Below are 141,215 nucleotides of genomic sequence, written 5' to 3' on the forward strand. Positions count from 1 at the left end.
CGTAGCGAGAAAACCAATGCCTCCCATCAAGACAGCACCAACATGCCACCCGCATGAGCCACCCTAGATGCGGGTCCCCCAGCCCCAGGAACCTCCATGGCTGCCACCCCAACCAACATCCTGACTGCATCTATTGAGGGACCCTCAGCCAGAAGTGGCTCAGACAGTAGAGAATCTGCCTGCAATGCAGGAGACCTGGGTTCGATCCCTGGGTCGGGAAGATCCCGTGGAGGAAGAAATGGCTACCCACTCCAGTATTCTTGCCTGGAGAATCCCATGGACAGAGGAGCCTGGTGGGCTACAGTCCATGGAGTCACAAAGAGTCAGACACAACTGAGTGACCAGCACTTGTATTCCTGCAACTGCCGCCATGGACCAGTGAGCAAAATTTTGAACTGTAAGGTTAAATGAAGCGTTGAGCTGCCCTTTGTGGCCACCAGAGGGCAGCAGAGTCCTGGGACTCAATCTAGGGGGAAAAACCCAAGGCACCCAAAGGGAAAAACATCTTGTTAAGGTCAAAGGGCAGGTTCAGGGGCAGAGAGACACTGGGCTCTCGAGAGCCCAGGAGAGAGAGAGGGAAGGAGGCAGCAGGCACAGGGAGGAAGTTACCTCTCCATCCCTAGAAGGGGCTGGAAATGAGTGGTTTCAGGCTCAGGTTCCACCCGCCATGAGCTCAGCCCCACGACCCGCAACCGCAGCGCTTGGGGCTCCCTGTAGACTCAGCAGCGGAAAGCTCTGCAGCTGTTGTCTCCCCACAGCCTCTGCTAAACAGCTTTCAGCTGACAGTTAGTACCCCCGGCACTGGTAAGGTACGGGGGGATGCCAGGACTTAGGCGCTGGGTCCTTGCACCCTTTAATCAACAGAAGCTGGTAGGTCAGACGAGGAGTTCAGGCCAGGCTATCCTGGGACTCCTGCTCTAGCACGAAGGAGCGAACACCAGTAACAGGTGCCGTTGCTCTCTCTAAGGAGCGTGGGCTGCTTCCTGAAAGGGGGTGAGGGCTGAGGAGGATCAGTGCGTCTGGCAAGAGGGGCCACTTGGGTGGTCTGCCCACCCCCTTGGTGGTGCTGCGCGTGGGAATCAAGCCAAGGACCCTGCTTTTGCTCCCAGCACCTCACATGCGGCGCTTGGTTTGTAGCCTTTTTGTATCCTCTGGTTCCTAATCTGCCCCACCTGCACACGCCTGCAGTTATTTTTAGCCCCTTTTAGTTTCTTTTTATTTCATTGCTTGAGATGTTTGTCCAAGGGCAAGCACTGCAGGCAAGGGTCCCAGGTCCCAGCGCAGCTGTGTGGAGTGTCAGGACTAGAATTATGCCTGGAGTAACAGGACTACGAAAGTGAAAGACGCTTGCTCCTTAGAAGAAAGGCGATGACAAACCCAGACGTATTAAACCTAGGTGCATTAAAAAATAGAGACGTCACTTTGCCGACAAAGGTCCGTCTAGTCAAGGCTATGGTTTTTCCAGCAGTCATGTACATATGTGAGAGTTGAACCATAAAGAAGGCTGAGCACCGAAGAACTGATACTTTCGAACTGTGGTGTTGGAAAAGACTCTTGAGAGTCCCTTGGACTGCAAGGAGATCCAACCAGTCCATCCTAAAGGAAATCAGTCCTAAATATTCATTGGAAGGACTGACGCTGAAGCTGAAGCTCCAATGCTTTGGCCACCTGATGGGAAGAGCTAACTCATTCGAAAAGACCCTGATGCTGGGAAAGATTGAGGGCAGGAGGAGAAGGGGGCGACAGAGGAGGAGATGGTTCGATGGCATCACTGACTCAATGGACATGAGTTTGAGCAAACTCCGGGAAAGAATGAAGAACAGGGAAGTCTGGTGTGCCACACACAGTCCATGGGGTCGCAAAGAGTCAGACACGACTTAGCGACTGGATGACAGCAAGAGGACTACAGGATAATATGGGGGCACCAGAGCTACAGAGTGATGCATAGGGCACCAGAGCTACAGAGCGATGCGTAGGGCGCCGGGGCTGCAGAGCGATGCGTAGGGTACCAGGACTACAGAGATACAGTACTTGACACTATCCAGTTTGAAGGTCGTGCATATATTCTGACGTAGACATCCAACATTCGGTGCTAGGGATCTGTACCTCAGGTGAGCTATTTAGTTGGGAAATATTGACTCAAAGTCATTAGCATAACCCAATGTATAGCGCAGGGAACTATACTCAACATCTTGTAATAACCTATAATAGAAGAGAATGTTAAAGAGAAAAAAAAAAATATATATATATATGGGCTTCCCACGTGGTGCTAGCGGTAAAGAACCTGCTGGCCAATGTAGGAAACAAAAGAGACGGGTTCAATCCCTGGGTCAGGCAGACCCCCTGGAGGAGGGCATGGCCACCCCCTCCAGCATTCCTGCCTGAAGAGTCCCGTGGGTTACAGTCCACAGGGTGGAAGAGTCAGACACCACTGAAGCGAGTGAGCGCGTGTGTGTGTGTAAAATTATATCACTTTGCCATACAAGTGAAACTAACACAATATTGTAAATCAACTATATTTCAATAAGAGCTTTTAATTAAAATAATAACAAATTTCAAAAGTCATTAGCATGTTGATAGGAAATGAAGCCTGGGTAGTGTTTAATTGAAACAAACAGTAACACTAAAATTCTGTTGTTCGGTTGCTAAATCGTGTCTGACTCTTTCAACCCCATGGACCGCAGTGTGCCAGGCTTCCCTGTCCTTCACTATCTCCCAGAGTTTGCTCAAACTCATGTCCATTGAGTCAGTGATGCCATCCAACCATCTCAGCCTCTGTCGCCCCCTTCTTCTGCCCTCAATCCTTCCGGCCATCAGGGTCTTTTTCCAGTGAGTTGGCTCTTCCCATCAGGTGGCCAAAGTATTGGAGCTTCAGCTTCAGCGTCAGTCCTTCCAATTAAATTAGATCACATCAAATTACTTTTGAGTGCTGGGTCTGTCATAAAGAAACTTGAATCATATTAACTGTCAAAGATTTTAGGCTGGGGGGTGCTTTAAGAAATCCTCTACCCCAGTGATTATTAAACTGCTCATGTGGTGAAGTCTCTGGAAGTTCTAGCGCTCTTGGGACTGGGAGTATGTTTCAGACCACATAGGAATCAGGATTGATTTCATTAGCCAAAAATATGACCTCGTGATAAACACAAGACTGTGCCCTCTAGCGGGCATACTGTTGAAGGGCCGAAATGCTTGCTTGGGTCTGACATTGCCGTGAAGATTAATTTTTTATTGCTTACTTGATTTGTTGTTGCCTGGGAGCATTTTGGGGGAGGTGCCGAGACAGGCCTGGGACCCGAGAACCCTTTGCTGCAATGCTTGCACCTGGGCCTACAATATACAAGAAAATCATAATGAGCCAAAAATAATTGTGTGCATGCACAGTTGGGGCAAAGTCTGGACAAAAGGTAAGAAAAGACCAAGAGAGCCTCACTGATTCCTTCCCAGGGAAATCACAGTGAAGGCTGTGGTCCACATTCCCCTGCTCCGTCTGCTTCCTGTGCTTCCCACTGTAGCCCTGCCTGGCAGTGCACGCCCCCTTCCCTTGGGGTCGGTGAATAACGCCCCCTTCCCTTGGGGTCGGTGAATAACGCCCCTTCCCTTGGGGTCGGTGAATGACGCCCCCTTCCCTTGGGGTCGGTGAATGACGCCCCCTTCCCTTGGGGTCGGTGAATGACGCCCCCTTCCCTTGGGGTCGGTGAATGACGCCCCCTTCCCTTGGGGTCGGTGAATGACGCCCCCTTCCCTTGGGGTCGGTGAATGACGCCCCCTTCCCTTGGGGTCGGTGAATGACGCCCCCTTCCCTTGGGGTCGGTGAATGACGCCCCCTTCCCTTGGGGTCGGTGAATGACGCCCCCTTCCCTTGGGGTCGGTGAATGACGCCCCCTTCCCTTGGGGTCGGTGAATGACGCCCCCTTCCCTTGGGGTCGGTGAATGACGCCCCCTTCCCTTGGGGTCGGTGAATGACGCCCCCTTCCCTTGGGGTCGGTGAATGACGCCCCCTTCCCTTGGGGTCGGTGAATGACGCCCCCTTCCCTTGGGGTCGGTGAATAACAAACTGTCTTTTCAGTGGCAGTCCTCTCCTGATCTGTTGGCCTCACCGTCCCTGAACAATAATAAAATCTACTTTAAAAAATATATATTTTGGCCACACCACTCAGCATCTGGGATCTTAGTTCCCCAAGTAGGGATTGAGCCTGCACCCCCTGGACTGCCAGGGAAGTCCCACCATCTACCTTTTAAAGCAGTGTTTGGCCTGCCTCCCCATTGAGGGGCCACAGCCAGCTGCCAGTGCCAAGCACCGTGTGACTGGATATGCCTTCAGCTGACTCTCCCCACCAGCTGAAGCTGATTCTGAATTCCTTACCAACAGAAGCCAAAAGACAGGTTGATGGTTATTTGCTGTCTTAAGACTGCATTCCAGGATAACTTGTTATACAGCAATACACAGTTTTTCCTTTATATTTTTCTAAATATTCCAACTTTTCTACAATGAACAGCTTTTATTAAAAAAAAAAAACTTTTGACCAATGTTATTTTTAAAAAGACAACTGGGCAAGCATGAAGCATCTTGAATTTTTATTAAGTTCTTTCTACTCCACTGGAAACGACCACATTCGCCAGCAGGATTATTCTTCTTAATACAAATGTTTATTCAATAACAAGTTAATACAAAATGACAGTTTCACAACCACAGAAAAGGTCCAGTACCAGCAGGACGGTTTTTAAAAGTCATGCTACAAATGTGCCAATCCCAAACATTGTAGACATGATAGATATATAAAAATGAGTAGGAAAGACAATCGGAGCTCCTGGTCGCTACCCCACCCCCACTCCCAAGAAAGGGCTTAACAAGCAGCAGGGTCTACACCTGCACACAAGTGGGCAGATTCCTCGTGAAACCTGGCCGTGTAAACAGGACTGGTGGGCGAGTCATTCCCCAGAGTCAGAGCCTGAAATTTGAAATTGTTTACAGAGGCAAAGCTGCCTTTCCAAAACTCTGGATCCAAAAATCTCTGGATTCCCCCTCTCCCTCCCGCTTTCCCAACGCTTCCTGAACTAATGCCCACATGTCCAGGCATGCTGCCTACCCAAGGTCTACAACCACTCAGCTCCAAGGCCCCCTGAACATGGGAACATCACCGGGACAAGAGACCCCCAAAGTCTGGCACTGTATTTCCCTCAGGGGGGTCAGGGTTAGGAGTAACCAGATCCTCAGAGCTTCCCATACGGCCTTGGGACACCCAGGCTCCCGAGGCATGGCACCATGCTGACCCCTGCCGATCACGGCCAACAGGCACGAAGCCCCAACATCAATGCCCAGGGCTTTTCAGAGAGTGCCAAGGGCAGCTCCCGGAACTGAGGATGCAGGCCCACCTGTGGGCCACAGAATCATTCCACCTTGAAAAAAATGCCATAGGACACGATAGAGCCGGGGGGTCAGAGCAGGTGAGGGAATGTCACAGTGCACCCCGCCAGCAGGTCCTGTTTCAGGGCGGGACATATAAAACCGGATCACTGTGTAAAACGCATTTCTTTTGATGGGTATTAAGAAGGCTTGGAAAACACGAATGCCAGCTAATCCACGCACCCTGCAGCCTGACTCCTCACGATCGCACGGGGCCAACCCCGGGACGCACAGGTCACCCTCCTGAAATGGGCTGCCGGGCCACCGCCGGAATGGGCACCTCCCCTCCGACCACCACCACGCGCGTAAACGTCGGTTGGAAAGCCCATCGTGAGGCCAGGTTTGCAAGGAAAAGCTGGTGGAGGTGGGGAGGGGGGTGTGTAGGCAGAGATTCCGAGATTCATCAGTCACGGCTGTGCCAGGCCCAGCAGACCGCAAATCCTCACCCCAGTCGCTTCTCCACGCATAGACCCATAATCTTTAGAGTGTGTGTGCACACTGCCTTCACCTCGCGGTGCTGGTGGGAAAGCGTTGGCATGGACACGCGCGCCTTAAGAAGACAAGCACCACTCGGGAGCAGGAAACACCCGCGGTCTCAGCGTCAGACCTGCCGAGACACAGGCAAAACTGACAGAATTCGGGGATTCAGCAGCCAAATCAGGAGCAATGTGGCCCCAGAAGGATGTTAAGAAGACGCCTTCATCTGCTGCCCCAGAGCTCAGCCCACAGGAGCAAGACAGCCCAGCCCCTCGGGAGGAGGCAGGGAGCCACAGGCAGGGACCGCTCCCTGGATTCCAGGCCCCGCCCGCTGGGCTGCCTCAGGCAAATCACTCGGCCTCTCTGAGCAGCCTCAGTCTCCCCAGGTAAGACGCACAAACAGCGGTTTCGTCTTGCCAGGCTTTGTGGGGAGAAACACGTGAAAACACGGATGAGAATGAGCGCTCGTCTGTAACTGAGTGCTCAGACGCTCAGTCGTGTCCCACTCATTGTGACCTCCTGGACTGTGGCCCACCAGGCTCCTCTGTCCACGGGATTCTCCAGGCAAGAATACTGGAGCAGGTTGCCTTTTGCTGCTCCAGGGGATCTTCCCGACCCAGGGATCGAATTGGTGTCTCTCATGTCTCCTGCACTGGCGGACGGGTTCTTTACCGCTGCGACAGCTGGGGGGCCCCCCAGCTGTGTGCACCCGACGTGCTAATCATGAAGAGGGGGTGGAACACAGGAAAGCCTGCCTGGGGTGCGGGCCGCGGCCCACTGGTAAACACACTCCCCAAAAGGCAAAGCTCTGCTGTGCGGGCTTTGCAGGTTTCCACAATGTAGATATTCCACTCTGGCCAGATTCACACTAGCCGTGGTTTAAGGACTTTCCAAAGTCCTGAAAACTTAACAGTCGGCCTCCATGGCACCACACATGTGTAAACCACACCAGAACCCTCAAGGGCTTCTCACCTGCCACCAGCAGCTGCCAGCGCCAGCCAGGGTCAGCACGCCCACCCAGCAGCCTGCCCACCACAGCCCGTCGGCCTCTCCCCCTTGTGAGCCACCAGACCACCTGCTGCTGTTGTTTAGTCGCTCAGTCACGTCCCACTCTTTGCATCTCCATGGACTGCAGCCCACCAGGCTTCCCTGACCTTCACTCTCCCCCAAAGCTTGCTCAAACTCATGGCCATTGAGTCGGCGATGCTGTCCAACCATCTCAGCCTCTGTCGCCCCCGTCTCCTCCTGCCCTCAATCTACCGACCACCTGGAGGACACGCAGACATGTGCTCCCCCTGCCCTCCGCTGCTCATGCCTCATGGGCTGATAATCCAGCCCTCTGGCAGCACCCAGGCAGGAGGTCCCCGGAAGCCCAGACTCCTTCAGGGATGAGGACGGTGGCCAGCTGTAGGAACAGTCCGCCCAGTGTCCACAGGAACAGTGCTGGCCGGGATGGACAGCCCAGATAGCAGGAAGCAAGTCCCACCTGCCGCCTGCATGGGGCCGAAAGCAAACGCTACCCACGAGGGAAAGCTTGATGGCCGAAGATCCTCGTCACAGATCAATCTATATTTGTCTCCTGAATTAAAAGAATGATTAAAGAAATTGTGGTACACCCACTTAATGGAGGCCTTTAAGAGAAGGTTTACAAAGAGCTTGAAATAAGGAGAAATAGAAGTCATTCTTTTTAACTAGGCTGTAAAGGTGTCTATGGCAAGAGAAGAAAACATCACAATTTAAAAGTATGCGTTGAGGGACTTTGTGGTGGACCAGAGGTTAGGACTCTGCACTTTCACTGCAGGAGGGCCTGGGTTTAATTCCTGGTCAGGGAACTCAGATCCCGCAAGTCTCCTGGCCAAAGCGAACAAAAAATAGTACCCACTGAGTGAGGAGAACAGAAAGAAAAAAACTAGGAGCGGTTATCTGAGGCATGTGTGTGTGTGTGTGTGTGTGTGTGTGTGTGTGTGTGTGTGTGTGTGTGTTAGTTGCTCAGTCGTGTCCGACTCCTTGTGACCCTACGGACTGCAGCCCACCAGGCTCCTCTGTGCATGGAACTCTCTAGGCAAGAATACTGGGGTGAGTTGCCATTCTCTTCTCCAGGGGATCTTTCTGACCCAGGGATTGAACTGGGGTCTCCTGCATCGCGGGCAGATTCTTTATAGTCTGAGCCACCAGGGTTATCTGAGGTAGATGCTGGCAAATATTTTCTACCTTCCTAGCATTTCCTGAAATTTTTATAGTAAGCATTTATTATTATAATGAAAACATCTTTAAGAAAACAACCCCCAAGGGAATTCCCTGGGGGTCCAGTGGTTAGGACTCCCAAGTTTCCACTGCCGTGGGCCCAGGTTTAATCCCTGATTGTGGAACTAAGATCCCACAAGCTCTGGTGCAGCCAAAAAAAAAGAAAGAAAGAAAGCCACTCCCTCCCAGTCACTAGGATACACACTCCCTCCACCCACAGGTGTCTCAGGGCCCCTCCAGACGGCCATCCTGACACGTGCAGACCTTGTTTCCCCGTGGGGTCCTGTCTCCCTCATCCGGGGGCACCAGGGCTCCAGACCCACTTGGGGCAGAGGCAACACTCATCACAAACCTGAGTTGGAAACAAACAGCCCCCAGGTGTCTTCCGATGAGCAGAGACACGAGAGGAAAGGCAGGGCGGTGTCCCCGCAGACCCTGGTCGTGAACTTGCCCCATCCGGCCCCAGACGTAAAGGGAGCAAGACTCACACGAGACTCCTCAGCCGGTCTTCCAGCCTCAGGGGGAAGAAGGAGGTGGGGACCACGCCAGACCAAGCTCCCCATCCGCCGTTCCTTCTGCACGTTTGTCTGAGCATCTGCTAAGTGCTGGGCACTTTGCTGGACACGAAGTATTGTCAATGACCGACGGTCATGGGGCCTGCCCGCGACATCGAGAGTCTCCCAGACCACTGTCCACTACCCTCTGCCTCCCTGTCCCACCCACGTCTCCAGGTTCAGCTAAAATCAGATAGTGTTGCTCTATGATAACCCCAGTGACTAAGCATTTCCAGATGTAAAACAAAGTGGACAATGCTGGATCTACCCATGGTTCTCAACAACGTTTAGTCTAGGCCCCTGGGCCCCCCCAAGACCCTACCAGAGGGTTCCCAAAGTCAAACCGTTTTCATAATGATTGTTTTTGTTGTTTAGCCACTTAGTCATGTCCAACTGTTTGCGACTCCGTGGACTGTAGCCCACCAGGCTCCTCTGTCCATGGGATTCTCCAGGCAAGAATACTGGAGCGGGTTGCCATTTCCTCCTCCAGGGGATCTTCCTGACCCAGGGATCAAACCCGCATCTCCTACATTGGCAGGCATGTTCTTTACCACCAAGCCACCAGGAAAGCCCTTTCATAATGATACTACGACATTATCTGCCTCTTTCCCTCACCTGTACCCACATCTGTAACCTGTGGGTACACCTGAGCCGCTCTGCCCGTGTGGAAGCAGCTGCTGGGACTTCCCCAGGCTCCTTCAGCACCCCACAAAGCCGTCCCCAGAGCCTGCATCTCAGCATCTGATCACACAGTTTGCGGTGGCACGTTTGACAGGCCCTTTTCTGACCAGGTCACCAGGCCCATCTCAGCCTCTGAGCTCCAGCTGCCCGTCTCAGCACATGCAGGGGCTATGGGCAGCCTGAGCGAGCACCACCCTGCCTTGTTCCTGACGGAGGCCTGGGTCCAACTGCAGGGGCTCGATCAGGGTTACAGGAAAACCTTCAGAGCACTTCAGCCTTCGCAAATACAGAAAACAGAGCTGGGAAGAGTTGAAAACCCCCCGGAAGCCCCGGGACTGCAACCTTCTAAATGACCCCTCTGTGGGGGCGTCCACCCACAAACCAAGGTGGCGTTAGGGCTTCAGATCCAGGCCCACTGACAAGTCTCATCTCTGTCCGCCCCTCTCCACTCCCAGTGCTTTCCTACAATTCTTCCCCGGCCCGACCCAAAGGCTGACGGAAAGGCGATGCTCAGCCCCGCTCCCGCTGTACGTGCAACTGCAACTGGCAATCAAGACAGAAAGGCAGCGATGCTCTGTGACAATGACTGAAACCCCTCCCTTGGGCTAAGGGGACAGTCCTGGGTGAGCTCTGCCCTGGGTCTTTCAGGGAAACCCCGCCGACTGGCAGCCAGGCCTCCACCAGCAAGCGCGCCTGCTCTGGTTTGTCGTGATGATCGCCTGTGGACTAACTGAGCAGGTGGTCGATGGCAGGCCGGCCCACCGGCGCGGGATGCCGTGGGGGGCACGCTGTTGAAATGTGAGCCCCAGCCCCCCCGCTCCTGCCTTCCTCCCCAACGTTTGCACCAGCTCCACCTCTCACCCTGCCCTGGCAGTGCCCACCTAACTCAGGAGTGGTCGCTGAAGTGCCCGGAATGTCCAACAGGCCACTCTGCTGCCAACTGCTCCCTCCCCCCGTTCCTTGGGACACAACAGCTGCCTTGCTGGGTCATCCTGGCACAGGACAGCCTCAAAGGACAGGACGAGGGAGCTGGCGGGCATCTGCATTTCCAGTGTCCTGACCACCCCGCCCCTCCCCCTCCCTCCCCCCTCCACAGCCTAGGAGGCTCCTGGGACACAGTCTTACCTAATGAGGGACTGAGGAATGTCTTTTCCTTGCCTGCAATGTTTGTGATATATGTGAAGGAATGCCAGGGTCTTGGGTTAAATGGCATCCTGGGAAATTCACTCTCAGAATGATGCTGGGGAAGAAAGTTCATGGGAAGCAGGTCCTGAATTGGAATTGAGGGGTGGGGGCGGTGTGGTCAAGGCTGCATGAAACACCCTCCAGTGTCCTCACCAGCCTGTCCACAGTCAGACATTCCACCATTAGTGATTTATTCCTCTGGGCAGCACAGGCTTTGCCACACCCCTCACTATCATCATCGGGGATTGCTTTCCAACTAAGGGAGCTAATGAGGCTACCAGGCTGAAGTGTTTTACATTCAGCCTCCTGCTGAATCTTCAAACAACCCTGAGAGGTGTCGCCTTACCACACTCATCTTACAGCAGAGGACACTGAGGCACAGAGAGGTTAAGGAGTTGGCCCAAGCCTTCACAAAGGGGTGGGAGGATGCTGGAACTGGTCCCGAGTCTAGCAAGACACAGACCCTCCCTCCAGGAGCATGTGTGTCGGGCAGCAGGCACAAGTACCAGGGGATGAAGGAACACGAGTGGGCAGGTGAGCACGGGGGTGTTGGGAAGCAGAGTGGGGGGAGCCCCTAAATCAAAGGAAGAGCAGAAGTTCTTCTGTGCTAATGCCCAAGTGGGGCTTTGAAGGATGTGTAGGAGTTGGGTGGATGAGGGGTGAACAGAGTCCCCGACGGAGGAACAGGCACCTCAGTAGGTGTGGGGATAAAGGAGCAGGCTGTCTAGGGAGAAATATCATACCCAGTAACCAGGAGAAGGAGCATGAGGAAACGCAGGCATCAGAGGAGCTCGGCAGGGACTCGGGGACAGTACAGGAAGTCCCGGGTCAGCGTCTTGAGCACTCAGCACTGGCCCTGCCACTGGGCTTTGGTCCCCATCAACCGCTCAATGACGGGACTGTCATCTCGGCCTGCCATGGTGCCATGCTTCGGGAGTTTTCCTAAACAGCATCCCAGGACCCACGTGGTCCCTCCCCCACCTCAGACCCCAGCAGAGGTCGGGTCACAGGGTCCCTGCCCTCAGCCAGGGCTAGCCTGCCCTCCCCCTCAAAGTTTCCCCTCCCCCCATCTCCAACCCTGACCCCCCAGCTGATAGGAAATCCTTGGTGGGCTCACAGGGCAGGTTTGCACAAACACACACACACACCCAGGCAAGAGGACAAAAATCCCCAAGCTCAGAACCCACCCGCCTGAGGATGTGTCAGAGGACTTAATATCGTCTCAAATGTGGGGTTCCAGATGCCGGAGCCCTCAAACACCTCGGAATGTGCGAGAACTCGGCGTTAGGCATCCTTGTCTCTGCCCACTTGACCCTGGCTGGGAGTCTCGAGTGAAGTCCGTCTAACGAGATGCAGATCCTGACGTAGCCTGAGACGCCAGGTTAGACCCTGCAGGCGGCCTGGCTCCCTCCCCAGCAGATGCCCGCGTGCCAGTCCCGAGTGCTGGCCCAGCTCCGTGAGAGGGCTGAGGACACAGCCCTGGAAGGCCGGTCTTTGGACTGCTGAAGGCTTCGGAGGTGGGGGGTGTCCCGGGCGCTCTGCCCAGATCCTTATCAAACAACCCGAGGCCTTCCCTCCAGGGCTCATCCGAGGAGTCTCCAAGGGCGGCTGATCGGCACCCATTGAGAATCTGAATCACAACAAACCCTAAATCTGGAGCAAGCAAATGAGTTCCTGGGATCTGCTTGCCCCCCCACCCCACCCCCCAACAAATGGCTCTCGTAATTTCTCTGGGTTTGTCGGCAAGAGAAGAAACGGCCAAGGCACGGGAGGCGCATCCCCCAACGCTCACCCTCTGTGCTGAGAACCCGCTGCCGCGCAGCAGGATGGCGGGCTGCACTGGGCCCGCCTCAGTCTCCCCCCACGGCCCCCACCTGCCCCCTCCAGGGGACCAAGCCCAGCAGGATGGCGGGCTGCACTGGGTCCGCCTCAGTCTCCCCGCCACGGCCCCCACCTGCCCCCTCCAGGGGACCAAGCCCGCTCCCCAGCATGGAGACGCCGAAGTGGTCTGGCCACAATCCCACTGCAGAGCGCATGGGGCAGGCAAGGCAAAGAGGTGCCTTCACGAGTGCCGAGTTGATTGGCAGTGGCTGCCCAGAGAAGTCGTGGAAAAAATTCTGAAACCGCCCCGCGCGGCAGCTGATTTGGGATGACTGCCACGGTCACGGATTCTCACCATCCCTGATCTACAAGCTGGGGGACTTTCCCCCTGAGCAGGGGATAACTCCCCAGCCAGGACTTTGGTAGCAGAGAAGGAGGCCCAGGCCACCGGGGTATCGATAACACCAGACTCCCCGATAGACTTCTCAGGGCCTTGAGAAGCATGTATGGAGCCCGTCATTCCTCAAGTGGCCAGGACCATATCTGCCCCCTTTTCTGACGATGTGAATGTTGGTTGTTTTAGGAAACATCTGTCTAGAACAGGAACGCACTATAGGGTTAATTTCTCCTCTGTGACAATGACTAAATGCCCTCTCTCTCGCCTAGAACCCAAGGGATGGTCTGGCTCATCGGCAGAAGTGATCTTGGGCCCAACTGAAAGCTCTACCCGTGGGAGGGTGGACGGGCTTGGACGCTGTGCCCTGGGCTCAGGTTCGCAGGAACACTCCCCATGATGCTCTGCTCCAAAGGCCTACACGTCCCCACACAGGCTGGGCCACCTCACTTGGACACCTTGGCCTGCAGGGTGCTGGGCAGATACAAGTACCTCCAGATGGCATAGTAGTGGATGCCAGCACCAAATGCCACAAAGAGGTGCCAGATGGCATGGGCAAAGGGGATCCTCCCGTCACTCTTGAAGAACACCATGCCCAAGCAGTAGAAGACCCCTCCGGTCACCAGCTCCCAGATGCCCTCGGTGTTGCGCTGCCGGCAAGGACAAGGGTGAGCACAGATCAGATGAGCGGCCAGCAAGACCAGAACCACCCAGCCATCCCCCCACCACCCCAGACAAGAAGACACGTGGACGGTGCGGCCGCCCACAGTCCCAGGAGGGGCATCTCAACACACCGATGTCACCAATTCTCCACCCCGCCCCACCCCCACCGCACCGATTCATTCTCGTGTGTAACGCATTTCTGTCAAAATCTCAAAGGATATTGCGTAGCTTTTTATCTTTCCTAAAAAGCAATACATCAAAGAAGGGAAAGCAGAGACACACACAGATACTTGTACAATCAAGTTCACTGCAACATCATTTACAGCAGCCAAAAGGGGGGAGGCAACCGAAGCATCCGCCAGGAGGAGAATGGATATGCAAAATGGTATTTGTGTTAGTTTGCATGATGGAGCATTACTCAGTCTTAAAAAAGGAGGAAACTCTGACACGTGATACACCACGGAGGAAACCTCAAGGATGTTGTGCAAAGGGAAATAAACCAGACACAAAAGGACAGCGACCATAGGCTTTGATCACCTGAACGAGTCAAATTCACAGTTGGAAAGCACAGTCGCCGTCTGGCTACCAGGGCTGGGTTGGGGGCACAGGTAGGGAGTGAGGGTTTAATGGGGACAGACTGTGGGAAGATGAGACAGTTCTGTGGATGGACGGTGGTGATGGCTGCACAACAAGATGAATGAACTTCACGACCTTGAACTGAACACTTAAAGACGGCCAAAACCATTAACTGTATGTGTATTTTATCACAGTTCTTAAAAAGTAGTATGTATCCATGGGATGGAAGTGAGAGTTGGACGATAAAGAAAGCTGAGCACCGAAGAATTGCTGCTTTTGAACTGTGGTGTTGGAGAAGACTCTTGAGAGTCCCTTGGACTGCAAGGAGATCCAACCAGTCCATCCTAAAGGAGATCAGTCCTGAATATTCATTGGAAGGACTGATGCTGAAGCTGAAGCTCCAATACTTTGGCCATGTGATGCGAAGAACTGACTCATTGAAAAAGACCCTGATGCTGGGAAAGATTGAGGGCAGGAGGAGAAGGGGACGACAGAGGATGAGATGGTTGGATGGCATCACCAACTCAATGGACATGAGTTTGAGCAAACTCCAGGAGCTGGTGATGGACAGGGAAGCCTGGCGTGCTGCAGTCCATGGGGTCAGAAATAGTCGGACACAACTGAGCAACTGAACTGAACTGATCCCTGGCGAAACATTTTAGAGAACAACCACAAGCAGTAAGAGAACAGCGGCATTCGCGGCCCTCTGAGGTGAGCACCAGTGACACGCGGGTGGTTGTTACGGCAGCTCAAGGAGAACAGGAGGGACGGGGGAGTAAGAACCTCCCGCCTCATCTCCTGGGCCCCCTTCCCACAGGTCTCACTGCTCACCACCAATAACGGTGTCTGATGGTATCCTTCCAGACTCAGAGGGACGGATCACTTAAGATAAGGGGGCTCAGGCCACCTCTGTCAGCCTGATACATCCCTTCCACGACCCAGTCTCGTGAGGATTCATCTACCTCCCCATGTGGGGACCCACCTCGGTCTTCGGAACAGCTGGGGAGCTTAAAGGTATGTACAAGCACGCACCCAGCCACCCAGGGGGTGACGCCTGACTATTAAAGACATATCACAGTAACACTTCTCAGCACGGACTGCTCGCCATTCCCCATCCTAAGGGCCTTCCAGGAGTTATCCAATGCCATCTTCACAACAATCTCCCGAGGCAGGGACGGCTCTATGTGACAGGCCCTCGACATCATGCCAAGGGAGACAGGCATGTTGCAGAACAGTTCGTACAGCGTGGTCCCATTTTTTTGTAAAAGAACAAACAAGTCATCATATCTGCATGTCCACAGAGACTTGCCTGTTAACCATCCTTAATGGTTTGTTGTATATCTTTTCTGTTTCTCATGAAGAGGCATCAGATAACTCACGTTACGGACTCAATGGACATACGTTACCGACTCAATGGACATGAATTTGAGCAAACTCCGGCAGACAGAGAAGAACTGGGAAGTCTGGCATGCTGCAATCCATGGGGTCGCGAAAGAGTTGGACATGACTTAGCGACTGAACAACAAATGCACGTTTTCACAGGGAAAATGTTGAGGAGGAACGCTAAGGGGGCTGTCACAAGCTGGAGACTCAGCTCTGCCTCCAAGGCCACCTACATTACTATTATTATAGATTTAATTTAGCCAGCAGGTACTTACTCTGTTGCAGGCACCCTTCCAGTCCCTTTCCCTGAGTTTTCTTAGTTGATCCCTAAATAAGCAGGAAAACTGGAGCCCAGAGGGACTAATGAACCCGCTGAGGTGAAGCAGACAGAGGAAGCGTCCGGGAAGCAAGGAGCTGAGCCCAGGGTGACCTGCACGTCTCCTGCCTTGGCGGGCGAGTCACGTGGACCCCTGGCCTGCGATCGCCATCTGCCGGAGCAGAAGGCTCAACCTCACCACCTCCAGTGCCACTCTGGGCCCCCTCCAGCCAGACGTGAGGCCCACACCGGGTGGGGTGACTTACCATGGAGAGGATGACCAGGGCGGGGAAGAAGCCCATGACCACATAGCACATCAGCTCCACGAGCTTGTACCTGCCAGGAAGACACGGTGGCGTGGCCTCCCCGTGAGCATCGCCTCCCCCATTTGGGTGGGGAGGGGACATCCCCCCCCAAGAGTAACAGAAGGGGACTCTGCCCTCTGCCCAGCACCTCTGAGCTCTGAGCTCGGATTTCACCCAGCTGCACCCAGCAAGTGCTGGCAGAGCCAGGTGGCCGTGGGCGGGTCCCTGTCCCTCTCTGAGGCTCGGTTTCCACACCTGTGAACTGACATTGGAGGATGGCAAATGCTGGGTGGGCATAGCATGCCTGGGGGCTACTCCCTTGCTCAACCCAGGGCAGGCATTACTATTCGATCCCAGCACCTTTCACCACAAGCTCGAGCGGTCACTCTCCATCCATCCGAGCGGCGGCACCAACTGACACCCGTCTGGTGTCCTTGGAGAGTCCAGGAGTCTGTGGCTGCCTTTCACTTCTCCAGCTCTGTTTCCTTCCCCCACGTCCTCATTCCCCTCCTGTCTCTCAGCAGGATGGAAGGGGGTGGGCAGCCCTGAGACCTTCTCCTTCTTACCTGCTAACACAGCTTCAGGAAGACCCCATTCAGTGAGTCGAAGCACCAGCAATGACCTTTTAATTTTAAACTCCTCACATTGACCCTATGGACTGTGGTCCTGGTGACCGCTGATGGGCCTGGACACAGGGGTGACAGGCATGGCTGTGCCCACATGCTTCTGGGGACATCCTGAGGTCTCGTCCCGCCAGGGGCAGGGAGGAGGCCCTGATGGAGGCACCCCATCCCCTCTCCCCCCGCCCCGGCTTACCGCTCATGAAAGAAGAAGACATAGACAGTGCCGACCGAGGCCATGATCCAGACCAGCCATCGCATGTGGGAGGCCCAGGGGCCCAGTTCGCGGAGGTTCAGCCTGGGAGAGAGGACGGAAGGGCACAGGGGCCTGAGGGGTGGGGGCAGGCCTGGGACCTCGTCTTCCACGGCCAGCCCCTCCCAGGGACACGGACCCCACAGAACGCCTGTCCCCTGTGGCTCCACGTGTGGGACGTGGCCTCTCACGGGGGGCACGTGGAGAGGCAGAAAGAGAAACCGAAATTGTATGCAATTATTCAAGCCAAGTCAGCAAAACGGAGGATGTCCCAGCATGAAGGAAAAGGGCATCTCAAACCAGTGGGCGTTTCCTGGCGCCCGGGCTTACTTGCCCCGCGGCTTGCGGTTATCTTCCCAGAGCAGGGATCGGACCCATGTCCCCTGCATTGGCAGGCGGACTCCCACCCACTGGACCACCAGGGACGTCCTGCTTGCTGGGTGACAGCTGAGCTGGGCCTCGTGAGTTTTTCCCTCTGCAGCCAGCACAGTGTGGGGTTCGGCAGTAGACAGGACTTTGCAGGAAGAACTCCTTCCTTCCGCATTCCTGAGATTCTGCCCAGGCTCCCGGAAAAGTGGGTTTTTCTCTCTGCTGCTCCAGCCAGGTGGTGTCTCCTGGGCCAGGTGCCTGCAAGGCCCAGGCTTTGGCTCCAGCTGTTGGCTTAGGTCAGTGGTCCCCAACCTTTTAGGGACCAGGGATGGGTTTCGTGGAAGACAATTTTTCCATGGACTGGGGAGGGGATGGTTTCGTGATGATTCGAGCACAATTACATTTATTATACACTTTATTTATTATTATTATTATTATTATTACATCAGTTCCACCTCAGGTCATCAGGCATTAGACCTCGGAGGTTGGGAACCCTGGCTTAGGAAACGGCTGCGGAGCCAGGGGCCCTGGACAATGCAGGCCTGTGCCCCAGGCGAGGGGGCTGGTCCTGCACCCCCTCTCCAGCCCCGCATGCATGCATTCCTGCCTCCAGCCTGTGCCGCTGTCTGTACAACCTGACTGCACAGAAACACACTAGACTCCTACAGAAGGGCCTCTGGTTCCAGAAGACGGTGACTTGTCTTTTGTCCTCCTCAATATTTATGACTCAATTATCAACGGTTTTCTGCAGCATTGGGGAAAGGAAGGTTCTGTGTCACCCCTGACCCAGCCAGTTTCTTTGATCATTCGTGACCCAGTCCTCCCTGCGTGGTTAATCGCGTGAACGGCGTCTGTGTGCAGGTCACCGTCATCCCTCTTCACGACAGCTGAGGGAGGGGGTACTATCGCTGCCTCCATTTTAAAGGCCAGGAGACCGAGGCTTGGAGAGACCCAGGAGTTATCCCAGGACACGTGGCTCCGGAAAGGCTGATCAGGACCAGGGCCTCGTGCAGTCTGATGCCACAACTGTTCTCTTTCAGCAACGCCGGAGCCTTGCGACCACCTTTTAGATCCTTTCTTTAAGTAAAGGTGATATGCTGGAATCTTATATGTAAGCTTAATCTATCAAAAACGAAAATAAAGGGGCTTCCCTGGTGGCTCAGGGGTAAAGATGCTGCCTGCCAATGCAGAAGACGCAGGTTCGATCCCTGGTCTGGGAAGACAGCACATGTCTCGGAACAACTAAGCCGGTGTGCCACAACTGCTGAGCCTGTGCTCCAGAGCCCGGGAACTGCACCCACTGAAGTCTGAGAACCCTGAGCCCGTGCTCCTCAGCAAGAGGAGCCACCGCAGTGAGAAGTAGCCCCCGCTCACTTCAACTAGAGAAAAGCCTGCACAGCAACCAAGACCCAGCACCACCAAAAATAAATAAATTTTTTTAAAGAACGAAAATAAAACCCCCCAAATGGAGTTTTTTTTCAGCTTGAGGCAAGGATGGGGGGACCCAGAGTCATTCACGCCTCCACCCCCTCAACCAAACCCTTGTCTCCTGTCTCGCTTCCCTCATGCACCCGGGTGTCCAGGTAGGACACTGTCATCACCTCTGATCCTCTCTCAACCTCACATCCAGTCAACCGCCGGCTTCTGCCGACCCTTCCCCCCGACTCTGCTCGCAAACCAGGGTACATCTCCCCTTCTCAGCGCCTGTGTGCCTCCTTCCCAGCTTGGTGGTGTCCGACCTCTGTGTTGGTGTCGGGACAAAGTCCACATCCTCCAGGAGACACTAAGTCCCTCAAGGACGGACGGCTGTGTCTTTGTTCACAGCCACAAACTTGGACAGCAGCACTGGACGGGCACGGAGCCGGTGCCCAGACTGTCAGCGTCAGGGATGAAGACCAGAAACCCAGGCACCGAATCAGCCAAGGCGGGGAGACAGTCAGAGGATGGTTCCAGAAACCTAGGTCTAGGACAGTCACTGCCGCTGAGCACAAACCCAGCTTTACTCTAATCGGCAACATCCAAGAAAGAAACCAGAGATCACCCGGCTCCTGAGAACTGCAGGTGGTGCCCGGGGGTGACCCGGGGCCTTCGAGAGGCACCCTCCCATCGTTTCTGGCTTCTCTCCCCTGCTCTCTGCATCTCCAGGGGCCCCCACCTGCCCACTCAAACAGCAGCCCCTCACCCAGGGCTGACAGTTCTTTTCGGGGTCTCCGTACACCAGCCCACCGGGCATCTGACAACCAGAAGCATCCTGGTTTACACGTTCCCCTCCTCCCACAAAACTCAGCTGGGCATGGGCTGCCTCTGATCACGCCTCCAGGCTGACAGCAGCAAGGGCCAATTTCCTGGGGGAAGCCAGAAACCCTGGTATTCCTCCCCACCTTCAGCCACTCACAGTTTCCCTACTCAGTTTCCTGTAAATACATTTTCCATCCATCCATCCATCCTCTCAACTCCAAGGCCACTGCCAAGGCTCCGGCCACAACCATCTCCCTCCCAGCTCCTTGCATCAGCCTCCTTACACCTCCTCCTTTCCAAGGCATCACCCTTCGGTCCAAAAGATAAAACCAAGGACCTCCCTAATGGTCCAGTGGTTAAGACTTCGCCTTCCAATGCAGGGGGAGCAGATTCAATCCCTGATCGGGGAGCTAAGAAACCCAATGACTCACAGCCAAAAAACCAAAACGTGAAACAGAAGCAATGTTGTAACAAATTCAATAAAGACTTTAAAAATGGTCCACAGGGAAAAAAAATAATAAAACCAAGTGAATATCCTGCTTCAAGCGCCACCCACTCCTCAGTTCACTGCCACACCCACGCGAGAGCGACCAGAGGACCCACCGTGGAGCCATGATCACCCCAAACTCGGAAACCCCGCAAACGCCTGTCACAGGAGATGGACGCCTCTGGTCATTCATCCAGAAAGCTGTCCAGCAAGGAGACTGGACCGCGACTCCTGCGACCGTGATTCCGTGACCCTCACTACACAAGGCTGCCTGAAAGCGAGACCCAAAAGAATGACGATTCCATTCACGTGAAATAAGAAATCGGGAAAAGCTGCCCCAAGACGGCCGATGATGGGATGTGGACACCACCCCCGGGAGCCGCGGACTGGGGAGGGGCTGGACACGCGGCTTCTCCACCCGGGGGGCTGGCGCGGGATGTGGGAATTCCCTGTGTGGACCCCTCCAGGCACATCCCAACAAAACATGTTCCAAAGGCAGTCGCCTTCGTGTGCACCAACTAAACCCACTTGTTAGTTGACATAATGAAAAAGAACACTCCATTCACGATAGCCAAAAACTGGAATTCCCTGGGCAAAACTGGGACAAACCTATCTGTGGCTCTCACGCCTTGGAGGCCAACACGCACAGGCTCTAGGGTGGGCTGGCTTCCGTGGTTGTGGCTCTGGGCTTCAGAGAGCGGTTTCAGTAGCTGTGGTGCATGAGCCCAGCCACACTGCAAAATATGAGAGCTTCCCGGACCAGGGATTGAACCCACGTCCCCTGCACTAGCAGACGGTTTCTTAACCACCCGACCACCAGGGAGGTCCCTGCTGGAGGAGTTTAAACCGGTACAATCTGTGCAAGGTGCCTTGGCAACAATTAGCCAAAGGACTAAGGCCCACTCCTGCCACCCAGCCTCCAAGTTTGGCATTTACCCCACAAAGATCAGGCTCGGCTTAAGAATCTGGGGCTTCTGTAGCTCAAAACAGGTTGGCTCAGCAGTTTCACCTGTTTCCAGCCAACTGAACCAGGCACAATGTGTTGCATTGTGCAAGGACTTTCACTGTAGCCCTGTGTTACAGCAAAGTAAGGGGAGTCCTGACGTCATAAATATTCATAAATAGAGGTGGCCAGGGAATATTATGCTGCTATAAAAAAGGAATGGGGAAATCTTCAAGGTACTAATATGAAAAGAGGTCCCCCAGAACATGACTAAGAGAAGGAGAGCTGACTTCAGCATTTGTACAGTATCCTTCCTTTTCTACTCAAGTAGGAAAGGTGGCTCAGATGGTAAAGAATCCACCTGCAACATGGGAGACCTGGGCTCGATCCCTGGGTAGGGAAGATCCCCTGGAGGAGGGCATGGCAACCCACTCCAGTATCTTGCCTGGAGAATCCCCATGGACAGAGGAGCCTGGTGGGCTGCAGTCCACGGGGTCACAAAGAGTCGGACACAACTGAACTACTGAGCATGCACGCAGGAAAGTATAGGGACTTCCCTGGCGATCCACTGGTTGAGACATCACCTTCCAATGCAGGGGGTCTCAGTTGGATCCCTGGTCAGGGAGCTAGGATCCTACATGCCTCATGCCCAAAAAACCAAAAGGTAAAACAGAAGCAATATTGTAACAAGATCAATAAAGACTTTAAAAAAATAAAGAAGGAAAGTATAAGTGTGAATATATATATGTGTGTGTGTGTGTATTTGCATATATGCATATGCATGTATGCAAATGCATGTCTATACATATACACATACACACACATTTGCTCTTTTCTACACAAAATCACCCTGCAAGGATACACAGGAAACTGGCGCTAAGTCATTGCTTCTAGGAAGGAGACTGCATGGAGGGCGTCCTTTTACCGACACTCTGTTGTGCTGAGGTCACAGATCACCCAGCCAAACATGCAGGGAAATTCGAAGAAGGGAAGGAGAGGAAGCCAGCCCCACCCCCCACCTCGCTCAGGGACCCGCAGAGACACTCACCAGGGCGCGTAGGAGGCCGCAATGAAGAAATAGATGACCATGCGGTCCGACATGTGCAGACAATGCTCTACCGTCCTGCAGCAGAGAAGGCGGGTTACGGGGGCCCAACCTGGACAAACGGGCTTCGGGGAGGGGGACCTGGACGCAGGGCTGATGAGGCCCCATCCAGCCACCATCCCCCCTCGGGCCTCAGTGTCCCCATCTGTGAGCGATCAAGGCAGTGCTTTTCCAGCCAGGCTCCCTGTCACCCCAGGGGCTGAATGGAGACACCTCAGGGGTTCCGTCAAGGACCCTCCTCCCCGACATCCTACTTCGCTAATCAAAGCAACTCTGCATTCTGTTTTACATTCTGGGCTTTTTGAAAGACTTCAAATGATAAAAAATTCAGTAGCTTAAAAAAACAGACTCACAACAGACACAGAGAAACACAGTCTGCAAAACACAGACTCACAGATATGGAGAACAAACTAGCGGTCACCAGTGGGGAGAGGGAAGGGGAGGGGGCAAGACAGGGAAGGCGATGACATGATACAAAGTATCACGTATAAATCAAGCTACAAGGGGAGTTCCCCGGCCATCCAGTGGGTAGGACTGGGTGCTTTCACTGCGGTGGCCTGGGTTCAATCCCTGGTCAGGGAACTGAGATCCTGCATGCCTTGAGATGTGACTAAATAAATAAATATTGAGTAATAAAACACAATAAAATAAGCTACAAGGACGTATCATACAATATGGTGAATATAGCCAGTGTTTTGCAGTAACTATAAATGGAATATAATCTTTAAAAAATTGTGAATCCTCGTTGTACACCTGTAACTTATGCTGTACGTCAATTATACTTCAATTAAACAATGAAAACAATTCAACTCTACTCAATATTTTTAATAACCTATATGGGAAAAGAATCTGAAAAAGTATACACGTGTGTGTGTGTGTGTGTGTGTGTGTGTGTATAACTGAATCACTTTGCTGTACACCTGAAACTAACCTAAGATTGTAAACCAACTACACTTCGGTTAAAAAAAATAAAATAAAAATGAACTAAAAAATACATACTCAATAGAAGCACAGCAAGCAGAAGAAAACATGGAAAATTAAACACTTATTAATTTTATTTCAGTCTCTTTTCATTAAACCAGCAAACCTAGGTGCTCCTGAAGACCCTCTGGGTTCTGGTATTCCGGTTCAGGTCCAAGTTCTGGAGCCAGAAGGCCTGGATTCGGATCCCAACCCCACCACGGAGGAACAGTGACCCTGAGCAAGTACTTGCCCTGCCCGGTCTCAGCTCCCTCATCTGTGAAACGGGGGGAGTACTGGCATCCTACCACGGGGTGAGGATGAAGAGGGTCAGGACTTAGCACCACGCAAAACAGGAAGTGCTCATAAATGTTACCTGTTTCCATTATGACCTCACCTTCAAGAGCAGACCACATTCCTTAATACATCTGGCCAGCGTGGTGCAGCCTCCAAAATGGTACCCAAGGAGCCCCACCTCCTGGTCCTCACACCCTCATGCAGCCCTTCCCACAACAAATACAGCAAAGGTATGGAACCAATGGGAGGTTGCACAAGTGCCAGTGTGTGGTTTCTGAGGCTGACAACCTCCACCTTGTTCTCTTGGATCACTAATACGGAGGGGAACAAGCCACAGGGCCATGGAGAGGTCCACGTGGGAAGGACCAAGCACCCCCCAAGGATCCAGCACCGATGCGCCAGCCCTGCAAGGCAGCAGCCTCGGAAGTGGCTTCTCCAGCCCCTGGAAGCCCCGGCAGCATCTTGACCACATCAGCAACCTTGGACCAGAACCACACAGCTAAGGTCCCCAAACACTGCCTCTCTGAAGCTTAGAGAAAGAGAACTGGAGTCTATCATTATTTGAAGTCTCCATGATTCGGGATAATTTGTTACTCGGCAGTAGATAACTAATACAAACTGATTCAGTCTGGCCACTGCAGCCCTCATTAAATGTGGCCAGTGTTTCTATCTGACACTGGGCTAACTGCACGTCTCCCTAGAAATACAGGGAGTAACAACAGCTGACATGTACAGGGCACATTCTGTAATCAGAGCACTGCGCAAAGCTCTTAAGCATGACCTCTCTAATCCCAGCTAGCGGGGTCGGGACCATTATTTCACCCACCACGTCAGAGATGAGGACACCAAAGGGCACCACAGTCACACCGCTGACAAGTGGGCCCACACCCAGTGACTCGTGTCTTTAGGAGGAAGAGGAGAGGGGGACACACAGATGCACAGAAGGAAGGCCTACGGAGATGGAGGCGGAGGCTGGAGCGACGCGGCCACAAGCGGAGGAACCACGGGGGCCACCAGAAGCTGGAGAAGGAAATAAAGGGTCCTGCCCTGGAGACGTGGCCCCACTGATCCCAGACTCTGGCCTCCTAAACCGTGAGCGGCTAAGCTCCTGGTGTTTCAGGATGCTCCATGTGTGGGAATTCATTCCAGCAGCCACAGGACTCTCACACAGTGGGGTCCACCAGGACCCACGGAAAGAATGGGGGCAGGATGGGTGGGTACAGCAGTCACACGGCTTCTGGGGTCAAGAGCGGCACCGGGCATGGGGGCCTGTGGTCACTGCAGCTGCTACAATGGACCCGAGCGTCCCCTCACTCTGGGGGGGCCCCGGAGTCCTGGAATCAGTTCTGCTTGGACACGACCAGCAATGTGACCTTAAGCATGTCCCGTCACCTTCCGAATTCAGAGTCGTCAACCACAAGAACCGGGATTCTGTAAGCTGCCACGTGCATGAGTCCCGGGATGTCTCAGTCAGTCAAGAAGCCGGTGACAAAGGGCAGAGGCACCCCAAGTGTCCGTAACAGCTGAATGGATAAACAAAGTACAGTCCAACCACGCAGTGAGATATGATTCAGCCTTGAGAAGGAAGGCGATTCTGACACCTGCTATGACGAGCATGAACTCTGAGGACCTTGTGCTCACAGGAGGGTAAGCAGTACACAATCCCATTTACATGGGGTGCACAGAGCAGACGGCTCATAGAGACAGAAAGCAGAAGGGCGGTGCCGGGGCTGGGAGGAGATGGGGAGTTAGTGTTTAACGGAGACAGAGCCTCTGTTTGGGAAGATGGAGATATTCAGTGGATGGATGGTGGTGATGGCTGTACAACAGTGTTAATGTGCTTAATGCCACTGGATGGTACACTTGGAAATGGTCAAGATGGTAAATTTTACACTGTGCGTATTTACCACAATTAAAAAATTAAAAACAACAAATCAAAATTAAAATCCAGGACGCTAATGCATCCAAAGTGACAGCTGCAGAGTGCCCAGAACTTAGGGGTGCCCTGAAACAGACAGTTACTGTGACAGTTCAGGGTCCCTCATAAACACCCTGGGAGTGAGGGGCTTGTTCTTCTAGCTGCTCAAAGTACAAAGTGAAGTCGCTCAGTCGTGCCCGACTCTTTGCGATCCCATGAACTGTAGCCTACCAGGCTCCTCAGTCCATGGGATTTTCCAGGCAAGAATACTGGAGTGGGGTGCCATTTCCTTCTCCAGGGGATCTCCCCAACCCAGGGATTGAACCCAGGTCTCCCACATTGCAAGCAGACGCTTTACCGACTGAGCTACCAGGGAAGCCAACTGCTCAGAGGGGAGCAAACGAGGCTTCTGAGGGTGAGGGGGTCCCCCGGAGGGACTCAACCCCGCCGGCCTGAAGCAAACGAGGCACAAGGCCTTCCATCCTGGGCCCCCCCCGCTCAGCCAAGCACAGCCCAGGGCATCTTGCCTCCCCCTTGGCCCACTGTGGGCCCCAGCCCTGGATGCCCTGCCACGCACGCACCCACACCGGTGGGCTGGGCAGCAGGTACCTGAGGTGGCTCTTCTTCCAGGAGATGGTGTGGAACACGGTGGACACCACGAAGAGCCCGCAGAGCCCGAGGCCGTAGATCCAGGCGGAGACGGCCTCCCAGGCGTCGTCCGACAGGAAGTAGAGGTTGGAGCTGCCGAGGATGCTGGGGATGATCCAGAGCTGGAAGCAGGGAGGGGGAGGTGCTGCAAGGCTGGCCTCTGGAGGGGGGGGCCAGACAAGCGCAGAGCCCCCGAGCGGCCCCCAGGCGTCTTCTCCAGACCTGCACTGCCCAACAGAACTCCTGTGATGGAGGGAAGGTTCTAGACCTGCGCTGCGCAGTATGGAAGCCTCCAAGCCCACACAACTACCGAGCACGTGAAATGTGGCTTGTACCACTAAGGACTTGCCACTTTCATTTTATTTCATCTTAACCGGTTTCAACTTCAAATCCAACAGCTACACAAGGACAGTGGCTACCATACTGGATAGCATAGCTCTGGACAATGTAATGGTGAAACAGGAAGCCGAGATCTCCTGTCTCCAGGAAGCATCTCTGGCCACTGCCCGCATCTTCCATGTCCACTGCTAACCTGGCCTCGAGCACCCTAGGCTGGCCATGATGCTTCACACTGCTGCGTTGTTGCCCACGGGGTTCTCTCCAGAGATGTCCCTCCCCACAATGTCTACCTGGAAAACTCACTCTTCAAATCTTGGTTTATCCATTGGTTCCTCTGAGAAGTCTGAGTTCTCCAAAGCACAGGAGGGGGCAGGGTACAGGGTCTCCAAGAGAGTTTGTCTACTTCTGTGTGTTAGGAGCACTTATTTTGGAGAGAGACTCTATAGCAGCTCCAGCCGATAGAACTACTTAATACAATGCAGGTGGCAGAGGAAATTTTATTTTTAATTATTTTTTAATTTATTTATTTATTTGGCTGTGCAGAGTCTTAGTTGTGGTATTTGGTATCTTCAATCCTAGTTGCAGTGTGCAGAATCTTTAGCTGCAGTGTGCAAACTCTTACTTGCAGCATGTGGGATCTAGTTCCCTGACCAGGGATCGAACCCGAGGCCTCCTGCACTGGGAACTCAGAGTCTTAGCCACCAGACCACCAGGGAAGTCCCAGCACAGGTAATTTTAGATTCTCTAGTAGCCACATTTTAAAAATGAAAAAATACATAGGTGAAACTGACCTTATTAATATATTTTGCTTAGTCCGATATATCCAAAGCATCATTTCAACACGTCATTAATATAAAAAGAATTAAGATATCTTGCATTCTTTTTTTCACACTGAGTCTTCAAAAGCTGCTGTGTAGTCTACAGTCACAGAGCACCTCAGTTCAAACGTGCCGTATTTCAGCTGCACGAGGCTAGTGGCTATGAAGCTGGACAGTGTAGGTCCGGATCTTTGTAAGATCCTCAAAGGGGCCCAAAGGCTTAACGACCGCTGCCCAGAGCAGGATTTCGTGGGGGAGATGGCAAGTATTCCAGGCCCTGGGAACAGCATGTGCAAAGACACTGGGTCGTGCCTTCTATTTTGGAAACAGCAGGTGGGATTCAGGGTGCTGGCGCCTGGGGGCAAAACCATGGCAGTGGGAGGTGGGCCGACATTCAGGCCAAGACCTGTACCTGGGAGCTTCTACCGAGCCCGGACGCTGTACCAGGTACTAGGGAGCCACTGAAGGTTCTTAAGGCCAAAGAGAGGCATGCTCAGAGCCACAGACCCATTTACCCACATGACCTTCCCTCGGGATCCCACTCACTCTTGCGGGCCATGGAAGAAAGCCCGAGGGACAGGCCCCCTCAGGTCAGCGCTGTGTGATGGAAACACTGACTGCAAGGGCAACAGGCTGCCTCCCGGCCCCTCTGTGGCTCTCAGCCCCCCAAGACTCACAGCGTGGGTGGCACAGTTGGCAGCATGCTCGTACTCCGTGGGCTGGTACCTCTTGTGGGCGGGAACCCGGTGGTTCATGAACCTGGAGGGAGACACACAACCCCGGGAGCTGGGCCAAGGCAGCTGGCAGCAGCCGTGGGCACAGAGCCCCAGGGGCCCTCGGCCCTGCTGGTGGGGAGGGGGCCCGCCTCCGCTCCCCTCCCCTCACTTCCTCTCTCTGTTACACCTTTTTTGGACTATCCGGCATTTTGAGCCAAATCCTCAAAGTCATATTTGGTAAATATCGGGTTGTAGGAAATGCCCTTGCAGTCCAGTGATTAGGACTCTTCGCTCTCACTGCCGAGGGCCCAGGTTCAATTAGTGGTCAGGGAACTAAGATCCCGCAAGTCATGAAGCGTGGCCAAAATATTAATAAATAAATAACTCTCGGAGTGCAGCATGCTCTTTCATTTCCTATTTTTAATTTTCTTTACACGTCACAGACATATGGTATATAGCTCCCCAGGGTGCAGTTCCATGGATTTTACACAGACACATGCCCACATGACCACCACCCAGAGCTCCTTTCCCACACCCTAGAAAGTGCCTTCACGCCCCTTCCCCAGAGCACCACCCCTCAAGGAACCCGCCCCTGACACACACCCCCCCCCCCACACACACACACACACTGTCACTGTAGATTAGTCTCGCCGGTTCTTGATTTTTCCCATCTGTGGGATCACACAGCACACACCCTCTGGGTCTGGCTCCCTGGGCTCAGCGTGACTTTTGTCAGATGCAGTAATTGGTTGGTTTCATTGCAATACAGTATTTTGCCAGGTGAGCAAACCACAGTTCATTTATCCCATCTACTGGAGGTGGACATTCCAGCTTGAGGCTGTTATGGTAACTCTGCAGTGAGCATTCATGGTAGTAAACATATGCACTCATTTCTGCTGGACATTGGTCCACAGGTGGAACAGCCAGGTGACTTCATCTTGACAGTAAACATTCCTTTTATAAAAAAAATTTTGGGGGGGGTCCACATGCGAGATCTTACTTCCCCAACCAGGAATCAAACCCGTGGCCCCTGCAGTGACTGTGCAGAGTCCTAATCACCGCACCACCAGGAAAAGTGTAAGTGAAAGTTGCTCAGTCATGTCCAACTCTTTGTGACCCCATGGACTACACAGTCCATGGAATTCTCCAGGTCAGAATACTGCAGTGGGTAGCGTTTCTCTTCCCCAGGGGATCTTCCCAACCCAGGGATCCAACCCAGGTCTCCCAGAAGTTCCGACGATAAACATTCCTGATGTTCTGGTGTCTTTAGAGAATCTTCCAAGCCCCACCCCCGCCTCTGTCCTCCCGTCTCTCGCCTGCTCCTCACAGGAGCTCCACCGGCCCACAGAGCCATCACGACCCCTGCTTTCCGGAGCGGGCGCCCCAGGACAGAGTCAGGAAGCGACATCACCCGGGTGGGACGGGTCGGTGCACCTGACTGACAGGACTCCCTGCGGGCGTCTCCAGGCCAGGCTGGCAGGGGAGTCAGGCTGGGAGATGAGAACTGCCAACACCTGGCTCTCGGGTGGCGGGCAGGGCCACACTGGCTCAGAGTCAGGCAAGTGGGAGGTTCACCTTGGAATCTGCCAAGAATCACCCACCAGGTGGGGTTAAACTCCACTAAAACACCAAAAACTAGCCCCCATCCAGGAACCTGATTATTACTAGAAAGACCCACAAACATGAGAAATGAGTGTATGGTTGAGAACAAAGGGCTCAGTGCAGTAGGGTGCACAGAGCATTTATAAGGCGCCTCTGTGTGCTGTGTCCGTGCCGGGCGTGGGGGACTTCCCCGCGGGCCAGCGGTGAAGACTGCACTCCCAATGCATGCTGGGTGTGGCCCACTTAGCATTTGTTGAGTACCTCCTGTATGCTGGATCTACACCACTAAAGCAAATATAACAACAAAAATAGCGTATAACAGCTGAATTGTGTCCTCCCAAAATTCCTGTGCTGAAGTCCTGACCCCCAGGACCTCGGAATCTGACTTATTTGTCAAGAGCTGCAGATGTAACCAGCTGAGATGAGGTCACACTGAAGGGGGTGAGCCCCTCATCCAACATGACAGGTGTCCTTGCAAGCAGGGGAGAGACACAGAGTGAAGACAGGGGCGGAGACAGGCCTGGGGCAGCTCACGCTGAGGGTGCCGGCAGCCGGCAGAAGCTGGGAGGGAGGCCCGGAGCGGGTGCGTCCGCAAGCCTCCAGAGGGAACCAGACCTGGGCCCGACTTCCATTGCTTTAAGCCACTAAGTGTGGGGACTTCCCTGGCGGTCCACTGGTTAAGACTCCGTGCCTCCACTGCAGGGGGCACAGGTTCCATACCTGATCGGGGAACTAAGATCACGTATGTAGTGCAATGTGGCAAAAAAATAAATAAGGTAACAACTAAGCCACTAAGTGTGTGTTCCTCCGTTACCAGAGACGCTAACACAGGGACACACGGTGCTCCCTTTGACAGATTCTGCCCCAGAGCCCCCCAGAGAGGCGCAGCTAGTTTACGCCCCGCTCTGACTGGGCTGGGGGCTGGGACTCCAAGGCCCGCCGTGAAGGGGTGCGGCTGACACCTTCCTCCCAAGCGGGAAACCAAGTCTCCCCTACCTGTAGCCGGGACCACCCTCTCCCCTGCTCCCTTAACAAACACCAAGCCCCCCGCGGTGCCAGGCACTCAGGTCCAAGGGTGATGTCAAGGTTGCCATGGCAACCGGGATGGGGCAGTTTATTTATTTCTGGGCTCCACAAAACTTTCCTTGTCTTTCACCCGGGGCTGCAGCTATTGAATGTGGTCGGGAGAGTGGAGAGGGGCCAGGGGCAAAGACCCAAGAAACAGTTCCCACAGCCCGCAAGAGTCAAGAACGCTTTAACTCCTGGTGGCATCCTTTTTCTTCCTTCATAAAACTCTAGGCAGGCATTTGAAGAGGAGAACGCCTTCACTGTTTATGTTTTTAATTTTCCTTTCAATTTACATTCAGTAAAATGTCCCCTTTTGCAGAATGTATTTATATAAGTTTATGTAAATGAAGAGAGTTGTATAACCACCACCATAACCAAGAGAAATCAAGAGAAATAAAAGGTCCATCACCCATCCCCCCAAACGCCCTCCTGCCTCCTGCTGCCCCGTCCCTTCCTGCAGTCCTGTAGCCGCTGCTCTGTTCTCTGACCCCTCATAACTTTCCCATTTCCAGAACCTCATAGGCACGGGGTCACACAGAAGCCCTGCAGACATTTTTTTTTCTTTTTTTTTTTTTACTGACTAAAAAGAATTGATTGAATAAAGTCAAGTGTATTCTTAGGTGATAAGAAACTGTGCTTTGAATGCCAAACAGGGGTTTACTTATTTTCTGCTTAAACTGTATCTAAGACAAACTTGTTTCCTATGAAAAGAAGATGGACCCTCCTAACATTACTATTCTTGGCCATCATCTCAACCCTTCCAGCCTCTTTTCTTCTTTCCCCCTGGCACAGACTTTTGAGTTTGGCTTTCTTCACTCAGCTTAATGCAGGTCAGCTTCATCCATGCTGTTGCCTGGGTCAATGGTTCCTTCCTTTTTATTGCTGAGACCTAGTCCATTGTATGGACGTGCCATGGCTTATTTATCTGTTTCCCCAGGACGGGGACGAGGGAGTCATTTTGAACAGCTGAAATGCAGAGATAAAATTTAGAATGTTCTGGAACAGAGCTGGCAGCCTTCAAGACTGTGGGAAATTTCAGAGTCAGCATTTCTAGTAAGTTGCTGCTGGTTCAAATAAAGGAGGGAAATGGGCCTTCTGCCTCCTTTCTGGAGAACAGAATCTGCGTCCTGTGGCCAGCCCGGCCACTTAGACGACCACGTGGCCGCAGCATTTCATGGGAGTAGAGAAGGCAGCTCCCTGTGGAGGCCTCCCAAACTGAGCTGCCAGGGAGACCGGGACAGAAGGTCGACTGCCACCCTGAGCTGGTGGGGGCAGGGCTTGGGAGCCAGATGCACAGCTGGGTGGAAAGTCCCCGCATGGGCACTTTGCTGCTGTGTGACACAGGGGAAACGTCTTAACGTCTCTGGGCTGCTACACAACTTCCTCGTGTGTCCATAGGATGTACCACCGCAGGCCCCTCAAATGTATGTTCTTCTTGAATGTAACAACCCCAAAAGCCTCAACTTAATCCAGCCCAATTTAATCCTCTAAAGCCCAAAATTCAAAATCTCATTGAAACGTCATCTAGGGGCTTCCCGGATGGCTCAGTGGTAAAGAATCTGCCTGCAATGCAGGAGAGGCGAATTCAATCCCTGCATCCATCCCCTGCATCGGGAAGATCCCCTGGAGGAAGAAATGCAGCCCGCTCCAGTATTCCTGCCTGGAGAATCCCATGGACAGAGGAGCCCGGCGGGCGACAGTCCACGGGGCTGCAAAGTGTCAGACACGACTGAGAGAGCGAGCAAGTCGAGACAAGCGAAGCAACTACATCAGACGCGGGTGAGATGCAAAGTACAATTCATTCTGAGGCAAGATTCCTCTCCTGCTGTGAGTCCGGGAAACCAACTAAACTGTGTGCTTCCAAAATACGGTGGGACAGACACGGGACAGACATTCCCATTAAAAAAAAAAAAAAGATACCAAAAAGAAGGAAGGGGTACCATGCTCTGCAACAAGAGAAGCCCCCGTAATGAGAAGCCCTCGTGCAGCAATGAAGACTCAGAGCAGCCAAGACTAAATAAATAAAAAAGGCAGGGACCTGTTAGAGTTAGAAAAAAGGAGGAGGAAGGGGTGCCGGGGCCCAAGCAAGTCCAAAGGGGAGCAAGGCAAGTTCCTCGAGACCTTCAGGCTGGAGAACGTCTTCTTTGGTCCCATGTTCTGCCCTCCGGGGGCCCTGGGTGACAGCATCTCCCCCACAGCTCAGCAGGTCACCCCACCCCTGAGACGCCCCCACCCTTGGAAACAGGAGCAGCCGGTCCCGCCCCGAGATCTCTGAACTGCCTCTGCTTTTCCCTCTTCCCAAGCAACAGCGCCCGCACGCGGCCCTCCTCCACGCCTTCGCCCCAGCTGGGAGGATTCTACCCCTGGCTTCAGGGTAGAGGCGGATGGGCCCATGGTCCCCATTGACACTGATCTCCTCACGAATGGTCTGAGGGCCACATCCAGCGGTGTTCCCTCCTGAACACGTGCCTGCTATTTAACGTATGGACAGGCAGAGAATTCTCCAAATATTTACGCCCCGGTTGCTTTTTGCGTCACAATCCCTTCTTCGATTCATTTCTCTCCTCCCCTATCTCACTATAAGCAGCTGGGAGGGCCAAGCCACCCCATCAACACTGGGCGCGGGGACCTCCTCTGCTCGACGGCCAAGGACACCATGTATGAGTCCCGCCTTACCCAGATCACGAGCACAGAGACAACTCGGGCAAAGATACCAGCTGCTTCACAATGAGGACCTTCAGTCCGTTATCCAGTAACATGCTCCTCATCCCACTTGAGACCACGCCACACTGGCCTTAGGATCCCCTGGGAGGGGGGAGGGTGCTGACACCATCCCCATTGCTCAGATGAGAAAAGTGAGGGTCCGTATTTCGGCCAACATCTTAGTCATGCCTGTCACGAATTCTCCCAGAAGATGGAGGCTTTCTCTACCACTCTCCTCTTTTCTTGCTGGGTTCACACCAGAATTACCTTTAAAAGTCCCTTCTCAGAGGATGTCCCTGATGGTCCAGTGATTAAGAACCCGCCTTGCAATGCATGGGATGCAGGTTCGATCCCTGGTTGGGGATCTAAGATCCCACATGCTGCAGAGCAACTAAGCCCGAGAGACACACCTAGAGAGTCTGTGCCCCACGACGAAAGATCTCACATGATGCAACTAAGACCAGACACAGCAAATAAACAAACACATTTCTTTAAAAAGTCCCTTCTTGCCTTTTACTTCCAAGAACTTCAAAACCCTTCCAGTTCCTACTCCTTCAACCCCAGCCCCATCCCTTATCAGCCCGTGTGTCTGTGGACAAGTTACTCAAGGCTTCTGGGCCTCACTTTTCTCATCTGAGTGATGGGGATGTTATCAGTACCCACCCTGGGGGATCCCAAAGGGATGGAATGGAGTAATCTGTGCACGGCACTCAGTACACATCGACCCATGACTGACACTGATGATTCTGTGACTGTAAATCCTCCATAGTATTACTGAATCCACTTTACAGCTGAGAAAACTGAGGTCCAGAAAATCAAATCACCTTTCTAATGCAATATTTGGCTACCTGATGCGAAGAACTGACTCATTTGAAAAGACTCTGATGCTGGCAAAGATTGAAGGCGGGAGGAGAAGGGCACAACAGAGGATGAGATGGTTGGATGGCATCACCGACTTGATGGACACGAATTAGAGCAAGCTCCAGGAGTTGGTGATGGACAGGGAGGCCTGGCGTGCTGTGGTTCATGGGGTCGCAGAGTCGGATACGACTGAGCAACTGAACTGAAGTGATTCAAGACAGCTAGGAAAGGACAGAGCCAGGATTTCAGCCTGGGATTGTCCATCCTCAAGACCTGGGCTACAGGAGGGTAGCGAGACACGGTGTGTGAAGTGCCCTGCACACAAGAGGCACGTATACACGCTGAGCCCTTTCTGCCTCCTCCATCGGCTCCGGCAGAGGTGCTCTGACATGTCTAAGTAAGGGAAGAAGAAGCTTTGCACAGACAAAGACCCTCTGTTAACGCGCCAGCATGGAGGTGACATGAGCTGAGTCTCTGCTGGGCCATCACCGCTCCCCTCTCCGGAATCCAATACCACCCAGGACAACAGCAACGTCATCCCTCGCCTAGCAGGCTGGAGGAAGGGGCCAGGGCTAGCGTTGCTACCCTTAACAATCACCGGGGAGATCTGAAAAGTCCCAAAGTCCCTGACAAAACAGAATCAACAGGGTGGGGGCAAATTTTTTTAAACTTCCCACGCAATTCCAGTGCAGGGGCAAGGCTGAGGAGCAGTGGGCTGGAGGAAGAGGCTGGCAGGGAGGGGTTGAGGGGCCCCACCTGGACAATGCCAGGTGCCACACAGCAGGAGTGGCCCCGGACCCCAGGACCACAGAATGAACACTGGGCCCAGCAGAGGCAGTAAACGGACTTCAGCTCACACGCCAGTTCTGATCAATGGATAGGAGCGCTGTGCTGAAACAATTCTGAGAATGAATCTAGGTGATGAATTAGCAATGTCTGCCACGGGCGCCGGGCAGGCAAGAGGCAGCCGTTACTGGTGTAAGAGTTCCCCCAAAAGCTTCCACTCCCTCCCCCTCTCCCAGCCTCACAAGGACGCTGTAAACTGAGCAGGGCCGAGATGATGCCTGTCATTTTATACAGGGATTCTGAGACACAACTCAGAAGTGGTGCAGCCGACTGCAGCCCAGACAGGTTGAGACAGTCCGCTCACTTCCTCTTTCAGCCCTGTCCATGGTCCTGATGGAAAAGGTTCTGCCATCAGTCTTTCACACTGTAGTATAAAGTATCTTATCATCTTCTCCTGGATGGAGGGCTGGTGTGGAGCCAGAGGTGAAGGAAGAGAAGGAACAGAGCCCTTTCCCAGCTCCTGAAACCCCCACCTCATTGGCCAGTGGTCAGAGCAGCCCTGGCCACAAGTTATCCATGACCCCAGGCCCCCTAAACTCTGGCTTTGTGAATCCCTCCCATGCTGGACCGTCCTCACCAAGATTCCCAGGTCCCACTGGCCAGGGTAAAGCCCTGGAGGACCCAGAGCATAAACGCCTGTGCCAAGGCCCAGAACGGAAATCACCAGGCGGCTCCTGCATGGGCTAGAAGACCCTGTGTTCCAGGGGCATCTGCTTCCCTTGTTTTCTATCCCTGACTCACTCACTCCCTGTAATTTCTCCTCACCCCAGGAAAGCTCTCTCCATAGTCCACAGCCATCACGCCTCTTGGGCTTCCACACACTGTTTCTTCTGCTTAAAAGTCCCTTTTCCTCTTTTCCAGTTGGTGAACTCCTATTCAGTCTTCAGAGCCCAGGTCAACTCCTATTCAGCCTTCAGAACCCAGGCCCTTCCCCTGAAAAGCCTTCCTTGAGCCCTACTATCACACTCCATCAAGACTGGATTGTAAAGTGCCCGTTCTTACCTCAAGGCCACTGCTTAGGTTGCCTGTTTGGAATCTCCTTCCCCCTCTTGTCTTCCTGGAGCATTCCCAGGAAGAAGGCACTCTTTCCTTAGGACTCCCACAGCAGCCTGTGATCCTGGCCCTGATTCCGCTTCACCTACCTGGACCCAATGCAGGGCCTGCATGCAACAGGTGATGCTTGCAAGCAACCAAATAACCAATCATCTTTGAGCATTTACTACGTTGTTCAGACTCAACGTAACCAGTCAGGAACAGTCCCTGTCTTTTAAAAAAAAAAAAAAAACCTTCAGAGCTTTTGGATTAGCTGGACTCCAGAGACATGGGTTAATCCAGCCAGGACCTTGGCTGCCCAAGGTCACACGATTCCAGGGGTGGGAGGCAATTTGCTGGTTTAGAAAAGCAGGAAGTACGAAAGGAAACCCCAGTGAGAGCCTGGGGAGAAGAGGGGAAATACTGTTTCTTTTCTATTTCTGTACTGCTTGACTGGCTACAGTGTTAACTAAAAAAATTTTTGTTAAAGTCTAATAAAATATTTTAAATATGGAAGTCTATGTCTGAAATCAACATTTGAGACTCTATGTTCTCCAACCTACAACATTAGAGTTGGAAGAGGAGAGAGGCTAGTCCCAAAGAGAATTTTGGAAACCATCCACCTGCCCACCCAGAGTACCCTGGAAATACATGGCAGAGGGTCCCAAACAGAACTAGACTGCAAAGAGAACCAGTCAGCGAATACCCTGCACTCAGAGACGCGGGCGCATCAGTCATGGTACCAAACAGGACGTGCTCTCTTACAGAAACTTCAAGAACCGGCAACAGTAGTCTTTGAGGATAAAAACCAGGACAGTGGCTACCCTTGGAATCATTAAGAGGTTTGATCTGGGTGCTGGTCCCATGGGTGTGCTCAGTTTTCCAGCCTTAATGGAAAGGCACACAATTTCCAGTAGTTGCTGTTATTCACTTGCTAAGTCGTGTCTGACTCTTCGCAACCTCATGGACTGCAGCATGCCAGGCTTCCCTCTTCTTCACTATTTCCTGGAGTTTGCTCAGATTCATGTCCATTGAGTCAGTGATGTTACCTAACCATCTCATCCTCTGCCATTCCCTTTGCCTTTTGCCTTCCATCTTTCCCAGCATCAGGGTCTTTTCCTATGAGTCGGCTCTTAACGTCAGGTAGCCAAAGTACTGGAGCTTCGGCTTCAGCAGCAGTCTTTCCAATGAATATTCAAGGTTGATTTCCTTTAGGATTGACTGGTTTGATCTCCTTGCAATCTGAGGGACTCTCAAGAGTCTTCTCCAACACCACAGTTAGAAAGCATCAATTCTCTGGCACTCAGCCTTCTATATGGTCCAACTTGCACATCCATATGTGACTACGGAAAAAACCATATAGAGGCCTATATGGACCTCTATCAGCAAAATGATGTCTCTGCTTTTTAATATGCTGTCTGGCTTTATCATAGCTTTCCTTCCAAGGAGCAAGTGTCTTTTAATTTCATGGCTGCAGTCACCATCCACAGTGATTTTGGAGCCCTAGAAAATAAAATCTGTCACTGTTTCCATTTTTCCCCCTTCTATTTGCCATGAAATAATGGGACTGGATGCCATGATCTTACTTTCTTGAATGCTGAATTTTAAGCCAGCTTTTTCCCTCTCCCCTTTCACCCTCATCAAGAGGCTCTTTTGTTCTTCTTCACTTTCTGTCATTAGAGTGGTATCTTCTATATATCTGAGGTTATTGATATTTCTTCCGGCAATCTTGATTACACCTTGTGATTCATCCAGCCCAGCATTCTGCATGATGTACTCTGCATATAAGTTAAATAAAGCAGGATGACAAGATACAGACTTGTCGTACTCCTTTCCCAATTTTGATCCAGTAGTTACACTCCAGTAAAGGGATAAAGATGGAGAAGCCTCAGGCTCCTATCAGCCAGGTCTGGGCGGGGCCTGTAAAAGGTGTGCTTACTAAATTACCACCCTAGGGTCTCTGCGGGCAGCCCTGGGCAGGGGACCTAAGCTTGCTGACCACCTGCCCTGTGCCCACCACCTGGGCCCCCCTCCAGGCCTGGGCACGCCAGCAACTGGCCCTCCCCTCCTGCCCCTTCCCCGTGGTCCGAAGCAGCCAGGCCCAGGCTCAGAGTTCCGCAATGTCTCCCTCCCCTCCAGGCCTGGGCCCGGCCAGGTCCGCAGCTCCAGGAAAGAAGTGGGCCTCTTCCTCCAAATGGGCCCAAAGCCCAGGGAAAGTGCTGCAGTCGCCCCTTCCGGGCCAGGCTAGTGCCTGGCAGTGGCAGCCTTGAATCCCCAGGACAGAGGACTAAAGGGATTTGTCCAGAAGACAAAGCGGGGTCTGTCTGTCTGTCCCTCTGGCCCTGGGCCCTCTGGGCTGCTCCCTTTCTCCAGCTGGGTCCCGGGCTACTTCTTTGTGTCCATTCAGGAATTCACAGCTCCTCCTGGATGGCAGACAGCAGCTTGGCTCAGTCTCTGGGAAACAGAGCTGGGGAGAACAAACCATGGGCCGCCGCCAGCTCGGAACTGTTGTGAGATCGAAACCCCAGAGAGGGGAGGGCGGGACCAGGATGGGAAGCCGAGGAAGAGGTGGAAAGGGCCGGGGTCTCTGGTAGACCTGGAGCAGAGAAAATATGGCGTTCCATGTGAACGGCGCCCCCTGGAGGTGTGCAGCCAGTGGTCCTGACCCAACACAGCTGGGGCCAGAGCCCAGCCCTGCACCCTCCCTGGGGCTCCCTGGGGAATCTGGCTTGATGAGGGTCCACCCTCTGAAGCAGGGACCACCCCACCCTCCTGGCTTCACCGGAAGCTCCCAGAAGATAACAGATGAGCAGGTGCCACAGGAACCCAGACATTCTGGACCAGAAACCCAGGCTGGGCCTCCACCCTCTGAATCTCTGTAACGGGGAGCTGATACAAGCCGAGTGGTCAACTCTCCGCCTAGATGCCAGGGATGCCCATCCCCCTCCCCTGCGTCCAGAGCCCAGGCTGAGAGCTCTGAAATTTGCACCGAAGCTTCAGGAGCCCAGGAACTAACAGCTCGGAGGAATCAGCCTCCCCAGGGACTCCTCAGGCTGACGGAGACCCCGCTCCTCTGCCCTCAGTGGAGACAACTCCCAGCCTCGCTCCCCACGGTCTCCCATGCAGGACCAAGCTCTGGGCGCCTACAGGGCAACCCGCCTCCTTTGTGTGGCTGTGTGCCCTCCCCTGTCCTCACTCCCGCTCCCTCCTGCTGCTGTATCTTGGGGTCACCTCCCAAATACACCCTTTGCCCCTGTGTCCTCGTCCCCAGGTTTAGCTTCTGGGGAAGCCCACACGAAGGCAGATTCTTGGCAGCTAAGAGTAAAACCCCAAAGATACAGCCACAGGCGCTCTGGGCAAGAAGCAAGACTGCAGACGTCTCTGGCGGTCAGCGGTTAGGACTCCTTGTTTCCACTGCAGGGGGGACCCAGGCTCCATCCCGCGCTGGGGAACGAAGATCCCACATGCTGCACAGCGCTGCCTGCAGCCAACAAGCAACAAATAAGAAGCAGTACTACCTCTGAAGGATTCCAGTCCCGGCTGAGGGTGCTGCTGATCCCAGGAGGCTTGTGTGCACAGCCCTTCACAGTCTGCAAGGCTCACTCACACCCTCCGGCTTCCACCACCTCGAAAAGGGACAGGCCACAACCCTGCCCATCCCTGCTCCCCTAAACCCACCACATCCCATCTCTGCAGCTCTCTCCTCCTGGAAGCCAGGATGGGATCGCAACCACCTCCCTTCTCGCATGGGCCACATCCGAAACACGCCTTCGAAGAGGCACATCCCAAACCAGAATCTACTGGGAGGAACCTACAGAAACTCAGTAAGGCACTTCCCTGGTGGTCCAGTGGCTAAGACTGCAGACTCCTAATGCAGGAGGCCCAGGTCTGATCCCTGGTCAGGGAACTAGATCCCACATGCTGCAACTGAGACCTGGCACAGCCAAAATAAGTGAATAAATATTTACATAAAAAGAAAGTCAATAAATATCTCCCCCTACCCCACCCCTATCAGCTTCAGGGGACTTATAGCCCTGGGCTCACCTTAAGTGGCAAAAGCAGCCCTAACTCCAGGGATGGTGGCAGCCACCTTCCAACAGGTAGGCTGCACCATCCTCCCACCAGAACAACAGGGGTATCCTGGGATGGCTGATCCTTTCACAGAAAATCGTTTTCTCTGTGCTCATACCATTCCCTGTGAAAAGAGGGGTCACTCCAGCGCCTGTGGAACAGGGCAGAGGCCTGGGCATGCCCCATCCCCACCGACACAGCACCACTGGCCCTGGCTTAGCCCAGCCCTGCCCATGGCCAAGTGTCCAGGATACCATCCTGGGTGGAGCCATGGAAATTCCAAAGCAGAGGGCCCTGGGACCCCCCGAAGCTGGTTCCCATCCCCCACGACCAGGATTCAGGCACCAACTGCTGAGCCAAGCAGCTGCCTTCAGGGAGAAACAGCCTCCCCCAGAAACCTACACCTTCTGGAGCAAAACGCACCCCTGTGCACGTCCACACGCCCACATGCACACATAGGCACGGGCACACAGACCTGCATACACACACTGTGCACACAACCCCAGGGGCTTCATGGAGCCTGAAATAGCATCCACACATCCTGAGAACGCCTCCACTTCGAAAAGGGACTGATTCATTCCTTCCCCAAGGCCTTTCTTCAAAAGAAATGAAGGCTCAGTTTCGTCTCAGATACTAACAAAGATCCCACCACTTTGGTACACTGAGTGCAGAGGTGTTTGAAGTGAGGGTCTATTTTCCTTAAGAGAGGCTCCTGAAAATCACAAAACTGCAAGCCCTAATGAAATCATTGATTCAGACAAGGGTGACCAACAGATGCGGAGGAGGTTGGTGAGAGGTTGCTGAGCAATGGGATGGTCCAATCCGGGGAACCCAGCATCACCTCGCTGGCCCCGAGATAAACCCCAGCATCACCAGAAACAGGACAGTCAGGCATCCCCTGCCTCCCTGGGAGATGCAATGTGACGTTTCTTGCCTGTCTTGCCAAGAACATCGATCCTGAATATAAGCCTCTACAGCTGTCTGGGCCACTTGTGGCAGCCACTGGCCATGTGTGGCCAAGTCAACAAGAACTCACTAAAACTAAATGAAAGGTACAGTTCAGTTCCTCGGCTGTGCTGGCGCTCAACGGTGCTAGGAAGTAGTCCCCTCGCTGTTGGTGTGGTGGGGGTCTTGAGGTCACAGAAGTAACCCTCACCAGTTAGAGACATGGACTGAAATAGCAACATCACCGGGGGTTTGCCTTCAACTGTCCACAGAGAAAAAGCAAAGCGACGAAGCAAGTGTGGCAAGTCATTCGCTGATTAGTAAATTTTAGTCATTGTTATGCTATGAGGTCCATTATAACTATTTTCTCTGCTTTTTTCATAATAGGAGAAATGGAATGTTTGCAAATTCTCAAGCACTTCTCCTCCCTCTGCAATGGTTCAGTTCAGTTCAGTCGCTCAGTTGTGTCCAGCTCTTTGCGACCCCATGAATCGCAGCACGCCAGGCCTCCCTGTCCATCACCAACTCCCGGAGTTTACCCAAACTCACGTCCATCAAGTCGGTGATGCCATCCAGCCATCTCATCCTCTGTCGTCCCCTTCTCCTCCTGCCCCCAATCCCTCCCAGCATCAGGGTCTTTTCCAATGAGTCAGCTCTTCACATCAGGTGGCCAAAGTATTGGAGTTTCAGCTTCAACATCAGTCCTTCCAATGAACACCCAGGACTGATCTCCTCTAGGATGGACTGGTTGGATCTCCTTGCAGTCCAAGGGACTCTCAAGAGTCTTCTCCAACACCACAGTTCAAAAGCATCAATTCTTCAGCACTCAGCTTTCTTCACAGTCCAACTCTCACATCCATACATGACTACTGGAAAAACCATAGCCTTGACTAGACAGACCTTTGTTGGCAAAGTAATGTCTCTGCTTTTTAATATGCTGTCTAGGTTGGTCATGACTTTCCTTCCAAGGAGTAAGCGTCTTTTAATTTCATGGCTGCTGTCACCATCTGCAGTGATTCTGGAGCCCCAAAAAATAAAGTCTGACACTGTTTCCACTGTTTCCCCATCTATTTGCCATGAAGTGATGGGACCAGATGCCATGATCTTAAGTTTTCTGAATGTTGAGCTTTAAGCCAACTTTTTCACTCGCATCTTTCACTTTCATCAAGAGGCTCTTTAGTTCTTCACTTTCTGCCATAAGGATGGTGTCATCTGCATATCTGAGGTTATTGATATTTCTCCTGGCAATCTTGGTTTCAGCTTGTGCTTCTTCCAGCCCAGCATTTCTCATAATGTACTCTGCATATAACTTAAATAAGCACGGTGACAATATACAGCCTTGACGTACTCCTTTTCCTATTTGGAACCAGTCTGTTGTTCCATGTCCAGTTCTAAATGTCTGCAATGGTATTCACCACTAAAATAAATGGTAACTTTACAGAGAGCAACCTGGTGGATTCCAGCTGAACCAAGGGCCAGGGTTGTGTGTGTGTGCTCAGGCGCAAGGGTCAAGGTTAAAACATCACAATGACACGATGGGCATCCTGCTGCTGGGAAGTGGCCACTGAAACCCTGATGTGGCAACTGGGAAAGTCTGTGGGCCTCTTATTAAATAATACTGCATCAGGAGCTTCCCAGCGGTTCAGTGGTTAAGACTTTGCCTTCCAAGGCAGGGTCTGTGGGTTCAATCCCTGGTGGGGGATATAATATATATATATATAATATATTTTATTATATTATATGATATATATAATATAATATCTTATATATAAATATTATATATATATTGTATTATAATATAATATTGTATAATATAATACAATATATTAATTATATTAATTATATTGTATTATATTGTATTAATATATTGTATTATATATTAATAAATAATTATATTAATTATATTGTATTATATATAAATAATTGTATTAATTATATTGTATTAATATATTAATTATATTGTATTATATATTAATTATAATTATATTGTATTATATATTGTATTAATAATATTAATTATATTATACTGTATTAATTATACTGTATATATATTAATTATAATTATATTGTATTATGTATTGTATTAATAATATTAATTATATTATACTGTATTAATTATATTGTATTATATATATTTATATTATATATTATAACATTATTACATCATAATTTATAATATGATATAAATATATTATATTATATACATAAATATATATTATATGATGTTATATATTATATTGTAATATATTCTATTATGTATAAAATATATTATGTATAATAATATATTATTATATATATTATATATTATATTATATCAGTCATTATATCAGTCATGCCCACCACATGCCAGAGCGTGCTGGCCACTCAGGGGACAAAACGGGGGGTCTGAATAGCCCCCAACCCACCCCTGCTCCAAGGAGCTTGCAGTCTGGCTGGGGAATGGTGACCAAAGACACAAGACCTGCCATGCTGTCCCCTGCCTGAGACAAGGGCTTGGGATAAACCTAGAGGTGTGTGAGGGGGTGGGGGGTGCTGCGTCTGGATGAATCTGAGGTGCGAGTCTACACTGCTGCTAGCGCGGGGTTTCCAGACAACTGTCACCTCCCAGGACCCCCCCCCCCGCAGTCAGGCAGAGGGCACTGGGCCGAGACCTGCTGGTGCTGAAAGGACAGCTCCCCTGGGCGCCCAGCCCCGCAGCAAGCACCCCGTCCCTGTGGGACCAGCCCAGCGCTTAACGGGCACCCCCTGTACGCAGGTTTATGTACATTTCCGCCAAACAGTCCTACGAGGGAAGCATCATTATGTCCATTTTAATTTCAATGCACCTTGCACCTCTTGCACCTCACATCCTTGTCTGGCCAGTCACCCCCTGAAATCCCATCACATAGTCATCCATCTGTTGTGTATTTCTCACACCAGGACATGAGATCCATGAGGTCAGGGAGCTTCTCTTGGTCAGTCCTGTGTCCCCAGCAACCAGGACAGCGCCCGGCACCTCACCACGTGTGGCAATTATTGCTGAATTTATGAACAAACAAAACACGGATGCAGCTGTGTGGTGCAGCCACGTGTCCACGTCGAGGGCGGGGAATGTGTTCCTGGTTGCCCTCTCTGTGGTCCACCAACACACTTGGCACAGACCTACCCTCTTGCCACTCCCTCTCCTGCCCAACCCCCAGCTAAAGACTTCAACCTCAGCAGTAATTATTAAAGTCAGAGGGACTTCCTGGGCGGTCCAGTGGTTGAGACTCTGAGCTTCTAATGCAGGGGGCACAGGTTTGATCCCTGGTCAGGGAACAAAGATCCCACATGCTGCACAGAGGATAGATAGATAGATAAAAACCAGCCACCGCATCCCCAGGGCTCCTGCCTTCTGGGTGGTGATATCTGTTCACATGGCAGAGACTCAAGGACATCCTGACAACACCAGCCCAGATCCCCTCATGCCCAATGACTCCTTCAGCTGCACATTCTGGGAGGAGGGGGAACTTCACCACCGGGTGGAAGAAGGGAGCCCAAGGGCAGAGTCCCATACTCAGGCCTGAGGATCCCAGCTTTCCAGCTCGGGTTCCCTGAAAAGCAGGACCTGAGGGTGCAGGGACCTGGTCCCAAGATGAGTCACTTCTGGAGTGACCCTAACAACTCTGCTTCATTCAGGGTTATTCACTGTCCAGTCTGTGGCCAGAGGGACACACTGCACCCGCTGATAAGTGTATGCGCCTGGGCCACACCTCATGCAGTGATGCAGGACCTGAGTCCCAGGGCAGCTAAGTGACCAGCCCAAGAGCACCCAGTGGGGGAGCGACAGGACCAAGGCAAACAACCCACCAGGAAAGCACTCACCGCATGCAGGACCCAGGCCAAGCACTGGCCGGGGTCAGCGTTGAGTCTTCCAGGCATCTCATAATGGGGCTCAACTATTTTGTCCATTTTACAGATGAGAAAACTGATGTTCAGAGACTCAATCAACCCTGGGAAATTAGTGCTACTATCATTCCTCATCTCTCAGAAGAGGAAACCAAGGCACAGAGAGGCCAGGTAAACATGCCCAAGATCACACAGCCGTTCGCTGGAGGGGCCCCCCGAGGCACACGCGGCAGGTCTGATGCCAGAAGCCACCACAGTGAAATTCTACTTTCCATTTCTCAAGTATGGTAAGTCCCAAGTTGCAAACTCCCAAAGATGCGAACGTGCTACTACCGAGACATCACTGGATCTTTCTTTTTTTTCAAGAGGGTAGCTAGACTTTAATCCAGCAAGGAACCGGAGCTGTGCCCTCAACGGCAGATGTGAGGGAACCTGCAGCGTGCCCCACGACTCCTGCTGCTGGCGATCCTTAGCTCTACCACCTCTCACCTGCTCTCCCTTCTCCGGTCACTAACTCTTCCTGCCTGTTGACCCAATGCCCGCCCCTGTATGCCAGCTGTTGTCTGGACTACTGTACTTTTCAAGGTACTGTTCTATAACATGTGAAATGTTTTCTTTTGTGTGTGTGTTTATGTATTATCTGTGTGAAAAGTATTATAAACCTACTAGAGTACAGTACTGTGTTAGTTGGGTACCTAGGCTAAGTTGTCGGACTTACACACAAATTGGGCTCACGCGTGCGTTCTCGGAACAGACCTCAATCCGCTGGGGACTTGCTGCACTTACTGTGTGCCGTTCACTCCCAGGTAAAGAGAGGACACACCGACATTCCCCACCACCCCCACGCTCGTGGGGAGACAGCAGGGGGGCAAGTCAGGTACGGAGCAGGATGGAGGCCACCAGCAGCAGAGGTGGAGGAGCTGAGGTTACGAGAGAGCAGAAACTACAAGGAGGTGGGGGGACCCACAGTGTCCAGGGTGACGGAGGGAGACGGTGGGAAAGCGGAGAACGGGGTAAACACCCAGAGAGTCGCTGAGGCCTCTGTGGGGCCCTGGCCTCCAGCTCCAGGCCCCACGGAGCCCTCAACGCACCAAAGTCTGCGACGAGCTCAGATGCTCTGCTGTTTAAGAAGTGACTTCAGTCAAGAATTCCCTGGTGGCTCAAACGGTAAAGAATCGGCCTGCAATTCCAGAGGCCTAGGTTCGATCCCTGGGTTGGGAAGCTCCCCGGAGAAGGGAATGGCAACTCACGCCAGTACTCTTGTCTGGCAAATCCCATGGACAGAGAGGCCTGACGGGCTACAGTCTATGGGGTCACAAAGAGCTGGACACGACTGAGCCACTAACTCTTTCACTTTCTTTCATTTTCACTTAGTCATGGTGAGCCACTGTCCACAGCGACACTGTGAACTAAGCCAACACTCTGGGGTCAACTCCAATGGCCCTTTCAATTCATCTGGCTAGGGGACCCCAGGACCCCCCAGAGAGGGGGCTGCAGGGGTCTGGACCTCAGCTGGGAGCTCTGGGAGCTTGGGGATCCCTGGAGGAAGGGCTGGGTTCCCCGCAGGGAGGGCTTGGCAAAAGCTCAGACTTGAGGTCAGAGAGAGCTGAGGTTAGAGCTGGCCGCCCCTCTCCCTGGCCACCGGCCCAGCCTCCCCGGCACCTCGTCTGTAACTTGGGGCCAAGGACACTGATCTGGCAGGGTCCGGGATGGGTAAGAATCAATGCACACGGTACTGGAAGTGAGCCTGGAACACACAAAACACTTGGGAAATGGTGCATATCCTTAATGTGGCGCCAATTAACATGAAAAAAAAAAGAGGCAGGGAGGCAGTCTGGGACACTGGGAATTAATTTACCCAAATCTTGATGCACATTTTTTTTTTTTGGCTGTGCTGGGTCTTCCTTGCTGCACAGGCTTTCTAATTGCAGCGAGCGAGGGCTACTCTTGGCTGCAATGCAGGGGCTCCTCATTGGGGTGCTTCTCTTGTCTTGGGGAGCACGGGCTCTAGCGCTCATGGCTCAGTAGTTGCAGTTCCCATACTTGAGAGCACAGGCTCAACAGCGGTGACGCACGGGCTGAGTTGCTCTGCGACTGGTGGGATCTGCCCAGACCAGGATCGAATCCATGTCTCCTGCACTGGCAGGTGGATGCTTAACCGCGGAGCCACCAGGGAAGCTGATCACCGAAGGATCTTATGACAACGAAGATTCTGACTCCACGGGGCTGGAGTGGACTTCTAACGAGCGCTAGCTGACACCAAGGCAATGGATCTCTGGAGTTGCTGCAGATCAGGGTTTAGGGGGCCCTGTTCGCACAGACACAAGCTGCTCTGTTAATGAGACTTTGAGCACCTTGGTCGTGAGGGATCCAGCACTCGTTGTCAGCAGTGTGAGCTGTGACCCTGGACGTCTGCTTTGTGAACAATACAGGCAGGCCCCAGACAAGGACTTCGTCACATCTCCTGTCCTGTGTCCTTTGAGCAAAACGTGGGTATATATCCATACAATGGAATGTCATTCAGCCTTAAAAAGGAAGACAGTACAATGAGACACCACCTCACACCAGTCAGAACTGCTATCATAAAAGAGTCTGCAAATGACAGGGACTTCCCTGGTGGTCCAGTGGCTAAGACTCCGAGCTCCCAATGCAGGGGGCCTGGGGTTGATCCCTGGTCAGGGAACTAGATCCCACATGCTGCAACTAAGACCCAGCACAGCCAAACAAATATAATAAACATTTTTAAAATGACTGAAATGGTAAACTTTACATTATGCATATTTTACCACAATTTTATAAAAAAACGATTATATCCAAATGTCTTGGAGCTTTGTGGATGACGCCCCGTGTGGCCCTGGGAACAAGAAGGATGTGAGCAGCAGAAAGATCTGGGTAAGAGGAAAGACAAACTCCAGTCAGCCCTCCCCATCAGAGGGTTACACGTCTCAGGGATCCACCAACCGCAGATGGAAACCACTAGCGACCGGCAGCTGATTCCATCTACAGATGCGGAGCCCAAGGATATAGAAGGGCATCCGCGGACTCTGGGAGTCGAGGGAGTCCTGGAACTAACCCACCACCTGGGGTGGGTACCGAGGGAGGACCTCGATTCATCCTCGAAAGCCTTCCTCTCAAGGTAGTAATCTCCAGCATCAGTTTGTCTCTCTTCCCGTTTCGGTTCCAGGTTTCAAAGACACTCGTGAATTGCCCTGGAATTCCCAGTAGGTGCACGTGGCAGCTGAAGGACACATGAAATATTAATGCGTTCGTATCACTCCTGAACTTCTACATGTGCGGGACTAGAGGCAGCTGGCATAAGACATAAGTCCTATTCTTTTTTTAATGGAAGTATAGTTGACTTACAATGTTGTGCCAATCTCTGCTGTACAGCAAAGTGATTTGGTTTTACACATATTAATATACACATTATTTAATATTCCTTTCTGGACTTACCTGGTGGTCCAGCGGTTAAGAATCCACCTGCCAAGGCAGGGGACACGGGTTCGACCCTGGTCTGTGAAGCTTGCTTCCACATGCCACGGGGCAACCAAGCCCATAGGTCACAACTCCAGAGCCCGTGCTCCAGAGCCTGTGAGAAGCCCTCCAACTGCAACTAGAGTAGCCCCTGCTTGCCGCAAATACAGAAAGCCCACCTGCAGCCATGAAGACTCAGCACTGCCAAAATACATAAATAAAATACTTTTCCATGATGGTTTAGGGGCTTCTCTGGTAGCTTAGCTGTAAAGAATCCGCCTTCAGTGCAGGAGACTCTGGTTCAATCCCTGGTTTGGGAAGATCCGCTGGAGAAGGGAAAGGCTACCCACTCCAGTATTATTGGGCTTCCCTGGTGGCTCAGCCGGTAAAGAATCACCTGCAATGCAGGAGACTTGGGTTCGATCCCTGGGTTGGGAAGATCCGCTGGAGAAGGGAAAGGCTACCCACCCCAGTATTATTGGGCTTCCCTGGTGGCTCAGCCGGTAAAAAATCACCTGCAATGCGGGAGACCTGGGTTCAATCCCTGGGTTGGGAAGATCCCCTGGAGAAGGGAAAGGCTACCCACTCCAATATTCTGGCCTGGAGAATTCCATGGACTGTATAGTCCCTGGAGTCACAAAGAGTCGGACACGACTGAGCAACTTTCACTCTCACATTCACATGATGGTTTATCCCTGGACCCTGAATAGTTTCCTGTGCTACACAATAGGACCTTTTTATCCATTTTCTATATGACAGTTTGCGTCTACCATCCCCAAATTCTCAATCCATTCCTCTCCTTCCTCCTCCCCTTGGCAACCATAAGCCTGATCTCTATCTATTCCTTATATCGGCAACAAGCTGGACATTGGACTTGAGGCATGAGCAGTGTCGTTTTCATAAGATAGGTTTCAATTACATTTTCCAAAAACTCAAATAAAATATCTCAGCTTTAACTTAAATACTGTTTGACTTTAAAATGTTATATTCACCCATCTTAACTGAATTTTGCCTTTTCAGTTTAATAGGAATTTGTGAATATTTTAGAATTAAGAATCATATAAACTTTTTCAGTTTCTGACATTTGCTTTAATATACATTTGTGGAGTCTTTTAATTACATTTTCCACTTGAACCTTTTAGGCCAGTGCTCTCCCAGAGGAATTTCTGCCGTTATGGAAATGTTAAATGTCTGCGCTGTCCCGTAGAGCGGCTGCTGGCCCCTGGTGACTATGGAGCATTTGAAATGTGGCTGGTGTGACTAAGGAACTAGCTTGTTAATTTTGTTTTACTTTAATGAATTTAGATTTTTTTTTTTCTGGCCACAGAGCATGTGGGGTCTTAGTTCAATCCTGTGCCCCATGCACTGGGAGCATGGAGTTTTAACCAATGGATGGCCAGGGAAGTCCCAAGATTTACTTTTAAATAAGACACATGTGGCTAGGGCTACAGCCCTGAACAGGGCACCTTTAGATTATTACTGTTAATAAAGCCCAAATATAAGTGAAAATCTTGACTATAAATAATGATTCTGCTGGGATGAAGTCAATAAAAAGAAATCATATGACATACACAAACTATGTATGTCTTCATTACTCATCCAAACAAGGCCGCCCAGCAACGAATGCCAAAGACACGTGTAAAAATTAACTACATTCAGCTGTCTTCCTATGTATCTTCTTGGCGATGCCCCGTGGGATCTTAGTTCCCAGACCAGGGATTGAACCTGTGCCCCCTGCCCTGGGAGCATGGAGTCTTAACCCCTGGACCACCAGGGAAGTCCCACCCTCAGCTGTCTTTGAAACTAGCCAGTCTTCAATCATATGACGTCCACCGTTTTACAGTGTTTGGTTCTGTCTCTATAGAAGTACAGCTGTCGAAAGGAGGACAGAACCCATTTTGTCAAGAAGCTTGTCAGCTTGACTTTTAACTTGAAATATCCAGACACAGAGCAAGTGGGCTTCTCGGGGACACCGCTCCGGCCCCACAGCGTTGGGGGTGGGCCCGTCAGTGAATGAATGAAGGAGGCCGATGACGGTGTGTTCTGAGAGCCCTGCCAGGTCCGGCCAGGGTGTGGGCAGTGGGAAGGACTCAGAATTCTATTCCCTGCATCCGGCAGGGAGCAGATATCCTATAAAGTGCCGCGTGTGAGACTCTCACCCTGCAGCTGTAGGTGACTACTGTGACAGCTGATGGTGACTGCTGGCATCTGTCAGGGTTTCACGGGAGGCAGAAGGGCAAAGCAGAGGCCAGGTGAACCCAGGTGTGAATCCTACCGACTGCGCTACAACCTCGGGCAAATCAGACAGGAATGAAAACTGCGGCTACTTCCAGGGCGGCCACGGGTCAGAGGAGATGATGTACAGAAACTGAGGGTCGGGACTTCCCTGGTGCTCCCAACGCAGGGGGCCTGGGTTCGAACCCTGGTCAGGGAACTAGATTCCACTTGCCGCAACTAAGAGTTTAGGATTTCGCATGCTGCAACTAAAAAGGTTCTGCTTACCACAACTAAGGTCAAAGATCTTGAGTGCTGCAACTAAAACCTGGAGCAGTATTTCCCTGGTGTCCTGTGGATAAGAATCAGCCTGCCTGCGCAGAGGATCCAGGTTCGATCTCTGGGCTGAAAAGATTTCACGTTCATTGCGGCTACTAAGCCCTTGGGCCACAACTCCTGAAGCCCTCGAGCCTAGAGCCCATGTTCCACAACGAGAGAAGCCACTGCTCAACACACCTAAGAAAGCCCACTTGCAGAAATTAAGACCCAGTGCAGTCAAACATAAATAAATAAATTTTAAAAAATAAACCTGGTGCAGCCAAATAAATAAATAATTTTTTTTTTTTTAAGTATGGGTCATCTATCTTCGACAAAGGAGGCAAGAATATACAATGGAGAAAAGACAATCTCTTTAACAAGTGGTGCTGGGAAAACTGGTCAACCACTTGTAAAAGAATGAAACTAGAACACTTCCTAACACCATACACAAAAATAAACTCAAAATGGATTAAAGATCTAAACGTAAGACCAGAAACTATAAAACTCCTAGAGGAAAACATAGGCAAAACACTCTCCGACATAAATCACAGCAGGATCCTCCATGACCCACCTCCCAGAATATTGGAAATAAAAGCAAAAATAAACAAGTGGGCCCTAATTAAAATTAAAAGCTTTTGCACAACAAAGGAAACTATACGCAAGGTGAAAAGACAGCCTTCAGAATGGGAGAAAATAATAGCAAATGAAGCAACAGACAAACAATTAATCTCAAAAATATACAAGCAACTCCTGCAGCTCAATTCCAGAAAAATAAACGACCCAATCAAAAAATGGGCCAAAGAACTAAACAGACATTTCTCCAAAGAAGACATACAGATGGCTAACAAACACATGAAAAGATGCTCAACATCACTCATTATTAGAGAAATGTAAATCAAAACCACAATGAGGTACCATTTCACACCAGTCAGAATGGCTGCTATCCAAAAGTCTACAAGCAATAAATGCTGGAGAGGGTGTGGAGAAAAGGGAACCCTCTTACACTGTTGGTGGGAATGCAAACTAGTACAGCCACTATGGAGAACAGTGTGGAGATTCCTTAAAAAACTGGGAATAGAACTGCCATATGACCCAGCAATCCCACTGCTGGGCATATACACCGAGGAAACCAGAATTGAAAGAGACGCGTGTACCCCAATGTTCATCGCAGCACTGTTTACAATAGCCAGGACATGGAAGCAACCTAGATGTCCATCAGCAGACGAATGGATAAGGAAGCTGTGGTACATATACACAATGGAATATTACTCAGCCATTAAAAAAAATACATTTGAATCGGTTCTACTGAGATGGATGAAACTGGAGCCCATTATACAGAGTGAAGTAAGCCAGAAAGAAAAACAACAATACAGTATACTAATGCATATATATGGAATTTGAAAGATGGTAACGATAATCCTATATGCAAGACAGAATAAGAGACACAGATGCATAGAACAGTCTTAAGGACTCTGAGGGAGAAGGTGAGGGTGGGACGTTCTGGGAGAATAGCACTGAAACATGTATATTATCATATGTGAAACGGAACACCATTCCATGTTCGATGCATGAGACAAGGGCTCAGGGCCGGGGCAATGGGATGACCCAGAGGGATGGGATGGGGAGGGAGGTGGGTGGGGGGTCCAGGAAGGGGAACACATGTAAACCCATGGCTGATTCATGTCAATGTATGGCAAAAACTATTACAATATTGTAAAGTAATTAGCCCCCAACTAAAATAAAAAAAAAAAAAAGAATTAAACAACAACAACAACAAAAAAAAATAAGTATGGGTCATCTCCCTCTACTCCATGAAGCCCTGTCCCCAGGTAGCCCAGCAAGACAGAAGCAACCATGAACCTCACCTCCCCACCCACCCCTTCTCCATCCACCCAGACACCTGCTGAAGTCAGAGAAAGCTTTGCCAACATGGAAGGGATTCTCTGACAGCCCCTGGATCTTCAGAAACTTGCTTCTTACAAACTGCCTCAGAGTTTCTCTGGAAAGAGATGCACTGGATCAGAGTAACTGTGACATACATAACCACGCTCTGGAGCACCAACTGTAGACCAGGTACCTCGCCAGATGCTTCACGTACCTCATCTTAATCTCCTTAAGGACTGCCAAGGTTTAGGAAACCTGTGACCTCCAGAATTCAGAGTCCCGGCTGGAGCAGGACTAAGTAGCTTTGAAGGGACTTCAGGCAGCAAGACAGGACTAAACCTACAGAAGGCCTCCCACGGCCAGCACGAGCGCCACCACCCCCACCTGTCAACCTCACTTACAAAGGGGAAAGTGGGGCTCAGGGAAAAGCCCCATGCCCATGAGAAGGAGCAGAGAGGAGCGCAGAGTCACAGCACCGGCCCCTGGCTCCTCCTCCTTCCCCAGGAGGCTGCCATGGAAGGAGTGAGAGCCAATCTCTGACCTTAGGAGCAACTCCAAACAACACGGCAGGACCTGCGCTGTGAAGGGGTGGGGGTCCCCAGCCTGGTTACTGTCATCTGGGCAGTCGGTGATCCTCATATGGACCTGATGACCAGGGCAACACTCTGAATGGACAAAGGATCGAGTGTGCACTGCAGAGACGCTCCCGCAGCGAGACTGCACAGAAGCAGATCCCAGGAAACAACCTGAGTGTCCCACAGAGGGAAATAATAAAATAAAGCAGGGCGTGATGGTGAGCTGGGATATGAGGCAAAAGCCCACGTCAAACTGCGGCTAGAAGCAATTATGAAAGACGAAGGAGAAGGGAGTATAGCAACTCAATTTTTAAAAATCAGGATACATTGCTAGCTGTAGGGAATCTATAGAAAAAAAGACTAGAAAAAAAATCAACACATTTAAAAGTGATGACCTCGGGACCATGGGATTGAGGGTCTGCTGCTTTCATTTTTATACCTACTTCCCAGGATTTAAAAACTTTTCTCCAAGGAGCATGAGCTACATCTACAACCACATTGCTATTTTATAATGACACCCCCTCCCCCAGTTTAAGGTCACACTGCATTAAGCCAAAGAGGACACCGGTGTCTGCACAGCTTGATTCAATCATCTAAAGTCAGGAATCCCTGGATTGACAGCCAGGATCCACGCAACAGATTTTGATTGGTGACTACTTAGGTGCCAGGTGTTGTTCTGGGCACAGACAGACAGATGGGACTTCACTCCCGTCTCCCTGCAGTGAGGTGTGGCCTCATGGGGCTCGCCCAGGAAATGTGAGACCTTGTTGCCTTCCAGGACACATAGAACCAAATTTATTTTTCTTCTCAAGACCCTGGACTTCCCTGGTGGTCCAACAATTAAGAATCCATCTGCCAATGCAGGGGTCACAGGTTCCATCCCTGGTCTGGGAAGATCTCACAAGCCATGGAGCAACTAAGCCCATGCACCACAATTACTGAGCCCTAGAACCGTGCTCGGCAACAAGAGAAGCCCCTACAAGGAGAGGCCCATACACAAAAACTAGAGAGAAGCCCTCACTTGCCACCGCTAGAGAAAACCCTCACTCAGCAACGGAGACCAGCGCAGCCGAAAATAAACAAATAAAAATATTTTTAAAAAAGAATTACAAAGACCCAGAAGCACCCTGTGTATCTTTCTCTCCCTCCCTTAGCGGTGACCGCTAACCTGATCTTGTAATCATCACTTTCTCACTTTTTGCATACCTTTCTCTGCATTCCTAAACCACACAGCTGGTTTGTGGAGTTTCGAGTGTTACCTGATTGGAGTCATGCTTTATTCCGTGTTTTGCTATCGTTCGACACATCTGTGTGATTTATCCAATACACTCTCTGGAACTGGAGTTCGTTTTCATTGCAGGATTACTATTCCACTGTATAAGGACGCCCTGTTCAATCAGCGTGGATCTCTGGGCTGTCTCCAGGTCTTGCTTACCATGAACAACGCTGAGGAGAAGTTTCTGGGCCATCTCCCCCTAGTGCACATGTGTGCAGTTTCTCTGGGGCAGACACCCAGAAGAGAATGGCCGTGCCCAGGTTCACATGATAATTTCTGTTTTCCAAAGCAATTATAACAGTACTGTCAGACTTTCAAAATACTGAATACAAGCACGGTGTCCCAAGAGCTCTTACTTTGCATTTCCTTGATCACCAACACCAGTGAGCAGTTTTTCACATGCTTGCTGCTCATCGTTCCAGAAATGACTCTCTTTTCCCATTTTGTATTGGGTCGTCTTTTCCTTATTGCAGTTCTTCATAGATTCTGGATATTAAATTTTTTTGGTCATGCTGTGTGGCTTGTTGGATTTTAGCTCCCCAAACAGGAATTGGGAGAAGGCAATGGCACCCCACTCCAGTACTCTTGTCTGGAAAATCCCATGGACAGAGGAGCCTGGTAGGCTACAGTCCATGGGGTCGCTAAGAGTCGGACACGACTGAGCGACTTCACTTTCACTTTTCACTTTCATGCACTGGAGAAGGAAGCAAACAGGAATTGAGCCCAGGCAACAATAGTGAGAGAATATAGTCTTACCCACTGGTGGGTTGTTTTAGTCGCTAACACAGGACCAGCTCACAGGTCCAACTCTTTTGCGACCCCATGGACAGTGGCCTGCCAGGTTCCTCTGTCCATGGGATTTCCCAGACAAGAATATTGGAGTGTGTTGTCATTTCTTTCTCCAGGGGACCTTTCTGACCCAGGATCAAACCCCAGTCTCCTGTGTCTCCTGCACTGGAGCCACCAGGGAAGCCCCTGAACCACTGGACCACCATGGGATTCCTGACTCTAGGTGTTAATTACTTGTTGGTTAAACGTGCTGCTAATAAGTCCTCCAAGCTTGTGGCTTGTCTTCTCTTGTTTTCTCGGCACTTTTTTTTCTTGCAAATAAAAATGTATAATTTTCTATTGTAGTTGAGTTTATCAATCTTTTATAGTTTGTACATTTCAGTGCCTTCAGAAATCTTTACCTAGCCTGAAGGCCAAAAGATACTGTTTTAAGTTTTCAAAAAGTTTTCAATTTTTTTTTTAAATTTCACTGGTAAATGTTTTTTCATGCTTAAAGGAAAATGCATTCAGTTCCTTTCCATGCAGAACATACGGTATCTTATATGCTTGTTATTTCTTTTCGAAATCAAGTTTGGGACAACTTTGAGGACCCACTCACCGTCCACAGAGGGCCACCTTGTACCATGTTCTGATAAGTGTCTTATGTAGGGGAGAAAGGAATATTCTTTTGCTGACCTACAGATTAGTCCAAGGGAAGTGTGTTAGAAAAGGTAATGTCTATCGTCTCTCTGGTTGTGGTCAAGCTCGCCGTAGGGTCGTTATCAGGGTAAACCAACAGACGCCTACAGAAGCCATTCAGATACACCATGACAGGTAGGAAGCCACGGGAGAAGAGAAGGAGAGACGTGCTGGTCTAGGGTGGAGTCAAAAGGCTGCTGGCTCGAAAACACAGGAAAAACGGAAGTGAAGTCATCCTCTTTGGGATGTCCTGCCAAGCAGAAAGCCTCCAAACAATCCACCAGTCGCTAGAACATTCTTCTTCTCAAACAACACCAGCTACTATGCTTTGCTCTTGACCTGCAGCTTCCCTGGTGGCTCAGTCAGTAAAGTCCACCCACAGCGCAACGCAGGAGACCTGGGTTCAATCCCCGGGTCGGGAAGATCCCCTGGAGAAGGAAATGGCAACCCACTCCAGTATTCTTGCCTGGAAAATTCCGTGGACGGAGGAGCCTGGTGGGCTACAGTCCATGGGCTCACAAAAAGTCGGACACGACGAAGTGACTTTCTGCTTTCTTTCTGCGTAGGTATCCGGTTGCTCTTGCGGATCTTCAGCTGCTCCTCGGCTTTCTCCCCGTCCTTCTCTACCCGCTGCCAGTCCACTTTGATGGAGCCAGTACGGTTCACAAGCTGAACGGGAAGAAACCCACCTCCCAAAGCCGTCGCAGCCAACCTCCCCACCTGCTGGAACGTGACAGCCGCGCCCTGTCCACTTGCTGTTCAGTCACTCAGCCGTGTCCGACTCTTTGCGACCCCATGGACTGCAGCACGCCAGGCCTCCCTGTCATTCACCAAGTGACATCTCCAGTTAACAGCTGGGTTGCCACACTCTACATTTCCGGCTGAAGGTTCAGATTCCTGCCCAAACAGCATGTGCCACCATGGCTGCTTTTTAGCAAGTTCTGCAAGCTCCGGGGACTCAAAATTTTCCTCAGAGTGTCCTTGACTGGCTCCCGCCATTCCGGTGAGCTCGTCTCGCGATAACATCTGCCGCGACTCCGAGAAGGAAAACGCGTGGTGGCGCGCAGGCGCGAGCTGGCTTGCGGCACGTGGGGACGGACACGTCCCCACAACCAGAGAGACGATAGACATTACCTTTTCTTCCCACCAGGAGACGGACAAGACCAGGCAGGGCTGGGGCGTCCACTCCTCTTCCGTCTGCAGCCAAGTCTGTGTGCTCGTGCGAGACGTAAGTTGGTGGAGTGTTCACTCAAAGGCAAGGGGGACCTGCAGCCAAGTCTGTGTGCTCGTGCGAGACGTAAGTTGGTGGAGTGTTCACTCAAAGGGAAGGGGGACACCCTTCCCTTTTTTCTTTTTTTGGCTGTGCTAGATCATCATTGCGGCATGCAAACTTTTGTTTTTGGCACGTGGGATCTAGTTCCCTGACCAGCAATGGAACCCCCGTCCCCTGCATTTGGAGTGCAGAGTCTTAGACTTCGGGCCACCAGGGAGATCCCCCACTTGTTAATCTGTAATCCATCCCCCCATGTGATGGCATTTGGAGGTAGAACCATTGCGACATAATGAGATCATGAGGGTGGAGCCTTCATGAATGAAATTAGTGCCCGGGATCCGAAGAGGCCAAAGAGCTGGCCCGGTGTCTTTCTAACACATGAAGAGATCAGTAGTCTGTAACTTGGAAGAGGAAGACCCAGACCATGCTGGCACAATGACCTCAGACCTCCAGCCTCTAGAACTGTGAGGAATAATTTTTTGCTGTTTATAAGGCACCCAGTCTATGGTACTTTATTATGGCAGCCTGAATGGATTAACATCCATATCTCACCCTGGAGGATATTCTTGTCCTGTTCAATATGGCAGTCACTGACCACCTGTGTGTGGTTACTGAGCGCTTGAAATATAGCTAGTTCAAATTGAGATGGGTTGTAAGTATAAAAAAATACACCAGATTCTAAAGACTTGTGGTTGGAAAAAAAACTAAAATAGCTCATGAGTAATTTGTTTATATTATTATATATTGAACGTCCTTTGGATAGAAAGAGTTAACTTAAATATATTTTCATAATTAACTTCACCTGTTTCTTTTTACCTTTTTATGACACTGAGTTGGGACATAAGCTACACATTAAATTGGACGACCAGTAGGAAATTTAAAACTACCTCTATGACTTGTACGATATCTCTACTGGAGAGAACTCGGTTATATTATTAAATTCACTCAATCACAAAGCCTTGATTATGGCCCTAATATGTGGACTGGACGGAAAAGAACAGAAGTAGTTCTAATCGATGCACTCCGTCTCCTCACTGGGCTCATCACCCAGAGAAGGGTCATCAGCCCCAGCATGAAAGAAAGGGCTCACGGTCCAGCCCTCAGCCCAGCTGGAGCTCTATTCCATAAGAGAGCGGGCAGTACCGGTGCCTAAATCTAGCAATATTTACACCAACCCTCCTGTCCTACCGATTATCCAGCAGAGGTCCAGAGAGGTTGAGACACCTCCCCAAGATCACACAGCAGGTGTGGGACAGAGCTCCTTCCCGGAGTGTCTACATGTGTAGCCTCCAGTCCCGGGTGTCCACCTTCCCCTTGAGTGAACACTCCACCAACTTACATCTCACACCAGCACACAGGACCCTTGAAAAAAGCCTAAGAAAGTCCGAGTGTCCACACCGGAGGAGACCTCACAGATCTGTGCAGCCAGCCCCACCCACCTTCGCGCCAAGAGAAACTCCACAGCAATTCCCACTAGCATCCCCTTTCCAGCGGGACTCCCCAACTTTATGAAGGAGACACAATGCCTCTCCCTCCAGGGGAAACAGGGATGAGACTGAGGGGGAGAGGACCCACTGTCCCTGCCCCCAGCCCAGCTCAGCCCAGCCTCTGGGGCCAAGCTGCGTGTGCTCCCTCTGACGGGAACTTGCGGAGACGTCCTGGGACCAGGCACCCTCAACAACTGCCGGGAGACAAGGAGCCGCGTTGTGCCAGGGCAAAAATGACGCCCGCCCCCTCCACCCCCAGAGGCGGGAGGCGTGGGGGGAGGGCAGGGGCAGGGCAGGGCGAGTGTCCTCTGCCAGAACAGGATCCCCCGGGGCAGGAGACAGAAGCCAAGGCTGCACCCCCAAGGCCCCTGGGGGCCAGTTTTCATCCAGCTTCCAGGCAAGCCCACCCTCCCAAAATCTTAAGAGCCGTTTAATATTCCCTCCCCGCCCCCAGCCCCTTAATTGGGAATCTGAGGACAGGACCTTAGCTTCCACTAGGCAATCTGAAATCACCACTTTAGAAGACGAAACCGAGGCTCAGGAGGGACCACAGATTTCATGTCATGAAAAGGCCAAGACGTACAGGTCCTGGCCCTGAGCCTCAGTTTAGTCACCCGAAAAGAGCACTTACCCATTTGTCCTGCTTGCTGTGAGGGTGGTCAGGGGTGGTGAGGGGACAGGGGTGCTCAGGGGGACAAGGGTGGTCAGGGTGGTCAGGGGTGGTGCGGGGACAGGGGCAGTCAGGGGGACGGGGTGGTCAAGGAGGACAGGGTGATCGGGGAGACAGGGGTGGTCAGGGGGGACGGGGATGAGTGGGGACAGGGGTGGTCAGGGTGGTCAGGGGTGCTGCGGGGACAGGGGCAGTCAGGGGGACGGGGTGATCAGGGGGACGGGTGGTCAGGGGAGACAGGGGCGGTACTGGCCAACGCCTTTCATCATTAACAAAAGCTCCAGGTAGCGACTGAGCCCGTGCAAAGTGCTTTCAAGGGATCATCTCACTTGGGGACGCTCGTTATCCCCGCCTTGCAGACCTGGAAATCGAGGTTCCCAGAGGTGAAGTGACTGGCCCCAAGGCACCCCGCTAAGTGTGTCTGAGGCGCTGGGAACCCGCGCGCCTCCCGGGTCCAGGGCGCAGAGCTCACAAAGACCGCGACGTCTCGCGTCCGGGTTCTTCCGGCCCGGGGACAGGGTCTATAGGTCACCCCGAATTCTCGAGGCGGCGGAGGGGGACAGGGGGCGCGCTGGCCGCGCGGGGAGCCGGACCCGCGCCCCCCGCCCGCGCTCCCCCGCCACTCACCTCGCGTACTTGGTCTTCTGGAAATCCAGGAGCCGCGGGGCGAACATCGCGGCGGTTCCATCGGCCTCCAGCCGGGGGCTCCGACCGCGGCAACTCGGAGAGGCCGCGGGGCGGGAGCAGCAGGTCGGCGGGCGCGGGGCGGGGGCGGCCGGGGGCGCGCGGAGCTGAGCTGGAGCAGAGCCGGGAGCCGCCGACGCCAAATCCCGAGCAGATGGTGGCGGGCGGGGCGGGGGTGCTCCGGGCCAATCGCCTGAGTCCCCGCGGCCCCGGCCCCCTCCCCGCGCGGGGCGGACCCCTCCCGGCCTCGCTGGGGGCGGGGGCCCTGGAGGAGAGGGGGGGGCCCAGGGGGCGTCCGAATGCAGCCCCTTCCCCCTCACTCCCCGGGCCGCCTCCTCCAGTAGTTCTTCCAGCCAGAAGACGGCCTGTTAGACGGAGCCACGCTGCCCTCGCCTTACTGTTCCCCCCTCGCCCGCCCCCGCCCCGGCCGGGGCCGGGCTGCAAGGCGAGCCTGCCCTGCAGCCCCTCGCGTGCCTGGCCCCAGAGGGTACTTGTAGCTCGGGAACCCCCACCGCCTTGACGCCCCTTCGAGGCTCCATGGCCCCAAGGGTATGGCCGCAGTATCTGGGGAACCCCCCCCAACTCCCAGAGGCTATGATTCTGGGGACCCTCGTGATCCTGAGACAGGGGCGCAAGCGTCTGGGCATTTGGTCGCCAGATTCCAGGTACCCAGGATCTGCCCACCCCCACCCCGGGTCTGTACAAAATGCAGCTTTCTGCTTTAGAGGACCTTGGCTTGGATGATGGGCTCTGCAAAACCACCTACTGGAAGAGGCGACACCCTGAGGGGCTGCTGGAGGGCAAGCTAGCCTCCGACAGGGAAGGACAAGTCCCCAAATAGAAGGACAGGCCATCCCTTCACACCCACACACCTCTCCCTCCTCCCCTCCCTTCCCAAGCCCCAGCTCCTTGCTACTTTTTATAACCAGCTTTATTTGAGATCTTACTACACAGTCAGAGAATAATCCCACCCACATCCTCTGCCCCAAGGTAGCTGGAACAAGAAGAAAAAAGACAAAGGGACTCCATCAGATTCATTTCTGGGTTCCAGACGCTGAGCACACACACCTGGAATGGGTAAGGACCAGAAGGGTTGCAGGTATATGCATTCAGAGGCCACAGCGGGGCTGGGGGGCAGGATGGACAAGGGAAGGGATCCAGGAGTGCCTAGGAGGTAAAATCCACCAGACCCTGCTGATGGAGGATTAGAAGTAGGGGATGACCCCTGGGTTTCTGGCTGGCCCTGATGGGTGGGTATTGATGCCACTTAGCTTCCCTGTTGGCTCAGGTGGTAAAGAATCCGCCTGCCATGTGGGAGACCTGGATTCTATCCCTGGGTGGGGAAGATCCCCTGGAGGAGGGCATGGCAACCCACTCCAGTATTCTTGTCTGGAAAATCCCCATGGACAGAGGAGCCTGGTGGGCTGCAGTCCATGGGGTCGCAAAGAGTCGGACACAGCTGAGCGACTGAGCACAGCACAGCACAGGGAGGGGGCGGTGAAAGGAGTAGGAGGAGACCAGAGGGGGAGCACCAGGAGGCCCGGAGATCGTGAATGGGGTTTTGGCCAGGTGAGCTTGAGGTCAAGGTTGGCATGATTGCCAAGGGATGAAGCCAAGCATGCCAAGCATGGCAGCCAAGGGATAGATGTGTGGGCCACAGGGTCTGGCAGGGCTGAGGGTCCAGCCGGTGAGAAGGGGCCAGGAGGGCTGGGCTGGAAGGAGCCCCGTGGATTCGACTTGCTCTCTGGACTTGCTAAGGCTGTGACTTCCAATACAGTGGCCACCAGCCTCGTGCAGCTGTTTACATCTTACACTGAGTGAAAATCAAATAAAATTGAAAATGCGGTTCCCAGGTTACTCCAGTTGTATTTCAAGGGGCTACCATATCAGACCACTGCCAACATCATGGAAGGTTCCGTGGGACCCCACGACATGAGACGATCATGGAGTCAACCCCGGGATGTGAGCAGCATTTAAAGAGAAAGCGAAGTAGAAGAGACACAATGGGAACAGGTCACATTCAAGAAGGGCCTTCCCCTGTGGCTCAGTGGTAAAGAAGCCATCTGCCAATGCAGGAGATGCAGGTTCGATCCCTGAGTTGGGAGATCCCCCTGGAGAAGGATCTTGTATTCTTGCCGGGAAAATCTCATGTACAGAGGATCAAGGCAGGCGACGATCCATAGGGTGGCAAAGAGTAAGACAAGACTGAGCCTGCACACACATTCAAGAAACTTTTGTTTGTACACACCTGGGTCCCAGTTGGGATGGAAACTGTGTTTCTTACGGGGTCTCGTGGTTAAGATGCGGGGGGTGCTCACGGCGGTGTCGGCCAGCGCCTCTGTCCCCTTGTATACAGGAGGGAAAGAGAGGCTGAAAGGGACCAGGGGACCCTCCCCAGGTCACACAGCCTGAGGAGCCCCGCTCTGCAGGCTCCAAGCTCACTGCCCACACAGAACCTCCCATTCCCAGGAGTTCTTGGACCTCCAGGAGCCCAGAGCAAAAGTGAGGCAGGTGAGGCCGAGCCCTGCATACCGTGGCCATTTTCCCCTGACGACCTCCATCACCATTGCTCTGACCCCCACTTCTGCCCCCAGCCTCACCGTCAGCTGCACCAGGACACACCTGTCCCCAAGCACCAGCCAGACCTCCTCCAATGCCCACCTCAATTTCCAAAAAAAAACCTAAAAACGCCCCTGTTGGCTTTTCAAAGGTGAGAGTCCCCCACTTTCTGGGGTAGCCAGGCCCCGGCTCAGGATGTCCGCTGCTAACCACAACCCCAGAGGCCCCTTCAGAGTCGCTCAGAGAGGGAGGCCTGGACCTCCCCACCGCCGGGTTCGCTCGCCTCGTCCCAGCCCCCTACGGTCGACCTTCAAGCTGGTCTTGCCAGTGGGCTCAGCAGGGCCCCAGAGAAGACCCCCGTAAGGAAACACGAGCCTAGAAATGGATTTTCTTTTCCTCCAAGAGCAAGAGAAGTTGAATAAAAAATAAGTTACTATTTTTACCACCAGGATCCAGTTGTTATAGCAACCGAGGCCCTGACTCCTGCACCGGAGTCAGGGTTGGGCTGCACGTGAGAAAGAAGATAGGTGGGCTCCGGGGGTGGCAGGGGCTGGTGGACAAGCCTCAGGCCCCCGCCCTCGGGGCAAAGGACCCGGGTCTGCCCCACCCCTGCCCCGAAGGGAAGTCCAGCCCTGCTCGCTGCTGACCCTCCTTGCTGCTGACCCTCCTTGCCGCGGTAGGAGGTCCCTAAAGCTTCTCCTTTTGGTGCAAGCCCGTGTGTGTGTGTGTGTGTGTGTGTGTGTGTGTGTGTGTGTGCACGCGCGCCTGTGCGCTAAGTTGATTCAGTCATCTCCAACTCTGTGCAACCCCATGGACTATATAGCCCTCCTGGCTCCTCTGTCCACGGGATTCTCTAGGCAAGAATACTGGAGTGGGTTGCCATTTCCTTCTCCAGGGGATCTTCCCGACCCGGGGATCAAACCGGCGTCTCTTGCATCTCCTGCGTTGGCAAGCGGGCTCTTTACCACCAGCACCACCTGGGAAGTCCCGCCTCCTGCTGGCTCTGTGGTCCCAGGCTCGGCCCAGCCTTGTCACCAAAGCCTGGTTGACCTCTCCTGGGACTGGGCAACACGCCTCATCTCCAGATGGGACCTGGGCCCCACCACGGTGACAGCTCACAGGCCGAGACGGTCAGCCGCTCAGCCTTGCCTGGCCGCAACCCCACTCGCGAGGTTCCCTCCGTCTCTGCTGCTCCTCCTCCGGTTGGTCCCCCAAACCCCAAAGGTGGTACCAGCACTACCCCCCAGGCCAGGCAGGACAGTGCCTGGGAAGCTCTGAAGTGGCTTCCCCGGGGCTCAAGGCCAGGGGCTAGCACTCCAGCCTCAGCCCCCCCACTTGTAGAATCGGGGTGGCAGCACCCACCTTGCTGAATCACCAGGGAACAAAGGCGGCCTGGACTTGATTTGATTATGGGAAGTCTGTTTCCCCTGAATCCTCTCTCCAGTTTACAGGTGAGGAAGCAGGATCAACCAAGTTAAGCCACACGGCTAGGCTGAAAATCACAGCCGAGTCTGTCTAAGCCTGGAGCCCCTGCACTATCGAACAGATGTTGATCACACACTCCATGCGTCCCAGCAATTCAGAGGGGCAGAGTGGGAAGCAGGTGGGCGAGATAAAGCCTGCCCAACTGCCCATGCTTCTACCCCCTTCCTTGGAGCCCTGACATTCCCCATCACCCAGATCAACCCCCAACCATGGGGCCATCTCTGCCGGGGGCCCCCCAGCACCCTCTGATCTGATCCTCCTCCCTCTCCCTCTTGGTAACATTAATCTCCAACGGTAGATATGAATGGGCACCTACGATGTTCCTAGCAGGGTCTGGGAGCTAGAAGAAGGCACAGTCCTGGCCGCCTAGAGCGTGGGGTCTGGTATGATGATCGCAAACCATTCGTTTGATGCTCAAGTGATCAATTTGAGTACCTGTCACCTGCCTGACTCGTCACATACATCATCGCATGGATCCTTTCAACAGTCGGACAGTGATTCCCGTTCAATTGACTGACTGAGGCTTGGACAGGAGGCTGGGGACCGACAGGAAGGGTGGAGCCAGCTGTAAACCCACACCGACCTCACAGCAAACCCCCTGCTTGTCTCTAGAATTTCTCTTTCAGTCTCCCAGGCTCCCAGCTTGAGGCACCAGGTGGATGTAGGAGGCAGGCCTGGGGAAAGCAACAGCCACGGCTCGGGTGAGGTCTTGGGGAGGTGCGGGGATGGAAAAGAGGAAGCGGCTTTGCCTCAGGGGCCAGGACTAGGGGAAGGCATTTCAGCTGAGGCTGTTCGATGGCTGGACCTGGGCCGGGAGGACCGGGGCAGCCGCGGGAGGAAGCACCTTCTGGGCAGAGGGAAGGGTGTGTGCAGAGGCAGCCTGGGTGAGGGGTCTGGACAACACCCTCTGGGCACCTGAGAGGCAATGGGTTTTAAGCAAGGGTGTGGGCTCGTGGCCCTCTCCACACTATAGAGGATGTAGCGGTGCTGCTCATAGGGGACCAGCTGCCATTTAGGGCAGAGACACCCAGCTGAGCAGAGGTAGCAGAGAATAGAGATGCTGGGAGACAGAATCCATATGTCTTCAAGGGCTTCCCTGGTGGTCCAGTGGTTAAGAGTCCACCTACCAGGGCAGGGGACACAGATTCGACCCCTGGTCCAGGAAGCTTCCCACGTGCCGTGAGGCCATGTGAAGACGGGATGCCACGGCTGCTGAGCCTGGGCACCCTAGAGCCCATGCTCCAGGCGAAGCCCTTGGATTGCAACGAGGGGAGGCCCCTGCACGGCCATGAAGACCCCGCACAGCCAAAAGTAAACAGTAAATAAAGAATGTCTTCAAGTGGAAATGGAGGAAGAGAAGTCACGAGGGTACCCCCCCCAATTCCCAGCTGAGACCCAGCTTCTCGTCGACAACGCCACATTTCATCAAATCTAAGACACCATCCAGGTAAGGTGCACTTCTGAGTAACACTCAGAAAGGTAAACTGCTGGCAATTAATTTTGCCAACGTGGTATCATGAACCTTTTCAGGCATACTGAGTTCAGAGAATGGTATGGCGAACACGCATATACACACCACCCAGAATCTATGGCTAGCATTTGGCCCATCACGTATCTACACCTCCATCCATACATCATTCTATCTTTTTTTGGGAGTGCATTTCATAGTGGCCTGGAGTCATAATAGACACTAAGGTACATATCATTAGCTAGAGTTGAATATATGTTTACAGTTCTTTTTTAGGAGAAAACCTACTACAAATCTTGAGCCAACATTCACAGGTATTTGATAAGAACATACACACGCATAAACCAAATTCTTTCAAAGATATGATCCCCAGAAAGTTCCTTCATGTGCCAGTCAACCTCCACCCCCCACTCCCAAGGAAAACCACTCTTCTGGTTAGTTTTGCCTGTTCTAGAACTTCATGTACAGTCTGTACTCAACATAATGCCTTTGATGTCCTTTGATATCCTTTGATCTTTAGCGTAACGCCTTTGAGATTCATCCAAGTTGCTTCAAGGATCAGTAACTCGTTCCTTTTATCACCGACTCCGTTCCCCAGGGTGTGGGCATACCGAAGTTAGTATGGGCACTCCACTGTTGACTGACACCTGGGCTGTTTCCAGTGTCTAGCTGTTATTGCCAATAAAGAGGTCATCGAATGCTAAGACACATCCTGATTTCAGGGCTAAAATGGGAACTACAGTACGAGCCGATGTGAATTGAGAGCTTACTACCTGCAAGGTGTGTGGTTTGCACAGATTCACTCATTTCATCTTTCAGCGTCCCTTGGTAGATTTCCCTCCGTGTTGTACAAAGAGGGAAATGGAGGGAGAAAGAGGTTCAATCACATGCCCAAAGTCAAACAGCGTAGAGAGAGGGGGTCAGGAGGCAAAGCCAGGGAGGATGGGTCCACGGCTTAATTTCTGGGCTGCCCAGCCTGGAGGCGGGGATGGGGCACCCGATGTGCCTGGGTCGTACCCCAAGAGTGCGCCACTACTGATCGCCTGTATCTTGAGGGCCCTGAAAAGATCCAGGCCTTGTGGGGGAGGCTATAGACTCTCCACGGGCCAGACAGGCCCTGGAGTGGAGGGAGGACTCCGGGAAGCTTCCTGGGGCAGAACGCACAGGCCCACCCAAGTGCCGCCGGCTACAGAGAGGGGGTGAGACCAGGGGCCCAGGACCTGCCCTCCCCCACTGGGCTTCAGGGGCCCAGCAGAGTCCTTGGCAGGCCAGCACCCCTCCCTCCCACCCCTTCCCTACCAGAGCAGCCTCTCTAAAATGCAGACCAGATCAGGCCAGTCTCCCTCGTCCTTCCGTGGCTCCCCATGGCCCTCAGGGTGGAGTCAGGAGAAAAGGGCCTCACCCACCATCACAGTGAGTCAGTGCCTCTAAAGTCCTCCAAACACGCATGGCTTTCTCCCGCTCTGTGACCACACGGATGCTGTTTCCTCTGCCTGGAACGCCTTTCCACCTTAATCTGCCTGGCAGGCCTCGATTTGTTCTTCAGACTCAGATCAAAGGGCTCTGCGGGAGCTTTTGGGAAAACAGCTTCTTCCTTTGTGCCACCTTGGAGCCAGTGTGTGTCTTATCTATATATTACATATGTATATACATGTATACACGTGTGTATATGTGTATTGTGTATATGTATATACATGTATGCGTGTACGTGTGGTGTATATGTATGTGTGTATATACGTGTGTAATGCATGTGTGTATACATGTACTGTGTATATGTGTGTAGCTGTATATACATGTATATGGATGAAATTATATAAAGATGGTTTATGTGTGTGTGTTAGTCGCTCAGTCGTGTCCGATTATTTGCGACCCCATGGACTGTAGCCTTCCAGGCTCCTCTGTCCGTGGATTCTCCAGGCAAAAACACTGGAGAGGGAAGCCATGCCCTTCTCCAAGGGATCTTCCTGATCCAGGAATCGAACCAAGGTCTCCTGCATTGCAGGCAGATTCTCTGAGTCACCAGAGAACCAAAGTGGTTTATATATACATGCATATCTCAGATTTTATGGTACATTCCAGATTTTACAACCTACATTCAGTGTGTGCGTAACTGCTGGAGTGTTGGTCTAACCAGGCCGCTCCGTCCTCTGTCATCGGCCGAACCTGGGACTCGACCATTCATCCCTCGTTCAGGCCACCGTGTGCCGCGGCCTGAGCCTGACACAACTGCCCGCCCAGGGAGGCAGGGTTGGGGGCCGGGGAGATGGCTGGGGAGGGGGACTCTTCCTCCTTTCCAGCCCTGACCCCCTCCCTCAGCAGCCAGCTTCAGAGCTTACCAGAAAGGAAAGGAGCAGCTCCCCTTGGCTGGGTTCCCAGGACGTAGGCTCTCAGATGAGCTTAGTGAGGGGATTTATTAAGGTACTATTTTTGGGGTGGGTGGCAGGGCAGGGCGAGCCCCTGGGCTGCAGTAAAGCCTTGGCTTCAGCAGGTCCCCAGGGGCATTCTGAAGCTGGGGAGACCCTCCAGGAGTGAGGGAACTGGGTCTTCACACCCCATCCGTCAGTCACAGGGTGCAGCTGCAGGAAGCGGAAGAGGGTGGGCGAGGCAACCCCGGAGGGGCCTGGCAGCGTGGAGGGTAACTCTGATTGGGGGTCTTGCGGCTCCCAACTGCCGGCTCCGCCTGGGTCCCCTCACTCTCTTCCCTGTCTCCCACCTCCTCCAAACACATTGCTCCTCTCCTGACTTAGCTAGGGGTCCAAACCCCGAACCGCCCCAGCAGCAGAGACCATGGCTGGAGGAGGGCCGTGGGGGCTGTCAGGGGTCTGGACTTTGTCCTCCAGACACCTCTTATCTCAGCCAGGTGATCCATAGGAGGAGAGATTCGGTATTACTTCTCTGTTTGCAAAGTGCCCAAGGGCATCATTTAAGTGAAACCAGTCTCATGTTCAAAGAGACCACTAGGGCTGGAGGGACCTTCTGAGAGAAAGAAGCCAAGCTCAAAGCCAGGCTCTCCAATGACCTGGGGTCCTAGATGGAGGAGGAGAGGAGCAGGAGAAGAAGGAGACGGTATTCCTGCTCTAAAACTGTAAAACTGGAACTTCCCTGGTGGGCCAGTGGTTAGGACTCCACCCATCCAAAGCAGGGGGCTGGGTTTGATCCCTGGTAGGGGGACTGAGATCCCATATGCCGTGAGGCATGGCCAAAAGATTTTGAAAAATAATGTTTAAAAAACTCTTAAGATGTAAATACAGCGATACCAAAAGAACGAAGTTGGGGTAATTCTGCTAGGTGATTTTGATTTACTCTAAATCTACACTAATCAAGACGTTATGAACAGGAGAAAAGAACAAACATACAGACCAGTGGAATAAAACAGATCCTCTGATTTTTGACAAAGACGTCAAGGCAACTGAATAGCAGGACAGTCCCTTCAACAAATGGTGTTGAAAAATTGGACACCCGTGTGCAAAAATATTGTTGCCTCCATATCTCATATCATGTACAGAAACGAGCTCACAGGCATCAGTGGTTTCTGGGGGCTGGGGACCGAGGTGGCTGAATGTGACAGCAAAGGGATATGAGTAAATTTTAGGGGTGATGGATTTGTCCTAGATCTCACTCCTGAGGGTGATTACATGACTGTATTAACCTGTCAAAACTCTTAGCACTGAATGCTTCACGAGAGTGTATTTTGCTATATGTAAATTATACTTTAATTAGACTGAGAAGACTTAAAATACATGTAACAGTATAGAAAAAAAGCCACATTGTTGTACCTGCTGGGTGTGTGTGTGTGTGTGTGTGCACGCACAAGAAAGGCAGACAGCAAGTGTGTGTTGTTTGGGGGCCCATTTGCTGCTGTAATTGATGGTTATCAACTTTAACTTTTTTAAAATGACATTTCTTTATCATTTCTGTTTGCCATCAGATAATATGCCTGAATTGAGTGAGCTAGCGTATTCTTAAATATCTTAGAAGCTCAATTTCATTAAACCTTAGTAATAACATTCGCATAAAAACTATATGTATATGAACTTGCTAAGGATATGGATAGACAATTTGAATTTCCCTATGTTATCAGCCATCTGTATTTATCCAGACTCCTTAAGGGATTCACTGACAGCTGTCCACACTTCCCAGGTGGCTCAGTCGGTAAAGAATCTGCCTGCAATGCAGGAGACACAGGTTCAATCCCTGGGTCGGGAAGATCCCCTGGAGAAGGGAATGGCAACCCATTCCAGTATTCTTGCCTGGAAAATCCCATGAACTGTGCCTCCCGGCTGAGCGAGGAAGCAGGCAGATGAACCTGGCATTTTGGGGCTTCCCAGGTGATACTAGTGGTAAAGACCTGCCTGCCAATGCAGGAGACATAAGAGATGTGGGTTCAATCTCTGGGTCAGAAAGATCCCCTGGAGGAGGGCATGGCCACCCACTCCAGCATTCTTGCGTGGAGAATCTCATGGACAGAGGAGCCTGGCGAGCTACAGTCCATAGGGTCACAGAGAGTCGGACACGAATGCATCGATTTAGCACACACGCACGTCCATAGCCACTGTCCAGCACTTGAAATAACCATTCACATCAACTCCCTTTGATCACGCCTCCCCCCGGCCTCAGTCAAGAGCAATGGACTAAGCTCCAAATTCTTTATCCATAGCACTAAAAGTTAAAATAATGATTGGAAAGCTAGCATGTGTTTTTAATCACAGACATGTTCAGTCCTCGAATTCCCAGGAGCTAACCACTAGCCCTGACAGGCCAGCCCTTCTCTCATCCTTTCTAACACACCGAGCCCCTCATCCATACCTGCCCCGTCCACTCCAGTCACCTACCCCCTGGTTACTGGACACCCCAACCCTGGCCCCCCTCAAGAGGATCCAAAGCCCAGGATCCAGCCTTGGAGGGTCCCTCGGGTCCAACGTCTGGGCCTTGCTGGCCTCTTGTGGCCAGAAGTAGAATTATCACACGTTAAAAAGGAAGGCGATCCAGGAGTCCTCTGACTGGGGCTGGGAGTCGGGGTGGCGGGGGCAGTATAACCAGGAAAACTTTCTCAGCGGTACACGTCGGAATTTAAGATGCACCGACTCTCTGACCCGCTGACCCCAGCTCTGGATATCCCAGATGAGTTTTCTCACCGAAACACACTTCCTCTGGTTCTCAGTAAAAGAGATAAGAGGAACGTTCTCATCGTCGAGATCAAAGAAACCACATAACCCAGAATGTGGGGGTCCCTGCAGGACCACTGTACATGGACTTCTTAAGGCAACAAGAACACTGGAGTGGGTTGCCACTCCCTTCTCCGAGGGACCACGTTTTGTCAGAACTCTCCACCATGACCCTTCCGTCTTGGGTGGCCCTTCACCGCATGGCTCATAGCGTCATGGACTTACACAAGGCTATGATCCACTGATTCTGTCCCTTCAACAAATCCCTGGCATGAAAACGGGGAGAGCGGAGACTGTTATGATAGAAATGAGACTTTCAGGCTCATCACATCGTGATTCAAAGGAGACCACCATAAACAAGACCTGTTAGACAGTCGGGGGTGGAGCCTGAGCTGTGTGCTTGATGATGTTAAGGAACAAGTGTTCATTTTGTGAGGTGAGACATGGATTTATGGCCATGTTAAAGGGGGGGAAAGGTTTTCTAGGATGTAAACTGAGGTATTATGGGTGACATGAAATGGTGTCTGGGATTTACTTCTCAAATATTCCCACCAGATGTCAGGGAGTGGAGCTGAAACAAGAAGAGTGAAGCGTTGATTGCCAGCAAAGTGGGTTATGTGTGTGGAAATACATCGTGCTCTATGTTTTTGGTGTATGTGAAAATATCCATAATTTTTTTTTTTAATTAAGTTCTTAAAGAGGAACAGAGGAATTCCCTGGTGGTCCAGTGGTTAGGACTCCATGCTTTCACTGCTGAACTAAGATCTCATATGCCACATGGCGTGGCCAAAATGAATAAATGAAAGGGGAGCAGAGAAGACAGTGGCACGGGGACTTGGGGACCTGCATGGTCATGTTACAAAAGCAAACCTGGGTCTGCTCGCCCACACACGGTGAAGCCAATCTACTGACACTCGGTCGTGCTAAAGGAAAAGCGCAGCATTTATTGCAGGACACCAAGGAAGGAGTCCAGATGGAAGCCTTTTCTCACCCCAACGTGAGAGACGATGGTACCCAGGACACGGATGGCGGCAGAGAGGGGGACGCGGTCAGTTTCTAACTATATTGGAAGCAGGATCGGCACTGTTTGCTGAGGGTGCAGCTGACTAGATGCATAAACATCCCACAGCCGGATCAGTAAGTCCAGGACCCTAGACAAACACCCCTGTAGCCATCGGCCCCAGACACCCAGACTTGATCCGTAACTGACAACTGCTCCACTTCCAACTTAGGGCCAACGGGAGAAAAGCAAATACGCGCCCCTCAGCAGTCGCACGGGATGTCTCACTTCCAGGGAGCCTGCCTCCAGCCTCCCCCGGCAACAGCCTCCAGGCAAGACCCACCTAAACCTCCTCTTTTTTTCCCCATGAAGTCCCACTCCTCTGCCCGCCTCTGAGTCTCTGCCAGACCCCAGCGATGGTGGGTGACCCTCTTGCTATAGCAAGTGCGGAGTAGACAGCCTCTGCTTGTTCTCATCTGGGTGGTGGTTGTTCTTGCCCACGGGGGTGAGAGAAAGGTGTGGGGGGGTCCCTGGCTGAGGTGGGGAAGGCCTAGGGGAACAGTGGCTTCGGGGAAACCCAGAATCGGCTTTGGGTCTTTAAGTTGGAGATGCTCCATGTGAAGTCTCGAAAGGGAAGACTCCAACATTCCAGAGCCCAGGGGAGAGGTCGGGGAGAAGGAATAAATCTGGGAGTCAAAAATAAGATGGTACTGGGACCTCCCGGATGGTCCACTGGCTAAGACTTCACGCTCCCAACTTGGGGGGCCGGGGCTTCATCTCTGGTTGGGCAACTAGATCTCACATGCCTGCCACTAAGATCGGGTACAGCCAAATAAATAAAATATATATATATATTTTTTTTTAAATAGGACAATACAAGAGAAGGAATGACACATCCTGAAATAGTGAAAAAGTGGAAACATGCTAGATACCTACCAACTCAGAAATGCTGCTTTAAACACGGGCAGAACAGCCAGCTCTGGTGGGACCCCAGAGCAACTTGTAGAAAACAACGCATTCAATCTGGATTGGCCTCGAAGTGTCCCCAGGCTGCGTGGTTACGTGGAAAGGCTAGAGGTAGAGGTGCAACTTACATAAGGACGGAATAGGAGCTCAGCGGCCCCTCTCCCTGGGAAGACAACCGTAACTGGTATGAGTATTCCAGAACAATCAATCAACATCTCTGGAAATGGTCCTTGGGGCAGACAGCAAGTAGAGTCACATTCTTTCAAGAATGTCAACTAAATCTATGAAAAGCTTTCAAGCCACAACCCCCGACGTCACCCAATCCCAGGGCCACGTCACAGCAGCTCAGCTGGGGAGGCCAAGAAGATGAGGCGGTTCCCTCCAGCCCAGTCTGGGGGGGAAGGGCTCCCCCAGTTTCTCATCCCCCCCTGATGCGGCAACTCTAGTCCAGGCCCATGTGACCGGCCTAAAGGACCCATCTCTGCCCTCCACCCAGTCCTCGCCGGGCGGAAGCTGTGTGCCGGGCGTCACTGAGAACGCTGAGGTCCCCACCCACCCCACCCCGGTCTACTCTCCTCCCCTCTCCACCTCGAGACGTGTGTGCAGAGGAAACTAAGCGGCCCCCGCGGACCCCCAGGGCTGGCCTGAAGAGCTTGGATGACATGTGTGTCACTGCGAGATGGACTGGTCGCCACCCCCAGCTCAGGTGAGGCGACCCACGATTCTGCTCCGAGAAAGCGGCGAGACTCGAGGATGAGGAGCTCAGCTCTCGTGCCCAAGGGGACCAGCTGCTTGGGAACCCTGAGCCGAACACGCCAGGCCTAAAGGGAGACCTCACACATCTTGGAGGAGATGCTCGGACCTCCGGGAGTTTAAGAGAGAGAGCCAGAGGAAGAGACAACCGAGAAATGCCCTCCTGGGGTCGCAAACAATCCTGGAGGCGGCAAGAGTGTGCCCACTCAGGGCAACACTCGGGGTCAAGGGAAAAGCCTTCCCCACACGCATCCACCCCACCAAACAGATGGAAGCCTCGCCGGAACGCCTGACCTAACCGCCACCAGACAGCAAGCTGCGCCTTCTCAGTGGCTGCTCTCGGAAGCCAGGAGGTTTGTTTGTTTAGTTTTTTGGGCCGTGCCACACAGCGTGTGGGATCTTAGTTCCCCAACCAAGGACTGAAGCCGCACCCCGGCATTGGAAGTGTGGAGTCAACCCCTGGAGTGTCAGGAAAGTCTCCGTTCAACCTTTCTTGGTAGCATTCTCAGGAGGTGAGTTATTTTAGCCCTGGTGATTATTGAGGAAGCTGATGCTCTGAGAGGTTGGGTGACTGACCCAAGAACATACGGCTGGTAAGAATCTGAGCCATTGTCTGATCTCAGTGTTCCGTACATCCTGACCCGCCTCCCACCGCCACACTTCGAGCAACGTGCCCGCCACCACCCTTTCGCTGCCGCGCGGCCTTCCCTCCTCCGTGCCAGCTGTGTATCCTGCGAGTTTGTTCAGGACGTTGCCTGTGGGTGGGGGACTGCGGGCGTTGCACACGAGAAGAATACTTGAGGAATGTTCTCCAGGCAGATGATGCCTCTGTTGTGAAACAGGGCAGGACTCTATGGTGCTTGTCTGCCCCCCTCACTTCATGTCCTCTGCCTGCGTTTTGCCTTCAGTCAAAGAGTAAATTTAATCAGAGAAATGAGAACATACGAAAAACAAAGTCAAAGGAGATCAAATGATAATAATGTGGTCACTAAGTGTAGTCAAGGACCTTTAGTGCTTTCTCAAGGGCAACAGATAATATTCTGATCCATATCCTGTGAGCTGTCTTATACATACTGAAATCCCAGGTGGAGAAATTAACTACATAACGACCGGACTGTACCCATGACGTGAGCTGCACAATTCAGAGAACTGACCTCCAAGAATTGGAAATAAACCGACCCTGGAACTGAAGATGTGTTGCTGTTGTTGTCCAGCTGCTAAGTCGTGTCCGACTCTTCATGACCTGACGGGCTGTAGTACAACAGTCTTCCCTGTCCTTCACTAGCTTCCGGAGTTTGCTCAGATTCATGTCCATTCATGTTGGTGATGCTATCTAACCGATCCACTCCAGTACTCTTGCCTGGAAAATCCCATGGACGGAGGAGCCTGGTAGGCTGCAGTCCATGGGGTCGCTAGGAGTCGGACACGACTGAGCGACTTCCCTTTCCCTTCTTTCATGCATTGGAGAAGGAAATGGCAACCCACTCCAGGGTTCTTGCCTGGAGAATCCCAGGGACGGGGGAGCCTGGTGGGCTGCCGTCTATGGGGTTGCACAGAGTCGGACACGACTGAAGCGACTTAGCAGCAGTAGCATCCTCTATTGCCCCCTTCTCCTCCTGCCCTCAATCTTTCCCAGCATCAGGCTCTTTTCCAATGAGTCGGCTCTTTGCAGGTGGCCAACGGATTGGAGCTGCAGCATCAGTCCTTCCAATGAATATCCAGGATTGATTTCCTTTAGGATGGACTGGTTTGATCTCCTTGCACGGTATGGCTCATAGCTTCATTGAGTGATCCAAGCCCCTTTGCCGTGACCAGGCTGTGATCCACAAAGGGGAACTGAAGATTAACTGTACCCAAAACAGTCGAGATGATGCTGGTCAGACCACTGATGACGAACCTGAAGTTGACTGTCAGCGCTGACTGCCGTTTCTGTGTGGAGCCCCTGCCTGCTCTCCGTAAAAGCTCTTGCCCACTGGTCGCCGGCGGGGGGAGTCAGCCTTTGGACAGATGTCTGCCCTCCCCGTCCCCAGTTGCTGGCATCTGAAATAAAGCCGATTTTCCTTTCCACCAACCTGGCCTGTTTATTGGCGTTTCAGCAGCAAGCAGCCAGACCCTACCTTTGGGTAACAGTTCTACGGTTGATTCAAGGAAGGGAAGTGCTTCTCCGTGGGACTGGCATCAGGCCAGTCACCTCGAGGAATCCTGAAGTGATGACAAACCCCTTAGCCTCCTTGCTGCCCTACGTGCCATCAGGAATGTCGGCCATGCCATCCCCAGGTGCCCAGGAACCCGAGGGTGTGTGAGTCACACACAAGTCAAGGTCTCTGGCACAAAGCCAGTCTGCTTGCCAACATGTGTTTCCTAACACCACGCAGATAATAAAGCAGTGAAATAAAAACTGGGTGAGCCCTCAGCTCATCCCCGTCACCAGGAATGGAGGCCTGGAATTTAGTTCTCCAGGCAGTGCTGTAAGCAATGGGAAAAGAGTGAACAACATTGACAAAAATTCTGCCTTCTCGGAGCACGTGTTCTAGTTGGGAGGGAACATTATTGGACATATTGGACGAGCTAAGTGCCATTATTGTTGTTGTTCAGTCACTAAGTCCTGTCAGACTGTTTGCGACCCCATGAACTGCAGCACACCAGGCTTCCCTGTCCTTCACTATCTCCCAGAGTCTGCTCAAACTCAAGTCCCTTGAGTCAGTGATGCCATCCAGCCATCTTATCCTCTGCTGCTCCCTTCTCCTTTTTGCCCTCAGTCTTTCCCAGTATCAGGGTCTTTTGCAATGAGTCAGCTCTTTGCATCAAGGGCCAAACTATTTTATCTTTAACTTCAGCATCAGTCCTTCCAATGAATATTCAGGGTTGATTTCCTCTAGGATTGACTGCTTTGATTTCCTTGCAGTCCAAGGGACTCTCAAAAGTCTTCTCCAGCACCATAGTTCAAAAGCATCAGGCTTCTATAATATATGTTAATAGAAATATAGCACAATGAAAGGAATGGGGAATATGCAGAAGGGTGGAGGCTACTGTATTCAATATGATTATTCAGGTGTCCATACCACATGTCTTCTGACCAAGTCCCTTACTATTAGGTGAAGAGAGCTTGGCAACGGGCTCATGCCCTTGGAATTCACCACCCTTAGCATGTGCCCTGTTACTCAGTAGAAGATGGGATGGCTTCACTGAAGGTTCAGTTCTAGTGCCAGCTAAGAGGCCACGCCCTGTGAGGCCCGGGTGTCCTTCTACAACACAGTACAGGGACTTCCCCGGTGGTCCAGTGGTTAAGACGCCACACTTTCACTGCAGGGAGTACTGGATTGACCCCAGGTCAGGGAACTAAGATCCTGCAAGCTGAGAGGCATGGCCAAAACCAAAAACAAGACACCGTTCACGGCTGCAAACTAGAAGTGCAGGCAGTACATATTACATATTACATCTAATTATTCACTTAAGAAATTTCTGTTTCCCCAAAACAGACTCAGGGCTTCCCAGGTGGCACTAGTGGTAAGGAATCTGCCTGTAAATACAGGAGATTCAAGAGATGGGGGGTTCGATCCCTGGGTTAGGAAGATCCCCTGGAGTAAGAAATGGCAACTGGCTCCAGGATTCTTGCCTGGAAAATTCCATGGACAGAGGAGCCTGGCAGGCTACAGTCCATGGGGCTGCAAAGAGTCAGACACGACTAACTGAGCAAAACAGACTCAAAGATACAGAGAATAGACTTGAGGTTGCCAAGCTGTGTGTGGGGGGGTGGTCTGCAGTGGAGGGAAGGGCTGGGAGTTTGGGCTTAGCAGATGCAAGCTATTTATATAGGGTGGATAAACAACAAGGTTCTATGGTATAGCACAGGGAACTATATTCAATATCCTGTGACAAACCATCATGGAGAAGAACATGAGAAAGAATATCCATATGTATAACTGAGTCACTGTGCTGTTCAGGAGAAATTAACAACATTGTAGATCAACTATATTTCAATAAAAATTTTTAAAAGGGGAAAAAAACAAAAAAAAGAAATTTCTGTTTCCATCCACACAACCCTACATTCACTAGATTTTGAGATCCAGCCACCTATTACTCCATGGAACAGAGTCACGGTCAACCCCTGGGGCATTCGGGGATTTCTACCTGCCGAACCTCTAGAGAGAGAGGGAGTTACTACCCTGAGTGGACTGATAGATTCTGACGAACAAGGGGAAATTGGGTGGCATTTCAAGGTGAGGTCAAGGGCTGTCTAAAACCCAGGGATTTACTTGGGGACCCCTTTGTGTGCCTTTGTTCAATAATAATGGCCCAAAAGAAACTGTGCCAACTAATACAGACCCACTTGAAGACATTGCTTCTGCTCTATATCTTGATGGGCATTCACATTTATACATTAATGCACCTACATAAGGACTTCCCTGTAGCTCAAGACGGTTAACGAAAGAGATCAGGGTTTGATCCCTGGGCCGGGAAGATCCTCTGGAGAAGGGAACAGCAATCCACTCCAGTATTCTTGCCTGGAGAATCCCATGGACAGAGAAGCCTGGTGGGCTACAGTCCATGGGGTCGCAGAGGCGGACACAACTGATCGACGAACGCACGCACACACACCTCCATATGTACGTGTCCACATGGCCAACCACTAAAACGTCTCCAGCTGGCTCCATGTCCCCTCCCAAGCAATTTCCCACCAGAAGTAACCACTATGCTGTTTTTGACTTCATATAAGTGGACTCATGTGGTATATATTCTTTTGTGTCTGGCTTTTCTCACTCAATATTACATCTGTGAGATTATCCAGGGCGTGTGTCTTTTTCATTACTGCGTAGTATTCTTTCATGTGACTGCACCACAATTTACTTATTCATTCTGTCGTAGCAAAACGATTGGGTTATTTCCAGTTTGGGGGTTGTTATGAATAAAGCAATTATAAATATTTTTACACCTGTCTTTTGGGGGAAGAGCACTCATTTCTACTGAGTACATACATAGCGGCAAAGTGGCTGAGTCATAGGGAATATGTATGCATAACTTCTGTAGACACTGTCAGTTTTCCACAGTAATTCTAACGATTTAGGGCTCTACTCACAGTGTTTCAGAGTTCCACTTGCTCCACATTGTTGCCTGCACTTGACACTCTCAGTTCTTTCCATTTTATCCAACTTGGCAGATGCTTGGTTGTCTCCTGTTTGCTCTTAATTTGCATTTTCTTGATGAGTGTCAATGATGACCACCTTTTCAGGTGCTCACTCACCATTTTGATGCCCTCTTCTGTGAAGTGTCTGTGCTCAAGTATTTTACTCATTAATAAAAATGAGTTGTCAGTATTTTCCTCCTTAATTTGTAGTTCTCCAAATGTTCTGGAAATAAGTCCTTTGTCAAAAAATATGGATTGCGAATATATGTATCCCATTCCAACCTCTCTTGATGATCTCTTTTGATGAGCAGATGTTCTTAGTTTTGATAACCAACTTTTTATTCTGTGGTTGGTAATTTTTTAAAGTGCTTGTTTAGATGACTTTGTTTACATCAGGGACACTGAGGCACTCTCCTATGTTTCCTTCTAGCAGCTTTACTGTCTTACTTTTCAACCTATAGGTTTCCATCTACCTCAAATGAATGCTTGAGTATGGTATGAGGTGGGGGGACGGGGCAGAGTCTGCATCTTTTACAGAAAAGACCATTCTTTCCTCAGTGATTTTCTTTCTTCCTTTTTTTTTTTAGATCAGTCCTATTTTTTTAAATTGAAGTATAATTGATGTACTCACCCCAGTGATTTTCAAGGCACTGGTTTCCATGACTAGAATTAACACATTTGATCACACCATTCTGTATTTTCAATAGTGACATATTGCTAGCCTGGTGGGGTGCCATCTATGGGGTCGCACAGAGTCGGACACGACTGAAGTGACTTAGCAGCAGCAGCTCTTGGTACAAAGATGAGTCTCTTGCCTAAAGTATCTTTCTAAAATTTCTTATTAATATAGTTTTTTAAATTATCTATTATTATTATTGGCTGCACTGGGTCTTCCTCACTGTGCCTGAGCTTTCTCTACTTGAGGCAAGTGAGGGCTACTCTTCCTCGCAGCGTGCCGGCTTCTCATTGAGGTGGCTTCTCTTGCTGGGGACGCACAGGCTGTAGGGCATGAACTTCAGCAGTTGCAGCATTCCGGCTTAGCTGCTCCCAACCACGTGGAATCCTCTTGCACCAGGGATCAAACCTGTGTCCTCTACCTTAGCAGGCGGACTCCCATCCACTGTACCACCAGGGAAGTCCTCTTGCCGAATGTATCTTAACAACCAGTCTGACTTGGCCACTTCCTATTTCTCAAGCCAAATCTTGTGTCGTGTCCACTGTCCCACTCGAAGCTCAGACACACAGCATAGAGTTTCTTGGTCAGGTCACACTCTCATCCGTGGACCTCTGCCATACGGAACGCTTCCACTTCTTAGGTTGGTTACCTGCTACTCGAACTTCAGGTCTCATCTCCAGGAAGCCTTCTGGGGCTGCACAGTCCCCTCCCTTAAGTCTAGGCTAAGGGACCTCCTTACGTGATCTCATGGAATCCCAGCTTTGCAAAAGTCTTTAAGAATCTCTCCCACTGTACCTTTGCTGAAGGAAAAGCCCATTTAGCTCACATGGAAAGCGCTCCCTAAATATTACTAAATGAATCAAGACGTATTAAGTAGAATCCGCTCTAGGGCTCCTAAACGCGGGGGTTAAGGTTCTCAGATTTAACACTTGGAAGTTAATATTTCCGAGCCTCAGTTTTCAAATTTGTAAAACGACAATGCAACAGGCTCTACAAAGAGTTACTAAAAGCACCAGTAGAGAACGCACGCATTTGGCAGGATGACTGGCACGCGGCGGCCGGCCCCTTTTAATACTAACAAAAATGACTGAGGCGGAGGATACGGAGCGCCTACTCTTTCCAACGCGCATGCGCAGCCCTTGACGTGCCCGCAAGCCCGGCCCCCCGCGCATCCCCACGCGTGTGCGTGTTCGACCGGAACCCGGGCCCGGACCGGAAGTGAGGGGGCGGGACCTCCGCAGCACGCCTGCGCCGCGAGAGGCCGTGCGACGAGGGGGGCGTGGCCGCGCAGGCGTGCCAGGCGCCCCGGCTCCGGAGCATAAACAAGAGGGGGGACGGGATGAGGCGGCGGTTAATGCCCAGGCGGCGAGCGGCGGCGGCGAGCGAGGCGGCGATCGGGGCCCGGCGCCGACCCTGAGCTCACCCCGACCTGCCCCACCTGCGCGCGAGCCCCCGGCCGGGCCCGCGGGCCGCGCGCCCACCATGAACCTGGCGAGTCAGAGCGGCGAGGCCGGCGCTAGCCAGCTGCTCTTCGCCAACTTCAACCAGGACGTCACGTAAGGACGGGCGGGGGCGGGGCCCGGGGTCGGGGGCCCGGGGGGCCTGGAGCCCGGGGAGGGCGGAGGCGTCCTCCCACCGCTGGCGGGCCCCCCTTCCTTGGGGAACCCTGCAGGCTCTGCCCTGGGAGCTGCGACCTCTGGGCGGGGAAGGGGATGGAGCCAGGGGAGGTCTTTTCTTCTCCCCATCTCCAGGAAGGCTTTGTCTCTTCCATCTCACTTTTCGCCAAGTTGGGCCCGAACTTTGTGGCCTGACCTGTCGTCCCAACCGTCCCTGGAGCGTGGGGGTGGGGGGTGGGTTTCTCCCTTGCACCCCGCCTCCCCCCACCCCGCCTTGTTCGTCAGCCTTCTTGCCTCACTCTTTCCGCTCTTCCAGGCTCATCTCCTCATCGTCTTAAGGGAACCCCTCGATTTCCTTTTCTTCCTCTCTCGCTGTTCTCTTTGACAGGAAACCTTGATGTCCTCCTCGAGCAAGAAACAAACTTAGCAGTAATTCTGGTCTCTGACCCGGGGAGAAACGGAGCCAAGGGGCGAGTTGTAACAGAGAAACCCCGGAGGAGTGCTGGTGCCCCGGGGAATGGGCCACCCTTGTACGGGAACAGAGGCCCTTGATGCCAACCCTTGGGTTCCCAACGCTGTTTGTCCAAACCCTCACGGGTTTGAAGCCGATCCTTCAGAGGCTGCTGGGGGACCGTGTGAGGATAGTTATTAGAGGAGGTTTCTGGAGAAGGAAGGATGAGTTGTGGGACTGGAAGGGAGGAGAGCCATCTTGGGAAGTGAGTAAGAGGAAGTGATGTAAGAGGGGAGGAGTGGGTCGTTGGCTTCATACTAAGTAGTGGGTTTTGTTCCTGGCTCAATGGAATCAGCAAAAGAAAGGTCATTTGTAGAATGGCAAGGCACCAAGTCAGTGGCATGCAGAGGGTGCTCAGTCGCATCTTCCAGAGTTGGGAAAAGAGTGCAGAGCCCCCCACGGTGGGATTTGGATGAGGCTGGGAAGGGAGCAGATCACTTGTGCCAACTTCAGAGGAGAAAACCGAAGTTCAGGAGCTTCAGAGCAGAGCCTGGGTAGACTCGGTTAATAGTGGGGTGGGGACAGCTTTCCTGAGTTCTCTTCCAGCCTCCTTTCCAATCCACCCTGCTGTTGTTTCTACCTGCCGAGTAGGGCCTGGAGGTCAGTGAACATAGAAGGCAGACTGGAGCGATCTTTAAAGATGAAAACTGAGAAGGATTAGCATGGTGACCAAAAACCACTCCAAGGAAAGCAATCTGGACCACCTGTTGCAGGGGGTTGTGACTGAGAGCTATGTTACACTAATCTGGGTAGAGAAGAGGGCAGTTGAAACCAACAATGATTCTGTTTTTAAGCCCTTAGTATTTTGAGACCAGTAAGAATGGTAGCTTTATGGTTTTTTATGTCTTGTATAAATTAGAGAATTTCCAAAACATTTTCTACTGTTCTTTCTGTTTTTCACTGCTCACCATTTATATTGAAAGAAAATCAGATACAAGAAAGCATTCTCTTTTGCTGTCATTTCAAGTGGCATTCAAACACCAATTTACCTATATAATAGAAGAATGTCACTCTGGCCTGAAATAAGATCTTTTTGTGCCTAGAAATTATGTGTTTTCCCACTCCTATGTGAGTCCTAAAGTTACTAGTTCAAGACCAGGTTTCTGCATTATAATTTTGACTTGCCAAAGAGACCTTGATAGAGTATGAGCAGAAATTATAAGGAATAGTAAGCTAGGATTATATTAAAAGGTAATTGATTAAAGTGGCTAATTTGTTGTAAATGTACATCTGAAAGTAGTACAGAAGTTCCTGGGGAGAGGCTTGACCATTCACTCCTTTCTCTCCCATCCTGTCTCCAGTATTTACATTAAGATAATTTTTCAGAAGGCAAGAATTATTGATCCACATTCATGGTATTCAGTGAGAAAATCTGGAACCACTTCACTTAATAGAAAATATATTGTGTGTTATACAGTAATGCTTGAACAGCAGTATTCGTTTCATATGAAACTATATCTGTCCTGTCTGTGTTAGTAATATGGTTTCAAATATTGTGTTTGGGTTTTTTTTTTTCTGTGATTTTTATCCTAGAAGTCTGGATGTTTTATTTTATTTTACCTTTGTTTTTTTTAAACTAGAACTGGGGGAAAGGAATCAAGAGAAGCTGGTCCCTGTCATCTCCCACTTCTTGTCTGGTTAGTTCCAATCCTGGTTTCTGAAAGTAGCCCTTCGGAAGGCTTGTTTTGGAGGAGTTTTTGGTTTTTTGACATCAAAATTAAGAAACTAACAGGTGCAGAGTATCGCTTGGCTCTTCAATGGAAATATCAGGGACTGAGTACTTGCAGGGGACCCGGTGAGGCATGTGCAGGCTCGGCGGTTGGGCAGTGTCCGAATCATTTAGAAACCACGTTCCTCAAAGAAATAGAAGGACACAGACTTGGCTTCCCTCATCTTCTGCTGTAGCATTGATGCTGTTCGTGTCTAAGTTACGGGCACAGAGACAGTGGGGAGGCGTTGGTCTGAATTTGTTGCTCCCTTGAACCGGGGTTCTTCTAGGTTCCATCAGCTCTCCTGGAAGGTCACTTCTCTCCTTTTCCCGCATCAGTAGATCCAGGGGCGTGGCAGTAAGGACCCTTTGGCCTTGAAGTTCTCGGTGGCTCTGCCCGCGTGTGGAGGGCGTTTTGAGGAGCCAGGGCAGTCGTTGGGGAGGACACTGGCCTGCGGCGGCGGCCCGCGGCTGCTGGAGAGCCGGCAGGGTTCGGTGGGACCCACGGGAGGTGCGTGGCGCACCTGAGGGGGAGGTGAAGGTCCCGCCCATGTCTCCAGCCTGGGTCCGAGATGAACAGTGACAGCACTTTGTAGAAGGATCAGAGGGGGTTCAGTTTAGGGGGAAGGTGAACTCTGCTTTGGGTGTTACTGAGTTTGAAAGGCCTTGGGGATGCCCGGGTGAGGTCTGGGATAGACAGGAGCTTCCTGCGGTGGGCCCTGGGGCCTGCCAGGTCTCAGCAGCGCTGCAGGTCGCTTCCTTTTTGTGGATGTGGGCTGTTTCCACTTAACCCCATCATTGAGTGGGGCTCTTTGGTGAAGATAATGAAAAGGGAAAACATTAGTGGACTGGCTGACCATGGGTAAGGGAATAAAGAAAAGAGCGTTAAGAAAATGATTTTTTTCTTTTAAAACATTTTTTAAATGTTTTCTTAAAAAACATGTTTGTTTTTTAGTGGAAATCCCTGGCTTAGATACTGAGCACTCAAGTTTAAATTCAGTGATGGAGACCTACAGGTAAAGATGGTGGATGGAACACAAGTATTAATTTTGGCTCCCGCTCAGAACCCTAATAGAATGGCAATCAGTAAACTATCAGAAAAGATACTTAAAGAGCTTAAGCCCGTAGAATGAGGAGAATGAGAAAGAAAGGCACCAGCAACAAAATTTTGGAAACCAGCAAGGGATAAAGGAAGTGGCTCCTCCATCGCTGGTGGGAAAGGCAGAGAACCAGCCTGCTTGAACCCACAGAACCCCCAAAGGCTCAGGACGGGCGGTCTAGGAAGCTCTGCAGTGGAGGAAAGCTGTGTGTGGCGAAGCTCCAGAGGGCTGCCCCAAAGTGTGGGCCCCCGAAGGTGAAGGACTGGGCCTTACCTCCAGAGGGTACTGCAGGGTCTCCGGATGTTGACCCCAGGCACAGTTGAAGGCAGGGGTATGGTAGTGAAATGGGGCATTAAGTAAAGGTATCCTTTTTTCTGTGGTTGCTGGTTTTCCCTTTGTCGGTAAAAGATCTCATTGTATTACCTTAAAACAAAACCTTGACTGCATCAATGCTTGGTGGGGAATGCGGTTAGTTGTCAGGGAGCGCTGGCACTCTCCCGCTTGTCTGTCACCATACCTGTCCCAGGCTGCCTTCGCAGGGCCAGGCAAGTCTTGAGGTGTCGTTAAGAGCAGAATCTCCACAAAGTCGGGTACGTGAACCTGACTGCTGGTATCCGAGATGTAAGTATCACCTGTTTATATTCCATGCCACCCTTTAAAGGTGTCTGCCTTTACTGGTAAAGTGTATGCTCACGCTGTACCACGTGCACCTATCAAAAACAGGTGCTGTACTTTTGTTTACGTTTCCCGCTGATTGGGGTTCACAAGAGGGAAGCCATGCAGTGAAAACTAGCAGAGGTGTTTAGTATCCTAAATCCGTTCCTGAGCATCTGGAAGAATGTCAGAGAGCTAGTATTTGATCAGTTTTAACAAATTATGCCTGTTTGGAACACAGCCAAGGCCCTGGGTGTATAAAAATCCAGGTTCTCATTCACTAACTCTGTTTGGTTAAGTTTGCCCATAGAGGAAGCCCCCTGGGCTTATTTTACATATAAAACTGTTAAGCTTGGTGACTTGCTTTCCATGTCAACAAGAAATTTGAAGGAGGGCCTGTTAATGCTGGTAGGATGCTTGGAGAGCAGTGGCAGCTACCCGGACAACAGACGGTGAAATGTGGTGTATAACCCAGCTCGACAGTCCGCCACCTGAACCCTCAGCTCCTGTTAGGGTCTGGGAGTCGCTTCACTATGACAGTACAGTTGTTCAGTGATGTGAGTCCAGTCGGGGGTTGAGGGCTTGCCATCCCACACAGAAACCTGTATAAGAATGACTTTTTAAGAGAATCAGAAATGCTGGGGGAAAAGGCTTGGGTGCTTAAAATAGTAACCCTAAGTTGTCTGGAAAACATTTTGCTGGACATCAATTTTCTAGAAGTTATGAATTGTTGAGATTTTATTTTTAGCTTTCCTGAATATTCTTGTGTTTTTATTGGCTCCTTTATTGTTTTTCAAAATATTTATAGGTAACAATGTCTAATTACTAGTTAATTCAATATAGTGAAGTGTTTTTGCAGAGAATTATTTGAGTTGGTAGAGATTTATTCTGTTTATATCTCTGGGGTGAACCAATTACAATTTGAAAGTTCAATACTGTTCACAGCAAGTTTGTTCTTTGAATGTGTTTCTTCTACCTAAGTGTGAAAGAGGTTGGAAATCTCAAGTTTCTAGTAGATGAAATGGTCATGAAAACAGCCCTAGTTTTTATCTTGGCACATACATACTCGTCGTATGAGATGTCAGGATTGTTATTTCTAAGATTCTGGTTGACCTCCTGCCTCCTCTTGTTGCCCTGTTCTCCCCGACAGTCAGTTCCAGGAAGGTCCCAGCTCCGAGCCTTCGTGCATCCCGCCGCTTCGTGCTCTGTTTCTGAAACCCATGCTTGCAGCTCATTTCTCCCGCTTGGACAGCAGTAGTCTTCTGCGAGGGAAGTTCAACTAGTGTTGCAGCTCTGCCATGCTGGGGATCTGGCGAGAGAGCTCCGAAGTCCTGCCAAGCCTCTTAGCAAAAGCAGTGGTGTTGGGTGGTGAATGTGGGCTCTTACGCACAAGGTTGTCCTCCTGGACCAACCCTGCGATGTGGTCTTCCCATGGCAGACTATGAGTTAGCTCTTTGGTCTGTTTTATTTCCATCCCACTGCTTAGCCTTAGCATCACGTGACTGAGCTGCATTTGTTACAGCCTTATTGCAGTGCCGAGAGACACCATCATTCACCAAGGGTGTAAATGTCTTTGTTTAAAATTTGCAATGTTGTCTTCACCTTGGACTCTCCGTACAACCACACACGTGTGTCGGGTCACCTGAGAAACCCCACTGTGTTTTGAGGGGATCGTTGGTTTAGGGTCGAGTACTTTTATTTTTATGTCAGACTTATCTTTAAAGTTTCACTGTCTGTCTTTGCTGACAGTCGCCTTTTCCTGGCCGTGAGATCCGGCGTCTTCCTTGCCCCGCCTCTTTTCTCCTCTGCCACCACTCACCTGGTACCAGCTACACGAGTCTGTGTGTGCTAGTTTTGGGTAGAGATGATGGAGAAAGTTTGGTAACGTGGAGCTCGTTTGTGCATTATCCCTGCCTACTCGTCTGAGCTCTTATTTCTGAATTTGGCTTTTTTGCAGGTCTCTAGCTGTTGGTAGTAAATCCGGGTATAAATTTTTCTCCCTTTCTTCTGTGGATAAACTGGAACAGATCTATGAATGCAGTAAGTGTTTGCTTTATTTTTCCCCTTTCTTAAAGTAGACAAGTTATACTTAAATTAGGTTGTATTCTTAATTGAAACATGATGGTTAAAATCCAGATATTCCTTGACCATGGATCTGCCCTCACCTTAGCCTTACTGCCAGGGGGCAGCTGTGGCTGTCAACAGTCAGTATTTGTTCTCTCAGATCAAATCAGAGTGTGCATTTGCATACTTACAAATGTACATGTAGAAATACTTGAAGTACTTGTTTTATGGCTCCTCTTTTTCAATGCATGATATCATGCTATATTGCTCTATAATGTTCCCCCTTTTAAATAAATGCCGATAAAACCGTTTAGGTATCTCTCATAAAAGACTTCTAGAATTTGAAAATTTTACACCCCCCTTGGAATGGTTTTTTTTTTCCAGTTGGCATCTTACAGTGTTTTCATAGCTGTGCGTCAGAGACCTGTGGGGTTGCAGGAGGACCGTGAACTTTGACACCTTTCTCAGTCACCTGCTGTGACTTTACATAGATCACTTCATGGACCTCAGTTTCTGTGTGTGTATGTGTGTGTGTAAATTAATGGAAGAGAGAGAGAGCACTTGCTGAATACATAGTAGTAGGTACAGCCCCTGCCCCAGTGAGAATGGGATGAAAAGCTTTGAGTTGCACATAACTAACTTTTTCATCAATGGACTTATAGGTTTACGTGTAGTTGTGAGAAGTACTCCAGGTCCCTGTACCCTTTTCCCAGTGTGTGTGTGTGTGTGTGTGTGTGTGTGTACCCTTTTCCCAGTGTGTGTGTGTGTGTACCCTTTTCCCAGTGTGTGTGTGTGTGTGTGTACCCTTTTCCCAGTGTGTGTGTGTGTGTGTGTGTGTGTACCCTTTTCCCAATGTGTGTGTGTGTACCCTTTTCCCAGTGTGTGTGTGTGTGTACCCTTTTCCCAGTGTGTGTGTGTGTGTGTACCCTTTTCCCAGTGTGTGTGTGTGTGTGTGTACCCTTTTCCCAGTGTGTGTGTGTGTGTGTGTGTGTGTGTGTGTACCCTTTTCCCAGTGTGTGTGTGTGTACCCTTTTCCCTGTGTGTGTGTGTGTGTACCCTTTTCCCAGTGTGTGTGTGTGTGTGTGTGTGTGTGTGTGTGTGTGTGTGTGGTTCCTGAACACCCATATCCACCACAGTGAAGCTACCAGGTGGTTCTAACAGCACAGAGCCCTTCCACTGCGCTTTTGTAACCACACCTGTCTACCCCCACCCTAGTCACAAATCCCAGGCAGCCAGGAATCTGTCCTCTGATTCCAGAATAACTGTCATTTCACAGATGTTACATAAATGGAAGTATGTAGCTTTTTGAGGGGTTTCTCTGGTGGCTCAGCGGTGAGGAACCTGCCTGCCAGTGCAGGAGATGCAGGAGATGCGGGTTCGATCCCTGGGCGGGAAAGATCCCCTGGAGGAGGAAATGACGACACACTCCGCTGTTCTTGCCTGGGAAATCCCACGTAGCCCTGACGGTCCATGGGGTCAAAAAAGGGTCGCACATAACTTAGCAACTAAACAACAGACCTTCTGAGAATTGGCTGTCTTCGCTCAGCATCTTTCCCTGGAAGTTCGCCCAGGCTGCCAGGGCTCGGTAGCACTACCTTTTCTGTTGCTGAAGTTCTGTGTGCGGACACGACCCAGCTGCTTCACCTGAACTCCCCCTTCGTAAGAGACATTAGCAGGCAAAGGAGAATTGCCAAGTGGAACACCGTGGTTCACCAAAGTGAATCTACCGGTTTACATTCCCACCAGTAACGTCTGAGTGAGCCAGTCCTTCGGAATGCCTGCCCGCCTTTGGTGTGACCGGTAGGTTTTATTTCGGCCATTCGGACGGACCTGTGTGGCACTGTCACTGTGGTTTACTTGGTGTTTCCACGATGGCTAATGATGTTGAACATCTTTTCATGTGCTTGTTTGTTTTGGCCCACTTTTTAATGCTGAGTTTTGAGAGTTCTTTATATATCCTCGATGCTAGTCCTTTCTCATGTATAAACATGAGAAATGTATAAACATTTTCCCTGTACATGATGATAACTCTGAAGCCTGCCTGTGGCCTGACCTAGTTAAGAATTCTCTTTACAGAGAACTGAGGAGGTCGGTATTCTCGTAACCCGCCACTCTGGGGTATGAATTCGAAGAGAGATTTGCTGTTTATCATCTTAATTATCCACATGGGCATGCAGTTAGGGAAATTGGGTTTTCTCCGTACTAGCGATGCCAGTGTCTGCTTTTGGAATGTTCCACCATTACCAGCTTTGCTTGCACCATGGTTTGGTGTCCCTTTTGGAATTCTCCTTTACCCATTAGTGTCCCTTACGAAGGGGGAGTTTCAGTGAGTGCTTGTGAAGAGACACCCCGTGTCCACTCTTGGTTTCGTTCACTCCGTAAACACTCATTGAGGACCTGCTGTGTGCCAGCCCTGTTCCGGCCGTGGAGACGCAGCGGTGACAGAGTTCCTGCTCTCGTGACCCCTCTATTTAAATGGAGGCAGACCAGGAACAAGTAAATGGACTTGTGTCAGATGTCAGGCTGGGGACACAGTGTGGAGCAAACACAGATGTAAATCCCACCCCCCACACTTCCATTAGCACGAGGTGAGGCCTGCAGGAGGCCTTTCCGCCGGCCCAGTACTTGCCGCGGCAGAGTTCTCGTGACCCACCGGGGTCTGAGGCTCACCAAGCTCCCTCCAGGCCCTGGCCTCCCCTCTCGGGTCCGCCTCGGGCGCCCCTCACTTCCAACAGTGGAAAGTGTCTGAACCCCAGGAGGCCCCCAGCTTGTTGCGGCCCCAGAGGCCGGGATCCGGGCCCTTCATGAGGAGACAGCTGGAAGCGGGATTCTTCGAGTGCGGGTCCCTGACTCACGGCTCCTGCCACGGACTTGATTCCTCATCTGTCCCGACGCCTACCAAATCTCCTGTGAAAGCCTTTCTCCTGGTGCGGAGCCGGCGGGTGTGGTCCGGGTGATGAAGTGTGTCCGAGCCCGAGCGCTTGCTCATCTCCACACTGGCCGCCTTCATTTAGCCCCACATACGATCGTTTCCTGTAGGGAGTTTCTTCACAGGAGAAAGGATTCCACTAGGCTTTTCAAATGACTGAAGCATTTATTAAATCTGCGTCCCCACCAGTGCCCGAGTTGTGCCCGAGTTAAATTGTGGCTGCAGTGATCAGTCATCTGGTTTGAAACGTGCAGGATTCCCCACCCCGCCCCCACCCGCGGTGCTTAGAAAGGGTCTTGGCAGGTCCTCAGATTGAATCCGTTCAGTGACTAATGTGTTTCCTTGAAGTTTATTAAGTGGTTTTTGGCACCTTATTTTTCAAAGGTTTTTGATGGAATAAAATGTGATGCCTTTTTTTTTTTTTGGCTGCTCCAGGCCTTAGCTGTGGCATGGGATCTCTTAGTCGCAGCCTGTGGGATCTCGTTCCCTGTCCAGGGATCACACCTGGGCCCCCTGCTTTGGGAGCGTGGAGCCTTTACCACTGGGCCACCAGAGAAGCCCCCCAAATGTGATGTGTTGATAGCATCATTAGAAGAGTGGGTGTGTGGTGACCAGCGGGGTAAAGTGGTATATAGATTTCCTTGTTCTTCTTAGTGAACTTTGGCCCTTAAAATAGGTGAAGAAATGCACAGAGAACTCTCTGAGAGTTAATACTTAGACTGAAGCTGTGGGATTCTTTTGCTCAGCCTGGCTCAGTTACAACGGTCGGTCAAGAGTCACAGTCAACTGAGCCAGGCTGAGTCTGGCTCAGTTGACCGTGACTCTTGACCGACCGTCGTAACTTCAGATCCTCACTGTCGGTGACCGCTGCTGTCACAGAAAGAATGAGCCAGAGCTCGTCTTGGGAAAAGCAAGATTGACAAGTACTTGTTCTGTTGTTTATTTAACAAAAAAAAAAACAAGACCTTTGCCCAGCAGCAGTGGAAGATTTTTGCTTTTAACTCTATATTGTTGTTTCAGACTTAGAGTTGCAGGAACTCCCATGTTTACGCCTTGCCCACTGTGTGCCCACTGTGTGCCCTGTCTGTTTTGTCACTCTGTCTTTCCCTCGTGTCCTTTTTTATTTACCTGAAGGTGTGTGATGTGCAAATACGTGGTCTCGCTTCCCTGAAACACTACTGCAGTGAAACCGTGCCCTGGTAGACAATATGAATAAAGGTTGTAGATGTATTGTTTGTAAAATGCCACAGAAGTTTGGAAGGAAAAGTTGGCCTTTTCAGATTCTGTGTCCTGTGTCATCTTGGCATTTTATGTTTCTGAGCTAGGACCTCAGACCTCACGAGGCCTTCGATTCTGAAATGAAACATAAGCAGGCTCTCCGTCTCGGTCCAGAATCGGCAGACTGGGCACTGGCTGGAATAGTCCCCTCGGTGAGGTGTGCCTTGATGGGTCTTCCAGCAGGGGAGCCCAGGACCCTCTCTGCCTGCATCTGTTGTGATGGAGGATCAGGCATCCCGGACACGCCGGGCGGGGATGTTGCTGTGCTGGTTCATGGCTTGGTTCCTCCCCTCTTCACCCTGTGGAAAGTTTTATCACCACCACCTCTGCAGTGCACCAGGAGGACCACATTCTTTCTTAAAGGAAGTAGTTTCTTCCTTTTGGATGGGCAATCTCTAGGAAGAAAGTTTGGCAGAAACTGGCCGAGGTTATCACGATGGGCCCTGAGAGCCAGGCCTCCAGGCTCGCGCCCACGCCGCCCTGCTCCCTGGGCATCAGCCTGGTTCCCGGCACTGTCGGCCGTGCCCGGGGGGCTGAGCCATGCGCACCTCTGTGTAGTGGGACATGACCACTCACTCGGGGTCTGTGGACCCTGTGGCTGCTTGTTTTCAAAAGTTCTCTCGGGAGTGAGGCATTAACATAGAAATGTTGGAGCTGGAAGTAATGCAGCAGAATAATAAGTAAACCTGAACCACCAGCAGGGTGTGACCCACGAGCAGTGAACCTGGCAATGTGTGAACCACAAGCAGCGTGTGAACCACAAGCAGGGTGTGAACCACAAGCAGGGTGTGAACCACAAGCAGTGAACCTGGCAGTGTGTGAACCACAAGCAGGCTGTGAATCACAAGCAGGGTGTGAACCTCAAGCAGCGTGTGAACCACTAGCATGGTGTGAACCACAAACAGGGTGTGACCCACGAGCAGTGAACCTGGCAATGTGTGAACCACAAGCAGCGTGTGACCCACAAGCAGGATGTGAACCACAAGCAGGGTGTGAACCACAAGCAGTGAACCTGGCAGTGTGTGAACCACAAGCAGGCTGTGAATCACAAGCAGGGTGTGAACCTCAAGCAGCGTGTGAACCACAAGCAGGATGTGAACCACCAGCAGGGTGTGAACCACGAGCAGTGAACCTGGCAGTGTGTGAACCACAAGCAGCGTGTGAACCACAAGCAGGATGTGAACCACAAGCAGGGTGTGAACCACCAGCAGGGTGTGAACCACGAGCAGTGAACCTGGCAATGTGTGAACCACAAGCAGCGTGTGAACCACAAGCAGGATGTGAACCACCAGCAGGGTGTGAACCACGAGCAGTGAACCTGGCAGTGTGTGAACCACAAGCAGCGTGTGAACCACAAGCAGGATGTGAACCACAAGCAGGGTGTGAACCACAAGCAGTGAACCTGGCAGTGTGTGAACCACAAGCAGGCTGTGAATCACAAGCAGGGTGTGAACCTCAAGCAGCGTGTGAACCACTAGCATGGTGTGAACCACAAACAGGGTGTGACCCACAAGCAGTGAACCTGGCAATGTGTGAACCACAAGCAGCGTGTGACCCACAAGCAGTGAACCGCGGGCAGTGTGTGAAGGTAGATCACTTTGTGTGAAGGTGTGTTCCTGAAAGGTCCAGGCAGATTGCATCCTAGGGCTGGAGGGGTGGGGTCCTCTTGGTTGGTTTTTGCTGAAGTGGAGATGAAAGCGCATGGCCCTTTGAGTGGTTGGCGGTTCCTCTGCCCTTTGCAGGCAGCCTCGGCTGTTCTCTGATTTTTCTGGCTCCTTTGGAAATCGGATGAAAGTTGCGGGTACTTCCCAGAGAAAAACCCAAGGCTTAGTGTGATTTTAGCACTCTGGGAGCCTGTGGAAGCCTGTGTGTGCTCCCGGTCCAGGGCCGTGGTTGGAGAGGGTCACGGCGAGGGCCCTCCGCCCTCCCTGACGCCGGGCTGCTGCCCCCGTCTGTCTGTCCGTCACTCTTGCTCACCGCCCTGTGCTCGCTGCATCAGGTCTCAGCATATTAGTCAGAATTCACATGGATGCGGTAGTCTGCCTGTGGGTTTTTTTTTAATAGCTTTTCGAGATGTAATTTGGATGCCAATAAAAAAGCCACCTGTTTAAAGTGTACAATTCAGCGGGTTCCAGTATATTTACTGGGTTGTGCAACCTACCTTAATCTAATTTTAAAACATTTTTATCACTCCAAAGAACCCGAGTCCATTAGCAGCGGGGTGACTGCTCCCCACTCCCCCACCCCTCAGCCCTGGGAAACCGCTAATCTCCTTTCTGCTGCTGTCGATCTGCTGCTCTGGAAGTTTCAGATAAATGGAATGGCGTGGGCCCGGCTTCCTTCACGTGCGATGGTTTCCTGGCTCCGCCATGCTGGAGCGTGGATGAGCACTTCCTTCTTTTTCTTGCTCAGTGACCTCACAGGGTGTGGGTGTGCTGTGTTTTGTTGATGGACAAACAATGGATGTGCCTTTGTTTTGGTTCTGTTTCCCCTTTGGCTGCTGTGAATGTTTGTGTGCAGGTTATGGTGTGGACGTGTATTTATAAGCTTGAGGTTTTTTAAATGTTCTTTTGTCTTTTTTGCGTTTCTTAAATCATAACTGAAATGAAACTTGATTCCGGAAGTCATTGTCCTTTGCATGTTTCTTTCTCAGTTGCTTTTTTCCTGCTCTTTCTGTTGGATCATTTCTCTTACTGCTTGGAGGCACAGGAGCCATTCGGTGGAGGCTGCAAATACTTCTTCTGGGCCGTTTGCTTCTTCACCTCGCCCGTGGTCTCTTTGCCCTCCTTGATGGTTTGTATCCAGCCCTTCTCTCGAGGCTTTCGGAGTCCTCCCCGTTCTGGGTGCGTAAGCACTCTCTCATGCCTTCCTTTGGTTCTTTGGCTTCGGGTTTTACATTAAATACCTGACCCCACTCTCAGCTGATTTTGATCTAAGAAATTTTCCACTTTATTTATGAGCTGAAAAAGACATTTTTCCTGTGTCTTCGTTTATTTAGCGGGAACGTCAAGATGATGAGCCTCTTGTTGAAAAGTCAGCAAAGAAAAGGACGGTTGAGGCCAAACGGCAGAAAGATGACGTTTGTGAGTCTAGGTGCTGGGTACTCAGAGGTTCGTCACAGTGTTCGCTCTTAGGAATGTTTGCAGCTAAAAACAGCTTGGCTATCTCCACGCCACGCGTCCCCTGTTGTTAAAATGCTAGAAAGAAGTTTCTTATGCTTTTTCTCATAAAAGTTTCAAAAATTTTCAAACTTAGAGTGGGGTGGGAAGCTAGGCAGACACCTAAAGCCGATGTTTCTTCACTGTCTCTGCCCTTGGTTTAAGCGAATGAACAATTCAACCCTTTCCTCTTCTCACCGTTTTGTTAACGGAAGTGTTCACACACACAGAGAAAAGTGGAAAGTATTTTATAGCCAGTACCCACGTCCCGAGGATCTGGAGTCTGTTGTGACCGTTGTCCTTCCCCGTCCGTCTTGTGTGTCTGCATTTCAAAGTGCCTTACAGACAGCCGTGTGTACAGTCTGTACACTCCTCGTGTTGACACACACACCCGGAGGAAACATCCGTGTCTGACTAATGCATGTCCGTGCGTGTGGCCTGGATGCCCATCAGGGTTTGCCGCCCCCCCAGGAGGCAGCGCGTGCTCTGGGTCTCCTGCTGTGGCTTGGTTTCGCCTGTTCTCCAGGAGCTTGGTTTGACTGCCTACCCCATTCCACGTAATAGCAAAACCTTAGTTTTATTCCCACAAATGTGTGTCGTGTCGCCTTGGGCCGGCACCCCCTGGATGGGCCCCGTGCCGAGCACGTCAGAGTTTAAACCCTCATGGAGATGACCCATGCCACCACATTTTCCTGGAAAGAGTTTCTGTCTTAATACGAGGATCTTTGGAGCTTACTTGTTCACTTTAGTCATTTGGTTTCTAAAGTGACTTACGTGTCTTTAAGTTAAAGCCTGGAGTTTAGTGACAAGGCTTGTGGGAAGGAGCCTCCGTCTTGTGTATGGGCACGCCTGGCCACAGTGGGGTCAGGCCCCTGCAGGTCCCCGATTGTGGCCCATCTAGTTCTCTGTCCTCTGAGCTCAGGACCTCACAGAGTAGAGTGTGGCCTCAGGCCATTGTTAGGACGATGAACGGGTCCGTGCTTAACCCCGGCTCAGCTGCCGCTCAGGTCCAGAGAGCTACCCGTGGGAATCATCCAGGGTCCTGCCTTCCAGAATGCTCTTTGCTCCTCCCCTGAACTGACCCCGGTGACCACAAATAAACCCAGTGGGGTGTGAGGGGGCTGAGGGTGGGGCAGCCCCGAGAGCCAGGTGAGGGGCCAGCTGTGCAGAGCCCACTGTGCCCGTTTCCTGGGCAGGTCGCTGAGCACGCGGTTTCTAAGCACAGTCTTCTCAGTGGTGGTGTCCCCATTTAAGTGGGGTGCAGGGACCTAAGGGGTGGGAGCAGACCGCGCTGGGATCCGTAAGCCCCTGCTCCTGGTCGGGTGGCTGCGAGCCCCCAGATGGGCAGCCATGCGGGAGCGCTTGGGGGCCCGTCACATGTCAGGTACGGCCCGGCCCGTGTGGAACAGGGGGCCTGCCCGTGGCCGAGAGCTAGGGGTCTCTGAGGAGCAGGCCCTCCTTTCAGAGTGTGGGGCGACCTGCGGGCAGCTCGCCTGGGCCTTGTAAACCATGAACTTGACCTGGGGGTCTCCCCCTACCCCTACCCGCCCCCAAGCTCTCCGCAGGGAGCCTGCCCTTAGACATGTTTGTCTGCGGGGACACCTGGCGCCGGTTGACAGGGATACACACCCACGTGGGTTTGTTTTCTCCCTCCTTCCAGCTGACACTGAAGATGTGTGCATCGTGGAGAGATTGTTCTCGAGCAGCTTGGTGGCCATCGTCAGCCTCAAAGCTCCCAGGAAGCTGAAGGTTTGCCACTTCAAGAAGGGAACCGAGATCTGCAACTACAGCTACTCCAACACCATCCTGGCCGTGAAGCTCAACAGGCAGGTGGGCGGCGCTCCTGCTCGCCGCCCCGCGGCCCCGGGTCTCTGGGGGGCTCTCAGCTGCGAGCCCGTTGCAGCAACCTCGGCCGCGGCCGCCGGGCCTTGGGCAGATCCTGGCCGCCCTGTTCGTGCGCCTGCTCGCCCCTCAGCCTGCTGGGCTCGGCTCTGCTCTCTCATCCCCACGGTTTTGCTCAGAGCGCCCCGTTCCTGACGATGCCCTGGCTGGTGCCGATAGCTTTACCCAGCTCTCAAGACGTGAGCCTTCTTCTATAAGAGTTATCTCTTTAAAAAAACCTCTGAGCTTTTTTTTTCTTAATTGTTAATTTAACTTTTTACTAAAGATGAAAGATTTACTACCTTTTTGCGTCTGCCCCAAAACCCACAAGAATGTCTGGCCTGGAGTGTGGGCCTGGTGGCCAGGACTTGAGTTACTACCCGCGATGGCCGCGTGGCTGGGGTTTACTCGCAGCCTCACTCAGCATCGGGTTCTGAAAGCAGCAGACCTCCACCGGAGCGACCCCAGCCTCTCGACCTGGTTTTTGTGAGGGGAGAGCCGAGAGCGAAACAAAATCAAACCCCGGTTTTCTTAGCTAGGGACCACTTTCTGTCATGCTGAGTTACACGGCACAGTGAGAGGTCCAAGTCCAGCCGGCGGAGGGAGGGGGGGGCAGGGGCTCAGCTCCAGGGGGTGAGGGGTACGGTGATGGGCGGCGGGGTGGGACCTGGAGCACGGTGCACACTCGGGGTTCTGGAAGGAGCGTGGTGTCCAGTGCAGGAGGCCCTAACTGAGGCTCGGGGTCTGGCTCTCCCTCACGTCCTGCTTCCGTGTCTGCGTCTCTCGCAGAGGCTGATCGTGTGCCTGGAGGAGTCTCTCTACATTCACAACATCCGGGACATGAAGGTGCTGCACACCATCCGGGAGACGCCCCCGAATCCCACCGGTGAGCGGGGCCAGGCGGCGCTGCCGTCGGAGGTCCCTGTCCGTGAGAGAGGTTTCTCGCTTCTTAGGGTCCACGGGTTTAGACGGTGTTGCTTTTAGAGCCAGCTAGCGTCCTCTGATGCTGGTCTCGTGAACGCACGAGTCATGGGCTCGCTCAGTCAGCCTGCAGCCTTGCGGTTTCTGATGAGTTCCAAGCACGGCCTTAGTGCATTTGAGTGGTCCTGCTGTCACCTGCGGGACATGTGGGGGGTGTGGGACTTAAAAGGCCCAGGGATGCGACCACGCAGGTCACGTCCGAGCTCCTGTGTCCTCCCCGTCTTGCCAAGTACGTGCTGGCGGCACCCGGGGGCCCCGGCCTGACCCGCGTCGTCCGCATGTGTTGCTCGCAGGCCTGTGTGCGCTGTCCATCAACAACGATAACTGTTACCTGGCATATCCGGGCAGCGCGACCATCGGGGAGGTGCAGGTCTTCGACACCATCAACCTGGTGAGGCTCTTCGGGAGCGCTGTGTGACGCCCCTCTTTCCTCAAGCGAGGGCCGGGTGCCTCCAGCCTCCTTGTTCCCTGGCTCAGCGGCTCGATTTCCGCCATGGCCTCCTGGTGGCCGAGTGGGTCAGGTCGTTCTGCCTCCAGCTGTGCTCCTGTCTGCTGTGCTGAGCACCCGGCAGTGTGGGTGCTGGAGGGAACGCAGGGAGCTGTAGAGCCGCCGTGGAGACGTTGCTTCGCTTTTTCTTTTAAGACTCCGAGTGGCATTTCCTTGCCCCCTCCCCAACCCCTGGTTAATCGGGTGGACCTGGCATCTGTGTTAACCGTGCTAGGGTTTCCATAACAGCCACGGGCATTCTCAGCGGGTGACTTCATGGGCGTCGAGGGTAGCCTCGCAGTCACAGTGGTCACAGGGTCACTTTCCCCTCCCCTCCAGAGAGCTGCGAACATGATCCCGGCTCACGACAGCCCATTAGCCGCTCTGGCCTTCGACGCCAGCGGAACCAAGCTCGCCACTGCTTCCGAGAAGGTGAGGCGGCCGCGTGGAAAACTCAGAGTCCCGCCATCTCGTCCATCTCTGTTCATACAGCCAAGTCCCCACCAGCTGGCAGCCGGGCCCACGTGGCAGCCCGCAGCCACGCGGCTGAGCCGAGCGAGCGCGGTGGCTGACGTGTGCTGGGCCAGGGTGTGTGTAGCCGTCCTGTCGGGGAGCGCCGCAGCGGTGACTGCCGGGCCCTCAGCATTAGGATGAGCGGTGATGGCGTTCCCTCGTGTGCACGGCGGAGCAGGATGTGCTCGCACGGTGCCTGGCCAGGGGACGGGGTGCAGGACTCGGGGCCGCGCGGCTGGGACAGCTGTCGGCGCCCATCCACCAACGTGATGAGCGAAAGACCCGCGTCTGGTTCCACTCAGCTCAAGCTCTTTTTTGTCTCCTCCTCTCCCTGCTGCAGGGGACCGTGATCAGGGTGTTTTCCATTCCAGAAGGACAGAAGCTCTTTGAGTTCCGCAGAGGAGTGAAGAGGTACCGTGCACAGATGTCCAGAGTGGACTCTGGAGCGTCTGTTCGCAATTCGGTTTCACGTTCTCTGTGACCAGCAGTGGGCACTCGAGCCCTGGGGACCCCCATCCAGCAGCCAGCGACCTCAGCCCAGCTGTCGGGGCAAGAGGGGCTTGGGGGTCTTTGGGAGGTCAAGGGGCATTGTTATAGAAGCAAACTGGGTTTTATTTGTGATTGTGCTGAGTGCCGAGCTGTGTGGCCCAGGCCCAGGCTGTGGAAGGAGGAGTTTGCCCAGCTGGGCCTGGGGCGAGTGGGCGTTGGGGCTCCTGACCTGGGCAGCGGCTCCTCCCTTCTCCTCTACTCTGAACACCCGTAAGCAGCTCCCCCAGCCCCCCTCCGGCCAGCAGATGGCTTTGGCCCGCACAGTGTTTCTCTAAAGAAACACCAGCGCGCAGCCGCCACGTGGCACCACGTCCGTGTCCTTGCCTGCTGGGGCCTGTCCCGTGGGACCCGGAGCCCCCTTCTCCGGGGCCTCCCACGGGCGATTTCGGGCTTCCTTTCCCCTTCGCTCTTCCTCACGCTCCATCTTTCTGGGTCTTGTCTTTTGCTGCTCCTGCCCCTGTGACTGCGTTTCTGCCCTGAGCCTCCCTGGCCCCACCCTAGGCAGCCCACTCTCCGTCCTCAGCCACGGCGTCTGTCTGTGCCCGGGGACTCCTCCGTGTCCCCAGGCCACCTGCCGAGGTTTCCCACGTTTCTCCCGCCTGCTGGGTGCTCCACCCAGCGGCCAGAGCATGGCCCCGACAGCCCACGACAGCCCACCATGTCACACACACCGTGTCCCGGGGAACAGCCCCGCCCTCCTTCTGGCGCCTGAACCTGAGGGGCGCTCGCCTCCCCTGCCTGCCTCGCCCGCCCCAGGCGTCTCCACCCGGCTTCGCGCTCGCCGTTGCCTCGGCTCTCGTTGGCCGGGTTCCATCCCTCAGGCTTGAGCCGCTGGCTGTTCTTCCAGGGCGGAGGGTGACACACGGGGGCAGCCATCTGGGGAGCCTCTCGGGGCCTCCCCCGTCCCCGCGTTTGCTCCACACGCAGGGCTCCTTGGTGTCGGAGGCTCCCGGCATCCCTGCTTTCCTGCTGTGGCTGTTTCCCTTCCCCGTCTCTCCCAGCTCCTCGGAGGAACGTGTCTGCGTGCAGGCCCTGGCCGTGACCTGCCGGCTCCTGCGCCCCCCAGTCTGTCGAGTGCCCCTCCTGCCTCTCCCCCAGCGTCTGCAGCGCCCTCCTGTTCACTGCTCAACCTTCTCCTCGCTGCGCTGAGCCCCGGCCCCCCTCCCTCCAGGCTCCTCTAGGCCGGAGCCATGTCCGAGCCTTCACACCGGGCCGGGGTGCCGTGAGTGCCAGGAGCACGCGTGGGACAAAGCCTCTCACTGTGGACGGGGCCAAGCACACCTTGAAGTTGCAGGGTTACGAGGAAACGCAGGCTTTGGGATTGTTACAGTGATGTTTTAAGGAGAACTGGAGTTTAAGGATGTCAGAAGTTGATTCTTAAACGTTATCAAGGTTGCCAATTCATGCTTTTCCATGTTAAGAATTACTGTCATCTCGATAATTATATTTCTTGTGCTAAGCTTAGCGCTGTAAGTCCAGCCTGATTCTGATAAAAAGTATTTAGTGAAGCCCTGATTCCTTTCATTTCGTGGCCACGTGAGGACCTGTTAAAGGACGGCTCGGTCAGGCTGTCACTTTTCAGACGCTCTCCTTCCTCATGGGCCTGTCGTGGGGACCGTCCTCACTGTGACTTCCCTTCCGGAGGGGGCGGCGGTGCTGGTTGCCGTCTTCCCCCCACATCCGGGCGACAGCGTGACCGGCCCCGTCCCTCTCGCCCCAGGTGTGTGAGCATCTGCTCCCTGGCCTTCAGCATGGACGGCATGTTCCTGTCCGCCTCCAGCAACACGGAGACTGTGCACATCTTCAAACTCGAGACTGTGAAAGAAAAGTGAGTCGCAGAGACAGAGAGGGACACAGGGCCCTCTGTCTACCGACGGGTGTAAGCGTGAGCACTGTCCGGAGGGCTCACGGGAGCTCAGCAGCGGGACAGGTGGGATTCGAGGGGGGCCTGCTTAATGGGGCGGCGGAGGATGGTCTCCCCCAGCGCTTCCCACCATGGCGCGTCTCGGGGTACCGTCCTGGGAAGGGGCACTTGCCTCCCTCCAGCTCAGAGGCCTTTTCCGTTTGTGCAGCGATTGATTTCAAGAGTGCGTGACTGCAGCAGTGTGCGTGGTGAAGGGCGTGGTTTCGCATTGTCACCTCTTAGATCCTATGGCGAGCCTCCCACTAGGATCGGTGCTACTATCTGTGATGTATCTTACTCTGAGGCTCCTGTAGGGTGACTTGAACGTCTGTACGGGGTGAACACAGCAGAGATGGTCTGCAGGAGCGCCGCAGTCGGGGCTGTGCTCGAAGTGTTTGGAGACTTCCCGATAGAAAGATGCGGGGGTCTTGGACGTGGGCCCTACGTCCTCAGCTACAGAGCAGAGGCCAGTCATTCACTGGCCCCTCTGCAGACCCTCCGAGGACAGGCTCTGTGACGTGCCCAGGGTCCCTGGGAGACTTCTCTTGAGTCTCGGGGCTGAGCCTCGCCTCCGCATGAGGGGCGTGTGGTTGTTTTCAGCCAAGGGCCCGCGTGTGTCTGACGGCGTGTCCTCCTCCCAGGCCTCAGGAGGAGCCCACCACCTGGACCGGCTACTTCGGGAAGGTGCTCATGGCGTCCACCAGCTACTTGCCCTCCCAAGTGACAGAGATGTTCAACCAGGGCAGGGCCTTCGCCACGGTGCGCCTGCCTTTCTGCGGCCACAAGAACATCTGCGCGCTGGCCACGTGAGTCGGGGCAGGGGGCTGCCTCTGTCCCCTGCGTCCGGCCGGGAGCGGGGTGCCAGGGCACCAGGGATGAGCTGCGTACCTGGCCCTCTGGTTTAGACCAGAGCTGCGTGGACGCAGAGAGGGCCGTAGGGGGACGCTGTTAGGGAACCCAGATGCCCGTCCCCACGCGTCTGGTCCTCCAGGCTTCCTCTTCCCGTTGCTGAGAACGTTTAGAAAGCGTCATTAGCTCAGAACCACGTGAGGGAGCCAGTACCTGACCCCTGGGGCCTCCGGCACCGGCAGCCTCCCGAGGCCCGTGGCTCTTCATCCTCGTGTGGACAGTGTGTGCACACAAAACTACACTAGCTCGTTTGGGGCGGGGCATTCTTCCCTGGCCCGGCTAAAGGCCAGGCTGTTAGTTTGATAAGGACTTTGTGGAAGTGTTGGATCTAGAATTTAGTTGCTTTTCTTCCTCACTAGAATCCAGAAGATTCCCCGGTTGCTGGTGGGCGCCTCGGACGGGTACCTGTACATGTACAACCTGGACCCCCAGGAGGGGGGCGAGTGCACCCTCATGAAGCAGCATCAGTGAGTGGGCTCCGCCTCCGCTGGGCGGGCGGGGGGCGACTTGCTTGTTTTCCCAAAGCCAGGGACCCAGAGACTCGGGTCTCCGCGCGACCACCCATCGATGTGGGTGCGAGCCCACCCTCCGCGTGACGTGGAGCGGGTTGTCCAGGGGCCTGGGATCCCACTGACATGCTGGTATTTTCTTTGGAAAAAAGGAATAAACGTTACTTAATTAGGAGGTAGTGCCACTGGGTTTTGGAGAAGGCAATGGCACCCCACTCCAGTACTCTTGCCTGGAAAGTCCCATGGAGGGAGGAGCCTGATAGGCTACAGTCCATGGGGTCGCTAAGAGTCGGACACGACTGAGCAACTTCACTTTCACTTTTCCCTTTCATGCACTGGAGAAGGAAATGGCAACCCACTCCAGTATTCTTGCCTGGAGAATCCCAGGGATGGTGGAGCCTGGTGGGCTGCCGTCTATGGGGTCACACAGAGTCGGACACGACTGAAGTGACTTAGCAGCAGCAGCAGCAGCCATTGGGGTTTCTGTCTTTAAACGGTGCTACTGTAACAGTCTTACAGTCAGGGCAAACACAGGGGTGATTTCATTATTTTACAACATACTCTGGTTTGGTCTTCAGCCTTAGAAAACGCAGCGGGGTTGCCTCTCTAGGCCCAGCTCTTCATCATACTGAGCGTGTAGAAATCCCTGTGATCACACTCGGGGGAGTCGCCCCACGGGCCAGCGCAGCGTGCTGAGCGCGTGGCCCTCCCGTGCAGGCCCTCGGCGTGGCCCTCACTGTCCCTGCTGGAGTTTCTCTGTCCTCTTCCAGGTTGGACGGTAGCATGGAGACAACCAACGAGATCCTGGACTCCACGTCCCACGACTGCCCCTTGGTGACGCAGACGTACAGCACAGCCGTGGCCAAGGGTCCGCACGCGCCTTCATCCCCGACGGCGCTGGGTAAGGGCTGGGGCGGCGCTCTGCGGGCCCGCAGCTCTCACTCTCCGCAGAGCTGCCCGCCTGCCTCTTGCACTCAGGGGCGGGGGCGTGCAGCGCTCAGGCCCGCTGTTGTAAAGCACGGTTTTCAAGGCCTCCCAAGGCTGAGTCCGTTTTCTTCATCTTTGAAACAGAAATAGCCCTGTGGCTCTAGGTGCCTGTGGACTGTCCACCACCTGCCTCCACTCAGCTCAGATTCTGCCCAAAACCCTTGGTCTTGACCCTCCCGCCTGTGGCATGGGTCAGCGAGCAGGCTCAGGCAGGAGGGGGCCGGCGCCCCGGGCGGTGCTGCGGTCGCACGCTCCACCGCTCTCTTGCTCACTGTTTCACTCCGAGGTGAAGGCAGCTTGTGCTTCAAGGAGGCTCTGAGCATCCTTGTCGGGGTTCTGGGCACACACACACACCCCCGCCCCCTGAGGGCCGTTTGCAGCCTGTCCACTGGGTCCCCCTTAGCGCCCAGCTCCTTCCTGACCTTCGTGGGTCTTGGAAAGTCAACAACTGTCTCTTGAGTGGATCAGGGCTGTAGAGAGCTTGCTGGTCAGGGCAGCCCACCAGAGGGGTCAGCCTGCCTGAGGGGACTGCCCACCAGGGGGGTTGGCCCGAGGGGACTGCCCACTGGGGGAGGGGGTCGGCCTGAGGGGACTGCCCACCAGGGGGGTCAGCCGGCCTGAGGGGACTGCCCACGGGTGGGGGGTCAGCCTGTGGGGACTGCCCACCGGGGGAGGGGGCGGCCTGTGGGGACTGCCCACCGGGGGAGGGGGCGGCCTGTGGGGACTGCCCACCCAGGGGTCGGCCTGCCTGAGGCGCCGCTCTCTCCATAGCCTACACGGACGAGCTGGGCGCCGCGGGCGGCTCGGGGCTGGAGGACGAGGCCAGCGCCCTGCGGTTGGAGGACGACAGCGAGCACCCTCCCATGATTCTGCGGACGGACTGATTGCGACCTGTGAGCTCCTCGGGCCCCGGAGGCAGAGAACACTGGCTGACAGAGGACTTTGCAGTCATGCTGCTATGAACTTTGACCCGAGCTGGGGAGAGGATGGCAGAGACTTCTAAAGAAAAAAGGAAAAAAAAAGATTGTAGCTGTAGTCTCATTCCATACTGTTGAGAAATACATTGTTTTCACTTCAGTGGCTTTTAATCCTGCTTATGAATTTTTAGCTTTTCGTTGGTTTTCTCTTTTTTGGCCAAAATCAACTGTTTGGTGAAGCCCTCGAAACACCTTTGCTTTGCATGTATTCATGTGCCAAGCCAGCCAGGAGCTCTCGAGCCCGCTCATAACAGCCCGCAGGCGTCTGGGGTTTCCTGTCTGCACAGAGATGCGCGGGCCTGAGAAGGCGGCGGTGGCGAGCACGCATCTGGTCCTGCTCGGGCTGGCCAGGCAGCAGCCTTGGGGGGGGTCCTCTCTCCCTGGAGCCCCTCCGGGACCATTTCAACCCCCTCTCATCGTTTTATTTTGTTAATTAAATTCTTTCCAAATTGGATTCTTCTGGGATTTCTTCTGCGGTAGACTCCTGTTTCTGGTCTTGCTTTCCAGGTGGGTGTTAAGAGAGAGAGGTTCTTCCCAAAACCGAAAACCTCTCCTTCTGACAGCCCATGCGTGGGCTTGAAAGACTCTCGGGAGCGCCGGAGCCAGATAATGTGGACTCAGACTGTCTGGTCTCGGCTGGAACCTTCCTATCCGACAGCTGTATGTGTGGGTTGTTGGTTTGTCTAAGGGACGTTTGTAGGTGTTCTCTTGCCCATAAAGCTCAGAAATCGGGTGGGATGGGCACCCAAATTGTGCTCTTACCTGGACCCCCCAGTCCGTGGGGTCCTGCTTACCGGAGTCAGAGGCGGAGCGAGGAGGCTGGCTGTGACGCCCCACTTTCAGGGTGATCTGTGCCTTTCTGTTTTCATCTTCCGAAACGGCTCAGCACAAGTGACGAGAGACCGTGGTCACAAAGTCCAGTGTTTGCCTGGCTTCCCTTCTCACTTTTACGGAATCCAGACAACCTCGTATACCTCGAACTCTGCATTCCAAACCAAGACGCATAGCCGTTCAGGTTTTAAGGGACTTTTACATGGAGTCGATGGCGCCAAAGATGGTTCTGGATTCTTCAGACAGCAAGTTAAGGATGCAAGTGGGAAAGCAGCGGTGTCATGTCCGCCTTCCCTGTTTGAGCAAAGGACGGGTCTGCGGTGCCCGTGCAAGGCTGTGCATGTACCTGGGTCATAGCCGTCGAGCGGTGGAACTGACCCCCGCTTCCAGTGCCCACACGTCAGGCGACTTGCCCACTGGTTGGCTCTGAGGTGCCCTGGACGTGTCTGCAGCAGAAATCTGCAGAAACGCGCCTTATCGCAACGACATGAAGTGCCGTGTGAGAGGGGAGGTGAGGATGGAGTCAGCTTCCCCCTCCCCAAAGCCTTGGCACGTCCGTCCTGGGTCCCTGATGAAGTGGGAGCCCCGGCGATGGGTCTGGAACCCAGGCCCCCGCGGGGCCGTGAGTGAGGCCGGGGCGGGGGGGGCGGCCCACAACCCGGTTGGCCCGGCCACACCTGCAGCCCCGCCTTCTGTCTCCAGAACCGGCCCAGCGTCCATCTCCTTGGTGGCACCTTTGGTGTGGAGACTGCATGTGGCCGCTCTGGGGCCTGAATCATCGGCGTGAGAGCAGCCTCCCCATCGACGGTTCCCAGCCTGGCTGGTGCCTGGGGGCCCCGGATCTGCTTTGCCAGCTTTCTCTTGTCACAGGCGTGTGGTTTCGTCTTTGGGGTCGGCCATTCCAGCAGACGGGCACTCTCCCCATCAGCCTCAGCCTCCCAGCCCTGGGGGTCCGGCCGGCCCAGCTGCCATCTTCTCAGACGTGAGAACCCTCTGCTCACCCGGGTCAGCGTAACCTGTGCGCCACCAGGAGGGGCTGTGGGGACTGCTGGTTGAGAAGAACTAAAAGGGTGGGTGGGTGTTTGCTGCCCACTCCCCTCTGCTACACGTGGTCTAGGGTCCTGCAAGGGACTCGGGCAGGAAGCAGAGCGTCGGAGCAGTCAGCGGTGGGACCCCTGCTACCGCGCTGGAAGCACGGACGAGACGGGGCTCAGCTGAACCCCGACCTCTGCACCAACATGAATTCTTACATCACAGTTTGCAAACTTAAAATAGGATAGTTTCTCACCACTAGGAGGCTCACCCACTGGACTCCTGTGGATCAGGACCACACCCTTCACTTTCTAAATGATGGAGCCGAGTGTTAGGTTGAACCTGGAGCTAAACAGGACTGAATTCAACACCGCCGCCACCCCCCCCCGATTCTACCACCTGCTGGCGGGGGACCTGGAGCGCCAGGCTCCGGACGGGACTGCGGGCGATCCCGACCTCCCTGCCTTGGTGAAGGGTGACTCGACCGGGCACCCAGTCCACACGGAAAGAGAAACCGTTCTCACGGGACCGGATGCATTGCTTTCGTTCGGTTCCGGGTCCTGAGCACAAAGCTCGTGGGAAGGGGTATAAACTGCGTTCACACACCAGGTTCTGTGCAGTTCCCATCTGTCCCCACCACCCTTCTCACTCCTGGATGCCAAGAGGAGCAGGCGTCCACCTGGGGGGCTGGAGGCTCGCCAGGTCTCGGACGCGGAGCACCACCCCTGCGGCCACGTTTCCCACCGGGACCCTGGGGCCTGCACCCTCCTGGCCGAGACGGGGACGCGCACTCCTGCCTTCCTGGTCCCACCTGGAGCTCCCGGCCCTGCCCTCTGCGGGGGCTCTGGACCCAGGACAGAGTGACAAGATCGGCCCGCTCGCAGGTCTGTCTGGAGAGGAGAGCAGAGCTTCTGTCTCCCCCGTGGGCAGCAGGGCTGAAAACCAAATACGTTATTTTACAAGTGTACTTAATCACCCTTAAACTCAAGGCGGGCGGGCTGCAGGCTGGGGTTTGTGGTGTCAGAAACGCGAAAGCAGCGCACGCAAGCCATTGGCATTCTGACGGTGGTGGGACGGGGAAGCCCTTTATACAGGATTCTCTCTGTGAGCAACTTATTTCTTACTGAAAATACATAATGATCGCTAATCGCCAAGCAGCTTTCACTGCTGTATGTTTTAGTTTTCACCCAGGTCAAAATCCTTGGCCTGTGTTGTACCTTTTTATTCTGTGGATTTTGCGAAGCACAAAAAATAATTGGATGTTGAAGCCTGACCAGCCCTCAGCCTTCACTAAGGTATCTGACCGCAAAAGTCTTTAATTTAGGAGAATTAAACCTTTTTGAAGCTGAGTTTTGAAGAGACTGTTTTGATTCTTCACCCCTATATTTTCCTTCTTTACTGAGATGTAATTTAATTACATTTTCTTTATCGGTGAGCCTGTTGTGTGTGCTGCCAGTATGTATGGGGTGTCAGCTTGTGTGTGTTTGTGTGTGTGTAAGGTTGTGTGTGTGTGTGTGTATGAGACTGTATGTGTCTAAGCCACAGGTGTGTGTACTGATTACATTCCGTACCAAACCAAGTTTGACTGGAAAGCCCTGGCTGGCAGCATTTTATAACTATATTAAGAAAGTAAAACCTGAGCAGTTCTGTTTTTTTTTTCCCATTAATTCATTGTCTGCCATACATCTCATTTGTACCATATATAAATGCCCTGTAACTCTACGTAGACTATTACAACAGAGTATCAGAAACCTGCAGCCCAACTGAAATCTTATAGAAACTGCTCCTGCAGGATCGATTTCTGTCCTTTGTGGAATGAGTTATATGCTCCTTTCTGCTGGAAGTCTTGGCCTCATCTGAGAGATGGTGGTGGGATTAAGCAGGTCTGTGCCCCTGGGGCCCCCGAGGCAGCTGAGTGACGCTGTGGGCCGAGGTGGTCGGCCTGCGTGTGGCAGGGCGGAGGTGGCTCACACGCGTGTTCTGATGAGAAGGGCTGGTCTGGCGGCTTCCTTCATGAGGGCATGTCATAGGGTTGCTCTTCACAAACTATTTTCCCTCTGGATTGGACAAGCCATTCCTTTTATATCAAAACCACCTCTGAATAAGCCACCAGTGACACCAGCTGGGGAGACAGAGGCCGGCTGGCCATGGCTGTTGGTGTCGCATCCCTGCCTGAGATCTTGGAGGCCGCCCCCCCACCACTGACTATAGAACAGTGGCCGCTGTCCTCTCAGAGGGACACTGGGGCAGCCGTTACTTCCTGGGCGAGTCTGTGACTATTTCCATGTGCTCATTTTGTTTCCTGTTGAAGGGACAGCCTTTGTGATTTTTTTTTTCCCTACTGTATTAAATTTTTTTTTTTTTGAGGCTAAACACTGAGAGATTGCTGAGATCCTTTCGATCAACCAGACACCTTTTCTCCAGGGAGGGTGCAGGCGGGAGACTAGGGGAGGAGGGTGGCGCCGGGTTGTACCCCACTCTCCTTCTTGGATAAAGAACCCCTTGCCCCCATGCTGCTGGCTACACACGCCTGCCAGGGAGCTGGGCTTGCAGGAACCAGGGCACCCAGCATATATAACATGGCAACGCATATCGTAAGCAGAGGGCATTGTAAACTCCAACCACTGCCTTTTGAGATGATGCCCTTGGAATGCCCTGTTCAAACCATCTCTTCAGAGACAGCTAAAATCAAGTGAACTTTCTTGTTTTTAATTGAGGATAATTGCTTCCCAGGTGGCGCAGAGGTAAAGAATCTGCCTGCCAATGCAGGGGAGGCAAGAGATGCGGGTTCGATCCCTGGGCCGGGAGGGTCCCCTGGAGAAGGAAACAGCAACCCGCTTCAGTAGTCTTGGCTGGAAAATTTCCATGGACAGAGGAGCCTGGTGGGAGTCCAGAGGAGTCCATGGGGTCGCAGTCGGACACAACTTGAGCACATATACACACACAATTGCTTTATAACGTTGTGTTGGTTTCTGCCGTACAACAACATGAATCAGCCACAAGTATACATATGTCCCCTCCCTCCCAGACCAAGTGAACTTTATAAACAAGAAGCCCTCGGCAGGTCCCTGCCCCTGCCATCACTGAGGTCCCTGCAGTAATGGGCAATAACGATGCAGGCAGCTGTCAAACAATCCTGTGAAAATGCATATACCCAGGTGCTCCTGGTCACCTGCTCACATGGGCTCATCCTTGCTCATCGCATGGCCTCCCGGGAGGAAGTGCCAGGGCAAGGTGGCATTGTCACCATCTGGCCCAGCAAGGGAGCAGGGATCTGGAGGCCGTGACCTCTCTGAGTGGGTAGGAGGAGGAAGCAGAAGGGACGATCCTGGTATGGGCGAGTCCCCACTGGCTGTGCTTTCCAAGGGGACCTGCCCCCACATCCTCTCTTCCGGGTCCTGGGCAGCGACCTGGGAAGGAGAAACACAGGTCGCCATCTAGTGGGCTTGGGGCTCCAGTCCCAGCTGGTGTGTTTAGGGTTCCCTGAGCCTTGCAGCCCCCTCCTCTGCCCACTCCGCTTACCTGAGAGGGCAGCGTGCAGAATTCTGTCATTCTGTGGTTGCAGAGCTCTTTTTCAAATAAAGCGTGAATATATTTGAAATTTGCGTGAAATTCAAATAAAGTGTGAATATATTTGAGAAATGACTCATTGGCAAAGAACCTGACGCTGGGAAAGAATGAAGGCAGGAGGAAAAGGGGACAACAGAGGATGAGATGGTTGGATGGCATCACCGCCTCGATGGACACAAGTTTGAGCAAGCTCCAGGAGTTGGTGATGGACAGGGAAGCCTGTCAGTCCATGGGATAGCAAAGACTGAGTGACTGAACTGAACTGAACTGATATTTGAATTATAAAAATCTTCTGGTTGATAATTAGGCTATAGCTAGCCACTAGTCTGGGGCTTCCCTTGTGGCTCAGACGGTAAAGAATCTGCCTGCAATGCAGGAGACTCGGGTTTGATCCCTGAGTGGGGAAGATCCCCTGGAGAAGGAAATGACCACTGACTCCAGTATTCTTGCCTGGAAAATCCCATGGACAGGGGAGCCTGGTGGGCTACAGTACATGGGGTCACAAAGAATCGGACACGACTTGAAGCGATTTAGCACACATACGCATAAGGGAGGGAAACCCAACTCCCTTGACCAGCAGATTCCTGCAGGAAGGAAGGGTAACAGCCTCCATCCTGGGAGGCAACCCCAGAGTTGTAGCCAGTGAGAATTTTGATCCATTCATGTCTTCCTCAACCCCATACTTTGCTGAACATCTGTGATACATGCATATTTTTAAAACACAAGATGAGAAGCCTTCACAGTTCCCCTCCGTCCAAAGGGACGTGCCGACTCGGCTGCAGGGGAGCTGAATTTAGGCTCTGGGGGCGGCAGAGAGGCTGCCCCCACCCCAGTCCCAACCTCCAGGCCCGCTGGATGATGGTTGAGGAACCCAGAGCTTCTTGGAGCCTGCTGTCTCTGTCACTTGAGGTCGCGTGGTGGGGGTGCTGTCTTTTGGGGGGGATTTATATTTGCATAAACTGGGGGAGAGCTTGGCTGCCAGAGAGCTCTGAGCAGAGGTTCACAATAGCAACACAAATGCTCTGAAGCACTTAACATAAAACCTAGTAAAGAAACAAGCCAGTTAAGACATGATTGTCACCCAGGCAGCATCCAGAGGCATGTTCAGCCCTGGAATCCTCTGAAGGGTTTGCTGGATAGATGGCTGGATAGATATGATATTCACTTGTCCAAACAGAGGCCGCAAGAGCCTCTGCTCACGTCCCAAGCAGGAGGGGAAGGCAGGCTGTGTTGTTCCCTGCTCCATAAATGGAAGGCAGCGGGGGCTGGTGGAGGATTTTAGCAACAGCAGTGAACTTGGTGGACACAGACACCCCCACTCCCGGCTATAAACACAACGGCATTAACTGGGTTCCAAAGAAAGAAGGAGAAATTCTCAGAGTGAGAAATTCAAGGTCCAGGCAGTGAGACTAAGGGACTTCCCTGGTGGTCCAGTGGTTTAGACTTCATCTTCTAACATGGGGGGATGTGGGTTCGATCCCCGCTCAGGGATCTAAGATCCCACTTGCCTTGCAGCCAAGAAATCAAAACACAAACCAGAGGCAGTATCAGAACAAATTCAATAAAGGCTTTTAAAAAAGTGATCCACATTTTTTAAAACTCTTGCAAAAAAATAAAACCAAAGCGGTGAGACTGGGTTTCCAGCACAGGGGCCTGTGGGGGGGGTGTGGACCGCAGATAGGAGACCCCCACTTGGGGCTGGACACTGAATCTGTTTGTGGTGGAGATGGGAACAGAGGCTGCTGAGAATTGACCGGTGACAAGGGACAGGACTGCCCCAGGCACCAGCCCTGAAGAAAACCGGGGCCAGCTGCATCATCCAGGGGGCTCTGGAGTGGGTGCCGGGGCGTGGAGGGGTGGGGCAGTGGGGGGGTGAGTGCGTAGGGAGGGCAGAGCTTCTGTCCAGAGTGATAGGAAGTTTCTGGTAATCGGCTGTGATGGTGGCTACACAGCATGTGAATGTGCTTAGTGCCGCATTACTGTGCACTTAAAAATGTTTAAAATAAGAAATTTTGTTATGTATATTTTACTATAATAAAGGCCTCCCCCCCCAAAAAAAAAACCCCAAAAAACTGCTGGAAAGGAGGAGGCAGAATTATCCTTTTCTGCAGTGTGACTGTCTAGCTGGAAAACCTTGAGAATGTGTTAGGACCAGTAAGAACGCCCAGCTAGGCATGTGGTTACAAAAGTGACATTGTAATCACCGGCTTTCTACAGCCCCACAGCGCTTACTAAGAGCGCTGACGGAAACCCTTCCAGCAGACTGTCACCCACAGGAGGGCAAACATACAGAGCACTGGGTGATTAACCTCATGAGATGAGAAATGAGTAGGATTTCTAGGGAAAAGGCTACGGTGTCTGGAGCTGTCCAAGAAATATTGGTTGAGCGAGTAAATCATACGTTTTCCAGAGGGATAGGAAAAATACAAGAATAAAAGAAAAAAAAATTCCTGTTTTTGTGTTTTGGGTTTTTTTTTTAATGATGAACAAAGACATGGAAGCCTGTTGGTGGAGATAAAGATATACTGGTGGTTACAGAAAAATAAAAGCAGCAGTAATGACTCGTTGGGGATGGTTTTCAATGTTGTGAACCTGGGAGTTCCCTGGCAGTGCAGTGGGTAGGACTCGGGGCTATCACTGCACGGCCCAGGTTCAATCCGTGCTCAGGGAACTAAGATCCCACAAGCCACGCCATGCGCCCCTTCCCCCCTGCAAAGAAAGATGTGCGGCCAATAATAAAACCCTGGGATGCATATATGTGTATAACTGAATCACTCTGCTGTCCACCAGATACTATCACAACATTGTTAATCGACTATACTCCAATACAAAACAAAGGTTAATAAAAAAACACTGTTCTTCTTGCTTACTGAAAAATACAAAAATTCAAAGTATTATGTATATCTAACTATGAGTGAAGCATGTCAATGCCTAACTAGCTGTTCAAAAATAAGATAAACATTTATTTCACCATAAAGAAATTATTTATCAGGTTGTAGAGAAGCCCCAGCAAGACGGTAGGCGCTGGAGCGGCAGCTGCGTGGCACTGGAGCAACTGTGAGAAGATACTGCACGTCTAAGGACAAAGGAGAAGCCCCAGCAAGATGGTAGGAGGGGCGAAATCGCGTTTAGAATCAAACCCCATACCTGCCAGAAACGCTCAGGGAGCTCAAACACACCTTGTGCGCACCAGGACCCAGGGACCCCACAGAGACTGAGACAGAACTGTGTTTGAGCGTCTCCTGCGGAGGTCCAGGTCAGCAGTGGCCTGCCACAGAGGCAGGCGTGCTGGGTGCAGCAGACCTGGGTGTGGCAAAAGCCCTCTTGGAGGAGGTCGCCATTAACCCCACCATAAAGCCGCCAGAACTGACACAGGACTGGGGAATAGACTCTCGGCAGGCACAAACAGAACCTTGTGCACCAGGACCCAGGAGAAAGGAGCAGTGACCCCACAAGAGACTGACCCAGACTTGCCCACGAGTGTCCAGGAGTCTCCAGCAGAGGCGTGGGTCGGTGGTGGCCTGCTGCAGGGCTGGGGGCTTGGGACCTTTTGAGGGAGGTCTCCACTATCTTCATTACCCCCACTCTAGTTTGGCCCCAGGTAAATAACAGGGAGGGAACACAGCCCCGCCCATCAACAGAAATTGGATTAAAGATTTACTGAGCATGGCCTCCCCAACAGAACAAGACCCAGTTTCCCCCTCAGTCAGTCTCTCCCATCAGAAAACTTCCATAAGCCTCTTATCCTCCTCCATCAGAGGGCAGACAGACTGAAAACCACCATCACAGAAAACTAGCCAATCTGATCACATGAACCACAGCCTTGTCTAACTCAGTGAAACTATGAGCCATGCTGTGTAGGGCCACCCAAGATAGACGGGTCACGGTGGAGAGTTCTGACAAAACGTGGTCCACTGGAGAAGGGGATGGCAAACCGCTTCAGTCTTCTTGCCATGAAAACCCCATGAACAGTATGAAAAGGCAAAAAGATAGTGTAGGGTATAGTTCGGGTGAGGCAGAACAGGAAAGATGACCTCAGTGGAAGTATATTACCTTTATTTAGGCAAGGAGGGGCGACAGCCGGCCTAACGACCAGGCTGACTGCCGAGAGGGATCAGGGAGGCTCCATATTTATAGGGGGTTTGTGGAAGGTTTCTGGACAGGGGGTGATAAATCTCAGATAGATGCAACCGGCCTGGAGCATCAGGGTGGGACCTAAAGTTCTGTTTTGTTTTCTCCGAAGTTAGATGATTCAGCAAGAGCCTTTGAGACCATTGTTTTCTTTTGTAGGCCCCAAAGACTCCTTCAGAGAGGACACTGAAAGATGAACTCCCCAGGTCAGTAGGTGCCCAATATGCTACTGGAGATCAGTGGAGAAATCACTCCAGAAAGAATGAAGGGATGGAGCCAAAGAAAAAACAACACCCAGCTGTGGATGTAACTGGTGATAGAAGTAAAGTCCAATGCTGTAAAAAGCAATACTGCATAGGAACCTGGAATGTTAGGTCCATGAATCAAGGCAAATTGGAAGTGGTCAAACAGGAGATGGCAAGAGTGAACATCGACATTCTAGGAATCAGCGAATTAAGATGGACTGGAATGGGTGAATTTAACTCAGATGACCATTATATCTACTATTCTTACTGTGGGCGAGAATCCCTTAGAAGAAATGGAATAGCTATCATAGTCAACAAAAGAGTCTGAAATGCAGTAGTACTTGGATGCAGTCTCAAAAATGACAGAATGATCTCTGTTTGTTTCCAAGGCAAACCATTCAATATCACAGTAATCCAGATCTATGCCCCAACCAGTAACGCTGAAGAAGCTGAAGTTGAATGGTTCTATGAAGACCTACAAGACCTTCTAGAACTAATACCCAAACAAGATGTCCTTTTCATTATAGGGCACTGGAATGCAAAAGTAGGAAGTCAAGAGATACCTGGAATAACAGGCAAATTTGGCCTTGGAGTACAGAATGAAGCAGGGCAAAGGCTAATAGAGTTCTGCCAGGAGAACGCACTGATCATAGCAAATACCCTCTTCCAACAACACAAGAGAAGACTCTACACGTGGACTTCACCAGATGGCCAACACCGAAATCAGATTGATTATATTCTTTGCAGCCAAATATGGAGAAGCTCTATACAGTCAGCAAAAACAAGACCAGGAGCTGACTGTGGATCAGATCATGAACTCCTTATTGCCAAATTCAGACTTAAATTGAAGAAAGTAGGGAAAACCGTAGACCATTCAGGTATGACCTAAATCAAATCCTTTACGATTATACAGTGGAAGTGAGAAATAGATTCAAGGGATTAGATCTGATAGACAGAGTGCCTGAAGAACTATGGATGGAGGTTCATGACATTGTACAGGAGGCAGTGATCAAGACCATCCCCAAGGAAAAGAAATGCAAAAAGGCAAAATGGTTGTCTGAGGAGGCGTTACAAATAGCTGTGAAAAGAAGAGAAGCAAAAGGCAAAGGAGAAAAGGAAAGATATTCCCATCTGAATGCAGAGTTCCAAAGAAGAGCAAGGAGAGATAAGAAAGCCTTCCTCAGTGGTCAATGCAAAGAAACAGAGGAAAACAACAGAATGGGAAAGACTAGAGATCTCTTTAAGAAAATTAGAGATACCAAGGGAACATTTTATGCAAAGATGGGCTCAATAAAGGACAGAAATGGTATGGACCTAACAGAAGCAGAAGATATTAAGAAGAGGTGGCAAGAATACAGAGAAGAACTGTACAAAAAAGATCTTCATGATCCAGATAATCACGATGGTGTGATCACTCACCTAGAGCCAGACATCCTGGAATGTGAAGTCAAGTGAGCCTTAGGAAGCATCACTACGAACAAAGCTAGGGGAGATGATGGAATTCCAGCTGAGCTATTTCAAATCCTAAAAGATGATGCTGTGAAAGTGTTGCACTCAATATGCCAGCAAACTTGGAAAATTCAGCAGTGGCCACAGGACTGGAAAAGGTCAGTTTTCATTCCAATCCCAAAGAAAGGCAATGCCAAAGAATGCTCAAACTACTGCACAATTGCACTCATCTCACACGCTAGCCAAGTAATGCTCAAAATTCTCCAAGCTAGGCTTCAACAGTACGTGAACTGTGAACTTCCAGATGTTTAAGCTGGATTTAGAAAAGGCAGAGGAACCAGACATCAAATTGCCAACATCCGCTGGATCATCAAAAAAGCAAGAGAGTTCCAGAAAAACATCTATTTCTGTTTTATTGACTATGCCAAAGCCTTTGACTGTGTGGATCACAACAAGCTGTGGAAAATTCTTCAAGAGATGGGAATATCAGACCACCTGACCTGCCTCTTGAGAAATCTGTATGCAGGTCAAAAGAAGCAACAGTTAGAATTGGACACGGAACAACGGACTGGTTCGAAATCGGGAAAGGAGTACGTCAAGGCTATATGTTGTCACCCAGCTTATTTAACTTATATGCAGAGTACATCATGAGAAATACTGGGCTGGATGAAGCACAAGCTGGAATCAAGATTGCCGGGAGAAATATCAATACCCTCAGATATGCAGATGACACCACCCTTATGGCAGAAAGGGAAGAAGAACTAAAGAGCCTCTTGATGAAAGTGAAAGAGGAGAGTGAAAAAGTTGACTTAAAACTCAACATTCAGAAAACTAAGATCATGGCATCTGGTCCCATCACTTCATGGCAAATAGATGTGGAAACAGTGGCAACAGTGATAGACTTTATATTTTTGGGCTCCAAAATCACTGCAGATGGTGACTGCAGCCATGAAATTAAAAGACACTTGCTCCTTGGAAGAAAGCTATGACCAACCTAGACAGCATATTAAAAAGCAGAGACATTGCTTTACCAACAAACGTCCATCTAAGCTATGGTTTTTCCAGTTGTCATGCATGCATGTGAGAGTTGGACTATAAAGAAAGCTGGGCACCAAAGCATTGATGCTTTTGAACTGTGGTGTTGGAGAAGACTCTTGAGAGTCCCTTGGACTGCAAGGACATCCAACCAGTCCATCCTAAAGGAAATCAGTCCTGAATATTCATTGGAAGGACTGACGCTGAAGCTGAAACTCCAATACTTCGGCCACCTCGTGCGAAGGGTTGACTCATTGGAAAAGACCCTGATGCTGGGAAAGATCGAAGGCAGGAGGAGAAGGGGACGACAGAGGATGAGATGGTTGGATGGCATCACTGACGCGATGGACATGAGTTTGAGTAAACTCCGGGAGTTGGTGATGGACAGGGAGGTCTGGCGTGCTGAAGTGCATGGGGTCGCAAAGAGTCAGACACAACTAAGCGACTGAATTGAACTGACCTGAACTGAACGATTCTATATGAAATAAATTTGGTGTTGTTAAGGTTTTTGGCTTGAAAAAAGAACACTGGACACCAACAGTCAACGCCGACATTCTTAACAACTGGCGTATTGAGGTGAAGGCTCTATAGGTTCTCATTGCCATGTTCTTTCAGCATTTTGGGGCTTGGGGCTTGTCTCTGTCTGTGTTGGCCCCGCAGGCAGAACCAGGGAGTATTTCCCTGGGGAACAGAAGGAGCTCAGGCCACGGAACTCAGCCCGGGGGCCTCTGAGCTGTCCCACCCCAAGGACAAGGAAGCTGGGAGATTTATTCACCGACTGCCGCTCAGAGGACCAGCGGCTCCTGGAACCAGCGGCTTCCTGCGTGTCCGGGCCACGGGCGCCCTCAGGTGGGGGGCGCGGGCATTCGCAGGTAGACCGGTAAGAGGGATGTGGGGGACGTGTCCCTCCAGTTGTAGGGGTTGGGCTGGGGAGATGGAGGAGAGACAGAGGCGAGAGAAGGACAGACAGGGAGAGGGACAGGAGAGGGCGACCTGCTCCCAGCCCTAGCAGCCGAAACACAGCCTCTGAGTCCCAGCTCAGACCCTGGCCCTGGTCACTGAGCCCTGCTGTCCCGACATCCCTGGTCACCCGTCCACCAGGACAAAGTCCTGCTTCCTGGGGTCTGTGGGCAGAAGAGGTCGCCTGGCGGCTGGACCCCCCAGTCACTGTGGCCCCCTGCCCTCCCACCGGTGTCCTCGGTCCTCCGCACAGTGTCTGTCCTCCAGGACTGGGGACGGGTGGGGGGGAGGGCGGGGCGAGGTGTCTGGAGGGCGCGGCAGACGCTGGCTGCAGGCTGGTTAGCGCTGAGAAATCCGGCTGCTCGCTCCCGGAGGCAGAGGCGAGGTCAGCGGGCCAGAGGGGTCTGGACCCCGCCCCTGGGCTCCTCCCCCTGGGCCCCGCCCCCTGCCCCGGGCAGGCTATTCTGTCCACACAGCAAACACTCCTCTTCCCTCCCAGAGCGTCCGAGCCCTCTCCTGAGGTCAGGGACCCGTGGAGAGTCTCTAAGAGCCACTTCACCGGAAGCCATGCCCCTCCGCCGGCGTGAAGTGTTTGTGCAAGAATGCGCCTCTCAGCTCCTCTGGGCTCAGAGCTGAGAGCTGGGAGGGCGTTTCTGGATCCTGCATCGTGGCGGTGGGGGGGGTGGCTTCCCAGAGGAGGCTGTGGCGGATGCCCGCCCACCCCCCCTCCAAGACCCCCAGCCTCCACTCTGGGCCATGGCAGCTGGAGTCACCTCACAGGCCTGAAACCCAATCTCCAGAAGGTGAGAAATCTCTTCTGCATCTAAAATCTCAGAAGAAATCATTTCTGCTCCAGCATCTCTGTCTGAAAGCTTCTGGAACACGTGTGAGCATACAGAAGGCCCCTTGCCTCAGCGGAACCCTCGCAACGCGGGAGCCAGGCACAGAACAGGCTGGCATCTGCTGGCTGGGCTGACCAGAAGCTGTCTCTTCCTGTGGCTTCATCAAAATATTTAATATCGTAATTTAGTGTCATTTGTTTAATCACGCGTTTCACATCATTTCGTCCTTAGGTGATTTGTTTGACAACCAGCTTGCAACATTTCTAAAAATTTAACAATCAGCTTTCAAGGCCTCATGTGAGCCAGCTTCACCTACTGGATGGAATTTGGGGTGAGGGGGGATGTGGACGAGGGGCTCGGGGCAGGATGAGGCAGGTGAATCCGACGAGGTCACAGCCTTGGGGCGGTGGCTGGCCTGGCCTCCTTCCCCGGGTCTCCAGAAAAGCCGTGTGGTCCAAGCAATTGGCTGAATGCTTATGGTGGGGGCATCCTGCCGGGGTGCTGCTGAGGGTCCCCCGCAGGCTGCCCACACCTCCAAGTGTCCAGCGGTGCCCACATCAACACACTGGCCAGCCTGGGGGTCAGAGCAGTGCCTGACCACTGAGGGCTCGTTCATCGAGAGAATCACTTTGACAGACAACTCAGCACAGGAGCCAGGCCCCCGACTTCAGAATCAAGGCTCCAAACCCCTTTTCTTTGTGAGCTGGGTCCCTGTTGCAAGACGGGGTATTCTCCTACCCGTCTCAGGGTCACTGAGAGGACCCAGGGGGCCTGGCGGGGGTCCACACCCTCTGAATATTTCCTCCTGCCCGGTCACAGTTGCCGCATAACACTGACAAACTCTGACATGCAGTGGGAAACACCATTTTTATCCTGCTCAGGAAGGGCTCAACTAGGGGGTTCCTCATATAGTGACAATCACATGTCCCCTGGGAGCTCTTTCATCTGAGGGCTTGACGGGGCCGGATGTCCAGGATGGCAGGTGGTACCGAGGCTGGCACCCCCCAGCCCAGAGCAGAGACCCGGGTGGAGGCCAAGAGAGCCTCCATGACTCAACCCCGATGTCACCAGCATCCAGTCCTCCATGACCCCCGGCCCTCAAGCCTGAAGGGCCGTGGACCTGCTTCTTGATGGGAGGGGTGTCGCAGAGTTGGGAACCACATCTTAAAACCTCCACCAGAGACTCTGCATGAACTACTCCATAAACATTTGCTCAGTGGTTGGATAAGGAAAAAAAACAGCTTGTGGATTATTTTTAAAAAGACGACTTTTTTTAGAGCAGTTTTAGGTTCACAGCAAAATTGAAAGGAGGGTACTGAGATTTTTCCATTCACCCCCTCCCTCGACAGAGGCACAGCCTCGCCCACTATCAAGACCCCCACCTGAGGCAGGTGCATTTGTTACAATGGATGAACCTACACTGACGTGTCACAGTCGCCCCAAAGCCATGGCTTACATTACAGTTCACACTGGGTGTTGTACATTCTGTGGGTTCGGATAAATGCATAATGACATGCATCCACCATTACAGTGTCTTACAGAGTAGTTTTGATGCCGTAGAAATCCTCGGTACCCCGCCTATTTTCCCCTCCCCCCCGCAACGCCAACAACCATTACTCTTTTGCTGTTTCCATAGTTTTGTCGTTTCCAGAATGTCATATAATTAGAATCATACAGAATGTAGATTTTTCAGATTGGCTTTTTTCACTCAATGATATGTATTTGGTTTCCTCCATGTCTTTTCAAGGCTTGGTAGCTCATTTCTTTTCAATCCCTGAACAATATTCCATCATCTAGCTGGACCATCATTTATCCATTCACCTACCGAAGGATATCTTGGTTGCTTTCACGTTTTGGCATTTTTGAACAAAGGTGCTATAATCATCCATGTGCAGGTTTTTATGTGGACAGATGTTTTCCACACCTCTGGGTAAATACCAAGGAGCATGATTTCGGGATCATGTCGAAAGACTGTGCTTCGTTTTGTAAGAAACCACCACACCATCTTCCAAGGGGCTGCACCATTTTGCTTCCAGCTTGTGGAGCTTTTTGGGGTCACAATTTGCTAAAGTTATTCACCTTGAGGTTAAGCTGGTGGCTCCTTGCCTTAATGCTACAGCCAGTTTGGCAGGAATTCAAGTCAATTTGGACAATATGGCTATGCGCGTCCTGGAAATAAGGCTCTGGGGTTGCTGGAGATGCTGGCATCTCTTTCAGAACTCGACATCAGAGTCCAGCTCTGGGAGCTGGACAGCCTGGCTGCCAAGACCCCCGCAGCATCCTCGGGCCATCACAGCAGAGCTGGGCCTGGGGCAGCGACCCCTGGAAGCCTGGGGATGCAGCCAGCAGAGCCTGGTCAAGAGTAAAGTCTCTCCCAGCTGATGCACCAGGGCCCCTCCACCTATGACCCCTCTGTGATCTCACATTTTGACTGGGGGTCAAGGGGGACAAGGCTCTGCCTTTGTTGGTGGCCGGCCTGCTCAGAGCCGTTCTGGGCTTTTGGGTCCACAACCCCCGCCATGCCCGCCCAGTACCAGCTCCAAAGCCGCCTGCCCGAAGCTCCTCAGATCACTGAGCCTTTGATCCCAGTGGGTCCCACCTGAGAACCTTAATCTTCGGCCACATGCCAAGCAGAGTGTCAGGTTCTGAGGGCAGAGTCAGGCCCAGCCTCCATGCCCTGGAGCTGGCAGTTTCATGGGCAGACAGACACAAAAGAGACAGCCCCAGCTCAGTGTGGAGGTGAACATCATCCCAGGTCCTGCTCTGAGGCCAGCAGGCGGGTGTCAGGAATTAACTCCCCTGAGCAGGAGCAGACAATCGAGCTTTGATGGCCCAGAAAGGGGAGGGCAGACAGGTGGAGGGTCAGCTGTGCAAAGGCCCCGAGGCACAGATTGCTGGTGTGTTGGGTTTTCTGTAGAACATGGGGGATGGTGAGGAAGGGACAAGACTGCAGGGGGCTGGCAGGGCCCCAACTTTCACCCTGGATGTACCCTAAGTCATGCTTGAGAGCAGTGCAGATCTGCAGCCCAAGCCCACCAAAGGGCTGGCAGACACAGGCCCGTGTGACCTGGGGACTGTGGCAGCTGGACCGAGGTCAGCACCAGCCCGGGCCTCGGGCTCCAGGAGGATATTGACCTTGCAGAGAGCTCTGTCTTCCTCACAAGGCTGAGCCCTGTTTTTGCTGAGCATCCACCAGGCGCTAGGCTCCACGGAGGACGTTCACAAGCAACCAGGGGTCCTTACATCGGTACTAAATGGGTTTTCCCCATTTTCCAAGAAATCTGACGCTCTGAGAGGCTGAGAAATGTGGTAAAAGGCACACAGCACACCCAAGGTTTGATCCAGGACTGCCTTGACACCAGCATGGAGAGGCTGGTCAGCAGAGAGAGGGAAGGAAGGGAGAGGAAGTGTGTGTGTGTGTGTGTGTGTGTGTGTGTGTGTGTGTATGTGTGTGACAGTCCATCAGTGTCACTGGGGTACACAAGCGGCTCCTACCGGCTCAAGAGCTGATTATGCGCCCTCCTCCAATCTCCACATCCCGTGATATCACAAGGGCAGCTGGACACCAACCACGGGGAAGCATTTACACCACAGCAATTAACAACTGCTGCAAATCAGAGTTGGTCATCAGCTATGCACCTGCCCACTGATGACAGTGTGTGTGTCTGTGTGAGATAGTGTGTGTGTTGAGGTCTGTGTGTGTTGGTGTGTGGGTGTCTTTGTAGTTTTGTATCTGGGTGTTCATGTGTCTGTGTGTGACTCTGAGAGTTGGTGTATCTGAGTGTGTGTCTATGTGAGCATGTATATGTCTGTGTGTGTCTATGCGTTATCTTTGTGTACGTTAGCATATACGTGCATTTTTCTGTGTGTTAGATATTTACATGTGTGTCTGCGTGTCACTGTATCTGTGTGTGTGTCACTGTGTGTGTCTGTGTATGTCACCGTGTCTGTGTGTCACCGTGTCGTATGTGATTGTGTCTGTGTGTCTGTTGTGTGTGTCTCTGTGTGTGTCTCGCCTCTCAAGCTGAAGATTGAAGTTCGAGTGAAATCCAGTCTGAGCGAATAGGTGACACTCCAATTTGCCTGCAAATGCCCTTGAGGAGGCAAAGGACACGCAGCTAGGCTGCAGTCCGGAGGGGGAGGGCGGGGGTGGGAGCCGGACAGAGGCCGAGGCGGCAGAAATGAGAGATGAAGTTCTGCGGCGGCCTCCTCGGTCAGAGCCTGGGCAGAGGGACCCCCCAGGGGCACCACGGGCCCCTGAGACCCTTCCAGGCCCGACCCCAGCCCTTGAGAATGAGATCATTGGAGAGGATTCACATAGATAAAAATATAAACTTTGTTGCTTACAAAAATCACTGGAGGCTCGAAAGCCTTCGTCTCCCCGTTGTCATGGCGTTGACAATACAGATAAGGATCAAAGCGACCAGAATAGACTGGAAGGGCTCTGTTATAACTCGAAGAACCCTCAGGCTCTCTCCTCTCTCTGCAGAATATTCTAGATGAGACCCCCACCACTCTGAATGCACCCTCTCATGTCCTGAAAGAGCATCCCTTCTTGAGGTGAGCCCCCAGCTCCCCCAGCCTTGTGTCTGACCATCTGACCGCCCCCTGGCAGCTCAGTGACCTGTGCTGGGCCAACTAGGATTCTCCCCTGGCCTTGGCACAGGGGAACGGGGAAGGGTCAGGCGTCTTGGGAGGTGGCAGTGCTGGCCTTGAGCCGGAAGCTGTGGGTGGCCAGAGACAGACCCTCACCCTTGCTGCCAGCATTCCTGTCCCTGATTCCAACCGCTTCTGATGCCCAGCCCCACCCACCCTGGCCCTGGCCCTGGTTTGATTACATGAGCTGGGCTGACATCCCCTGAGACTTCCCGAGTCCTGATCAGGGCCCCCAGCCCAGCCCAGCCCAGCCCGCCCCATGCAGCCGGACGTGAGCTGTCCCTTCCACACACTGACCCCAGTTTCCCGGCTTCAGCGTCATCTCCTTAGGAGTCTTCCCTGAGCGCTGGCTCCTGAACCCCACCCAGCTGTCCTCCAGCGTGTTTGGTGTAAGTTGTCACCACGAGGAGAGAGGCCCACTCGTGTTCATCTGCCTCTGTTACTGCAAAAGCCACGAGGGCAGAGGAGTCCTCTATCTGCCTCGATCGGGACCCCTGGCACTTCACGTCTCAGAAACCCACTTCCAGCTGCCTTCAGCAAGACAGGGAACGTATGGTTTCCGTAACTGGGGCGTCTCCAGAGATGTCGCCAGCCCCCCGTGGTTCTGTCCATCCATCGGCCTCTCTGTGCAGCCCTTTCACGCTTGGAGTGGGGTACAGTGGTCACAGATGCCACGGAACAATCTCCCCAGGTGAGAAGCCCTCTCCCACGTTCGTGTAACAGGGCTCAGAGGGGCTTCGGTCTCTTAGTCACAGCTGAGTGAGTCACCACGGCTTGGGGTTGGAGCATCCCGACTGACCCGCTGTCACGGGACTGGTTCAGTGGAAAGACATAGTGTCACTTAGGGGCTCCTCCAGCTGAAGGACAGGCGTCATATTCTCTGCAGTGACCATGTGACTCTCCAGCGCCTGCACCAGCTGCATAGGGTGGGCCCCCACGTGCACTGGACTGTCTGTGTCCTCCCAGACTCATAAGCGGAAACCCTAACCCCAGGTGTGATGGTGTTAGGAGGTGGGGCCTCTGCAGCCATCAGCTCATGAGGGTGGAGCCCTCGTGAATGGGATTTGCTGTTGTTGGTGTTCAGTCACTCAGTTGTGTCCGACTCTTTGCGACCCCATGGACTGTAGCCCGCCAGGGTGCTCTGTCCATGGGATTTCCTAGGCAAGAAGACTGGAGTGGCTTGCCATTTCCTTCTCCAGGGGATCTTCCCCACCCAGGGACTGACCCTGAGTCTCCTGTGTTGGCAGGCAGATTCTTTACCACTGAGCCACCCGGGAAGGCCCCATGAATGGGATTAGTGCCCTTATGAAAGGGACCCCAAAAGGACCCCAAAGGGCCCCCTCCCCCCTCCCCCCACGTGAGGACACAGGGAGAAGCCATCGTCTACAAACCGAGAACAGACCCAGGACAGAAGCCGCCAGCACCCTGACCCTGGACTTCAGCCGCCAGAACTGCGAGATATAAATCTCTGTTGCTTAAGCCTCCCAGCCGGTGTTATCCTGTTAGACCAGCCGAGCATTTGTCACGGACTGGAAGGCGGGTAAAGGAACACACCGCCGACTCCTCCCTGCCCACCTCCAGCTCTCAGGGAGGCCTCGGGAGACCCGCAGACCTGCTCCGCCGTGACCTAGGACGCAAGGCTCAACCCCCACTCACCAGCTGGAGAACCCGAGCCCAGTTAGCGGAGGTCATGTCTGTCCCGGTCTGGACACAGGTTGGAAGAGAATTTCCAGACCCAAGGTGTTTCAGAAAGGAGTGAGTTTATTAAGAACTGAGAGCAGAGATAACAAGGGCACCGTGGGCTGACCGCCCAACAGCCCAGGGAGAGCCGACCTCCTTCAAGGGTCAGCAGCCGATGTTTACAGCCTCCGGACAAAGAAAATTCCTACTGGAAGGAGGCATCAGGTGATGGGTGAGGGTGGGTGTTTTTACCTAATATGGGGTCAGGAAGCTGGCCAGTTGCTGTGGGACTCAGTCACATCCAGAGATGACCCTGGTGTGGGGCCTCACACCTGTGACCTTGGCACAGGCTCCACAGCGCTGTCAGGACTCCAGGGCCCGTGGCATCGCATGCCTTCCCAGAGCTCGGAAGAAAGCCAGGCCAGGGCTGGGGGCTGGGGTCGCCGACCTCGAGGGCCATCAGTGTAGGAGGTCACGGGCGTGGGCACGACTGATAAACAAGCTGGGGGCTCCGCTCCAAGGGGACGTGTCCTGCGATGTTCAGTCAGGGGAGGAGGTGCCAGCAAGCCCAGAGCGCAGCACATGCTGGCGGAGACGACGGCCTGGGGCAGGCCTGGCAGAGGCGTCTGGGCACAGGGAGCCAGGGGCGGAAGGCCCACGGGCACCCAAGGGCCGGGCCTGCTGGGAGAAGGTGGAGGGGTGGTGGTGATCATGGCTGCGCCCGGAGGGGACTCCAGATGGTACCCAAGCAGCTTTGGGCCCGTAAGATGGTAAGATAGCCCTGGTTAGTGGTTCAAAGATCAGGACTCCACCTGCCCTGGCCCCGACTGTACACCGTCTCACAGATGTGACGACCAAGGCTGGGGTCAAGGCGTGACCCACCCAAGGTCACAGGCTGCGAAGTTGGGAGAGAGAGTGCCCCAGAGACACTCCTGGGTGGCTGCCGCTTCCCCTCAAACTGGAGAAACTGCAGCTCCCTGGGCCCCTGGCGGCTCGGAAGGCAGCCACCGCCATCAATTATTAAACATCCCTTAAAAACTCAAGACAACTGAGAGGGGCTGAGACAGGGTAGGCTGGGAGCGATCAGACCCCACGCAGCCTTTGGCTAAAAAGGGAAAATTAGGTTGGGGATGGGGGTGGGGCGTCAACCCACAAATCTCAGGAGCTGGGATCTCCCAGGTTTGAGCCTCCCTGGGTGAGGGACAAACCTGCTGAGAATGGAATTTTGCAAACCACGGGAGGGTGTCCGGGTCTCCTGCGTCACTGTGACACCTTGAGACCAAGGTACTGTGACATGTGACCCCTGTGTCAGCCACTTGGGTCGGGGGGGTGGGCGGAGGCCTTGTCTGAATCCTCTGTCCTCTTGGGCTCCACAGACAAATGCCCAAGAACCCAGAGGCGAATGTCTGGTCAAGGGCAGGCTTGCTCTTTCTTTTTTCCTATTTTTTGGCTGCTCTGCGGTAAAGAATCAGCCTGCAATGCAGGAACTGCAGGAGAGGTGGGTTCGATCCCTGGGTCAGGAAGATCCCCAGGAGGAGGACACGGCAACCCGCTCTGGTCAATTTCTCTGCCTGAGAAATCCCACGGACAGAGGAGCCTGGCGGGCTATAGTCCATGGGGTCGCAAAGAGTCGGACACGGCTGAAGCAACTGAGCATTCACACACTCAAGGTCATGAAAGTGGTCCCTGATCCATCAGGAGAGAGATCCTTCGAGAAGAGGGAGGTTAGGACAGACACGGAAGCATGACCCGGTGAGGATCCAGGGACAACACAGCCGTGGGCGGCCGAGGAGAGAGGCCTCAGGGGAGACTGACCCTGCGGACACCTTGATCTTGGACTCAGGCTCCAGAGCTGTGAGATCACAAGTATTGTTGAAGCCGCCCGAACTGTGGTACTTGGTCACAGCAGCCCTAGCAAACTAATACAGGGCAGACGTCCATCGTCTGTCCCAAGAAAGGCTCTGATGGGCCAGACTCAGGCCGTCTGCCCGTCCCCACCCAACCACCGTGCTCCAGTGGGTGCTGTCTGTGACCGGCCTCCTGCTGTGTGACCCGGGGCAGCGGGACGGGGAAGTTTTCTGAACCAACACGCACTATGGCAACCCCAGCCCACCCCCAACATTTCAGGGCCCGCAGACCTCCATCGACCCCTTCCTTTACAGGTGGATGAATGCAGACACAGATCAGGGTCACCCAGAGAGTCAAGGACAAGTCTGGGCTTTCTCTGGGAAAGCCTGAAGCCTATTAAGTCCTTAAACGCATTTATCAGGGGGACGTATGTGCATTGAGTTCCTTAATCCTCTAAGAGGGTTAGGAGAATTCAGCCAAGATAAGCTCCTTCCAGGGACAAAACACTGCCCTCCCCCAGCACTTGCTTCTGGGAGCTGGCACCAGACCCTGGACGACAGAGGCCCTGCAGCAAGCACCCCTGGGCCTAAGGATGCTACCGCCGGTAATAACAGCCACCACAAACAGCAGTGGTGTTCTGAGCCCAGGAAGGCTTCCCCGGGGACAAGGCGTTCTGGGCTGGGAACCCACGAAAGAAGGTGTGGAGTCTGGAATTCGGAGTCAGAGCTGCGCCTCAGTGTGCAGAGACTGAGGCAGGGGCCAAATGGGGGAAGCAGAGCCAGTGGGAGGCAATGGCTCTACCTTCCTAAGGACCTGGAACGCCGGGCATGATTAGAGCTCCCTGCCAGGATGTGGGCGTGGCAGGTGGCACTGTGCTGACCTCTGACCTCTGGACCCTGACCGTGGCCCGCCCCAGCTACGTGGAACACAACACGTGCGTGAAACCAGGCATCACAGGCTGCGTGCACACGCATGCGAGGGTCCCCTGGGTCACCCCTGGGTCTCAGGGTCCACACACCAGCCAAGCGGCCGATCATCAGGGGCCCAGGACTGCTCAGATGGGGGAACCCAAGGTGATGGCCTGGGTCAGGGGTCCCTGACCGGAGCTTGGGAGAGGTTCTCCTTGGCAGTGTCCACCTGGCAGAATCTGGGAGTGAACAGTGAGGTGGACGGAGCTGGTGGTGGCCAGCCCTGAGGACCTTGAGAGCCTGGCTAAGGAGCTCGGGTTTGTCCTGAGGGCAGGTGGGAGCCATAGAAGGCTCTGGAGCTGTGGAAGCACAGTCAGCTTTATGCTGGGAGGGATGCCACGGGCAGAAGAGACGGGGGGGCAGTGGCACAGAGCAGTGCCCGGGGCCAAGGAAACAGGCTGGAGAGGGGACCCCGGGCTGGAGTCCAGGGCTCGGGAGTCAGGGATGTGTTTGAGGGGCCCTCAGAGGAGACGACTGTAAGACCCTAGATGTGAGGTGGGGGTGGGGGGGAAATGGCGGTGTGCTGGGACGCCTTAACAACTGGCTCTCTGGGGGGACAAGCCCTGAATTGTAGCCTCTGCCAATGCTCCCACCCTGGCCGATTTCAGGATACCCACATGACGTCATGGAAGAGTTGGCAAGAGGAATGCAGTGGCCCACCTGAACGTTCCCACCATCCAGATATGGTGGACGTGGTCTCAAAAGCTTGCTATTGTTGCTGTGCAGTTGCTAAGTCGTGTCTGACTCTTTTGCGACCCCATGGGGTGCAGCCCGCCAGGCTTCTCTGTCCATGAGTTTCTCCAGGCAAGAATACTGAGTGGGCTGCCATTTCCTCCTCCAGGGGACCTTCCCAACCCGGAGATGGAACCCACGTCTCTGACGTCTCCTGCATTGGCAGGTGGATTCTTTACCACTGAGCCCCCAGGGAAGCCCCGAGGATGTGTTGCCTTTGTTGTTCTTTGTCATTCAGTTGCTCAGTTGTGTTTGACTCTTGGTGACCCCATGAACTGCAGCACGCCAGGCTTCCCTGTCCTTCACCATTACCCGGAGTTTACTCAAACTCAAGTCCACTGAGTCAGTGATGCCATCCAATCATCTCATCCTCTGTCGCCCCCTTCTCCTCCTGCCCTCAATCTTTCCCAGCGTCAGGGTTTTTTCCCAGTGAGTCAGCTCTTCTCATCAGGTGGCCAAAGTATTGGCGCTTCAGCTTCAGCACCATTTAATTAAATTTTAAACAATGGCTGAGTTTAACAACCGTCGAGCAAAATTTCCTAAGAATGTAATTGTCGGCTCGCAGAGCTGACAGGAGCACCTCCAGCCTGGCGCTGGAAAGCTGGAGTGTTGCATCTAGAAGTTTCCCTCACTAAACCCGTGGGGTGGGGGTGGGGGGTATGGGGGACTGCGCCCACTGCCCCCCAAGGGCCACCTCCAGCCTTGTGCCCAGCCTGAGGGACAGCCTGGCTCCAACCATGCCAACAGATGCCAACCATGCCCACAGATGCAGATGCGCATCCCTGGTGGAGACTCTGCACCCCAGCCCACACCCCCTATATGCTCTGAGAGCCCCGACGGCTCCTTTCCCCACCTGCTGCACGGCAAGGGGAGGGGAGCCCCCAGCTTGAGTCTGCCCTGGCTGTGGTCCCCCCACCCTGCAGGCTGAATATTCTCCAACTGCCCAGGGGAAGGGGTATCTGCCACCACCAGACCATGTGGGCCACTGGTCAGCTGTCACAAGGCCCCTGTGCTGAAGCTGTTACCCTCAACAAAGCAGCCCCGGAAAAACGAGCTGGGTGTCCAAGTCCACCCCCGGGTGGGACAGCCCAGCCTCACCAAGAAGTCCTGCTCTCCTGGCGCCAGCTTTGTGCAATCTGTTGTTACCGTATGGCAAGAGGCCCCGAGGAGTTTTATTGTCGGTTCTGCCAATCTCGGTCAACAGCCACAGTGCCAGGCTTGATGACTGTCACGGGTTACTAAGGTAATTAGCTGCAGTGACACAGCTACTGTTGTTAGCCCATTTTACAGATGGGGAACAGAGCTCAGCTCAGCAAGGCTAAGGAACGTCACAGGTCCCACGGCTGGGAGGTGGAAAACAAGTCAAACCGAGATTTGTCTGATGGCAAGGCTCAAACCCAGGCTTCCCAGGTGGCTCAGGGGTAAAGAATCTGCCTGCTAGTGCAGGAGACATGAGACACGGGTTCGATCCCTGGGTCGGGAAGATCCCCTGGAGGAGGGCATGGAGACCCACTCAGGTTTCCTGCCTGGAGAATCCCATGGACAGAGGAGCCTGGTGGGCTACAGTCCAGGGGGGTCGCAAAGAGCTGGACATGGCTGAACGACTTTGCACGCACACACACAAAGGTTCAGATCTAGCCTCTCTGCTCTCTGGAGCGGGGACAACAATGAGGTATGGGGGGCACCGTGTGCCACAGCCCATGGTCTCTGGCGACCTTAATAAGGAGCGAAACTGTCCGGGGATGAGGGTGGTGTTAATAAACCCCTCCCTCTCTCTGTCTGCATCTCCACCTCTATTTCCCTCTCTGAAACATCCTAGTCAATGACCTCACCCCCCCTTACAGGGACCCAGCCCCCTCCAACACTGCTTAGAGAGCGGTCTAGACAGATGTTCTCCTGGACGGATCATCCAGCCATCCAAGGAGAGGTGCACCTTGCTTGGCTGACTTTTCTGGATCGGCGAATTATCATCTTTATAATCAGAGGAGACAGTAAAGCTATTTTCAGCTCGGGAACAAATGAGTTCAATGGTAGATTAAACCCCAAAGTCTAGTGCCAGGGAGGCCGACTCTGTTGTCCTCGTGGTTGACAGCCTCCGCCTGCTGGGGTGTGGCTCGTCTACAGGCGAGAACGAGGGAGGCAGGCAGGAAGCCTTCAGGAGTCCCAAGGCTGGACGGGGCAGGTCCTGAGAGGGTGGGGGTGCAGCTCGGGGGGCACGCAGCCTGCAGGGCCCCGGGGCACCTCCATGGCTCTGCTGGGCACGGCGGCTCCAGAGACTGACTGCCCGGGTGTTTTCTCAGCACATGGGAACAGATGGCTCCAACTCCCACCCACGGAAGCCAAACATTTCCCTGGTTACCCTGCTAATTTGCTCACAAGGCTTCTCTTGTAAATAGAGAGTACAAAGGCTCCTTCGTGCCGCGTGTCTGACGAGCAAATTCTGACTCCAGGGGGAGAGGCCTCAGAGAGAGCACAGCAAAGTCCCAGGTAAGCCCCAGGTAAGGCCAGGAGTGGGCCAGTGTGGTCCAGGCGTGGCCAGGAGCCTCGGCCATTCGGGGTTTTCCTGCCACTCCCCAGACCCTGGCTGGGAAAACTTGAGCCAGCCTGTGGCACGTGTTTCCTCATCTGTGAAATGGGCGTGTTGACGTCAAGGGAGCCAGATGCGAGCCATCGCTCGGGTGCTCCAGGAATCTGAGGATCTGGGAGTCTGGTCACCCTGCCCGCCTTCCTCTGGGGTCAGCTTGGTGACCACAGGGTCCGGTGCCACTCTGTCCCCAACCCCAGTGGTAGCTGGCTCACCCAGACCCTTTTACTGACCCAGACCTTCTCCAGGCCAGGCCCCGAGGCTCAGAGATGGGCTGACTCCTCGAGGCTTCTCAGCTTGGGCACACGTTTGACCTTGGGCAAACGCCTTCCCTCCCCTGGGTCTCACCCCCATCTGTATACTGGGGTGGCCTTGGGCCTTCTTCAGAGGCCATGAGGGTCCAGTGACCCCCAGTGAGTGCTCAGGGTTGCCCCCGACATGCCCAAGTCAGGGGGAGGCTCCGTGCGTGGGGGACAGTGGTACTGAGCCTTCATGGGTGGAGAGCTGTTGGTGGGATGGGGAGGGGTGTGTGTTGATGGGGGTGGAGGGAACTAGGTGGGCAAAAGCTTGGGCAAAGAGTCGCCTTGTTGTTGGGGGAGGGGAAGCCTCAGGAAATTGGGTGTGGCTGGGACCTCAAGGGAGGGGCTGGGGGTGGACAGTCCAGGGTGGGTGGGTGGGTGGGACCGTCGTGGGGGCGGGCGGGCTTGGAGCTGCAGGAGGTGGAGATCAGCGCTCCCGATGCAGCAGCCACCCCAGGGTCCCCTGAGGCTCCCATCCCCCGCCGTCCTCAGCGGCTGTAATGAAGAGCTCTTCCAGCTAAAAGCTCCTGGAGCCTGGCCAGCAGCTGCCGCCGCCCTGGCTAGCCTCCAGCAGGGCCCCGGGGAGGCTTTATGACCGCTCGCTGCCTGGCCTGGGGTGTCCTGAGGGGCGGACCCCAAGATGCCACTGATGGCTCGGGGCCCCGGTCCCGGAAACCTGGCCCCGGGTGAGCCTCCCTCTGACCTCCAGCCCCAGGGGTCTGGGGGTTTCTGGGGAGTAGTGTGCCCCCCTCCAAGACAGACAGGTGTGCCTGAGAAGGGACAGCATCGGCCTGGCCTTGCTGTGTGACTTGGGCGAGGCAACTGGCCTCTCTGAGCCTGGCCCCTCCCCTCCTAGACTCACTGCGAGGATCTGAGCAATGACCTTGGCCCAGGACTGGCTCCTAGCGCGATCTGTCAGTGCCAACCTCCCCCCCAAACCCTGTTCTGCTCAGCACCACACACACCATCCCTGCCCTCTTAGGAGACAATCCTGGGGTTTTATTTATTCAAGTTGCCTTTTTAGCCCAGATGGTTGGGTCTCATTTTCTCCAAGTTGACACCACGATGCTCGAACACAGAGCTCAGGCAGGGATGAGCTGACTTCGTCCTGGCGTGTGATGTCTGCAACGCTCAGGCAGGGGGTCCGGGCCGTCCCAGGCGGCCTTTCAGTCCAGGTCAGAAGCCTGGTTCCTGGGCCTGCCCTGCGGTGACAAACACCACCCGTGTCCTGGGGTCACGGTGAACATGGAATCTGGCTTGTGTATGGCCTGACTGTGAGCAGGGTCACAGTCACAAGACCCGCTGTTCCCTCATCCCAGCCTCCCCACTGCCCCCACTGGCTTCCCCGGCTCTCAGAGGGGGCTCTCCGGTCCCTGCACGAATTAGAGGAGGTAAGAGGGGAGGTGCCCCGGGGGGAAACCCTCCTCCCTCCACCGTCTGCTGAGGCCTGGCCCTGCCCAGCGCTGCAGCTGGAGGGCCCGAGACAGCACCCAGCCCCTGTCCGGGAGGGCCTCTGTCTCCCTCTCCCTCCCCAGCCCCTCTCGCCTGTCTCTGCCTGGCTCTTGGCTGCATGTCCAGGTCGATGGGAAGATTCTAATGGGCTTTAAGTTAATAAGTTGGGAATAAATTAGGTTTGGGCTCTGCGGGAAGCAGATGGACTGGAACAGCCCTGGCTGGGGGTGGGGGGGAGACGGGATGGGGGTGTGTGGCGGGGTGCACCACTTGGCCCTTTCTCTGCTCCCCCTCACCCTGTATCCCAACATATCATTGCAAACATTTTCAACTTAAGGAAGAGTCGGAAGAATCATGCCGGGGACCCCCAGAGGCTCCCCCAGAGAAGCCTGCTCTGTCTCTGAGAGTCCAGCTCTCCACCCAGCAAACCACCTTCCTTCAACGCAGTTCAAAGCCAACTGCAGACACCGGACACTTCGCCCCCACACCTGCAGAGTGGCAGCTAGAGGTCAATATTTGGGGATTTTTCAGACAAAATTTACCAACAGTGGAGGGCACGAATCTAAAGTGAACATTTGCTGAGTTTTGACAGATGGACATGTTGGCTTAGCCAAATCTCTATCAAAATAGAGAGGATTGCTCACCCTGATGCCTCCCCCTCCTACTCCCCAGGGGTAAGCATCGACTGGATTATCCTGGATTCATCTTGTCTATTCTAGAATTTCACGTGAATGGAACCACACAATAAGTGTTCTGTATCTATCTTTTCTGTGTCTGTCTTTTCCATTCAGCATAATTGCACTTGATGTTCAACCGTTTATTGGAGGTAGCAGCAGCGTGTTCCTTTTCATTCCTGAGTAGTATTCCATGGTAGGGCTGGACCACAGTCTGTTTAATCATCTTCCCTTGCAAGGCCCCAGGTTGTTTGCAGGTTTCTACTATTTGGCATAAAATCTGTATCTGCCTTTTTGTGGACATTAATTTTTGAGATTAACTTGAGTCCGTCCCTCCCTCCAAATAAACCAAGCCCACTCTGTAGCTGGAGGAGACAGGAAAATACCCCAGTACACCTGCTGGTCTTTGGGTTGAGCACATCACCCCCACACGGAGTCCCGTTGGGGGGCCATGGTGGTCTAGGGGGCACCTACTCCCTGGGAAGGAATGGACAGTGAGCGGGCAGGCTTGTAGCCGTTGTCACTGCAATGGTGGGAGTAATTCTAAAACGTCCACCTTGGCCCAAAGTGCCTCCCCCGAGATTCGTGCAGAAGGGCATCCACCTGGAGGGTTGGTTAGATGGGCCACCAGCAGGAAAAAACCCAAGAGCCTCCAGGAAAGCCACCACCCTAGAGAAAGATCGAATGTGGAGTATTGCCAACAAAACATGGTCTTGGGTCAAGAAAAACCTCAAAGTACCATTTTGGTTAACAAATATTTAAGGGGACTTCCCTGGTGGTCCAATGGCTAAGACTCTGTACTCCCAAGGCAGAGGGCCCCAGTTCGACCCCTGGTCAGGGAATTAGATTCCACGTGCTGTAAAAGATCCTACATGCTACAACTGAGATCAAAGACACTGTATGTCTCAACTAAGACCTGGTAGAGCCAGTAAAGAAATACATTTTTTTAAAGAAATATTTAAGGTAGTGGCTTGAAATGCTCTCAGCTAGATGAAAAGGCTTCTAAGAATCTTAAAAGCAGGCATCTCAAGACTTTCTCTATTAGACTAGAGAGCTTCTAAAAATCATAGGGACCTTGTTCCACAGCCCAGCACTGAGAGATGTGTGGGTGCAGCTTTTACCTATTAATAGTGGAATGTATTATAATTTGATACATAGGAAGCCCACAACGTTTTTGAAACAATTATATCAGATTGGACTGAGCAGCTGAGCCAAATCTCTGCTGCTGGGACAGAACCCACTAGCCTATCCAGCTTCCCACCCACTCCTCATGTGTGTGTGGGGAAGGTTAAAGGGAGGGTCAGCTGGGGTCAGAACACTCTGGGCTCTGGGTGTTACCCCTGCAGACCCTGAGGGATCATGGGAGAGTTAGAACAAGCAGACCCTGAGAGATCATGGGAGAATTAGTACGAGCAGGGCAGCTTTTAGGAAGCTCGCTCTGTCTGTCTAGCGAGCTGGGTGGGAGGGCACAGTGGGGGAGGCCAGGAGACCAGGGAGGAGGCCCTGGTGGCATTCCACTGCGAGGTGACTTTGGGGGAGCTTCTGAGGCTGCTGAGAGCAGCGCCCAGCACTTGCCGAGTGTGGGCCGGGCTGGGGGCCTTGGTCCCTGGGGGTGGCAGACCCTGGTCACTCTGGGGCATGAAGCAGACCCCACCCCAGCCTCTCCCTGTGCCAACTCACAGCCTTCACGAGCCTGGGTGACAGAACAGGGGTCCTGCCGCAGCCCGTCACCTGCTTGTTCCAGGAGGCCTTAATTGGCTGCGTTTTTCAGCCTGGCAGATGGTGTTTCTCCAAGGGAAGGCTGCTCACAGGGACGGGAGGACAGGCATCGGTGAGCAGGGTCTTTGCTGCTGTCAGCGAGGCTGGGGCGTCGTCGGCAGTGACAGCAGGCCTGGCCCCGGGCCTCCCCCAGCCCGGCATCCCGGCAGAGAACACTTTCCTGGGTCTGCCACTTCCCCCCAAACACTCAGGAGGCATCAGCCAAAGACTCGGCTCTGACCTCATGGCTGGAGACCTCTCTGGGTCTCAGTTTGCTTGCAGGTAGAATGGGGATGACTGTAGGTGTCCCCGGCACAGGGCAGCTGTGGGGAGGCAGGGGAAGGATGTCTGTGAATGTGTACTGAGGTCTTAGCAAATGTCAGCCCCCATCCCTGCCCAGTGAAGAGGGTTACATCTTCTACTCCTCACAATAGTCCTTCCAGTTCTCCTTTTCCAGGTGAGACACACAGAGGTGGGCTGAGTGGCCTCAGGTCACCCAGCAGGAAGGCTGAGCTCTCGCCAGCTGCTGAGGGTTGAGAGTCCCTATGGGGGAAATGAAGTATTCCTATCTCCCTCAGAGGGTAAAGCAAGGTCCCTGGGCATGAGCCCCACAGCATGGTGCACGGCAAGGAGACATTCAAGAGCAGGCCCGAGGGCAGAGCACGAGCCAGTGTGTCAGTTTTCACAGCCACAGTCATGCTGCGTAACAAACACCCTCCAAAGGTCAGTGGCATGGACAGGAGGTGTGTGTGGCTTTCGCGTGAGCCCTACAGAGCTCACGGCCGGACTGGCCCTGAGGAAGGGTCCTGATGCGGCAAGCTGTGGGAGTGGCCTGGCCCCTCTCAATGCCGAGCCCTGTTCAAATGCATCTGCCTCTACCAGGCCCACTGGAGCCCCCACAACACAGCCCCAACCACCCCCACGATATCGCCAGCTCCTGCTAAGGTCCTCTGGACACGAGCAACATCAGTCATCCTTCCAGACCTTGGCCCTAATCTAAACCCTGAAGTTTCTCCCCTGTCTTAGCAAACTGAAACTTTTCTTAGCAAATAGAAATGGCAAGGTACTTTGCTGGAGGGCTGGTGGTTAGGACGGGCTTCTACTCACAGGGAACCTGGTCAGGGAATTAGGATCTTGCATGCCCTGGGGCATAACCGAAAAAAAAGTCAGAAAAATAAAGACGATGCTGCCTCTGCAGTCCCCACATTCAATATTAACCACAGTTTAATATTTTGCTGCATTTCCTTCTAGTCTTTCCTCTATGCAGAATAAGTATACTGTGTGCAAACTGTGTATCAGGCTTGTGCAAGTAATGTTAAAAAATTCAGTGTACAGAGGGGATAGTAAAAAATCAGTGTCCTTTCTCTGATCCCACCCCCACCATTTCCTTTCTCAGAAGCAATTGCTATTTGGTAATATTTTATTTAGGGTGTTATGCTGATATTCACAGGTGAGGCTCGCCTATTATCCTCTTAGAGAAAACTTCTTCAGGTTTACGATGCTCTTTCTTTTTTCCTGTGCTCTGAAAGAATGACGTTGCACTATGGCTCTCTGTTCTTTAAAAGTTGGGTAGAATTCCGTAATTTTGTGAAACTGCCCACACCTGGGGTTTGGGAGCAGAGAAGACATAGTTCTTTAACAAAATTCTCTATTTCTTCTCCAGTAAATGTCCTATTTGGATCTGATTTCTCATTTGATGGCAGCTTGTCTGCTCATTTTTATTTTCCCAGAAAATCATTTTATCCAGTTTTTCCAATTTGGGCCACAAAGTGCAAAGTATCTTTTGTATTTCTTCCCATTTCCTGTTTATATGTCACTTGCTTTCACATGGCCAGTTTCCACATTAAACGGTACATCCTAGTGGTGACAAAGTATTCCACTAGTTTTCTTGGTGTTTTTTCAAATACAACAATCATGTCATGTGTCTCCCACCCTGATAAATATTCCTTATCTTCTGTTCTTGGGTAACCAGACTGCTTGCAATGTCTGGCTATTATGGCAAATGTTTTTGTACAGAAAGCCTTTTCTGTGTTTTTAGAATTATTTCCTTAGGCTAGATTTTCAGAATCAAAGGCATCTTTTTTAAGCCAATTCACTTTCCAGGAGGATTGTTCCAATTCGTGCCCCCCTACCCCAGGAATCTAGGCTTAAAAACCTCCTCCGACTAACACACTCCAGGGACTTTCCTGGCAGCTCAGGGGTTAGGACTCACTGCTTCCACTGCAGGATGTGGATCTGATACCTGATCGGGGAACTAAGATCCTGCATGCTGCTCGGTGTGGCCAAAATAAAGAAATAAATAAGACACTCCAGGGGCTCCAATAGGACCCCCCTCAGGCTGGTTTCTGCCTTCTGCCCCCCTTCTCCCCCCTGGAATGGCTTCTCACTGTCTCTGTTCCAGGTACACTGGCCTTCTTTCTGTTCTTGAATAGAATGAGGGTTTCTGGCCTTGGGACTGTGCGCTGCTCTTCCCTCTGCCCAGAGCACCCGTCCCACAAACCTCCCCACCAGCGGCAAGTCTCTCTGGTCCAGTGTCACCTTCTCAGAGAGGCCTTCCCTGACCACTAGACAATGACACCCACCCACCCCCATAGGCACACGCCATTGTCTCTCCCACCACTGTCTCTCTGTCTTCCAGGCATTTGACGCTTCCAGAAATGATTGCACTTGCTTATTGCCTGCGAAACCCCATGGGGACAGGGACCCTGATGGGTTCCCTGCACCTAGAACAACGTCTTACAGGCACCAAATAATTTTTCCTTACACCAGGGCAGCTCCAGCATGGCTTCCTGCTTTGGCCCTTTCAAAGCTCTAGAGCCCTGGGAAACACCAGGCTCATTAACTCTGAGATTAATGACTTTGAACAACTGACCCTGTCTCCCAGCCCACCCTCTGCTCGCAAGAGGTGGGTCACCAGACAGGAGGAGGGGCTAGTCTGGTGGGAAGTGAGGGCATCCAGGTAGGGGCTTGGCATGGTCTCTGCCAGGCACCTATGTGGATCCCCCCTGGGGTGGCTCAGCCCTGAGTGCGGGGCTTCCCATGGGCAGGTTCATCCACCTCCCACCTGGTCCCTCTTCTCCCCTTGAGGCTGGACGCCTCTCCTGACAAGGAACTTTCCCTCCCTTCTCCGGCATGGTGGGCTCCTCCCAGGTCACGTTTTTCCTTAGGGCCACGTTACAAATGAGCAAACGGAGGCTCCCAGAGAGGTGTGCACAGGGACCAACAGCCCTGGAGGAGGTTGTAAGTCCATCCACCTGCGAAGGAACTGAGGCTCTGAGATGGGAAGCCGCCTCCTCAGCATCTGATCCCAAGCAGCGGGCAGGGGGACCCCAGGGCAGGAGTGGGGACCGAGGCTGCAGAAGCCCCTGGACCTGTTTGGAACGCACAGAATCTCCTGCTCGCAGACTCCTACTCACTCTTCAAAACTTGAATCTGGTCCCACCCACTCTTCAAGCACCACAGGCCTCCTAAGTCAGGGGATCCGAGTTGGGGGAGGTGAAAGGGGGATGGGGAGGGGAGTAGGCCTGGGCACCCAGGCGAGGAGGTGGGCATGGGCAGTGGTAGCTAGATCACTCACAGGTCACCCCGAGGTCGCCGGGGTGGGCGGGTGCTCCCAGACCTCAGTCTCCGCCCCTCCCCCTCCCCGCGGGCTCGGAGGGCGGGGGAGGGGGAGGGGAAAGGGGCGGGGCTCCGCGCGGGGGGCGGGCCGGGGCGGAGCGCGGGGTCCCCCGCTGTGCTCGCTGCGGCCGCTGCGCCCCCCCGGACGCGCTCGCCGACCCGGGGGCCGGCGGACCGCGACCGGCGGAGGACGCCGGCCGCACCGGGCCCGAGGCGGGGTGCGGGGAGCGAGACGCAGCGGGCCGGGGCGCGGGCGCCCAGGGGTCCCGGCGCGGGGGCGTCGGGCGCGGGCGGGGCCGGGCGCCCCGAGGACCCCCCCACACCCCCAGACCCGACCGGACCGAGGTAAGCGGCCATCGCGGGGGCGGCGGGCGGGGCGCAGGCCGGTCGGGACGCGGGGACCTGTCGGAGCCTTTGTCTGAGGCGCGCGCGGCCCGGCTCCGTGCTCCCCCCCCAACTCCGTGCCGGCTCCGGCCGCCGAGTCCAGGGGCGCGGGCGCGTGACCCCGGGGACCCCGACACACACATCCTCCCACCCCATCCCGGAATGAGCGAACTCCCACGCGCACCCTGTCCAGCCTCCGGACCGGGCCAGCCCGCCACCAGCCCCTCTGCGAGCGCAGGACCCAGCCCCGTTAGCGGAGAGTGGCCGGCGGCTCCAGGCCCTGCCCGGCCGGGCGCCACTTCCTCCCCGGGCACACCCCAGCAGGCACACCCCAGCATCCTTCCAGCTGAAGTTCCTCCCTGGAAGTTCCTCCGCCCCACCGCGCCCCTACCCCCTGCCCGCCCCCTCCCAGCTCTTGGGGGAGGGGCTGAAAGAGGTGGGGCCTGGGCCCAGAGGTCACCTCCCAGGGGTCCTACCGTCTCTCCTTCGCCCAGGAGCGCCGGCCTGCGAACCGACTGCGTTGCTGTGGGGCTGGTCTCGCTGAGGGAGCCGGGGGTGGGGGCACTGCAGCACCAAGGCCAGGGGCCAGGGGCGGGGCCGGGCACCCCCTGACCGGCTGGCGCCTGTGGCGGGTTGGCCAGTGCATTCGCGCCTGCCTCCTACCCGTGATCCAGGGAGGGGGTGGCCCTAGGGTCTGGAAACCCACTTTCCTGTGGGCAGAACCACCAGGGAGGACTTTGGGCCAGTCGGGAAGGCTTGGCTGGGGAAAGAGCGGTAGGGAACTTACAAGCTGGCTCAGATAGGCGGTCCGGAGGCAGGGCCATCCAAGGGCATCCAGCCAGCCAGGGCCAGGGGCTCACAGGAGCCTGAGGCCCCAGGAAGACTAGCCGGCTGGCTTTCCAAGCAGATCCCAGGCTCCCTGTGCCCTCTGGCTGGAGCGCAGCCCCTGAGAGGGGTCGGCCTGGCCTTGGGTTTCACACACCCAGAGCCCTCACGGTGCCCTGGGGGTGCAGTTAGGATTCAGTTGCCTCTGAAATGGGGGAGCCAAAGGCAGTCAGCCTGGAGGGGCTCCAGCACACGCTGTGTGGCCCCTGGACCCAGCTGTCTGTGCCTCAGGCTCTCTTTCTGCGAAGTGGGGGCCTTTGGGACTGCTGGGGTGGGGAGAAGACCCCTGTGGCCCTGTGCCTGTCCATAAAGTTTAATTAAAGCGAGACCCCGAGGGGGAGGGGCCAGGGAAGAGCTAGGCTCTGGGCTGCCTGTGTGGGGTGGAGCTGGGCATGCGGGGTCTGGAGGGACGACTTGGAGGCCTGCTGCCCAGGAGTGGGGGCAGCCCCCTCCAGCCACCTCCCCTTGCCCTGCCAACATGGGAGGTCATATAGGGGGTCCTGGGGCCACTGAGCATCTCCCAGGAGGGGGCCTGGAGGAGCACGTGGGGACAGTGGCCCAGGCAGTGTGAGTGGCAGCTGCCCTAGCATCTGGGAGCAGCGGAGTGGCCTCCTGGCTCCATGCGGAGCACGTCTGCCTCCCAGGTGGCGTGGCCTCTCCGCCGGGTGGAAACCTCAGCGCAGAGGCCGGGCGTGTCCCGGGTGCCGCGTCTGTCTCGGGAACACGGGCCAGGGGGTCAGAGGCGAACACCCTCCAGGGCTGGAGGGAGGGGGGCTCGTCTTTGCAAACCGCCGCGCTGCTGCCCGCCCCTGCCCTGAGCCCACCAGGGAGGCTGGGTGGCTGAGAGGCCCAGAGTGTCCAAGCCTCCAGTGTAGGACCCTGCCCAGGGCCACAGCCATTCACCCCCAGGCTGAACTCCGTCCTGAGTCCTGTTCGGCCTCCCAGCTCCGGATGTGGCAGGAGGTCGGGGGCTGAGCCTTGAAGGGGGTCACGCCTGGCTTCCCAGCCCCCTCTTCTCCATTGCTTCTGGGTGCCCATCTGCCGGTCAGCCCCCAGCCAGCAGGGACAGAATTTCCCCAAGACCCACCTGGAAGCAAAGAAGGCTCCAGACTCTCAGACCCCGACTAAAACTCTCTATGGGGAGCAAAGAAGCGGGGGAAGCACAGGGGGAGGCTGGGGAGCAGGTAGACTGAGGCAGGGCTGCTGGAGGAAAGGAGATGAACCAGGCCGAGGTGGGGTGGGTGTGGCTATGGGCCAAGCTCAGAGAGAATCGGGGTCCCTCGGGAAGCGGTTCCTCTCCCGCTTCTTCTGTGGGTGCCCCGACCCGTGCTCCAGGGGGAGGGGGAAGCAGGAAGTAGGGGTGCCACACTCAGATGCTGCCACGCCCCATCTCTGTCTCCGGTTCCCTACAATGAGTGTGTATCCTCTTGGCAATCAGATAAATGATTAAAGGTTGTTAGAAAAACAAACTGGTCAGTACTCTAGGGAAAAAAGCTAGACACCCACCCTCTCCAATGGTGCTGGAGAAGACTCTCAAGAGTCCCTGGACAGCAAGGAGTTCAAATCAGTTCATCCTAAAAGAAATCAGTCTTGAATATTCTTTGGAAGGACTGATGCTGAAGCTGAAACTCCAATATTTT

General features: G+C 53.2%; 3 protein-coding genes, 1 long non-coding RNA gene and 1 pseudogene across 24 annotated transcripts in view; 3 read left to right on the plus strand and 2 right to left on the minus strand.

Moving 5' to 3' along the window:
- Positions 1–2,505: 2,505 nt before the first annotated feature.
- MMD2 (monocyte to macrophage differentiation associated 2) lies at positions 2,506–60,182 on the minus strand. Of its 2 annotated transcripts, XM_081552713.1 has the most exons (8): positions 59,975–60,173; positions 27,676–27,757; positions 25,803–25,963; positions 21,962–22,036; positions 16,820–16,921; positions 15,965–16,034; positions 3,237–3,327; positions 2,506–2,889 (listed from the first exon to the last, which is right to left on the minus strand). In XM_081552713.1, exons 1-8 carry the CDS (start codon positions 60,019–60,021, stop codon positions 2,798–2,800), a joined length of 720 nt encoding a protein of 239 aa, XP_081408839.1. In that variant the 5' UTR covers positions 60,022–60,173; the 3' UTR covers positions 2,506–2,797. The 2 variants fall into 2 exon arrangements, with proteins under 2 accessions (XP_081408839.1, XP_081408838.1); XM_081552712.1 differs by lacking the exons at positions 2,506–2,889; positions 3,237–3,327 and adding an exon at positions 13,207–13,410 and having other exon boundaries at positions 59,975–60,182.
- LOC145531468 (FUN14 domain-containing protein 2-like) lies at positions 56,149–57,048 on the minus strand (annotated as a pseudogene).
- Positions 60,183–80,548: 20,366 nt separating the features above from the next.
- On the plus strand, positions 80,549–104,396 carry WIPI2 (WD repeat domain, phosphoinositide interacting 2). Of its 20 annotated transcripts, none has more exons than XM_081552724.1 (16): positions 80,549–80,784; positions 82,936–82,992; positions 84,019–84,079; positions 84,703–84,784; positions 85,968–86,090; positions 86,775–86,857; positions 95,907–96,076; positions 96,917–97,013; positions 97,402–97,499; positions 97,935–98,027; positions 98,449–98,519; positions 100,378–100,485; positions 101,202–101,366; positions 101,829–101,936; positions 102,749–102,879; positions 103,737–104,396. In XM_081552724.1, exons 5-16 carry the CDS (start codon positions 86,038–86,040, stop codon positions 103,847–103,849), a joined length of 1,290 nt encoding a protein of 429 aa, XP_081408850.1. In that variant the 5' UTR covers positions 80,549–80,784; positions 82,936–82,992; positions 84,019–84,079; positions 84,703–84,784; positions 85,968–86,037; the 3' UTR covers positions 103,850–104,396. The 20 variants fall into 20 exon arrangements, with proteins under 20 accessions (XP_081408850.1, XP_081408860.1, XP_081408841.1 ...); XM_081552721.1 differs by lacking the exon at positions 80,549–80,784 and adding an exon at positions 85,230–85,374 and having other exon boundaries at positions 82,936–83,925; positions 84,690–84,784; XM_081552726.1 differs by lacking the exon at positions 80,549–80,784 and adding an exon at positions 83,403–83,574 and having other exon boundaries at positions 84,690–84,784.
- A 222-nt stretch (positions 104,397–104,618) lies between these two features.
- Positions 104,619–107,154, plus strand: LOC145531114 (uncharacterized). Its single transcript, XR_014072197.1, has 2 exons — positions 104,619–105,284; positions 105,476–107,154. It is a non-coding gene; the product is annotated as an uncharacterized LOC145531114 (long non-coding RNA).
- Positions 107,155–138,397: 31,243 nt separating this feature from the next.
- Positions 138,398–141,215, plus strand: part of SLC29A4 (solute carrier family 29 member 4) — a 15,073-nt gene continuing 12,255 nt past the window's right edge. Inside the window, exon 1 of the mRNA XM_081552737.1 lies at positions 138,398–138,651. The gene's annotated coding sequence lies outside the window, so the exon portion shown is untranslated. The remainder of the gene's footprint in view (positions 138,652–141,215) is intronic.

The sequence above is a fragment of the Giraffa tippelskirchi genome, chromosome 13 (genome assembly GCF_054371585.1).
Source record: "Giraffa tippelskirchi isolate mGirTip1 chromosome 13, T2T-mGirTip1v1.2.pri, whole genome shotgun sequence".
Classification (NCBI taxonomy): domain Eukaryota; kingdom Metazoa; phylum Chordata; class Mammalia; order Artiodactyla; family Giraffidae; genus Giraffa; species Giraffa tippelskirchi.

Bases quoted from the DNA above. Each gene is read 5' to 3' on its own strand.
- MMD2 (XM_081552712.1), bottom strand. From the start codon at position 60,021: ATGTTCGCCCCGCGGCTCCTGGATTTCCAGAAGACCAAGTACGCGAG. The intron at 22,037-25,802 runs GTACCTGCTGCC...TCTCTGCTGCAG, and splicing joins TGGAAGAAGAGCCACCTCAG to GACGGTAGAGCATTGTCTGC. The intron at 13,411-15,964 runs GTAAGTCACCCC...CCTTGCCGGCAG, and splicing joins CCCTGGTCATCCTCTCCATG to CGCAACACCGAGGGCATCTG.
- WIPI2 (XM_081552715.1), top strand. From the start codon at position 80,711: ATGAACCTGGCGAGTCAGAGCGGCGAGGCCGGCGCTAGCCAGCTGCTC. The intron at 96,077-96,916 runs GTGGGCGGCGCT...CGTCTCTCGCAG, and splicing joins CCGTGAAGCTCAACAGGCAG to AGGCTGATCGTGTGCCTGGA. The intron at 101,367-101,828 runs GTGAGTCGGGGC...CTTCCTCACTAG, and splicing joins AACATCTGCGCGCTGGCCAC to AATCCAGAAGATTCCCCGGT.